This window comes from Homo sapiens, chromosome 8 (genome assembly GCF_000001405.40).
Source record: "Homo sapiens chromosome 8, GRCh38.p14 Primary Assembly".
Lineage (NCBI taxonomy): Eukaryota > Metazoa > Chordata > Mammalia > Primates > Hominidae > Homo > Homo sapiens.
The window spans coordinates 144921416-145063996 of NC_000008.11; the positions used below are offsets into that span (position 1 = coordinate 144921416).

Consider the following 142581-nt stretch of genomic DNA (forward strand, 5'->3'; position numbering starts at 1 on the left):
ACAGCTGTCACATCTCAGACTTTCTTGCAAAATTCATGACTGCTGGAGAAGTTAGGTAAGCATCTTTGAGGGGTTATCTATGCTACAGGCATTGTGTAAAGACCTTGGTGCAGGAGTCAACCATTGGCCATTATGGTGATTTTGCTTGAAGATGACACCACTCCTGCTGTGCAACAGGCTGTTTTCCTACAGTAGAATCACAATGTGTAATCCTTCCTCCATACAGTATAAAGGGTATATCTCTGGATACAATGTGTAATCCTTCCTCCATACAGTATAAAGGGTATATCTCTGGATACAATGTGTAATCCTTCCTCCATACAGTATAAAGGGTATATCTCTGGATACAATGTGTAATCCTTCCTCCATACAGTATAAAGGGTATATCTCTGGATACAATGTATAATCCTTCCTCCATACAGTATAAAGGGTATATCTCTGGATACAATGTGTAATCCTTCCTCCATACAGTATAAAGGGTATATCTCTGGATACAATGTGTAATCCTTCCTCCTTGCTCATGTGTATTTTTCTGTCCATCTAAACTTGCTAAGGATTCTTTCATGCTCCTGCCAAAAATGGTCCTAGAGAGAGCTTAACAGACATTAAATCTCAGTTTGGAAGTGTTGTCCCTAGGGAACGTATTAAGTGGTGGAAATACATGTGATACATATTTTCCCTTTTTCAAATCTGCATTTTCTAGAATTATGTTGATTTTAAAATTAAAAAAAATTAAATTGGGCAAGTCACATTTGAAATCTGGGCCACAACCCTTTCAAGGGCTTCTGTACAGCATGTGATGACACCACCTCAGTGCTGCAGTCCTGGGTAGGCCCCAGCCCCTGCATGAGGTGAGAAGGGATCACACATGACAGCTGAGGATTGGCAGCACCAGAGTGGGCAGGGGTGGGGGTGGGCACCAGTTGTCACTTGTTCACTGATTAAGCCTGTTATAGGACCAACAGGTTTGTATGCTGGCTGCACAGTAACAGCCCAATGACACTGAGACAGCAGGGATGCAGCAGAGAGTTTAATTATTGCAGGGCACCAAGTAAGGAGATGGGAGGAGACCCTCAAATCCATCTGGGGTTTTTAAGGGGATCATGGAGGGCGAGGGGCTGGAAAATGGGGGTAGTTGATTGGCCAGGGCAAAGGGGATGACATCATCAGGACGTGGAAACTGCATTCTTTGGTGTGGTCAGCTCCTTGTGGCATCTTTCCGACCAGCTCAGTCAGTGGTCTTAAAAGTATGCAGGATCTGAAGGCGTATCTCAAAGGGAAAACTTAACATTTCATGATGTTCAAGTTGTTATCTACAGAGCAGTTCAAGGGAACTATAATCTAGGGCCTGTGTGATTCTAGGCCGTCGGCACCAAATGACTATGTGGAGGCATGTCAGGGAGTAGCTGACCTAATGATGAATGCTGAATGTGCTGCAAGCTTTGTTTATTTTCATTTCCCCCCCTCTTCTTCCCAGATTAATTTGATAAAGTTTATAGGGGCAGTTTCAAGCCATTTTACGAATACCATTCTGAGACACATGCAGCAGCTAGGGCAATGAGTGCATGGCAGGGGCCACATGGCCGCTGCTGGGAGAAAGGGAAGGACCTTTTACGGTGGAAGGTTTGGGGGTCAATACTCAGACTGTCAGTCCCAGCAGATGGAATGAGTGTCTCTTCTCTCCACCCTCCCCTCCTTTTTTGTTTCTCTTCTCCTCTCTCCAATTTCTCTGTTTCATGATCATGAAAGCCCAGTATTTGGTAAGTAATTATGATATTAAGTACTTATCTAAATAATTAAGGGTCTTTTGAGAAAAATAATTAGTCTACTAAGATTTTTATTTTAAAAAAGAAAGGCCAGGTGCTCACCCCTGCAATCCCAGCACTTTGGGAGGCCGAGGTGGGCGGATCACAAGGTCAGGAGATCGAGACCATCCTGGCTAACACGGTGAAACCCCGTCTCTACTGAAAATACAAAAAATTAGCCAGGCATGGTGGCAGGTGCCTGTAGTCTCAGTTTCTTGGGAGGCTGAGGCAGGAGAATGGCATGAACCCGGGAGGCAGAGCTTGCAGTGAGTGGAGATCGCACCACTGCACTGCAGCCTGGGCAACAGAGTGAGACTCCATCTCAAAAAAAAAAAAAAAAAAAAAAAAAAAAGAGCTTTCCTATCATCTTCCTCATGCCCCAGCCCCCACTAAACAGAGACATCTCAGGCTCATGGAGTCAGTAAATGTATGACCTAGGCTTTCTCCATCATATGGACTTGGTATTTGTTCCCTGAGAAACACATTGCTGAGGACATCACCAAGGTCAAAAGGAAGAAACAAATTTGTGATTCACAGAAATTTCAAGACTATTTCTCTTTGGAAACGTGACGACGTACTGAAATTAAAATTCCCTAGGCTTTGGATGAAGCACCCCAACATGTGTCAAATCTGGCTGGATGCTGGGCAGCACCAGAGACCAGGAGGAGCTGGTCATTTACTTGTCCTAGGCAGCACCTTCCTGTGGCCCCTGCACAGTCCACTGCATCCATCAGTGTGGCCACTACCCTGTGCCTCAGCTGCAGTGGGTGTCCTGGTGGCTGTCTCCCAGTGGCATTGAGGTGAGGGGAAGGGCGGACTCACGGGAAGAAACGGAGTTAGAAGGGAGCAAACACAGTCAGGAATGCACAGTCTCTTCTCCACACAGCAGTGATCATATTCAGATGCAAGTCAGGTCATCCTCCTCTGCTCAGAACCCTCCAGGATCTCCCCATCTCACACACAGTAAAAGCCAGTCTTTGTCATGGCCACAGACCTTCATGACACACCCCAGCACCTCTCTCCTTTGCTCACTCTACTCCTAGCCATGCTGCCCTGAAACACTCCAGGTCTCAGGCCTGGTGTCCCATTAACTATTCTCTCTGCCTGATACGTGAATATCCTTTTATTTTCACTTGACACTCTCTCACGTGCTTTGCATCACTGCTCAAATGTCATCTCAGTGAGACCTTCCCTGATTGTCCCCATTTAAAACCAAACCCCTCCTGGACCCCACATGGACCCCAATCCCTCCCTGCTTTAGTGTTGCTTTCCAGCAATCATCACCATCAGGTCATTTTCTCTTCCCACTGGCACCTAAACTCCACAAGGCAGACACTTATGCCTCTCTTGTTCCTGTTGTATCCTTGCACCTTGGCGCCTCATGCCTGGCAGATAGAAAGCATTCAACAAGTGTTTACTGGAACAATGAGTAATCAAATCCAGGCTAGAAAGGGAGAAACATGAGGCCAGAGAGGAGCCTGACTGATGAGGCACATGTCAGCAGATTGGCCAGCATGATGTTGAAAGACTGGGCAGGCGAGTTAGGAGGGTAACAGGGCCATGCTGCTGTTGAAATTCTGGGTGTTGCCTTGGGAAAGGGCGCTGTAGTGGAGGTGACGGTGAGACCTGGGGTGGGGTGTGTGGGCAGCCAACACCTTGTGGGTGGAGTGCCGGCCTCTGAGGTGAGCACAGGCTCAAGCCTGTGGGACCGACCTTCCCATCTTCAAGTCGACACTTCCACACTTTCTTCTCTCTTCAAATTTCTCACAACCTCTCCCTCCCCATTTGCAACTGAGGACTTTGCCTCCTGCATCCTTGAAACCATCCCACCAAACCTACAAACTGACTACATTTGCCCCATTTTTCTCCTTTCTTCTTGGAAATGCAGGAGGTGTCTGTCTATCCAAGAGTAACCCCTCAACCTCTAGGGGATCTTTGTTCCTTCTCCCTCCCTCTCAGCTCCACCAGCCCCCACCACCTTTGCTCTCCTTGACTGTGCAGACCTTTCAGCCACCCTCACATGCCACCCAGCTTCTGTCCCTCTGTTACACTGAGATGGGCCCTGGCAGGACCACCAGCCATTTCCCTGAAGTCAAGTCTCAACTCCCTCCTCCTCAGCATTTGATGAGATGGTTCCTCTCCTGGTCACCTCTGTCTCTTCCCTTCTAGCGCCTTTGTTGCTTCTCTTCCTCCACCAGAATGTTCAAAGCTGGGAAATCTTAGGCCTCTGTCCCGAGTCCTCTAATGATCTTCCCAGGGTAACTCATGCTTTCCCAAAGATGCATATCTCATTTAAGAAAAATGCTAATGACTCCCAAATTTACATCTCCACCCCAAATCTGTCTTTAAGCTCCAGATTAATAGTTAACTGAGATCTCAACTTCTCTTGTTTCTCACAGACACCTCAAGTTCCACATGCCCAAAAGAGAAATCTTGATTTCCACCCACTGGCACTGGCCTGCGGGCTTAGACCTACACCCTGCTGTCCTAGAGAGGTGACTGAACTGGGTTACCTGACTGAGGCTGGCCCTGTCAGACTTTCTCCTAGAGGCCATGAACTGAGGACACAGCAACTTTCACAGATTGGTTCTGTCCCTAGACGTGTGAGGACAAGTGAACTGGGGAGCAGACTGTGGGGCAGCCATTTCCTTGCCACATCTAAAGAGAAAAGAATGAAATGGATGCAGAGGAACAAAGAGCTTGCAATTGTTCCTGATGGCACTCACTTCCTGTTCCCCATGACAAGAAATGCCCTTCTAACTTATGCTAGTTGAGTGGATGTCTTTATTTGCCACCAAACAAACATTAAGACACCTGCTACTTACATGTGTCTTTTTCTGCGTGAACTTTGAGATAATTTGGACTAGTTCCCCAATGCTTCCTATTTGGATTTTGACTGGGGATGCACTGAATTCACAGATAAATTTAAGAAAAATTTTCATCTTCATGATATTGAGTCTATGAACAAACAAGATAGACTTCAGTATTTATTCATGTCGCTCTTTTCCTAATGTCCCTCTGAAGAATTTTATGGTTTAAAAAGGGAGATCACTTACCTATATAAAAAGGAAATCAACAAGGATGAGGGAAACCACTAATAAGGAACACAACAAAAACAAATACAACTAATTGTTGCATGTGAATAACATAGCCACCATGAAAGAGAAAAAAACCAAGACAAAACCAAGACTCAAGTATCTTTTGTGTGCAGTATTTTGACTATATAGACTCAAATCAAAGTGCAAAAGCCAGTAGACAGATATTGGACCATGAATAGGTTGTTGTTACACAGTGGTTATGGATCAGCAATTCAAAAACTACTTTTCGTATATTCCAAGATTGAGAAAATCTTATTGTGTAAATATACTGAGGATAATCGGGACCATATTTTTGTTTTAAAAAAAAGGGGGTGTTGGGGGCTACAAGTATGGAGAAAGGGAAGGCTAGATTTAACCCTGTGGTACTGGACTGGAATTGGTGGCACTGGAATGAATTCATGGTTTTAAATACATTGATGGCTATGGAAATTGATACAAGATGGTGTGTTTACATAGATACACACACATTTATTTCCTAGTTCCCTGCTGAGAGGGCCCAGAAGAGTGACACCCTCATGACAGTGAGCACACCTAACACCCAGATCTTGTTTTCTAAAAACTATTCTCCACAGAAAGGCACCCGGCTTCTAGGAAAAGAACTTACTCCACAGCTGGGCCTTTACTGTGGGGAAGCCTGGCAGTCACAGTCTTAACCAAGTGATAAAGATCACATCACCTGAAGGGACCACAAAACCCATCATGGACCTCCTGATACGACATACCAAGGGCACATCTCTTCCATGGTTCCTGGCAAAATCATCAGGAAACACTGGACAAACACAAGGTGAAGTACACTCTACAGAATAACTGCCTCATGCTCTTCCAAGATGGCAATATTTATCTTTGAAAGACAAGAGACTGGCCGGGCATGGTGGCTCATGCCTGTAATCCCAGCAATTTGGGAGGCTGAGGTGGGAGGATCACTTGAGGTCAAGAGTTCGAGACCAGCCTGGACAACTTGGTGAAACCCTGTCTCTACTGAAAATCACACACACACAAAAATAAATAAATAAAATAAAAAAAATTAGCCAGTCATGGTGGCATGCACCTGTAGTCCCAGCTACTCGGGAGGCTGAGGCATGAGAATTGCTTGAACCCGAGAGGTGGAGGTTGCAGTGAGCCGAGATCACACCCCTGCACTCCAGGCTGGGCAACAGAGTGAGACTCTGTCTCAAAAAAAGAAAAAAAGAGACTAAAGAAGTACTCCAGATGGAAGGACATGACAACTACATATGGGTGATCTCAGACTGGATCCTCAGCCAGGAAATTTTTCTTTTTTTTAATTTCTATAGGCTGGGTGCAGTGGCTCATGCCTGTAATCCCAGCATTTTCAGAGGCCAAGGCAGGTGGATCACCTGAGGTTGGGTGTTTGAGACCAGCCTGACCAACATGGAGAAACCCTGTCTCTACTAAAAAAAATACAAATTAGCTGGACGTGGTGGTGCATGCCTGTAATCCCAGCTACTTGGGAGGCTGAGACAGAAGAATCACTTGAACTCGGGAGGCGGAGGTTGCAGTGAGCCGAGATCACGCCATTGCACTCCAGCCTGGGCAACAAGAGTAAAACTCCATCTCAAAAAAAAAGAAATCTATAAAGGGCATTACCAGGACAACTGGCAAAACATTAATACGGTTTATAGATTAGAGCATGTCACCAACACTCACTTTCTGGCCAGGCACAATAGCTCATGTCTATAATCCCAGCACTTTTACAAGGTTTATAGATTAGAGCATGTCACCAACACTCACTTTCTGGCCAGGCACAATAGCTCATGTCTATAATCCCAGCACTTTGGTTGGATCACTTGAGGCCAGGAGTTCAAGACCAGCCTGCGCAACATAGAAAGATCCCATCTTTACAAAAAACAAAAGTAACCTCCCCGGGGGTGGTGGCACACACCTGTGGTCCCAGCTACTCAGGAGGCTGAGGTGGCAGGGTTGCTTGAGCCCAGGAGGTTGAGGCTGCAGTGTGCTGTGATTGCACCACTGCATTCCAGCCAGGGTGAGCAAGACCCTGCCTCAAAAAAACCCAATTCATTTTCCAGCGAATACTGTGGTCATGAAAGAGAACACCCTTGTTCTTAGGAAGCACATGCTGATGTATTTAGGGGTAAGGTGCATCACATCTGCAACTTAGTCTCAGGGCCAAAGTTATCTACTGCGAGGGAGAAGAAGATGATATGGCAAACGTGGCAAAATGCTAACGGGAATTTGAGTAAAGATATTTGGGTGTTCTTTACGGTACTCATAATACTTTTGTGTGGGAAATTATTTCACAATTTAAAAACTACAAAAACGTAGCTTATAGTGGACATATATCATTTATGACTATTCAAAATCTCATAGAACCTCATGTTTTAGAAGCTCTCTGCAGCCTTTCCAACACAGAAGCCACCATCTACACTTCCTGGCCTCCCTTGCTGCTAGTGGAGAATAAGAATTGGTTCAAGTGCTCAGATCTGTCTGCACAAGACTTAAAGCAGAGTTAAATAGGAAAATTGGACTTCCGCATGCTCACCTAGGTCACAGCAGAGCCGTGGGATTCCTAAGTAGTCAGCAGTTCCCTTGGCAGGGGAGCTCCATGGGATGATTCTGGATTCTTTCCTGGAATCTCGGACTCCAGTCTATTTCATCAGCTCTCTTAGTGTTTCTGTGAGATACTAATTTTTGGTTAATGTTAGTAATGCCTAGCAGAGATTGCCAAGGACTAGGTACAGTTAAAAATACTTTACATGGCCCGGCATGGCAGCTCACACCTGTAATCCCAGCACTTTGCAAGGCTGAGGCGGGTGGATCACGAGGTCAAGAGATTGAGACCAGCCTGGCCAACATGGTGAAATCCTGTCTCTACTAAAAATACAAAAAGTAGTTGGGTGTGGTGGTGGGCGCCTGCAGTCCCAGCTACTTGGGAGGCTGAGGCAGGAGAATCACTCGAACCCGGAAGGTGGAGGTTGCAGTGAGCTGAGATCGCGCCATTGCACTCCAGCCTGGGTGACATAGCGAAACTCCGTCTCAAAAAAATAAAATAAAACACTTACACATACCATTTTATTCAATCTTCACAAAACTCTTAACTGCAGTAAGAACTCAGTCAACACTTAGGTCTTGCATCTCTCCAGAGGGCGTACTGTGTGTTGGGGAGTGGTAAAGAGGATGGATGCTCTGTGGCTGTGGGAACTCTGCAGCAATCACCCACCTGCACACAGCCAACCACTCCACAGTACAGAATAGTCCCTTGGTCACAAAACACACTTTAACTCCTGCAAGAACTCTTGAGTCCCAAGAGGCAACTTAGGTCACAGGGAGCATCCTAAGGCAGGGTCAGCAAACTTTCCTATCAAGGACCAGAAGTAAATACTTTGGCTTTGTGCACCATATGGGATCTATCACAACTGCTCAATTCTGTGGTACAAAAGCTGCCACAGCTATCTGTAAACAAATGGGCATAGCTGTGTTCCAACAAAACTTTTATCTAAAACAGGTCAGGGCTAGGTTTTCCATGAAACTGTGTCCTGACACCCCCAGACCTGCTGGCCAGCAGGGAGGGGCCTCTCAGCATCTGGGCTTTCTCCTTGCTCAGGGAACAGGAGCACAGCTCTGAGAACTAAGGATGGGGGTAAGTGAGCTAGGCCCTCAAGGCAGGGCACTTACTAGGTGGAAAAAACAGCCTGGAAGCTCATGGGCATGAAAATGAGGTCCATGGAGAGAGCTTCCTCTGTGGCCCAGAAACTAGAAGCTGGAACAGCCATGTGGAACTGTGCAGCAGCCCAGAACAGGATATGGGGGCCTAAGTCACAGCAGACCAGTGAGAGGAGAAAGCTGACCTCAGATTGCAGATCTGTATAAAGAAAAGTAGGGTGGCGGGGGAGCCTTGGGTTCAAATTCTGGAACAGGAGGGACAAAGAAGGGCAGGGAATTGGTGGTGATGAGTAGGTACCACTTCTGGGGAAGATGACAGAGCAACTGGACCTGAAAAACTCTCGACTTACCTAAAATATCAATTACAGCCAGTGACAAAGAATTCACGCCACACAACTCATTACCAATCAAACAAACTACTATGGTTATCTCAAACCAAACGTCACTTTACTTTTTTGGTAACTTTTCATTATAATAATAAACTCTATTCATGAATATGCAGCCTCCATAATCTTCTCCCTTGTAACAAACGTGCAGTCCGTTCACAAGCTGTAAAAACAAGCCCAAACCCAAGACATCACAAGAGGCAAGAGCAGTGGCAGTGAGAAGGGAGCCTGTAAAGGATGTTTCAAAGGAGGGTCCCAGGCTATGTGGCCACTGGATGTAGGCAGTGAGCTGAGTCCAGGCTTTCGGTCTGGGAAGTGGCAGAGGCTGAGACAATGGCCAAAGAGGAGTTGGAGAGGAAACTATGCTCGGTTTCACTCCTGCCAGCCCAACAGCCTATTCCCTGGTGTGAATCAACTGGTGTTTGATCAACTTTGATCGCTGGCTGAAGGCTTTCCCACAAGCAGCACAGTCATAGGGCTTCACCCCAGTGTGAATCCTCTGGTGCTGGATGAGGACCGAACGCTGACTGAAGGCTTTCCCACACTCACTGCATTTGTAGGGGCGCTCGCCCGTGTGGATTATCTGATGCTGAATGAGGTGTGAGCTCTGGCTGAAGCCCTTACCACATTCAACACAGGTGTAGGGTTTTTCCCCAGTATGAACTTTCTGGTGGTGAATGAGATTTGAGCTTCGGTTGAAGGCTTTACCACACTGGTTACATTCATGGGGCTTCAGCCCATTATGAATCCTCTGATGCTGAATGAGGGTTGAGCTCTGGCTGAAGGTTTTTCCACATTCAGTACATTCATAGGGCTTCTCTCCAGTGTGGACTCGCTGGTGAAGGATGAGGTTGGAGCTGCGACCAAAGGTCTTCCCACACTCGTGGCAGGCGTAGGGCTTGTCGCCTGTGTGCACGCCCTGGTGCTGAATGAGGGCTGAGCTGTGGCTGAAGGCCTTCCCACAGACACTGCATCTGTACGGCTTCTCTCCCGTGTGGATGATCTGGTGCTTTCGGAGCACTGAGCTATAACTAAAGGCTTTTCCACATACATTACACACGTGAGGCTTTTCTCCAGTGTGAATTCTCCGATGCTGAATAAGGCTGGAGCTCTGACTAAATGCTTTCCCACAGTCACTGCACTTATAGGGCTTCTCTCCAGTGTGAACCCTGTGGTGCTTAATGAGGTTGGAGACCCGACTGAAGGGCTTGCCACAATCATTACACTCATAAGGCTTCTCTCCAGTGTGGACCCTCTGGTGCTTCCTCAGGTGTGCACTCTGGCTGAAGGCTTTCCCACACTCGCCACACTCAAAAGGCTTCTCTCCTGTGTGAGTCCTGTGGTGTTTGATGAGGTTTGAGCTTCGCCTGAAGGCCTTCCCACACTCACTGCACACATACGGTTTCTCCCCAGAATGGATTCTTTGATGTTGGATGAGGTTTGAGCTCCGCCTAAAAGCCTTCCCACATTCATTGCATTCATAGGGCTTCTCACTCATGTGAGACTTTTGGTGCTTTTTAAGGCTCGAGTTCTGGCTGAAGGCTTTTCCACATTCATTACACATATAAGGCCTCTCACTGCTGTGGTGACTCTGATGCCTAGAAAAGTCTGAGTGCCCTCGGAAGGCTTTCCCACATTCGCTGCACTGGTAAGCTTTCTCACTCATATGAGATCGATGACGGTTTTTAAGAACTGAGTTCTGGCTGAAGGTTTTCCCACAATCATCACACATAAAGGAAGCCTCCCCAGTGTGGACTATTTGACGCTGAATAAGGTCAGGATTTCCTTGGAAGGTTTTCCCACACTCATTACATATGAGTGGACTTTCAGCTGTGGGAACCCCCTCATGACCAGTTAGGTCCACACTGTGCTGGAAACTCTGGCCACCCATGTCATATGGATGTGGCCTCTCTTCTGTAGGGATTTCCTGACATGCCATCAGGTTTGGGCTCAGACTGAAGCGACTGTCAAAACCATTACAGTCCAGATCTTTCTCCCCTAAGGGGCCCCTAAGGAGCCCCATGGCAGCTGGTGTGAAGTCCCCCTCCTGGGAGAGGGACTGTGGCAGCCTCCTGCCTTCGGGGACTCCCCAGTCTCTTTCTGATACATCATCACACAGATCTCCAAGCTCGGGTACCTGGGAAACATCACCAGCATAGTTTTCTGATATTTCTGCCTGTGATTCCAAATCTTCATGAATGTCTTCCTTGTGAAGAAACTCCTTGTCTTCAGTCCTGGTGTCACAATCTGAAACAATAAATAGAATATCACTTGGAAGGCAGTGCTGCAGCAGGAGCAGGAACATAGACAGTCACAGTTGCACCCACTAACTGTGGAGGAGGCAAGGGGAGCAGGGGATCCTCTGGGGTGGCAGTCCAGATCAGAGGGCATCAGGGAGGGGTGGGAGGAGCACTGGGTGATTAGGCTGCATGGGGCTGCAGATGAGTGAGAGCTCTTGATGACCACGGACCCACCCTCCCTGGGACTCCACATCTCAGCAAACGTTACTGCGGTCTACCTTCTGGCTCAGGCCAAAATCCTGGCTGTCCCTTGACTCCCCTCTTCCTCGACACCCACACCAAACCACTGGCAAGTCCTGTCAGCTCTACCTCAGAGTGCAGCCCAAATCCAGGTGCTTCTCACTTCTCCCACCTGTACCAGAAAAACGTCTCACACCACTCCTTACACTGTTACATATTTCACCCTTTTTTCTGTCCACACTGCCAGGTGTGAGCCTTACCAGCCTATCTCCAGTTCTGTCAGTGCATGCTAATGGCACTGAGCTTGGTCTTAGGAGTCACTAGTGTGGAGAGAGACCCCGTTGTACACAGAGAAGAAACCCAGCTGGCTCTCAGGGCCTGGCAAGTTGAGTTGCATGGAGGCATCATTCAACCACTCCTGTGCGGCAGGGACCTGTGTGGAACATCAGATTCCATCCTGTTCAACAGAGGACCCTTTAGAGACTGCTGTGTCCTGTCAAAGCCACCTGTACCTCTGAAAACCCACAATTCTGACTGGTGTTTGCGGATGACTTCTGGCCTCGTAACAATGTGCGTCATCTTTCCGCAGACAGAAATGCACACAAAGCTCCGTGTCTGCCAGAAAAGGCTTCAGCATCTCCCTCTCCCCTTTTCACACCTGCAGAACAAAGAAACCCTCATGTCCCTGTGTCCCTTACTCAAATGAAGATGTCACGAGTCTCTCATTCAAACTGACATCCCAGGCCACACTGCCACCTGGATGCTGAGCAGCTTCCCTGGCCCCCAACCTCCCCTCCTGCCCACAGCCTGGTGACATCAGACCCAGCACTGTCATGCACTCAAACATCCTCTCAGTGCCTCCTGGCCCTCCTAGACCCCACCTCTACCTCTGCTCCTGCTATACTCTGAGCAGGGCAGATGTGTCCACCTTTGGGTCTGCCTTGCCCAGAGCACTCTCCACATGGCCCTCGTGCTACCCACTTCCCTTGCACAGGCCTTGCTGGAGAGCCCTTCCCTGATCATAAATGCCAGCACCCCACCTACTTTCCTTGCCCCCACCCTGGCTGTCACCCACAGCCTGGATCACTCCCTGAAACAGGACTGCATCCCCCAAAGTGGAAGACCTCTGGTCTAGCTGTAGTCGGTAGTGCTGAGTGGGTGTGAAGGATGCCCCTCCAATGCCCCTCCCACCTTGCGGCGTCCACTCTGCTCCCTCCCTGCCTCTCCCTGTCTGGGACTTCCAGAATCTGCCATAACAGCATTCCATTTCCACCTCCAGTCTGGAATTGTCTGTTCCCAAGGAGCTGTGGTGTCAACAAAGATCCAAACCGGCCCAGCTCTCACCATGACCCTCCTGGGACTTGCCCCTCTACCCACTGCACCCACGTGTCTCTTGGTGACACTTCATGTTGGGTCACTGGACACCTGTGGTGCAGACACATCGTGCTGTGCCACTTTCAGCCAGAACACCCTCTTGCAGCTCCCTACTTCCTGGAGTCTGGGATCAGGCCTCTCCTCTCCCACAGAGCTGCCCTACGTGCCAGCACACAGATGTGGGTGCCTTTCTTTACCACCCTGCTGCCCTTTGGCAGGCCTGCTGTTATACACTCCACATGGGCTGCAGGGGATTCCCCAATGTCCCCCATGAGCTTCAGCTCTCCATGTCAGAAGCCCCAGCCCTGGCTCCAGAGGGTGTCTGGGAAATGTGGCATCTACATGCTGCTGGGCTCCCAGGAGCAATGAGGAATGGGGGCTGCTGGGACAGGTGAGGTCTGAACAGAAGTCTTCAGCCCTGACAGAGATGTCCTGGGACTCGCTGTCCCCCATCCTCCACCCCTGCCAAGACCCTGACTTGGGAGACCGTTGCCCTCTTCTGGCTGTGTGGAGAAGTGACCCAAGGAAGGATGAAGAAGGCTCTGGCAACAACACAGACAGGAGTCAGGAAGGTACTTCTGTGAAGGGTCAGAGAGGAGGATCATACATACATTACGGCTGTATGATCTCTGTCATATGGTCTTCTTTGTTGTTTTTAAAACCCTTAAAAAACACCTCAAAAGCATTCTTAGCTTGCAGGACATAAAAACCAGCCCACTAGCTGGATTTGGTGACCTCTGGCTGAGATGAGATGTCACTGGTGTGGATGAAGAGATGGCGACCATGAGGAACGGGTTGTCTAGCCCGAGCCACTGTTTAGATAGATCAAAGTCTTTTATTGAGACAGGAACTAAAGGTGAATTCTGTACGTGAGAAGGGTGAGAGATCACTTTTTGGACTGATTAAATTCAATGTAATTCTTCTCTGTAATATAAGAATTGTGGGGAAAAAATGAGTTCCTCTACAGAAAGGAAATATAAAATAAAAAATTTTATTTTCCTTTAAGAAAAATTTTTTTTTTGGAGACAGAGTTTGGCTCTTATAGCCCAGGCTCGAGTGCAACGGTGCCATCTCAGCTCACCACAACCTCTGCCTCCTGGGTTCAAGTGATTCTCCTACCTCAGCCTCCCGAGTAGCTGGGATTACAGGGATGTGCCACCATGCCCTGCTAAATTTTGTTGTATTTTTAGTAGAGACAGGGTTTCTCTGTGTTGGTCAGGCTGGTCTCGAACTCCTGACCTCAGGTGATCTACCCGCCTCGGCCTCCCAGACTGCTGGGATTACAGGTGTGAGCCACCATGCCCGGCCAAAGAACATCTTTTTAAAAAGTCAGTAAAATTTGGGCTTAAAGGTGAAGAAAAAGATTTGAAAGCAAATACAGTTGCTTGCACTGTACTCTGACACCCAATTGGAAAAAAGGACAAGGACTCTGAGCCCTTCCAGAACAAAACACACCTTCTGTGAAGAGGAAACACATCTTTATGATTAAAGACTTTTACGATGAGTGACCTCCAGGTTTGTGGAACAGCTTGGATAATTACCCAAGTCATAAACCATGCTTGTGTGAATGCCACGTGTGGCTGTGATGCATCAGTGGCTGCACCACGACCTCCCTCAGAGCCTCGGCTGGGCTGTGTGTTGGACAAACCCCAGAGGCATCTCACACTCAGATGGGGTGCTCCTTACTTCTTCATCTCCTACAGCAAGTTGTTTTCATTTGATTTAAACATTTACTGAGGTGAAATTAACATAACATAAAATCATTCTAAAACGAACAGCGGCATTTAGTACATCTATAATGTTATGCAACCACCACCTCTATTTTCAAAACATTCCCATCACTCCAAAGTAAAACCTCTTACCCATTAAGCAGTTTATCCCCATCTTCCTCTCCCTCCAGGCCCTGGCAACCACTAATCTGTATTCTGTGTCTACGAATTTACCTATTCTGGATATTTTGTACAAATGGAATTATATAGTATGTGACCTTTTGTGTCTGGCTTCTTTCACTCGGCACATCTCAGAGGTTTATCCGCGTGTAGCAGGTACAGTGCTTCCTTTTCATGGCTAAATTATATTCATTTGTATGTAGACACCACAATTAATCATTCATCCATTGACAGACATCTGGGCTGTTTGTACCTTTTGGCTATCATGAATACTACTGCTGTGAACATGATATGCATGTACTTGTTTGAGTATGTGTCTTCAATTATCTTGAGTATATATCTAGGAGTAGTACTATGTTCAAACTTTTGAGGAACCACCAAATTATTTTTCAGAGTAGTTATGCCATTTTACATTCCAGCCAGCGATGTATGAGGATACCAGTTTCTCCACATCCTCTTTTATCTTTTGTTTTTTTGATTATAGACATCCTAATGAATGTGAAATAGTAATCTCATTATGGTTTTGATTTGCATTTCTCTAATGACTAATGATGTTAAGCATCTTTTCTTTTGCTTGTTAGCCATTCATATGTTTTCTTTGGAGAAATGTTTATTCAAGTTCTTTGCCCCTTATTTATTTATTTATTTATTTATTTATGAGACAGAGTCTTGCTCTGTCACCCAGGCTGGAGTGCAGTGGCATGATCTCGGCTCAATGCAACCTCCGCCTCCTGAGTAGCTGGGATTACAGGTGCATGCCACCACTCCCAGCTAAGTTTTGTATTTTTAGTAGAGACAGGGTTTCATCACGTTGGCCAGCATGGTCTTAAACTCCTGACCTCAAGTGATCCACCTGCCTTGGCCTCCCAAAGTTCTGGGATTGCAGTTGTGAGCCACCGTGCCCAGCCTTTGCCCATTTTTAAATTGGGTTGCTTGTGTTTTGTTGTTGAGAAGTAAGACTTCTTTATATATTCTACATACTACACCCTTATAAAAAATATGATTTGCAGATTTCCCCCCATTCTGCAGGATGCTTTTTTCACTTTCTTTCTCTCTCTTTTTTTTTTTTTTTTTTTTTGAGACAGAGTCTTGCTCTGTCATCCAGGCTGGAGTACACTGGTGCGATCTTGGCTCACTGCAACCTCTGCCTCCTGGGTTCAAGCAAAAGCCTCCAGAGTAGCTGGAACTACGGGCACATGCCACCATGCCCAGCTAATTTTTGTAGTTTTAGTAGAGATGGGGTTTCGCCATATTGGCCAGGCTGGTCTCAAACTCCTGACATCAGGTGATCTGCCTGCCTTGGCCTCCCAAAATGCTGGGTAACAGGCTGAGCCACCACACCTGGCTTCTTTTCACGTTCTTGATAATATATTTTGATATTCAAGTTTTAAATTTTGATGAAGTCCAATTTATTTATTTTTTTCTTTTGTTGCTCATGCTTTGGTGCCATATCTAGGAATCCACTGCCAAATCCAAGATTGGGAAGATTTACCCCTACACTTTCTTCTAAGAATTTTAGAGTTGTTAGCTCTTATATTTAGCTTGTTGATCTATTTGGAGTTAATTTTTGTATATGGCATAAGGTAGGGGTTCACCTTCACTCATTTTTTGGGACAGGGTCTTGCTTTGCTATTCAAGCTGGAGTGCAGTGGTGATCACAGCTGACTGTAGCCTTGAGCTGTTGGGCTCAAGTGATCCTCCTGCCTCAGCACCCCTGGAGTAGGCACCAACACAACTGGCTATTTTTTTTTTGTATTTTTTTGTAGAGACAGAGTCTTGCTATGTTGCCCATGCTGGTCTCAAACTCCTGGCCTCAAGCGATCCTCTCACCTTGGACTCCCAAAGTGCTGGGATTACAGGCATGAGCCACCACATCCGGCCCCAACTTCATTCTTTTACATTTGGATATCTACTTGTCTCAGCACCATTTGCAGAAGGGCTATCTTTTCTCATTGATTGAAAGGACTTGGTACCCTTGTTGAAAATCCACCTGCCACATATGTATGCGTTTATTTCTGGACTCTCAATCTGATTCCACTAGTCTGTATGTCTTTGTGCCAGTACCACATTGTTTTGATTACTGCAGCTTTGTAGCAAGTTTTGAAAGTGGAAAGTCTAAGTCCTCTGACGTTATTTTTCATGATTGTTTTGGCTACCCAGGGCTCTTTGTAACTTCATATGAATTTGAGGATCGTCTTTTGTTTCTGCAAAAAATGGCCATTGTAATTTTGATAGGAATGGCATTGAATCTGTAGAACACTCTAGGTAGTTTGGATGATTAATATTGTCTTCCAATTCATGAACACATGATGCCTTCTATTTATTTGTGATTTCTTTAATTCCTTTCCACAATATTTTGCAGTTTTCAGTGGACAAGTCTTAAATCTCCTTGGTCAAATTTAGTCCTAGGTTTTAATTTTCCCTATTGATGCTATTGTATATGGAATTCCTTCCTTAATTTCCTTTTCACACTGTTCATGGCTGGTATACAGAAACAACTGATTTTGTGTGTTGATCAGTTGCTGCAACTTTGCTGGGTTTGTTTATTACCTCTAATAGCTTTTTTGTGGATTCTCTGGGATTTCATATATACGGATTCACATCTTATGGAAAAAGAATTTTACTTCATTTCCCAACTGGATGTCTTTTATTTCTTTTTCTTGACTAACTGCTCTGGTTAGAACTTGCAATACAAGGCTGCAGAGTGGCATGTTTGTCTTGTTACTGACCTTAGGGGAAGAGTTTTGTTCTTCACTACTGTGTATGATGTCAGCTTGAGGGTTTTCACAAATGCCCTTTATCATGTTCAGGAGGTCCTCTTCTATTACAAGTTTTATGAATGCTTTTTTTTTTTAACTGTGAAAGTGTTAGATTTTGCCAAATGTTTTATTTGCATAAATTGAGATGATCATAGTTTTTCTCCTTCGTTCTATTAATGTGATGAATTACAACACTAGGTTTTCTTATGTTGAACCACCCTTATATCCTGGGTTAAATCCCACTTGGTCATATGCTATTGGATTCAGTTTTCTATTTCTTTGTTGGGAGTTTTATATCTCTAGCCATAAAGGATATTGGTTTGTAATTTTCTTTTCTTGTCTTCAAGCCATATCTTTATCTGGCTTTGGAATCAGTGTAAAGTTGACCTTGTAGAATTAGAAAGTGTTCTCTCCTCCTTTGCAAGAGTTTGCGAAGGTTTGGTATTAATTCATTAAATTCACCTTTAAATCCATTGTGGGCCAGGCACGGTTGCTCAGTCTGTAATCCTAGCACTCTGGGAGGCCGAGGCGGGTGGATTGCCTGAGCTCAGGAGTTTGAGACCAGCCTGGGGAACACGGTCTCTACTAAAAATACAAAAAATTAGCTGGGCATAGTGGCACGTGCCTGTAGTCCCAGCTACTCAGGAGGCTGAGACAGGAGAATTGCTTGAACCCAGGAGGCAGAGGTCACAGTGAACTCAGATTGTGCCACTGCACTCCAGCCTGAGGAACAGAGCGAGACTCCGTCTCAAAAAAAAAAAAAAAAAAAAAAAAAAGCCATTGTGGTCCTGGACTTTATTTTATTGGGAGTTTTTATTACTAACTCAATCTCTGTTAGAGGTCTGTTCTGATTTTCTACCTATGCTTGAGTCAGTTTTAGGAATTTGTGTGTTTCTATTGATTTGTCCCTTTCATCTGGGTTATCTAATTTGTTGGTGTACAATTAGTCACAATATTCTCTTTTTATTTTTGTAAGGTCACTAGTAATGTTCCCACTTCCACTTCTGATTTTAGTTATTTGTGTCTTTTTTATTTAATCAATCTAAGTAAAGGTTTATCAACTTTATCTTTTCACAAAAGCAACGTTTGATTTTGTTGATTCTATTTTCTACTCTATTTCATTTAACACTGTTCTAATCCTTCTTTTTTCTTCCTGCTGCTAGCTTTGGATTTTATTTGCTCTTCTTTTATAGTCCTTTAAAAGATTTATACTTTTAAATCTGACTTATATCTTTCTTTCCTTTTTTTTTGAGACAGGGTCTCACTCTCATTGCTCAGGCTGGAATGCAGTGGCATGATCTCAGCTCACTGCAGCCTCAACTTCCTAAGCTTAGGTGATCTTCCTATCTCAGCCTCCCAAGTAACTAGGACTACAAGCACAAGCAACCACGCCCAGCTAATTTTCTGTATTCTTAGTAGAGATGGGGTCTCAACCATGTTGCCCAGGCTGGTCTCGAACTCCTGGGCTTAAGCGATCCACCCACCTCAGCCTCCCAATCACACCTGGCCTCTCTCTTCCTTTTCAACAAGGGTGTTTATTGCTATAAATTTCCCTTTTGACATTGCCTTCACTGCATCCCATAAGTTTTGGTATGTTGTGTTTTCATTCATCTGCAGGTATTGTCTAACTGTCTGATTTCATCTTTGATCCATTGGTTGTTTTATTTCTATACATTTGTAAACTTTCCAGTTTCCCCGCTGTTGCTGGTCAGAGAAGATACTTTGTGTAATTCCAATCTTTTTAAATTTATTGAGACTTGTTTTGTGGTCTAACATATGGTTTGTGTTACATGTACACTTGAGAAGAATGTATATCTTCTTTTCTGAATGGAGTATTTTATATACTTCTGTCTTAGCCCATTTGGGCTACTGTAACAAGATACATTAGACTGGGTAATTTATAAACAACAGAAATTTATTGCTCACAGTTCTGGAGGCTGGGAAGTTCAAGATCAAGGTGCCAGTGGATTCACTGCCTGATGAGAGCTGGTTCCTCCTAGGTATTCCCTTCTATGTGTATTCACATGGTAGAAGGGCAAGAAAAGAAGCTAACAAGCTCCCTCAGGCCTCTTATAAGGAGATAATCCCATTCACAGGGCTCTGCTCTCATGGCCCAGTCACCTCCCAAAGGCCCCACCTCTTAATAACGACACACTGCAGATTAGATTTCAAGATATGACTGGAGAGGGGAGGGGTTGGGGGGGACATTTAGACCACAGTGATGGTCGTCCATTAGGTCTAGTTGGGTTGTAACGCTGTTCAAATCCCCTAGTTCCTTAGTGATCTTCTGTCTAGATGTTCTATCCATTTTTCAAAGTGGAGTACTGAAGTCTCTATTACTATAGAGCTATTTCTCCCTTCCAATCTGTCTATGTCTGTTTCAGATAGTTTGGAGCTCTTTTTTTTGATGTGTATCTGCTTATAATTGCCATATCTTCTTGATGACTCTGCCCTTTTATAAATACATACTGTCCTTATTTGTCATCTATTTTGTCTAATATTGGTATAGTCACCCCAACTCTCTTTTGGTTATTCTCTGCATGGAATATTTTTCCACCTTTCACTTTAAACTTATTGTGTCTTTGAATCTAAAGCCTCTTGTGGCATATAGTTGGACCATGTTTTCTTACACATTCTGTCAATATTTGCCTTTTGACTGGAGACTTCACATGTAATTACTGAAAAGGAAGGACTTCTGCCATTTTATTTATTTTTGATAAATCTTTTACCTTTTTGTTCCTCAGTTCCTCTACTGCTGTATTCTTAGGTATTACCTTTTTTGTAGTGTACCATTTTAATTCTTGCCTTACTTCTTGTGTCCATTTTTTTTTTTTTGAGACAGTCTCGCTGTCACCCAGGCTGGAGTGCAGTGGCATGGTCTCAGCTTACTGCAACCTCTGCCTCCCAGGTTCAAGGGATTCTCCTGCCTCAGCCTCCCAAGTAGCTGGGACTACAGGCGGGTGCCATCGTGCCCGGCTAATTTTTTGTATTTTTAGTAGAGATGGGGTTTCACTGTGTTGGCCAGGATGGTCTCAATCTCCTGACCTCATGATCTGCCCACCTCAGCCCCCAAAGTGCTGGGATTACAGGCGTGAGCCACCGCGCCTGGCCTCTTGTGTCCATTTTTAAGATTTTTTTTTTTTTTTTTTTGAGAGGGAGTCTCGCTCTGTCTCCCAGGCTGGAGTGCAGTGGCGCGATCTTGGCTCATTGCAAGCTCCGTCTCCCGGGTTCACGCCATTCTCCTGCCTCAGCCTCCCAAGTAGCTGGGACTACAGGTGCCCACCACCTTGCCTGGCTAATTTTTTTGTATTTTTAGTAGAGACGGGGTTTCACTGTGTTAGCCGGGATGGTCTCAATCTCCTGACCTTGTGATCTGCCCGCCTCGGCCTCCCAAAGTGCTGGGATTACAGGCATGAGCCACCATGCCTGGCCCATTTTTAAGATTTTTTTTTGAAGTGGAGTTTTGCTCTGTCACCCAGGCTGGAATGCAGTGGCACAATCTCATGCCTCTGCCTGAGTTCAACCTCTGCCTCCTGGGTTCAAGCAATTCTCCTGCTTCAGCCTCCTGAGTAGCTGGGATTACAGGTGCCCACCACCATGCCCAGCTAATTTTTGTATTTTTAGTAGAGACAGGGTTTCACCATGTTGGCCAGGCTGGTCTCGAACTCCTGACCTCAGGTGATCTGCCTGCCTTGGCCTCCCAAAGTGCTGGGATTACAGGTGTGAGCCACTGCGTCAAGCCCATTTTTAAGATATTTTCTTACTGATTACCATGATGATTGCAATGAACGTTCTAACATCCTAAAACAACTGATACCAGTTTAGTCTCAGTAACACAAAATCTCTGCTTCTCTACAGATGTTACCCCCCTTATGTTGTTGTCATCACAGATTACACCTTTATACATAGTGGGGTAAAAAACATAGACTTATAATGCAGACCTTTTATGCATTTGTTCTTTAGATCACTTAGGAAATATGTAATGGCAAAAACCACAATTAATTTTGCACCAACTTAATACAAAGTGTACTTAGAAACCAAAATATAGGGATACTAACTTTTATACTTACCTATGTAGTTACTTTTACTGGAGGTCTTTATTTTTGTATGGCTTTGAGTCCCTGTCTAGTGTTCTTTCATTTCAACCTTCAGGACTCCCTTTAAAAGCATTCCTTGTGGGGCAGTCTATTTGTAACAAGCTTCCTCAGCTTTTATCTACCTGGATATGTTTTAATTTCTCCTTCATTTTGAAGAATAATTTTGCCAGATAACAGAATTCTTAGTTGACAGGTTTTTTTCCCCCTCTTAGCAGTTTAACTAAGCCGTCCCACTGCCTTCTGACCTCCATGGGTTCTGATGAAAAACTGGCTAGAAATCTTACCCAGAACCCCTTGTTCAGGGATAGGTCTCCTCTCTTGCTGCTTTCAAGATTCCTTGTATTTCAACAATTTGATTAGAAAGAGACCTGGTGTGGATCTCTTTAAATAGACTCTACTCAGTTTGTTGAACTGCTTGTGTGTGTAGACATGTCTTTCATCACATTGGGGATACTCTCAGCCATTATTTCTTCAAATATTTTTTCCATCCCCTTCTCTATTCTTTTCCTTCTTGAACATCCCTACTATGCACGTTGGTCTACTTGATGGTGTCTCATGGTCCATTAAGTTCACTTTTCTTTTTTCTTTTTTTTTTGAGACAGAGTCTCACTCCATTACCCAGGCTGGAGTACAGTGGCACGATTTCGGCTCAATGCAACCTCCGCCTCCTGGGTTCAAGCGATTCTCCTGCCTCAGCCTCCAGAGTAGCTGGGACTACAGGCATGCATCACCACGCCTAGCTGATTTTTGTAGTTTTAGTAGAGACAGGGTTTCACCACGTTGGCCAAGATTCTCTCGATCTCCTGACCTCAAGTGATCTGCTTGCCTCGGCCTCCCAAAGTGCTGGGATGACAGGCGTGAGCCACAACGCCCAGCCATTAAGTTCACTTTTCTTAGATCTTTTTTCTCCTCAGACTGAATGATTTCAATTATCCTATCTTCAAGTTGCCGATTTTTCTGCCTGCTCAAATCTACTGCTGAAACCCTCTAGCAAAATTTCCATTTCATTTTTTAGTTCCAGACTTTCTATGTTTCTTTTACAATTTGTATTTCTTATTGATATTTTCATTTTGTTCACACATCATTTTCCTGGTTCTTTTAGTTCTCTATGGTTTTTTTTTTTCTTTTTTTCTTTTTTTTTTTCTTGAGACGGAGTCTCACTCTGTCACCCACGCTGGAGTGCAGTGGTGTGATCTCAGCTCACTGCAAGCTCCGCCTCCTGGGTTCATGCCATTCTCTTGCCTCAGTCTTCAGAGTAGCTGGGACTACAGGTGCCTGCCACCATGCCCAGCTAATTTTTTGTATTTTTAGTTGAGATGGGGTTTCACCTTGTTAGCCAGGATGGTCTTGATCTCCTGACCTCGTGATCCACCTGCCTCAGCCTCCCAAAGTGCTGGGATGACAGGCATGAGCCACCGTGGTGCTGGGTTACAGGCGTGAGCCACCGTGGTGCTGGGTTACAGGCGTGAGCCACCGTGGTGCTGGGTTACAGGCGTGAGCCACCGTGGTGCTGGGTTACAGGTGTGAGCCACCGTGGTGCTGGGTTACAGGTGTGAGCCACCATGCCCAGCCTAGTTCTCTATGGTTTCTTTCACCTCTCTGAGCATATTTGAGGCAGTTGATTTGAAGTTTTTGTCTACTTAAGTCCAATGTCTGTGCTTTCTCCAGGACACTTTTTGTCAGTTTACTTTTTTCCTTTGAATGGGACATATTTTTTTGCTTCGTTATATGCTTCATGATTTTTGCTTTGTTAAAAACTGCACAACTGAATATTAAAATGTGGTATCCCCCCTCCAGGCTTTGCTGTTTTTGATTGTTGAAGACTAGAGTCACATGTTCATTTAGTGACTTTTCCAAACTATTTTTGCAAAGACTATTCTTTGTCGAGTACAGTCACTGAAGTCTTTTTCTTTAGCTTGTGTTCAACCAGTGTTTTGACAGAGATTTTATCAAGAGAAAAACCAACACAAAACACTTCTCCCAGTCTTTGTGGATTGACTCTGTGTTGGGGTACTTTTTAAACGCTGTTTACAACTCTTTCTGAGTTGACTGCCTTCACTGAGCCTAGAGATTAGACAGAGTTCTTGAGAAAGCTTATGGTCTTAACAGGTCTTTTCTGAGCACACACCCAGTCCTGCGCATGCATGTGACTTCCTGGATTCCCCAAAATATATAGGTGCTTTTTTTTTTTTCAAATTTATGTATTTTTTTCTGAGACAGAGCCTCACTCCAGTTGCCCAGGCTAGAGTGCAGTGGCATGATCTTAGCTCACTGCAACCCTTGCCTACCAGGTTCAAGCAATTCTTGTGCTTCAGCCTTCCAAGTAGGTGGAATTACAGGTATGTGCCACCACACCTGGCTAATTTTTGTACTTTTAGTAGAGACAGGGTTTTACCATGTTAGCCATGCTTGTCTCGAACTCCTGGCCTCAAGCAATCCACCCACCTCGGCCTCCCAAAGTGCTGGGATTACAGGCGAGAGTGATCACACCCAGCCTTTCTTAATTTTTTAGTAGAGATAGGGTCTTGCCATGTTATACTGGCTGGTCCTGAACTCCTGGCCTCATACAATCCTCCTGCCTTGGCCTCTCAAAGTGCTCAGATTATAGGTATGAGCCACCACACCCGGGCCAAGGGTGCTTTTGAATGCCTCTATTTCCCCACAAGAAACTCCTCAGCTTTTCTTCCTAGGCTTTAGATGGCCAACTGTATGGGTAACCACAGTACAAAGCCCTGGACCAGAGTAGAGTCCTGAGGGGAGAGGGCTGCCACCAGCCTGGTTGTTGAATTGGGAAGGGGTCAGGAGTATAGGGCAAATCAAAGGACGCTGGTGGCCATCATGTCATACCTCTTCGTGTCAAGTGGGGAAATCACAGTTCTGCTCAAGGTGCCAGGGGCCAGGCTAGGTTAACTTCCTTGCTGACATCCAGCCTTGGCTCCTTGAGTCAGAGTACCCCGTCACCCTCCCTACCTGTGATGACACAGATGCCTCCTAGGGGTAAGCACAGGGTTCCATGGACATCACTTCCCCAGAATAAGGGCACCAGCGGAGAACTGTTCTTAAAGTACCTGGCTGCTGATAGTGAGGGCAGATGGCTTCCAGCTCAGTATCACTACAGCAGGGGGTACCACAGGCTGCAGATCCAGGGTGGGTCACAGCAGGAGCATCTCTCACACGGGCCTGGGCTGCAGGGGTCCAGGGGGATGGTCCTGGAACTGAGAGCTCCATCTCTGCCTCCTCACGGCGAGTTCTGAGGCTGGGCATGACAAGGACCTGAAAACCGGCAAGAACACAGGTGAGTCTACAGACAGGCTAGCTCTAGGGATTCATCCTCCCATCAGGCCGGGGTCTCTTCCTCCACCCCTGCAGCCCAAGACCTGAAGAGGGCCTGGTGCTGCCAGGTCTCAGGGGCTGATGCTGTGTTTCCTGATCTTGGACCTAAAAAGAGGGAGTCAGCCATGGAGACACAGACTCAAAAGCCAGGGCCACAGTACAAAGGGGCAAGATGCTGACCCTAAGGTAAAGTGGGTCATGGTGCCCAGACCTGCCATGATAGGAGGGCAGCCCCCACAGGGTCTGTGTCCTGCTGTGGGGCCTGTGTACTGCTGTGGGGCCTGTACCCTGCTGTGGGCCTGTGTCCTGCTGTGGGTCTGTATCCTGCTGTTGGGCTTGTGTCCTGCTGTTGGGCCTGTGTCCTGCTGTTGGGCCTGTGTCCTACTGTGGGCCTGTACCCTACTGTGGGCCATACCCTGCTGTGGGCCCGTGTCCTGCTGTGGGGCCCGTACCCTGCTGTGGGCCATACCCTTCTGTGGGCCTGTACCCTGCTGTGGGCCTGTGTCCTGCTGTGGGCCTGTGTCCTGCTGTGGGGCTGTGTCCTGCTGTGGGCCTGTATCCTGCTGTTGGGCCTGTGTCCTGCTGTTGGGCTTGTGTCCTGCTGTGGGGCCTGTGTCCTGCTGTGGGGCCTGTACCCTGCTGTGGGCCATACCCTTCTGTGGGCCTGTACCCTGCTGTGGGCCTGTGTCCTGCTGTGGGCCTGTGTCCTGCTGTGGGGCTGTGTCCTGCTGTGGGCCTGTATCCTGCTGTTGGGCCTGTGTCCTGCTGTTGGGCCTGTGTCCTGCTGTGGGCCTGTACCCTACTGTGGGCCATACCCTGCTGTGGGCCTGTGTCCTGCTGTGGGGCCTGTACCCTGCTGTGGGCCATACCCTTCTGTGGGCCTGTACCCTGCTGTGGGCCTGTGTCCTGCTGTGGGCCTGTGTCCTGCTGTTGGGCTTGTGTCCTGCTGTTGGGCTTGTGTCCTGCTGTGGGGCCTGTGTCCTGCTGTGGGGCCTGTACCCTGCTGTGGGGCCTGTACCCTGCTGCGGGCCTGTACCCTGCTGCGGGCCTGTATCCTGCTGTGGGCCTGTGTCCTGTTGTGGGGCCTGTATCCTGCTGTGGGCCTGTATCCTGCTGTGGGCCTGTATCCTGCTGTGACCACTCTTCTCACTCCTTGTTGCTGACATTCACAATGCTCTGAAGCTGGGCAGGCCAGACCCACCTAGAGTGGGAGAACAGCAGCTCCAAAGGGTGAACAGCCAGGGGCAGCCTGTGCTGCAGCCCCACATGTCATCATTATGTGTCAACGCCTACCAAATCCTAGTGGTCAGTTCTATCTGAGTTGCACCATCCTGGCAGCACCCACAGCAGGTGTTCCCATCTTTACTTGCACCAGCTACTCCCTCCTAGCCTCTCATTCCCCATTTCATGTTGGCACCCCAGTGTGCACTTCTGCACTGCCACCAACTTCCTTGGTGATTATGTCCAGTCTTGAGGCATCAACACCCTTGTTAAGATTCACAAACTTGGGCTCATCTCCAGTCCTAACTACTCCCTGTGAGCAGGAGAGAGGACACTCCCACGTGGCGGCATGACGGGCTCCTCACATGTTACTGATTCCCCCACCCCTCACTGTGTAAATGCACCATACCCTGCCCGGGTGCCCACTGGGAGCACTGACATACCTCAGCCCTTCACTCACATTGTACTGACATTGACTCTTCTGTCCTTCATGAGCACCAGCTGAGAATGAGGGTGTGGTCAAGGGGATCTGCAAAGGGGATGTGAAGAAAGGTGGCAGAAGGATGGTGCAGGGAGTCAACGTGATGGTACGTGTCACCCATAGGCCATGTGGGGAAGAAAGAAGGGCTGGGTGGTGCTCCTGGACTCAGATCACCATCAAGGAGAAGGCAAGGAGATATGAACAGAGCTCACAGGGATGGTTACTATGGACCAATGATAAGGGGCCTTGGCTGCCAGATGAAGGTGAAACACTGGCCACATTTCTGTGTCAGGAGAGACAAAACTAATATCTCAAGATTAACTTGGCAGGGTGCTCAGAGGAATGGTGGGAGATGAGATTCAAAGCAGGTACAGCACTAAGGTGCCTACCACGTGGCAGCAGAAATGGAGGAGACATGGGCGATGGGGGTGACAAGGCCCTCTGTGACTGCATCTGCCTGCCCTTACAGTGCAGATGCCCAGTTTCCTCGAGGGAAACCTCTCCCCATCCAAGTGGTGATGTAATAATCTGCAATATTTATTTAGTTCATTTTATTTAAAAATACTTTAAATTCTCATTGTTTCTGAATAGGGGCATAGTCACCTCAAAATTTAAAAGGTAAAAAGGATTTATGGTGAAAAATTCCCCAAACATCCACACAGTTTCCCTTGTTTCTAGTGTACCGTTCCAGATTAATCTAGGTTTACACAGCAAATATATAAACATATGTTTGCCTTTTAATGATAAATTACACCCAACTATGCTATGGCTTCACACCTTATTTTTCTCACTTCATTATGTGTGGGATCTTGCTTACCAGGACACAGAATAAATGCCCCCTCTCACCCAGGTCCATATCCTAATCCCTGGAACTTGTGCTTATGTTACACTACATACCAAAAAGGACTTTGCAAAGGGAATTAAGGTTATGGACGTGAATTACCCTGGTGGACCCAATCTAATCAAATGAGCCCTTAAAAGCCTGAGAAAGATCTGAGGGCCACATGGAAGGACCTCGGAGAGCTAAGGATCACTCAGGCTGGCAGCCAGCACTTCTGAGGACCAACCTCAAGAAAAACAGATTCGGCCAACAGCCTGAACAAGCTTGGAAGTGGAGTCTCCTGGCTAGAGGCTAAGCCTGCTCTTTAGGAGTCACACAACTGGAAGAGCCAGCCACCACCCTCCCATAGCAAGCAGCCACAGGATGGGCCCTGGCCGATCCCTCAGCACCTTCCCCCTTGGGGAAGAACTGGCCCAAACTCTCCTCCCTTCCCAGAGTACCTCCTCCACACGCAGAGCGACTCCACTACTGACTGGGCCTCCCAGGCAGGACATCTGAGGCTGAGCGAAACCCCCTTTCTCCCCCAGCTCTGCTCAGTGCATCTCTGACTTCTCATGGAACACCAGGAACCACGAACCCACCCTTGTCTCCCATGCGCTGGGAACCACCCCATCGCACTGCTGCCCCATGTAGGGAAAAGAAAGAAAGATCAGACTGTTACTGTGTCTGTGTAGAAAAGGAAGACATAAGAAATTCCATTTTGACCTGTACCTTGAACAATTGCTTTGCTGAGATGCTGTTAATTTGTAACTTTGCCCCAGCCACTTTGCCACAACTTTGAGCTCACAAAAACATGTGTTGTATGGAATCAAGGTTTAAGGGATCTAGGGCTGTGCAGGATGTGCCTTGTTAACAAAATGTTTACAAGCAGATGCTTGGTAAAAGTCATCGCCATTCTCCAGTCTCAATAAACCAGGGGCACAATGCTCTGCGATAAGCCACAGGGACTTCTGCCTTGGAAAGCCGGGTATTGTCCAAGATTTGTCCCCATGTGATAGTCTGAAATATGGCCTCATGGGATGAGAAAGACCTGACCGTCCCCCAGCCCAACGCCCGTAAAGGGTCTGTGTTGAGGTGGATTGGTAAAAGAGAAAAGCCTCTTGCAGTTGAGATAGAGGAAGGCCACTCTCTCCTGCCTGCCCCTGGGAACTGAATGTCTCGGTATAAAACCCGATTGTACATTTGTTCAATTCTGAGACAGGAGAAAAACTGCCCTATGGTGAGAGGTGAGACATGTTGGCAGCAATGCTGCCTTGTTATTCTTTACTCCACTGAGATGTTTGGGTGGAGAGAAACAAATCTGGCCTACGTGCCCATCCAGGCATAGTACCTCCCCTTAAACTTAATTATGGCACAGATTCTTTTGCTCACATGCTTTTTTTTGCTGACCTTCTCCCTATTATCACCCTGCTCTCCTACTGCATTCCTCTTGCTGAGATAATGAAAATAATAATCAATAAAAACTAAGAGAACTCAGAGACCGGTGCCGGTGCAGGTCCTTAGTGTGCCGAGTGCCGGTCTCCTGGGCCCACTGTTGTTTCTCTACACTTTGTCTTATTTCTTTTCTCAGTCTCTCGTCCCACCTGATGAGATATCCCACAGGTGTGGAAGGGCAGGCCACCCCTTCACCCCGTCGCTCCGCCCGAGCTCGAATGGTGGCACCGACAGGCGGGAACGCCACCAGCCTGTGGGCGGAGTCCTGGCTCGGCCCCTCGCGGCGACCTTACCCCGGGGTCTCCCCGGAGACCCCCTACCGGAGGCAGCCCCCAGAGGCTCTGACCTCCAGCCCAGGCCGAGCTGCCCCCGCCCCGCCCCCCCCGCGCTCCCACAACCCCCCGCGCGGCTCCGCCCCCGCCCGGGGTCCCCAGCTCGCTGCCCGCCCCGTCTGAGCCCTGAGAGGCCCCTGGGCCCCCCAACCACGGGGGCATCAGGGACAACCAGACGCAGGGTCCCAGGCGTGGAGCTTCGCGGAACTAACCTCAACGGGTCGCGCTTGGAAAGGAGGCAGCACCGTGGCACGAAGACGTCTCAGCCAACGCCGGCTGACCCCCGGAAGTCCCGCCCCGAATTCCGGCCCGCCGCTCGTTCTATCTGGGGCAGCGTAGCCTCTCTAGATGGCGGGAGGCCGGGGCGACTCTGTGGTTCAGCCCCAGACCTGGTCCCACTAGCCCTGAGGCCAGAGACCCTTCTGTTCCCCTTTTTTTCAGAGTTGACCCGTGCACTGAACAAGGCGGCAACTGAAGAAAAGGGGACACTAATAGAAATGCAGAGATAATGAGATATACTCGTGTAGTGGGAGATTTTAATATACAGGCCCCCAGAATCGGAACAGACGGTAGTTTGATAAAAACCTAAGGATACGTTTTTTGGAAGAACTGAATCATTCAATCAGTAAGTGATTAGATAGATAAATGGAAGAATTCAGATTCCTTCAGTAGATAACATGTTTTCGTGAGATTGTGCATGGATCGTTTCTAATACGGAAATGAATTGTACACTTGGACATAAAGAATACAAATAAGGCTGGGTGCGGTGGCCCACGCCTGTAATTCCAGCACTTGGGAGGCCGAGGCGGGCGGATGGCTTGAGGCTAGGAGTTTGAGACCAGCCTGGGCAATATAGGGAGACTCCATCTCTACAAAAAATACAAAAGTTAGCCAGGTGTGATGGTGTGCGCCTGTAGTCCCAGCTACTCAGGAGGCTGAGGTGGGCGGATTGCTTGAGCCGGGGAATGTGCGGCTGCAGTGAGCCGGGATCACATGTTGCACTGATGAGAGAGTGAGACCCTGTCTCAAAAAAAAGAAACAAACAACAACAACCAAAAAAAACCTCACAAATATTTTGACGTTCATTTTGCAGGCAGATTAAACTATCAAAATCAGGAATACATAATAAAAAATGCATGACAAACTCTATTGGAATTTAAGAAACACTGTCTAGATAACCCCCCCCCCTTTTTTTTTTAGTTCAGGCTGAGGTGCTCTCAGTTGGAGATGAGGAACTTATTGGAAGCTGGAGTAAAGGTCACTCTTGCTATGCTTTAGCAAAGAGATTGGTGACATTTTGGCCCTACCCTAGAGATCTGTGGAACTTTGAGCTTGAGAGAGATGATTTAGGGCATCTGGCAGAAGAAATTTCTAAGCAGCAAAGCATTCAAGATGTGACATACCTTTTTCTGAAAGTGTACAGTCATATGCATTCACAAAGAGATGGCCTGAAATTGGAACTTATGTTTATTTTTTTATTTATTTTTAATTTTTTTATTTCCATAGGTTTTTAAATTTTTATTTCCATAGGTGGTGGTGTTTGGTTACATGAGTAAGTTCTTTAGTGGTGATTTGTGAGATTTTGGTGCACCCGTCACCTGGGCGGTATGCCTTGAACCCAATTTGTAGTCTTTTATCCTTCACGCCCTTCCTGCACTTTCCCCCTGAGTCCCAGTCCCCAAAGTCCATTGTATCCTTCTTATGCATTTGCATCCTCATAGCTTAGCTACCTCTCACGAGTGAGGACATACGATGTTTGGTTTTCCATTCCTGAGTTACTTCACTGAGAATAATAGTCTCCAATCCCATCCAGGTTGCTGTGAATGCCATTAATTCACTCCTTTTTATGGCTGAGTAGTATTCCATCATATATATATGTATGATGGAATACTACTCTCTATATATGTATAGATATATACATATATACACACATATATACACACACACATATATATATAAATATATATATGCTACAGTTTGTTTATCCACTCGTTGATTGATGGGCATTTGGGCTGCTTCCACATTTTTGCAGTTGTGAATTGTGCTGCCATAAACGTGCATATACAAGTATCTTTTTCGTATAATGACTTCTTTTCCTCTGGGTAGATACCCAGTAGTGGGATTGCTGGACGAAATGGTATTTCTTGGTAGTTCTACTTTTAGTTCTTTAAGGATTCTCCACACTGTTTTCCATAGTGGTTGTACTAGTTTACATTCCCACAAGCAGTGTGGAAGTATTCCCTTTTCACCACATCCACGCCAACATCTATTATTTTTTGATTTTTGATTATGGCCATTCTTGTGGGAGTAAGGTGGTATTGTTTTGTGGTTTTGATTTGCATTTCCCTGATCATTAGTGATGTTGAGCATTTTTTCATGTTTGTTGGCCATTTGTATATCTTGTTTTGAGAATTGTCTGTTCATGTCCTTAGTGCACCCCCCACTTTTTTTTTTTTTTTTTTTTGAGATGGAGTTTCACTCTTGTTGCCCAGGTTGGAGTGCAATGGTGTGATCTTGGCTCACTGCAACCTCTGCCTCCTGAGTTCAAGCAATTCTCCTGCCTCAGCCTCCTGAGTAGTTGGGATTACAGGCATGCGCCACCATGCCGGGCTAATTTTGTATTTTTAGTAGAGATGGGGTTTCTCCATGTTGATCAGGCTGGTCTCAAACTCCCAACTTCAGGTGATCCACCAGCCTCGGCCTCCCAAAGTGCTGGGATTACAGGAGTGAGCCACCACGCCCGGCTGTTAGCCCCCTTTTTGATGGGATTATTTTTTCGTGCTAATTTGTTTGAGTTCCTTGTAGATTCTGCATATTAGTCCTTTGTTGGATGTATAGATTGTGAAGATTTTCTCTCACTCTGTGGGTTGTCTGTTTACTTTGCTGACTCTTCCTTTTGCTGTGCAAAAGGTCTTTAGTTAAGTCCCACCTATTTATCTTTGTTTTTGTTGCATTTGCTTTTGGGTTCTTGGTCATGAAATCTTCGCCTAGGCCAATGTCTAGAAGGGTTTTTCTGATGTTATCTTGTAGAATTTTTATATTTTCAGGTCATAGATTTAAGTCCTTGATCCATCTTGAGTTGATTTTTATAACGTGAAAGATGAGGATCCAGGATTATTCTCCTACATGTGGCTTGCCAACTATCCCAGGGCTATTTGTTGAATAGGGTGTTCTTTCCCCACTTTATGTTTTTGTATGCTTTGTTGAAGGTTAGTCGGCTGTAAGTATTTGAGTTTATTTCTGGGTTCTCTATTCTGTTCCATTGGTCTATGTGCCTATTTTTATAGCAGTACCATGCTGTTCTGGTGACTATGGCCTTATAGTGTAGTTTGTTTCATGTGCATCCATGTGAAGAGACCACCAAACAGGTTTTGTGTGAGCATTATTTCACCTGGGTGCAGGTGGGCTGAGTCTGAAATGAGAGTCAGTGAAGGGAGATAGGGGTGGGGCCATTTTATAAGATTTGGGTAGGTAAAAGAAAATTACAGTCAAAGGGGGTTGTTCTCTGGTGGGCAGGAGTGGGGGTCACAAGGTACTCAGTGGGGGAGCTTTTGAGCCAGGATGAGCCAGGAGAAGGAATTTCACAAGACAATGTCATCAGTTAAGGCAGGAACAGGCCATTTTCACTTCTTTTGTGGTGGAATCTCATCAGTTAAGGCAGGAACCAGCCATCTGGATGTGTACGTGCAGGTCACAGGGGATATGATAGCTTAGCTTGGGCTCAGAGGCCTGACATTCTGGTCTTCTTATATTAATAAGAAAAATAAAGTGAAATAGTGGTAAAGTGTTGGGATGGTGAAAATTTTTGGGGGTGGTATAGAGAGATAATGGGTGATGTTTTTCAGGGCTGCTTTGAGCGGGATTAGGGGCAGCGTGGGAACCTAGAATGGGAGAGATTAAGCTGAAGGAAGATTTTGTGGTAAGGGATGATATTGTGGGGTTATTAGAAGAAACATTTATCATGTAGAATTATTGGTGATGGCCTGGATATGGTTTTATATGAATTGAAAAAGTAAATGGAATAAGAGAAGGAGAAAAACAGGTATAAAAGGTCTAAGAATTGGGAGGACCCAGGACATCTAATTAGAGAGTGCCTAAGGAGATTCAGCATAGTCCTGCTAGCAAAGATTATTTATTTACTTCAAGAGTTTAGAGTGGCAGTTTGGGGATAGCGCCAGGAGATATCAGCTGTGATGGCTTGCAGAAACAGTGTAAACCAGCTGTGTAAACAAGAGGAGGGCATGTATGAGTAGTTGAGAATGGTGAATAGGAGTATGACTAGATAGAAGATAGTAGGGATGACAAGTTTTTTTTGGGGCACAGTCTAAGTTGGTCTGCTGTCTGGAATGAGACCGGGGCCTAATAAAAAGGAGCATCTCTACAGGAGCTCAAATGGGCTGTACCTTGTAGCATTCTGAGGACAGGTCTGACTTCTGAGAAGGGAAAGTGGTAAAAGTGTTGTCCAGTCCTTTTTAAGTTGGTGGCTGAGCTTGGTGAGGTGTGTTTTTAAAAGACCTTTAGTCAGTTCTACTTTTCTTGAAGATGGAGGACCATAAGGGATATAAAGGTTTCACTGAATACTAAGAGCCTGAAAAACTGCTTGGCTGATTTGAGTAATAAAGGCTTGTCTGTTATCAGACTGTATAGAGGTGGGAAGGCTAAACTGAGGAATTATGTCTGACAGAAGGGAAGAAATGACTGCGGTGGCCTGCTCAGACTGTGTAGGAAAGGCCTCTACCTATCCAGTGAAACTGTCTACCTAGACTAAGAGGTATTTTAGTTATCTGACTCAGGGCATGTTGAGTAAAGCTAATTTGCCAGTCCTGGATGGGGGCAAATCCTCAAGCTTGATGTGTAGGGAAGGGAGGGGGCCTGAATAATCCCTGAGGAGTAGTAGAATAGCAGATGGAACACTGAGAAGTTATTTCCTTGAGGATAGATTTCCACGATGGAAAGGAAATGAGAGGTTCTAAGAGGTGGGCTAGTGGCTTGTACTATAGCATAGCCTGCCTTTGCTGGTGTGTGGTGATTAGGCCTGGTGGAACTGCCATCAATAAATCAAGTGTGATCAGGGTGAGGAACAGGAAAGAAGGAAATATGGGGAAATGGGGTGAATGTCAAGTGGATCAGAGAGATACAGTTGTGGGGGTCAGGTGTGGTATCAGGAATAATGTGGGAGGCCGGATTGAAGTCCGGGCCAGAAACAATGGTAATTGTGGGACTTAACAAAGAGTGAGTACAGCTGAAGGAGCCAGGGAGCAGAAAGTATATGCATCAGGTATGAGGAAGAAAATAGATTTTGGAAGTTATGAGAAATGTAGAGAGTGAGTTGAGCATAGTTTGTGATTTTAAGGGCCTCTAAAAGTATTCGGGTGGCAGCAGCCACTGCACAGAGACATAATGGCCAGCTTAAAACAGTAAGGTCAAGTTGTTTGGACAAAAAGGCTACAGGACGCGATCCTGGTCCTTGTGTAAGAATTCTGACTGCACAGCCCTGCACTTCGGCTGTGTGTAATGAAAAGGGTTGGGATGAGTCAGGGAGAGCTAGAGTGGGGGCAGTCTCTAAAGCTGTCTTCAAGGAATGGAAAGAGGAGTGGGGAAAGGATTTAGGATCTATGGGGTCAGCTAGGTTTCCTTTTGTGAGTTTATAGAATGGTCTTGTTAGGATGGCAAAACCAGGTATCCAAAGGTGAAAGTATCTAAACATGCCCAGGAAGGAAAAGAGTTGTTGTTTTGTAGAAGGGGTAGGGGTTTGAGAGATTAGTGGGACATGATCGGCAGGGAGAGCACGTGTGTTTTTATGAAGAATTATGCCAAGGTAGGTAACGGATGGAGAAGAAATTTGAGCTTTGGAGGGGGATACCTGATATCCATTGGAGAATAAATGCTGAAGGAGCAGAAGTGTGTCTTGTTGAGAAGATTCACAGGAGGGGCTACAAAGAAGAAGGTCATCAATATATTGAATAAGGTGAGAAGTGGAGGGGTGGAAAGAAAGTAAATCGTGAGAAAGAGCTTGGCTGAAGTAATGAGGGCTGTCCCTGAAACCTTGCAGCAGCACAGCCCAGGTAAGCTGCTGGGACCGATGATGGGTGTCAGGGTCAGTCCAGGTGAAAGCAAAGAGAGGCTTGGATGAGGGGTGCAGGGGAATAGTGAAAAAAACATCTTTAAGATCAAGAATGGAATAGTGAGTTGTGGAGGAAGGTATTGAGGACAAAAGAGTGTATGGGTTGGGCACTGCAGGTGGATAGACAAAACAATTTGGTTGATAAGGCATAGATCCTGAACTAACTTATAAGGCTTGTCTGGTTTTAGGACAGGCAAAATGGAATTGTAAGAGGAGTTTATAGGCTTTAAAAGGCCATGCTGTAGCAGGCGAGTGATAACAGGCTTTAATCCTTTCAAAGCATGGTGTGGGATAGGATATTGGCATTGAGTGGGGTAAGGGTGATTAGGTTTTAATGAGATGGTAAGAGGTGCATGATTGGTCACCAAGGAGGGAGTAGAGATATCTTATACTTGTGGGTTAAGGTGGGGGGATACAAGAGGAGGACACAAAGGAGGCTTTGGATTGGGAAGAAGGGCGGCAATGAGATGTAGCTGTAGTCCAGGAACAGTCAGGGAAGCAGATAATTTAGTTAAAGTGTCTCGGCCTAATAAGGGAACTGGGCAGGTGGAGATAACTAAAAAGGATTGCTTAAAAGAGTATTGTCTAAGTTGGCACCAGAGTTGGGGAGTTTTAAGAGATTTAGAAGCCTGGCCGTCAATACCCACAGCAGTTATGGAGGCAAGGGAAACAGGCCCTTGAAAAGAAGGTAATGTGGACTGGGTAGCCTCTGTATTGATTAAGAAGGGGACGGACTTACCCTCCACTGTGAGAGTTACCTAGAGTGTCTGTGATGGTCCTGTAGGCTTCCCAGGCAATCAGGCAGTGTCAGTCTTCAGGAGCTAAGCCAAGGAGATCTGGGAAGGAGTCAGTCAGAGAGCCTTGGGCCAGAGTTCCAGGGGCTCTGGGAGTGGCTGCCAGGTGAGTTGAACAGTCTGATTTCCAGTGGGGTCCCGCACAGATGGGACATGGCTTAGGAGGAATCCTGGGCTGTGGGCATTCATTGGCCCAGTGGCCAGATTTCTGGCACCTGTAGCAAGCTCCTGGGGGAGGAGGTCCTGGAGGAACTCCTGGCAGCTGTGGTTCAGGCGTTTGGAGTTCTTGTGTGCTGGAGATGTGGCTGGGATTTGTCTCACATTGGAGGCAAGTAATTGCAACTCAGAAATACATTGCTACTTGGCTGCCTCTACTCTATTATTGTACACCTTGAAGGTGAGGTTAATTAAGTCCTGTTGTGGGGTTTGAGGGCTGGAATTTAATTTTTGGAGTTTTATTTAATGTCAGGAGAGGATTGGGTAATAAAATGTGTATTGAGAATAAGACAGCCTTTTGACTTTTTAGGGTCTAGGGCTGTAAAGCGTCTCAGGTTTGCTGCCGAACGAGCCATGAACTGGGCTGGGTTTTTCATATTTGATGAAAGAGCCTAAACGCTCACTGATTTGGGAGAGGTCTGATAAAGAAAAAGGAGCATTAACCTTGACTATGCCTTTAGCTTCAGCCACCTTTTTAAGAGGAAATTGCTGGGCAGGTGGGGAGGGCTACTCACAGAATGAAACTGTAAACCGGACTGGGTGTGAGGAGGGTAGGTGATAAAAAGATTATAGGGTGGAGGAGTGGAGGCTGAGGAATAATTGGGACCTAGCTCGGCCTGGCGAGGAGCAGCCTGGGGAGGAGGGGAGAGGTCAGATGGGTCTGTAGAAAAGGCAGATTAGAAAGACTCAGTGACGCTTGGGGTTGGGACTGAGGGGACAGGTGGGAGGGAAAGAAGGAAGATTTGGGATGAGTTGCACTGGGCACAAAGACTAGGGAGGAACTGATGTGTAAAAGAATGCCTGGACATCAGGCACCTCAGACCGTTTGCCCATTTTACAACAAGAATTATTTAGATCTTGCAGGATGGAAACAATTGAAAGGTGCCATTTTCTGGCTATTTGGAACCACTGTCGAGTTTGTACTGGGGTCAAGCGGCATTGCAGAAGAAAATAAGACATTTAGGTTTAGGTCAGGCAAGAGTTGAAGAGGTTTTATGTTCTTAAGAACATAGGCTAAGGGAGAAGATGGAGGAATGGAGGGTGGAAGGTTGCCTATAGTGAAGGAGGCAAGTTTAAAGAAAAGGGAGAGTAGAGACACGGAGGGAAGTGGTTTGGGGGTTCTTACCCTCCAGAAAAGCAGGAAAGGGGTTGGGGTCCAGAGATACGAGGTTGGGGCATGGAAATAAGGGATCAGGGTGCAGAGATATAAGAGGTTGGGGCATGGAAATAAGGGATCAGGGCACAGAGATGTGAGGTTGGGGTACTTGCCCCTCCCCCAGAAAAGCAGGACTTGCCACTAAGGGTGAAGGAGAAGGAGTTGGGGGTTTATTGCCCCCCAGAAAGGCAGAGAAGGGGTAGAGACATGGAGAGAAGGGGTTGGGGTACTTGCCCCTCCCCTAGAAAAGCAGGACTTGCCACTAAGGGTGAAGGACCAAGGCAGGCGTCCCTGCGTGGCCTGACACCTCTGAAATGTGGGTGAATAATCAGAGAGGAATTCCTGCAATGATTAAACACCAAGGGAAGGCTGCCTTCCCAGTCCATGACTGGTGCCAGAGTTTTGGGTCCACAGATAAAACATGTCTCCTTTGTCTCTACCAGAAGATGAAAGGAATTGAAATTAAGAGAAGGGAGAGATTGAAGTGTGGCGCCAAGATTGAAAGGAGAAAGAGGTTGAGAGATAGTGAGGGAGGTGGGAGAAGAGAGTAAAAAGAGGCTACTTACCAGATTTGAAATTGGTGAGATGTTTCTGGGGCTGGTCGGTCTGAGGACCTGAGGTCGTAGGTGGATCTTTCTCATGGAGCAAAGAACAGGAGGACAGGGGATTGATCTCCCAAGGGAGGTCCCCCGATCTGAGTCACGGCATCAAATTTCATGCACGTCCAAGTGAAGAGACCACCAAACAGGCTTTGTGTGAGCAACATGGCTGTTTATTTCACCTGGGTGCAGGTGGGCTGAGTCCGAAAAGAGTCAGTGAAGGGAGATAGGGGTGGGGCCGTTTTATAATATTTGGGTAGTTAAAGGAAAATTACAGTCAAAGGGGGTTGTTCTCTGGTGGGCAGGAGTGGGGGGTCACAAGGTACTCAGTGGGGGAGCTTTTGAGCCAGGATGAGCCAGGAGAAGGAATTTCACAAGACAATGTCATCAGTTAAGGCAGGAACAGGCCATTTTCACTTCTTTTGTGGTGGAATGTCATCAGTTAAGGCAGGAACCGGCCATCTGGATGTGTACGTGCAGGTCACAGGGGATATGATGGCTTAGCTTGGGCTCAGAGGCCTGACAGTTTGAAATCAGGTACCGTGATCCCTCCAGGTTTGTTCTTTTTGCTTAGTCTTGTTTTGGCTATGCAGGCTCATTTTTGGTTCCATATGAATTTTAGGATTTTTTTTCTAGTTCTGTGAAGAATGATGGTGGTATTTTGATGGGAATTGCATTGAATTTATAGATCACTTTTGGCAGTATGGTCATTTTCTCAATATTGATTCTACCCATCCATGAGCATGGGATGTGTTTCCATTTGTTTGTGTCATCTATGATTTCTTTTAGCAGTGTTTTGTAGTTTTCCTTGTAGAGGTCTTTCACCTCCTTGGTTAGGAATATTCTGAAGTATTTCATTTTTTGCAGCTATTGTAAAAGGGGTTGAGCTCTTGATTTGATTCTCAGCTTGGTTGCTGTTGGTGTATAGCAGAGCTACTGATTTGTGTACATTAACTTTGTATCCTGAAATTTGCTAATTCACTTATCATTTATAGGAGCTTTTTGGAGGTGTCTTTAGGGTTTTCTAGGTATATGATCCTATCATCAACAAACAGTGACAGCTTGACTTCCTCTTTACTGGTTTGGATGCCCTTTGTTTTTTCTCTTTTCTAATTATTCTGGCTAGGACTTCCAGCACTATGTTGAATAGAAGTGGTGAGAGTGGGCATCTTTGTCTTGTTCCAGTTCTCAGAAGGAATGCTTTCAACTTTTACTCATTCAGTATTATGTTGGCTGTGGGTTTATCATAGATAGCTTTTATTACATTGAGGTATGTCCCTTGTATGCCAATTTTGCTGAAGGTTTTAATCATAAAGGGATGCTGGATTTTGTAGGGTGCAGCCCTATGGGGCTTAGTGGGTGTTCTCCCCATATGTGGAGATGGGAGATTGTAATAAATAAAGACACAAGACAAAGAGATAAAGAGAAAGCAGTTCAGCCCAGGACCACTACCCTCAAGATGTGGAGACTGGTAGTGGCCCCGAATGGCTGGGCACACTGATATTTATTGCATACAATACAAGGGGCGCAGGATAAGGAGGGTGAATATTCTAAGTGATTGACAAGGTGAAGCAAGTCACATGATCATAGGACACGGGGCTCTTCCCTTTTACGTAGCCAAAGCAGAGAGAGAAGGCAGCATACGTCAACATTTTCTTCTATGCACTTATAAGAAAGATCAAAAACTTTAAGACTTTCAGTATTTCTTCTACCGCTATCTACTACAAACTTCAAAGAGGAATCAGGAGTATGGGAGGAACACGAAAGTGGACAAGGAGCGTGAACATTGAAGCACAGCACCACGGGGGTGGGGGGAGGCGGTTTAGGCCTCCGGATGACTGTGGGCAGCCCTGGATAATATCCAGCCTTCCACAAGAAGCTGGCAGAGCAGACTGTTCCCTGACTCCTCCAAGGAAAGGAGATTCCCTTTCACGATCTGCTAAGTAATGGGTGTCTTCCCAGACACTGGTGTTACCGCTTGACCAAGGAGCCCTCAAGCAGCCCTTATGTGGGCGTGACAGAGGGCTCACCTCTTGCCTTCTAGGTCACTTCTCACAATGTCCCTTCAGCACGTGACCCTATACCCAGTGGTTATTCCTAGGTTATATTAGTAATGCAACAAAGAGTAATATTAAAAGTTAATGATTAATGTTTATAATAATGATTGATAATTGTCCATGATCATCTCTATATCTAATTTGTATTATGACTATTCTTATTCTAACTATTTTCTTTATTATACTGAAACAGTTTGTGCCTTCTGTCTCTTGCCTCGGCACCTAGGTAATCTTTCACCCACAGGATTTTGCCAAATGCTTTTTCTGTGTCTGTTGAGATGATCATGTGATTTTTGTTTTTAATTCTGTTTATGTGGTGTGTCACATTTATTGACTTGCATATGTTAAACCATCCCTGCATCCCTGGTATGAAACCCACTTGATCATGGTGGATTATCTTTTTGATATGTGTTGGATTCAGTTAGCTGCATTTTGTTAAGGATTTTTGCATCTATGTTCATCAGGGATATTGGTCTGTAGTTTTTTTTTTTTGTTTGTTATGTTCTTTCCTGGTTTTTGTATTAGGGTGATACTGGCTTCATACAGTGATTTAGGGAGGATTCCTAAATTTGTATCTTTCCAGGAATTTATCCATCTCCTCTAGGTTTTCTAGTTTATGCATATAAAGCTTTTCCTAGTAGCCTTGAATGATCTTTTGTATTTCTGTGGTGTTGGTTGTAATATCTCCTGTTTCTTTTCCAATTCAGCTTATTTGGAGCTTCTTTCTTTTCTTTTCTTTTGAAATGGAGTTTTGCTCTTTTTGCCCAGGCTGGAGTGCAATGGTGTGATCTTGGCTTACTGCAACCTCTGCCTCCTGGGTTCAAGCAATTCTCCTGCCTCAGCCTCCCAAGTAGCTGGGATTACAGGCACCTGCCACCACACCCGGCTAATTTTTTGTATTTTTAGTAGAGACCAGGTTTCACCATGTTGGCCAGGATGGTCTCAATCTCTTGACCTTGTGACTCACCCACCTCAGCCTCCCAAAGTGCTGGGATTACTGGAGCTTCTTTCTTGTTTTCTTGGTTAATCTTCCTAATGTTCTATCAATTTTATTTATCTTTTCAAAGAGCCAGCTTTTTGTTTCATTTATCTTTTGTATTTTGTTTTTGTTGTTTCAATTTCATTTAGTTCTGCTCTGATCTTGGTTATTTCCTTTCTTCTGCTGGATTTGGGTTTGGTTTGTTCTTGTTTCTCTAGTTCCTTGAGTGTGACCTTAGATGGTCTATTTGTGTTCTTTCAGACTTTTTGATGAAGATATTTAAGGCTATGAACTTTCCTCTTACCACCACCTTTGCTGTATCCCAGAGGTTTTGATAGGTTTTGTCACTATTGTTGTTCAGTTTGAATAATTTTTTAATTTCTATCTTGATTTCATTGTTGACCCAATGATAATTCAGGAGCAGGTTATTTAATTTCCATGTATTTGCATGGTTTTGAAGGTTTCCTTTGGAGTTGATTTCCAGCTTATTCCACTGTGGTCTAAGAGAGTACTTGATATAATTTCAATTTTCTTAAATTTATTGAGACTTCTTTTGTGGCCTATTATATATGTTCTATCTTGGAGAAAGTTCCATGCATTGATGAATAGAATGTATATTCTGCAGTTATTGGATAGAATGTTCTGTAAATATCTATTAAGTCTGTTTGTTCCAGAGTATAGTGTAAATCCATTGTTTCTTTATTAACTTTCTGTCTTGATGACCTATCTAGTGCTGTTGGTGGAGTACTGAAGTCCTCCACTGTTATTGTGTTACTGTCTATCTCATTACTTAGGTCTAGTGGTAATTGTTTTATAAATTTGGGAGCTCAAGTTTTAGGTGCATATATATTTAGGATTGTGATATTTTCCTGTTGGACAAGGCCCTTTATCATTATATGTTTCTCTTTGTCTTTTTTAACTGCTGTTGCTTTAAAATCTGTTTTGTCTGATATAAGAATAGCTACTCCTGTTTGCTTTTGGTGTCCATTTGCATGGAATGTCTTTTTCCTTAAAATATTCCATGCAAATGGACATTAAGTTTATGTGAGTCCTTAACGTGTTTACCTTAAGTTTATGTGAGTCCTTATGGGTTAGGTGAGGAGTCTCTTGAAGGCAGCAGATACTTGGTTGGTGAATTCTTACCCATTCTGCAATTCTGTATCTTTTAGGTGGAATATTTAGGCCATTTACATCCAATATTAGTATTGAGATGTGAGGTACTATTCCATTCATTATGGTATTTGTTGCAGGTATACTTTGGTTTGTTTTTTCTTTTTTGAGACGGAGTCTCACTTTGTCACCCAGGCTGGAGTGCAGTGGTATGATCTTGGCTCACTGCAAGCTCTGCCTCCTGGGTTCACACCATTCTCCTGCCTCAGCCTCCTGAGTAGCTGGGACTACAGGTGCCCACCACCACGCCTGGCTAAGTTTTTTGTATTTTTAGTAGAGACAGGGTTTCACTGTGTTAGCCAGGATGGTCTCGATCTCCTGACCTTGTGATCCATCCACCTCGGCCTCCCAAAGTGCTGGGATTACAGGCATGAGCCACTGCACCCGGCCACCTTGGTTTTTTTAAATTGTATTTTTGTTTTATAGGTCCTGTGAGATTTATGCTTTAAGGAGGTTCTGTTTTGATGTGTTTCCAGGATTTGTTTCAAGATTTAGAGCTCTTTTAGCAGTTTTGTAGTGCTGGCTTGGTAGTGGTGAATTATGTCAGCATTTGTCTGAAAAAGATTGTGTCTTTCCTTCATTTATGAAGCTTAGTTTCACTGGGTATAAAATTCTTGGCTGATAATTGTTTTGTTTAAGGAGGCTGAAGATAGGGCCCTAATCCCTTCTATTTTGTAGAGTTTCTGCCGAGAAATCTGTTGTTAACCTGATAGGTTTATCTTTATAGATTACCTGGTGCTTTTGCCTCACAGCTCTTAAGATTCTTTCCTTCATCTTGACTTTAGATAACCTGATGACAATGTGCCTAGGTGATGATCTTTTTGTGATGAATTTCCCAGGTGTTTTTTTCAGCTTCTTGTATTTGGATGTCTAGGTCTCTAGCAAGGCTGGGGAAGTTTTCCTTGATTATTCCCCCAGATACATTTCCCAAACTTTTAGATTTCTCTTCCTCCTCAGGAATGCCAATTATTCTTAGGTTTGGTTAACATAATTCCAAACTTCTTGGAGGCTATGTTCATTTTATTAATTTTTTTCTTTGTTGGTTTGGGTTAATTCAAAAACTTTGTCTTTGAGCTCTGAAGTTCTTTCTTCTGTTTGTTCAATTCTATCGCTGACATTTTCCAGAAAATTTTGCATTTCTCTAAGTGTGTCCTTTATTTCCTGAAGTTGTGATTGTTTTTTATTTATGCTATCTATTTCACTAAAGATTCCCCTCATTTCTTGTATCATTTTTTGGATTTCCTTAAATTGGACTTCACTTTTCTTTGGTGCCTCCTTAATTAGCTTAATAATTGACCTTCTGAATTCTTTATCAGGTAAGTCAGGGATTTCTTCTTGGTTTGGATCCATTGCTGGGGAGCTAGTGTGATTTTGGGGGGTGTTAAATAACCTCATTTTGTCATGTTACCAGAATTGTTTTTCTGGTTCCTTCTCATTTGGGTAGGCTATATCAGGGGAAGATCTGCTGCTCAAGGCTACTGTTCAGATTCTTTTGTCCCATGTGGTATTCTTTTGATGTAGTACTTCCTGGGAGCTGAGCTGTAGTGATTGTTATTTTTCTCCTGGACCTAACCACCCAGCAGGGCTACCAGGCTCTGGTCTGGTATCAGGGGTTGTCTGCACAGACTCGTGTGATGTGAATCATCTTCAGTTCTCACAGCCATGGATACCAGCACCTGCTCCAGTGGAGGTGGCAGGGGAGTGAAATGGACTTTGTGAAGGTCCATAGTTGTGGTTGTTTAATGCACTATTTTTGTGCTGGTTGGCCTCCTGCCAGGAGGTGGTGCTTCCAAGAAAGCATCAGCTGTGGTAGTATAGGAAGGATCAGGCAGTGGGCAGGGCCCTAGAACTCCCAAGAGAATATGACTTTTGTCCTCAGCTACCAGGGTGGGTAGGGAAGGACCATCATGTGTGGGGAGGGTTAGGCATGTCTGAGCTCAGACTCTCCTTGGGTAGGGCTTGCTGCTGCTGCTGTGGGGTTGGGAGTATGGTTCCCAGGTCAATGGAGTTGTTCCCAGGAGGATTATGGCTGCCTCTGCTGTGTCATGCAGATTGTCAGGGAAGTGGAGGAAAGCTGGCAGTTACAGGCCTCACCTAGCTCCCATGCAACCCTAAAGGCCAGTCTCATTTTCACTGTGCATCCCCCCAATGGCACTGAGTTTGTTTCTAAGCAGTGGGTGAGCAGGGCTGGAACTTTCTACAGGTTACCAGCCTCCCAGCTAAGAAAGCAAGGAGGGCATTCTTGCCTCCCCACCTGCCAAGTCTGCACACTGAATTCACACACTCATGTGAGTTCTGGCCAGGAGACTTCATGTTTGGTTGGAATTGCTACAAAGTTCAGCTGGAGGTTTCCTTCTCCCTTTGGTCTTTTCCCAGTTCCTCTGGCAGCCCTCCCCAAGGACCCCTGTGAGACAAGGTAGAAATGGCTTCCCAGGGCTTTTCCCACTGCTTCCTCTAACCCTGTATTTTGCTTGGCTCTCGAATTTGATGCAGCTCCAGGTAAGGTCAGATCCTTCTCCTGTGATCTAGACCCTCAGGTTCCTCAGTGAGGATGTGTGTTTGGGGTTGAATGATCCCTATTTCCCACTTTCACAGCTTGGGCACTCACAGTATTTTGGGTGTCTCCTGGGCCCTGCAGGAGCAATCCACTCCCTCTGCTTTTTGTATGAGAAAAAAGTCTGTATGGTGAATTTTGTCTTAAAGTAATAGTCCCAGCTACTCAGGAGGCTGAGGCAAGAGAATGGCATGAATCCGGGAGGTGGAGCTTGCAGTGAGCCAAGATCGTGCCACTGCACTCCAGCCTGGGCGACAGAGCAAGACTCCATCTCAAAAAAAAAAAAAAAAGTAACATAACCAGTTGGGCTGGGCATGGTGGCTCATGCCTGTAATCCCAGCACTTTGGGAGGCCGAGATGGCAGATCACAAGGTCAGGAGATCAAAACCATCCTGGCTAACACGGTGAAACCCTGTCTCTGGTAAAAATACAAAAAATTAGCTGGGCGTAGTGGCAGGTGCCTGTAGTCCCAGCTACTGTGGAGGCTGAGGAAGGAGAATGGCGTGAACCCAGGAGGTGGAGCTTGCAGTGAGCTGGGATTGTGCCACTGCACTCCAGCCTGGGTGACAGAGCTAAGGGAGGAGACCACACCTCATATTGTCTTATGTCCAATTTCTGCCTCCAAAGAAAGAAGTAAAAACTGAAAGGCAGAAATGAAATTCACAGGCAGACAGCCTGGCGCTGCGCCCTGGGTCTGGTTAAAGATCGACCCCTGACCTAACTGGTTATCTATAGATTTCAGACATTGTATGGAAAAGCGTTGTGAAATCCCTGTCCTGTTCTGTTCCGTTCTGATTACTGCTGCATGCAGCACCCAGTCACATACCCACTGCTTGCTCAATCAATCACAACCCTCTCACGTGGACCCCCTTAGAGTTGTAAGCCCTTAAAAGGGACAGGAATTGTTCATTCGGGGAGGTCAGTTTTTGGAGATGTGAGTCTTGCCGAAGCTCCCGGCCAAATAAAGCCCTTCCTTAACTCGGTGTCTGAGGGGTTTTGTCTGTGGCTTGTCCTGCTACAGAGCGAGACTCCGTCTCAAAAACAAACAAACAAACAAAAAAAAACAAATGGGGACTTGAGAGAAAAAAATTTCAGAAAAAAACTATAGTACACCTGTTATGGGATTCTATCCCCAACCACTGTTTTTGAGCTCTTATTATTTTCCTACAACTTGGACTAAATCCTAAATCATGTCCTTGCTACAAGTCTCTAAAAATAGACTGGGTTTTAATTTTCATGTTTTTAATTAACCTCCCAATGGAATAGGGTTTTAAAAAATTTCTGGCATATAAATTTTTTAAAATTCTTATGTACATTATATTTCTACTACATATCTCTCATTGTTATACTTGTTCTGAGAAAACTAATTCCGTGGTACTCCAAAGGCTAGAGATGATTCCACAAGTAATAACAGCTACAAATCAATGTCTTTGACAGGACTATTGGAAATGAACATTCCCAGTGACAAGGGACACCTTGACACTCATATTTTGATCATCAAAGCTTTCTAGAAGAAAGACTTTTTATCAAGAGGGGGAGATGAGAGAAAGCTTTTATCTGAGGAGTGTGAGTGTTTTTAATTATTAGGCCCAGAGCAGCATTAAAAGAAAACAGTAATGACATCCTACTCCCCGACTTTTTAGCTATGCATTCATCTCCTGAAACTGCTTGCTATTGCCACAAGTAGCTACAAATTAACCTAAACATGCCATGCTGAGCACTAAAACCCACACCCCATAGTTTAACAATGTAAAGCCAATCAATAGCTTATTTTAATGTAAATTCTTTGTAAATAACTCAGGAACAGCCTCTTTTTTCCCTTTAAAAATCAATTTATAGGCTGGAAGTGGTGGCTTATGCCTGTAATCCCAGTACTTTGGGAGGTTGAGGTGTGAGGATCACTTGAGGCAGGGAGTTTGAGACCAGCCTAAGCAACACAGCAAGACCCTGTCTCTACAAAAGACTTTCAAAAAATGAGCTGCGCATGGTAGTGTATGTCTGTAGTCCTAGCTACTGATGGGGCCAAGGTGGGAGGATTGCTTGAGCCCAGGAATTCAAGGTTATACAGAGCTATGATTGTACCACTGCACTCCAGCCTGGACAACAGAGCAAGACCCTGTCTCTGTTAAAAAATGAAAAAAAAAAAAAAATCTACTATAACTGCTGCTAACAGGAGTGTATTTTCAGGACAAATTAAGTCTTTGATCCTGGGTTACAATCCTCAAGTTTGGCCTAAATAAACTGTCTACTTACATTAATTTTGCCTCAGCTTCTTCCTTTTAGGTCATGTGGAATAAGGACAGTGAGAAATAGGTCTTGATATATCTCTTTCCTTGATTGTCTTTCTCTTTCAGCTGAATGCCAAGGCAGAAAGAAATGAAGAGTGGGAGCTTTTGAGGGTAAGGCTTTGTTATTCAAGCCTGGGCTGTCGCAGGTGTAAATGTCACCTCTCCTGCCCATAGGCCTTGGGTGCACAACCATTGAGGTCCTTGGTTCCTAGAGCCAGGTCTTCTCAGAAATGGGATTCTGAGAAAGAATTTGTGCGAGGGAATGAAAATGTGGACCCTTCTTCTCACTCTGCTCTGCTCTCCTGGGGATGACCCATGGATGGAGCTGGGTAGGGGTTATAAGTCAAAATTAAAATTCTAAGCCCACCACAAACAATGAACTCCTCCTCTCAGACAAGGTCATTCCAAAGTTAACCTGAAAAACTAGTTCAGTCCATAACAGGAAGAGGGGGCCAGGCATGCTTCATTATACTCTCCTCCCTTTGGGGCTCAGGTACAACTGACCAGCATTAACATTAAAACAGAGATCTTAAGATTTTTTATAACAATAATACACCAAATTCCAGCCTGGCTCAAATATAGCATCATATGTCAGAGTGCAGGCCTTGAATGGAATGAAAGCATTTTACCCTAAAATGTATTTCTTTGATATATTTTGAAATGCCCTGCAAAGCTGTTGTGGAGAAAATCTTCATTCTGTAGAGAATCCCTTTTCCTTTTCAGGTCTTTTCCTCGATCCAGGAGAGAATTAACCAAGAGTCTGGCACCTTTTAAAGTCAGATAAGAAACATTTAAAATCTGTTTTCTCTGAAGCCTGCTACCTGGAGGCTTCATCTACATAATAAGAACCTTTGTCTCAACAACCCTTTATTTTAACCCATACACTCCCTTCTACAGATTCTAGGTCTTTAGATAAACTCTGCACCAAATGCCCATCAGAAAATCTTTGAATCTGCCTATAAATTGGAAGCCCCTGCTTCCAGTTGTCCCGCCCTTCTGGATCAAACCAATGTACATCTTATATGTATTGATTGATGTCTTATGTCTCCCTAAAATGTATAAAACCAAGCTGTAGCCTGACCACCTTGGGCACATGTTCTCAAGATCTTCTGGGGCTGCATCATGGGCCATTGGTCACTTGTATTTGGCCCAGAATAAATCTCTTCAAATATTTTACAGTTTCACTCTTTGTTGACAGTGTCCTACTCACTTAGGATAGAGACATGGGAGAATCACTGGACCTTGGAGGCAAAATGTTGAGGTCCTGACTTTGGACACATTGTCATCATCTCTAAATATCAGGCCCCTTCTGTGAGAGAGTATGTGGCCTCCCAGCAGGACCTGGTGCTATGACAGTCACCTGGTGAGGTGCAACAGCTCTGTGTAAAGGACACAGCACTGCACATGTTCAGCTTTGCTGTTATGGTCACTGACCTCACAGCTTGAGTATGAATTCCTGGAGCTCTAAGGATCTAATTTTGAAGTAGTCAGTGCCTAAAGAAAGATTCAACTCAGCCTCCAACCAGGACCCTTTGCTCCTACTTTCAACTACTATATGCCACGCTCTTGTTTCCAGCTCACAGAATCACCTGAGAGGCCTCACAGTGATAATGGGCCAACTCTCACTTGAGAAAACTGGTTCATCTCTTCCCTTGTTCCAGATACCCCGTCCTCATTTCCCATGGAATTTCAGGGCCCCAGGGAGCATGGGATTGAGCTGGGAAGGAGAAACTTAGGGAATGAATTGACAGGACATGTTGGTAAGAGGGATGAAAGCAGCATCAGAACCAGGGATGTGGGGTCCCTGTCAGGATACCTGGCTGTCTGTCCTTTCCTGGATGCACAGTTTGCTTCTTGCTCTTACAGGCACCTGCACAAGCTCCAATTTGAGGACAGAAAGGGATATTATGTATTCTAGGTCTGACAAATAACCATGGGGTAGGTTCAGGGACTCTACAACTTCATTACTTGGCTCCATAAGCTCCTACCCTGGAGAACAACAGTAATATATTGGTTCCCAGGTTTTAACATCAATTCAGAGCCAAAGTCCAGTAATCCCTGTCCTAGCCCAATCAGCCTCAGACTACAAGGAATAAACCTGCACTCCAACAAAATCAGAGTTATTGACCCATTACAATGAGGGTGATAACACCCCAGAACCGTGGGGTGTCTCACCAACTAAAGAAAACATAAGTTATTGTAAGAGTTTGGGGAAGGGTGGAGTTTAAGTGAAATTTAAATAAAGCAGTGTTTTAATGGGCATGCAGCAAAGCAGGGTTGCGAGTAATGGGTCATCAGGTCTGGACTGTGAAGTACACCCAGGCTCATTTCCTTGGGAACCACAAAATTAAGATAGGTGTAGAATACGGTGTCCAAAAACTTCTTACATGAATTGGGTTGTAAATTGAGGCTGTTTCTCTATGTCAAAGTGACAGATCTGCCAGGAAAGAGTAGAGTGTTCCATTCTTACTGATATAACTTCTAACATGTTTCTGTTAGTCTATAAGAGAACAAAGTTTCTCAGTAAGAAAGCAGAGGTGAAATTTTATGACATTCTACAGCTCATATATCTCTGGCAGAAATAGTTTCTTATTAACTTTACAGCTGGTTTTATCTGTTATTCCAGTCTGATTAATAGCTTAACAGATTTTTCTTTCTCCATCCAAGATGTTACTTCCTTATCCTTAAAAAAGTGGGTATTCTTGTCCTCTGATATATAGTTACCCTGGTAAATGTCCACATTCCCTTTGGCAAAGGGGATAAGATTTATAGCATAAAATTTGGAAAGTGTAGCAAGACCTTTCAAGGGAAATCTAGCCTCCTCTTGTTTCATGAGGTTCTAGGTCTGAACTGGCTCAAGCCTAGGAAGTAAGTGAAGGTCGATGACTGTTGTGCTGATCCAAGTCAGGTGTCTGTAAAGGCTTAATGACTCACTGATACTGATAAAGACTTTAGTGGGCGGTCTACCTATTTCAGTCCATAGTCACCATCATCATTACTCAGGGTCAAAACCTCTATGGTCAAACCATTCTCATTACTGTTGTGGCCCTGGGCCTGTTACAGTGACAACTTCCCTGTCTATGACAGGGTTACATGCTGCCATCTGGTCCTGACCATTCCCACTGAGTTAAATCCTCTTTTCTTTCTCTTCTTTCTTTCCTTCTCTTTTCTTTCCTTTTTCTTTCCTTCCTCTCTTTCCTTTCCCCTTTCTTCCTTCCTTCCCTTTCCTTTTTCTTTCTTCCTTCTCTCTCTCTCCCCCTCCCTCCCTTCCTCTTTTTTTTTTTTTTTTGAGGGGAGTCTTGCTCTGTCACCCAGGCTGGTGTGCAGTGGCGTGATCTTGGTTGACTACAGCCTCCATCTCCCAGGTTCAAGTGATTCTCCTGCCTCAGCCTCCCGAGTAGCTGGGATTTACATGCACCTGCCACCCTGCCTGGCTAATTTTTGTATTTTTAGTACAGACGGCATTTCACCATGTTGTCCAGGCTGGTTTCAAACTCCTGACTTCAAGTGATCCACCTGCCTTGGCCTCTAAAGTGCTGGGATTACAGATGTGAGCCACTGCGCCCAGCCTAAATCCATTTTCATAACAGTCTCTCCTACTTCCTTTGATAGACTATATAAAACAGCCACTACAGAGTCTTTCCTGGACGTTACTATTCCCTCATCAATGCACTTCTCTAAGCCTGGGTGAAAGGAGTGCCCTCTTGCACCTCCTGAACCTTTGAATCCATTCTCTGTTGTAAAATCAGGCAATTCTGCATGTCAGCCTCACTCAATGGAGGCCATGACCAAATATAGACTTCCATTAACAAGCTGCTACTGCAACTAGCACAGTGAATCCACAGCCTGCCATGTGTGCACTCATATAACAAACCCAGTCCAATCCAACATTACATTATCTCTAGTTGAACAGCCTTAGAATCTGCTCCCTTTCATATCACCCACACTTCTGCCAACAGTAAGCTGGAAAAATCTTCCAATTATTTGGCACTCTCTCTCTCAGGTCACACTTTTCCCTCATTTCCCAGGTCTCCTGGAGTTTCACTACAGGAAGCAATCAAAGTTGGTCGATATTGGGAACAATCCACACTCCCCTGCAAAGTGACAGCTTTAAGAATAATGTGTGTAGCTGCAGGTAATTGATTTTGACGTAGTTTTCTGCTATATTATACTTACAATCAAACTTCTTTTCTCCCCCTCTCCATGAACACTGGACTTGTTTTTTTTTCTTTTTTTTTTTTTGTTGCTATTACAGGAACAGCTGCTATTAAACATTTTGGGACACATCTTCTAGTTCTCATGCAAGTACATCCCCAACATGTATGTGCAGGAGTGGAACTGGGTTGTGGGTTACATAATTTTTTTTTTGAGACGAAGTCTCGCTTTGTCGCCCAGGCTGGAGTGCAGGGGCGCGATCTCAGCTCACTATAACCCCCGCCTCCCAGGTTCAAGCGATTCTCCTGCCTCAGCCTCCTGAGTAGCTGGGATTACAGGCTCCCACCACACCACCTGGCTAATTATTTTAGTAGAGACAGGGTTTTGCCGTGTTGGCCAGGCTGGCCTCAAACTCCTGACCTCAGGTGATCCACCTGCCTTGGCCTCCCAAAGTGCTGGGATTACAGGTGTGAGCCAGTGCATCTGGCCAGGGCTAATTTTTAACTGTATTAATAATGCCAAAATATTTTCCAATGTGTCATACCAATTTCCACTCCTATCAGCCGCGTATGAGAGTAACTGTTGCTAAATATATTTGGTGTCATTCTCTGTCAGATCTTTAATTTTTGCCAACCTAGTGAGGGTAAAATGACATCTTGTAATATCATTTTGCATGTCTGTGATTAATAATGACCTTTGCCCCTCTTTTCATACAGGTTGGTCATGGGAGGGTTTTGGGTGATGAAGAAGCCTTGGCAGGTTTCGTGGCAGAGAAAAATCCAACTAAGTCATGCTGCCTGGAGAGTCAGGGCCTCATAAATTGGGATTAGAGGCAGGAGTTTTAGTCCTAAAGATCTTACAGATTCCCAACCATACAAAGTGCCTCCCACCTTACATGAAAATGGGCAATAATGGAATCCACTGATTACATTTTAATGTTTGTGAATACACATATAAAACACACATTAACCTTAACAATTGGTGGGGAAGATTGGCAGCACAGGACTATGCACAACAAATTAGCAGGCACTAAGGCAGAATATCTTTTACAGCAGAAAGACCAAATCTGTCCCTTTCTGATGCACATCTTCAGTTTTGGGTCATGAGCTAGTGGTGGAGGTCAAGGCCAAGGTCAACCTAAGAAGTCTACAATAGCATGCATCAATGGAAATGCTGCAGAACAAACATGGAGGAAAAAGTAAAAATGCTCTTGTAACCATCAACACCTGCAAATATGCCACTTACTCTTTTTCTCTTGTGAGTGCAGTGAGCATGACTAAACACAGTAGCTCTCTGGGAAGAGCAAGAATAAAGGAGTCTTCAGAATGAGTTGTAAGATATGTATGATGCTTACAAAGTGGAGTTCACAATTGTCCTGTTTAATGTCAGTCTCCTTATTTTAAGAATGCTTCAGGTGACAAAGGCCTGTGTCAGCAGTATGGATCATGATGAGATTCCTGGAAGGCTGAACCTCTGCTGGTACAGGCATAAAACTCCTCCAGAAATGGCTTCTTTTTATTAACTAAAGAAACTGAAAATGCCTTTCTCCTCTCAATTTTAATGTAAGTGGTTAAGAAGCCAGGAGAGGCCGGTGTGGTGGTACACAGCTGTAGTCCCTGCTACTCATGAAGTTGAGGCAGGGGAATCACTTGAGCCCAGGAGTTCAAGGTTACAGTGAGCTATGACTGCACCACTGCACTCCACCCTGTGCAACATGATACAGCATGATACTGTCTCAAAAAAAAATGCTAGGAAGTACCAAGTGTATGATTGCTCTATGCCAATCATCAAATAGAGCAGAGACCATCTAGCTCCCAACCAATATTAATGCCATCACCAAGCCAAGTAATTAGGAAACAGAAATTTGACTTGAATAGAGAACATTAAAAGCCATGATAAATAAAATTCAGTATGATTTGGATGAAATATTTAATGGAAAATAAAAACATATTCCAAACTGATAAGGTTAATCTGGAGAAATGTTTTAGCCATAAAACCCAAAACCGGATTTGAGTAAATACCGAGGTTCTTAGTTAAGTAAACACCTCCATCTTATGTAAACAGGTTTAAAACAAAAAAAATATTATTTTCTGATTTGGTTGTGTAATCGTGGGCCTCAGAGGAAAAGCTTCCTAACCCTTTTGTCATATATATATATATTTTTTGGAGTCTTGCTTTGTGGCCATGCTGGAATGCAGTGGTGCAATCTTGGCTCACTGCTACCTCCGCCTCCTGGGTTCAAGCAATTCTCCTGCCTCAGCCTCCCAAGTAGCTGGGACTACAGGCGTGCACCACCATGCCCAGCTAATTTTTGCATTTTGTAGAAATGTGGTTTCACCATGTTGGCCAGGATGGTCTTGATCTCTTGACCTCGTGATCTGCCCACTTCAGCCTCCCAAAGTGCTGGGATTACAGGTGTGAGACACCGCGCCCAGCCTCCTTTTGTCATCTCTTGATGGAACCTCAAAGAAGAGATCCTTGGGGGAAACTGAATTTCTTTTTGCTTCCTTCTTAAAAGTTCTTCTCTAGAAGAAGTTGTAACTGGGTAACAAGCTCTAAGTCCCTGGATCAGCCTGCAGGCAAGAGAGCTGGGTGAATTGACATTTAAGTTTTGACTTAACTTCAGGAGATTAAGGTTTCCAGCCACCTCAGGAAAAGCCATGAACTCTGTTCTTGCAGTGTAACATAGCTATCTGTGATGGGTAAGTGAAGCCATAAGCCACAGGCTCCCACCCTTGGACATTTTCCTGATTTTTCTTCATGACAACATATCTAGAAGACCCATCTACCAAATCCTGTTTAAGTAAAATGTACAATTTCCCATTTTGAATTAGTTGGATATATTGGGCCAGCTACAAGACTGCAAGCTCCTTGCTGGCAGCGTCTTAACTCTTGGAAACCTGGAGGTGGATTACAGTGTTATCTGACTTTTTAGCAAGGTCTCAACTATTTTAATCTACACAAAGACTCACCTTATTCCTTGACAAACTTTTGCTTATAATCATGTTTCTCTTCCCTGTGAATTGAAGCTTAAGGTATCATATTCCTTATAACAGAATAAAAACGTTTTGAAGAGGCCCAAACAAACAAAGAAAACCCTAGCCTGGTTCCATCACACTTGGAAGTGCAAGGATCTCAACTACTTTCTTTGAAGTTGAAATAAATCATACAAAAAAAAAAAAAAAAAAAAGCAAAGCAAAGCAAAGTAAGTGGTCTCCAGTGAAATACCTAACTGTACCTTAGGGTCTGGTGCCATGAAATGCATCTAAATAATTAAGTTTCACATATCTACAGGGCTCAAGAAGGGGGCTCATCCTCTGAATCTGAAGCAAGGTGTGCTATTGTGGGATTGCTGCTATATACTTCAGCAGCCTGCCTTTAGTTAGCAGCTCACTGGGAGAGTGAAATCCCTTAAGAGCTGAATCTCCAAAAGGAAAACCATAAAGTGACTCATTTCTCACGAGTATGACTCTCATATAATGTATAACTGTGAAGAATTTATAGACTAATCAGTTACTCTCCACTGTGAACTGTACAATGTTGAATGAAAGATGACTGTGCGCTAGAGTTCCCCACACTTACTACATTCATAGACTTGCTCTCTAATGTGAATTGTATGGATTTTCTCATGACTACTAAGAGTTATTCTCTAACTGAAGGTTTTTTCACATCGATTACACGTATGAGGTTGCTCCCCACTGTGAATTCTCTGATGTTGAATAAGGTGAGAGCTTTGTCAGAAGGATTTTCCACATTTGGCACATACATAGGGTTTCTCTCCAGTGTGAATTCTCTTGTGTTGGATAAGGGATAAGCATGCACTGAAGGATTTCTCACACTCATTGCACATGTAGGGTTTCTCTCCAGTGTGAATTCTCTGATGTTGGATAAATTGTGAATGCTGACTGAACGCCTTGCCACAGTCACTACATTCATAAGGTTTCTCACCAGTATGAATTCTGTGATGCTGAATGAGAGAGGAACAAACATTGAAGGCCTTCCCACATTCACTGCACTCATAGGGATTCTCTCCAGTGTGAATTCTTTGATGGTGGATAAGGTGTGCACTCTGGCTGAAGGCCTTCCCACAGTCACTGCACTCATAGGGCTTCTCTCCATTGTGTGTTCTCTCATGCTTAATTAGGGTGGATATCTGCCCAAAGGTTTTCCCACACTCATTACACTCATAGGGTTTCTCACCAATGTGACTCCTCTGATGCTGAATAAGGTGTGACCCCTGGCTAAAGGCCTTCCCACATTTGTGACACTCATAGGGTTTGTCTCCATTATGTATTCTCTGATGTTGAACAAGGGAAGAAAGCAAACTGAAGGCTTTATCACATTCATTACATTCATAGGACTTCTCACCATTGTGTGTTCTTTGATGGTGAATAAGATTAAAACTCTGGCTGAAAGCTTTTCCACACTCACTACATTCATAGGGTTTCTCTCCTGTGTGAATTCACTGATGCTGAATAAGATGTCCCTTTTGACTAAAGGTTTTCCCACACACACTACAACCATAAGGTTTCTCTCCAGTGTGAATTCTCTGATGCTGGATAAGGGATAGACGAGCACCAAATGATTTTCCACACTCATTGCAGATATAAGGTTTCTCTCCAGTGTGAATTCTCTTATGTTGAATAACTTGTGAGCATTGACTAAAGGATTTCCCACATTCATTACACCTATAAGGTTTCTCTCCAGTGTGAATTCTCTGATGGACAGTAAGAGTTCGGTTCAGGCTAAAGGATTTTGCACATTCATTACATTCATAGGGCTTTTCTCCTGTATGAATTCTCTGATGCTGAATGAGAAATAATTGTGTACTGAAGGCTTTGCCACACTCCTTACAGTCATAAGGTTTCTCTCCAGAATGAATTCTCTGATGCTGAATAAGGTTTGATTGTCTGTTGAAGGCTTTCCCACATTCTTTGCACTTGTAAGGTTTCTCTCCACTATGAATTCTCTGATGATGAATTAGATTAGAGCTATGACTAAAGGCTTTCCCACACTGATTACACTCATGATGTTTCTCTCCTGTATGAATTTTTAGATGTTGAACATAAGATGAATGTGTACTAAAAGCTTTCCCACATTTAATACACTCATAGGGTTTTTCTCTAGTGTGAATTTTACAATGCTGAATAAAGTATGAGTGAACACTGAAAGATTTGCCACAATCCTCACATGTGTAGAGTTTCTTACCAGTGTGGATTCTCTGATGTTTACTGAGGATAGAGGGCCAACTGAAAGCTTTTCCACATTCATTGTGCTCATAGGTCTTCTCTCCACTATGAAATCTCTGGTGCTGGTTAAAAGCTCTGTTCTGATTGTAAGTTTTTCCACACCCAGTACTCTCAAACCATCTCTCTGGATTATTCATCCTCTGATTCTCACTAAGAACTGAGCTCTGTCTGGGCACTTTCACTAACACATCTGTCTGATAGGCTCTTTCTCCTAATTGGAAACTCTGGAGGTTAATGAGGTCCTCATGTTGTTGCAAGTTTTCTACACTTGACACACTTGGATGGAGACTCTCCTCTCTAGACCCTCTAAGATGTTTGGCAGGATTTGAGTCTGTAATGCAGTTTTCTCCAACAGCATTGAACTTCTGGCCATTCTCTCTAGAGAGGGTTTTCACATACCTCATGGTAATTTCTCTGAAATTGCTCTTCTGGGAGAATGAGTTCTTAACTCCTTCTACTGCATATTTTCTCCAGCAATTCTCTAACTTTCCCTCAGTTTTACTCATCTCTTCAGTTTCCTTAAAAATATTCCTTACATGATCTTCTGATTTTGCTCTCTGGGATTCCAATTCTTCAGAAATGTCCTGCTTTGGAATCATTTCCTCTTTTTCAATCCTAGAATCACAGCCTGAAAGAATGAAAAAGAAAAAAAAAGTGAATCGCTTGCATTTTACTATGGAAGAAAGAATTAGAGAATAAACAGAAATATTTGTATCAAACAAATATCTTCTAGGATAATACTGATATTCAGAATGCAAATAAAAAAAAAAGCAACAAATATGACCCCATTGGGGAGAGGAAAAAGAGAAGCATGCTGGTAAAGCAATGAACACTGGTGTGGGAAGGAAGAAGGAAGGTAATATGCCCAAGGTCAAAGGCTTAAATCTGCAACCAGGCTGACCTTTCCTGGAGTAGGAAAGGCAAGATCTGAGAAAGGATTTGGGGAGAGTTACCAGGAGGGAGGAATTGGAGGCTGCCTCCACTATTCATGTCATTGCTGCATACTTTGTAAACAAGGTATCTTCTTATGGCTTACACATAGCATACTCAAATATTTGTTGAAAATAAATGATAAATGACTCATAATAAATGAGGTGTACATCAGTGCAATAGATGATGAAAAAAACTATTTGATCTAGACAACTTGGTTTCACAGAAGCAAATCAGGAAAAACAGAAAAAAGCAGCAACCTACTCAGGAAATAGCTTGGGCAGCACAAGGCAAAAAGGCCAAGTATAAACAACAGTCCCAAATCACACATTTCCAGTGAACAAAAGTGTCCAAAAATTTGTGAAAACTATAAAACTGAATTCTGAGACCCAATGAAAGGAAGCTTATTAAAAAGAAAAATCCAAAACCAACCAACAAAACAAATAAACAAACAAAAAACAAGCACTAAGTCACATAGATACAAAGACTGTGGGAAGGATAACTGAGGTCAGAACAGTAAGAGGGCAGCCCTGTGTTGAGATACCACAAAAGGACAATGGAATCTTCTTTTTGCAAATGGCGGTTATCATTAGTTATAATGGGATGCTCCTTGAGACTGCACTGCTTGAACAGGGAGACTGAGCTAAAAATACTAACTGGATGAGGCCTAAAATTGAGTTAAGTATGGCTGGGTGTGGTGGATCACGCTTGTAATCCCAGCACTTTGGGAGGCCAAACCGGGTGGATCACCTGAGGTCAGGAGTTTTAGACCAGCATGGCCAACATGGCAAAACCACATCTCTACTAAAAATACAAAATTTAGCTGGGCATGGTGGCGGGTGCTTCTAATCCCAGCTACTTGGGAGGCTGAGGCAGGAGAATAGCTTGAACTCAGGAGGTGGGGGTTGCAGTAAGTCAAGATTGTGCCACTGCAGTCCAGCCTGGGTGACAGAGCAAGACTCTGTCTCAAAAAATAAAATAAAATAAAATAAAATAATAAAATAAAATAAAATAAAACAAAAAGCTAAGTAATCGCAATAGATTTCTGTGAACTACTCATGGTACTACAGAGGGATTGATTTTGCCATTCAGAGTATGAAAGGAAAAAAGCAAACTTCATAATTTACTCTAGAAACCTACAAACAGTGTCCTAGAAGATAAACATCCTGAATGTAGGGAGAAAAATTTCTGAGGTATCTGAGGAGTTGAGTCCTCAAGGTAGTCTCAGGACTAAAGTCTGACAGATGATTCTATTAGGTGTTATTTTGCTGGGAGGAGACAAAATAAATGTGAACAAAATGAGAAACCATAAGAGAGAGTCATCCATAAGACAAGAACCAACATCTCACACTAAAGTTCATATTGCCATTTCCCTCAGATATCTGGTGATCCTTGGTTGGCGGTGTTTAATTTCTTTCTTTCTTTCTTTTTTTTTTTTTTTGAGACAGAGTTTTTTTGCTCCTGTTGCCCAGGCTGGAGTGCAATGGCACAATCTTGGCTCACCACAACCTCTGCCTCCTGGGTTCAAGTGATCCTCCTGCCTCAGCCTCCTGAGTAGCTGGGATTACAGGCACATGCCACCATGCCCAGCTAATTTTTGTATTTTTAGTAGAGACAGGATTTCACCATGTTGGCCAGGATGGTCTTGATCTCTTGACCTCATGATCTGCCCACCTTGGCCTCCCAAAGTGTTGGGATTACAGGTGTGAGCCACCGTACCCAGCCAATATCAGAATCTTGAAGATAGGTTTGCACTCCCATGTTCACTGCAGCATTATTCACAATAGCCAAGAGGTGGAAACAACCTAGATGTCCATCAACAGATGGATGTATAAAGAAAATCTGGTATATCCATATGATGAAATATTCAGCCATAAAATATTGTAGAAGAAAATCCTGTCCTATGCAACTACACAAATGAACTCTGAGGACATTATGCTAAGTGAAATAAGACATCATAGAAGGATGAATACTGCACAGTTCCACTTAAATGAAGTATCTAAAATAGTCAAACTGATAGAAACAAAAAGTGCAATCGTGGTTGCCAGGGGTTGGTTGCCAGGGGTTGGGGAGAGGGAGAAATGGGGAGTTGCTATTCAGTGGGTACAGGGTTTCAGTCATGCAAGGTTTTGAGAAAGTTCCAGAGACCTGCTCTACAGCATTTTGCTATTGTATTGTATACTTAAAAGTGTTTAAGAATGTAGACTGATCCTCATGTTATATAATTTTACCACAATTTAAGAAATACTTTAATAATGGTGGGAAACTTCTGATATTTCCTGGAAAACATTAAACTGCACATCCAAGAGGCCCAAAGAACTCCAAATGGGATAAACACAAAGATACCAACACTCAGAAACATCATGGTAAAAACGTTAAATGTTAATGACAAGGAGAAAATCTTGAAAGCAAGAGAAAAACAACTTATCATGTACAAGGGTGCCCCAATAAGATAAACAGCAGACTTCTTATCAGAACTAATGGAGGTCAGAAGACAGTGGATAACATATTCAAAGTTCTGAAAGAAAAAGACTCTCAACCAAGAATTTTCTATCCTGGCCAAGTATGTTGGCTCACACCTATAATCCCAGCAATTCAGGAGGCCAAAGTGGATGGATCACCTGAGATCAGGAGTTCGAGACCAGCCTGGCAAACATGGTGAAACCCCACCTCTATTAAAAAAAAAAGCTGGGTATGGTGGTGCATGCCTATAATCCCAGCTACTCAGGAGGCTGAGGCAGGAGAATCACTTGAACCCAGGAGGTGGAGGCTGCAGTGAGCTGAGATCATGCCACTGTACTCCAGCCTGGGCAACAGAGTGAGACTGTCTCTAAAAAAGAAGAAGAAGAAAAAAGAAGTTTCTATCCAGCAAATTATCTTTCAAAAGTGAAGATGAAATAAAAGCATTACCAGATAAATATAAACATAATTTATTGCTGCTAGATGCACCTTAAAAAAAAACCAAAGAAAATTCTTCAGGTTGGAAGCAAGTAAACACAGATAGAAATGAGAACCCACCCAAAACACAAAGAATAAAGATGAAGGTAATTCTTTAATTATATGAAAGTATAAATATATGTTTTTCATCTCTCTTAATTAATTTAAAAAGCAATTTTATAAATCGAATTTATATAGTTATATTGTTTAGGCTTTAAGATGTAAAAATGTATTATATATGACAACAGCACAAAGGAGGTGGATGAGAACAGAGTTGTACTGTACAAAGGAAATGACAGCAGATGGTAACCTGAATGTACAGGAACATATGAAAAAAACCATAAATGGTAAATAAGAAAGTAAACATTAAAAACTTTACCAATATATACTTGCTCTTATTTCTTTTCTGTTTCCACAATTGACATAAAATTATATAAAGTAAAAATTATAAAAATGTATTGGTGGGTTTATAACAAACATATAATTGTAAAACAATAGTATATAAAGGAAGAAGATTAAATAGAGCTATATATGAGTAACAATTCTATATCTCATTGAATTTTGTTAGTATAAGTTAGAAGCAAATTCTGATAAAATGTATGTGGTAAGCTCTAGAGTAGTAATTAAGAGAATAACTTTCAAAAAGTGAAAATATCAGTTAAGAAATTAAAATGTTATAATAGAAAAATTGTACTCAATGCAGCTGGGCATGGTGGTTCACATCTATAATCCCAGTCACTTGGGAGGCTGAGGCAGGAAGATCACTTGAGGCCAGGAGTTTGAGACCAGCCTAGGCCACATAAAAGCAAGACCCAGTTTCTAAAAATAAAATTGAAAAAAAAAAGCAAAACAAAACAAAAAAACACACACTTAGCCAGGCATGGTGGCACACACCTGTAGTCCCAGCTACTGGAGGCTGAGGAAGAAGGATCCCTTCAGCCCAGGAGTTCAAGGCTACAGTGAGCCATGATCAGGCCACTGCACTCCAGCCTGGGAAACAGGGCAAGACCTGATTCTAAAAATAAAAATAAAATAAAATCTACTCAATGCAAAAGAAAAAAATTAAGGAGGAATGGTAGAACAGAAAAGACACAAGATATACGAAATACAAAGAGCACAATGGCAGATGTAAACACAACTACACAAAAAATAATAAATATGACTAAACAATTCAAAGAAAAGGCAGAAAGAAAAAAAGGAAAAAAAGGCAGAGTCACAGTGGATTAAAAAACAATATCCAACTATATGCTGTCTATTGGAAATACACTTTAGATTCAAAGATATAAACAGATTGGAAGTAAAAGAATGGAAAAAGATACACAGATGCTTCTCAACTTACAATGGGGTTATGTCCTGAAAAACCCATTGTATGTTGAAAATATAGAAGTTGATATGGTTTGGATCTATGTCCCCACCCAAATCTCATGCTGAAATGCAATCCCCAATGCTGGAGGTAGGGCCTGATAGGAAGTGATTGGATCATGGGGGCGCGGTTTCTCATGAATGGCTTAGCACCATCCCCCTGGTGCTGTTCTTGTGATAGAGTTCTTGTGAGATCTGGTTGTTTAAAAGGGTGTGGCACCTCCTCCCTGTATCTCTTCCTCCTGCTCCAGCCATGTAAGATGTGCCTGCTTCCCCTTCACCTGCTGCTATGATTGTAAGTTTCCTGAAGCCTCCCTAGAAGCAGAAGCTGGTATGCTTCCCATACAGCCTGCAGAACTGTGAGCCAATTAAACCTCTTTTCCTTACAAATTACCCAGTATTAGGTATTTCTTTATAGTAGTGTGAGAATGGACTAATAAGTCAAAAATGCATTTAATACATCTAACCTATCAAACATAGCTTAGTCTAGCCTACCTTAAACATGCTCAGAACACTTACATTAGCCTACAATTGGGCAAAATAATCTAATACAAAGCCTATTTTATAGTAAAGTGTTGAATATCATGCAATTTATTGACCACTGTACTGAAAGTGAAAAACAGAATGATTTTCACCATTGTGAAGTTGAAAAATCATAAATCAAATAAGATACCCTGTGTTATGCAAATAGGAACCATAAGAAAGCTGGAGTGGTTATAATAATGACAAAATAGACTTTAAAATGTAACATGCTATCAGAGATAAAGATAGACATTTTATAATGATAAAAAGTCAACTCATAAGTTTTAACACTTGTAAACATATACACAGCTAACGACAGAGCTTCAAAGTATGTGCAATGAAAGGTTGAAAGAATTGGGGGGAAATACATAGTTCAACAGCAGTTGTCAGAGACTTCAAACCCCACTTTCAATTTGGATAGAACATCTAACCAGAAAATCAACAAGGAAATACAGTTGGCCCTCTGTATCTAGGTGATATAGTTTGGCTCTGTGTCCCCACCCAAATATCTTCCCAAATTGTAATCCCAACATGTTGAGGGAGGGACCTGGTGGGAGGTGATTGGATCATGGGCGTGGTTTCGCCCATGCTGTTCTCATAATAGTGAGTTCTCACAAGACCTGATGGTTTAAAAGTGCTTGGCAGTCGACCCTCCCCCTCCAAATGCTGCTGCTATGTAAGACGTGCCTTGCTTCCCCTTCACTTTCTTCCATGATTGTAAGTTTCCTGAGGCCTCCCCAGCTATGTGGAACTGTGAGTCAATTAAACCTCTTTCCTTTATAAATTGCCAGGTCTCAGGTAGTTCTTCATAGCAGTGTGAAAACAGACTAATACACTAGGGATGCTGCATCAATGGATTCAAGTGACCACAGATACAAAAAAAAATTGGAAATTAAAAAGCATGGTGGCATCTGTACTGAACATATACAGATTTGTCATTATTCCCTAGACAGTACAGTATAACAACTATTTACATAGCATTTACATTGTATTAAAGTATATAGGAGGGGGATGTACATAGGTTATATGAAAATATTACACCATTTTATATAAGGGACTTGTGGAGTTCGGTATTTGAAGGGGTTCCTGGAACCAATCCCCCATGGATACTGAGTGACAAGAGTAGAAGATTAAGAACACTGTATACAAACTAGACTTAACAAACATTAAGTTGTTAGAGAATACTCCACCCAACAACAGCAGAATACACATTTTTCTCAAGCACACGTGGAATATTTTCCAGGATAGATCATAGGCTAGGCCATAAAACAAGCCTGGATCAGTTTAAAAAGACTGAAATTGTACAAGTTTCCTTGTCACTATGTTTTCTAAACATAATGGAATGAAACTGAAACTAATAACAGAAAATAATTTGCTAAATTCACAAAAATGTAAAAATTAAGCAACACAGTACTAAAGAACCAATGGGTCAAACAAGAAATACCAAGTAAAATTAGAAAATACTTTGAGATGAATGAAAAGGAAGACACAACATATCAAAACCTGTGGGATGCAGCTAAATCTGTGCTTAGAAGGAAATTTGTAGCTGTCAATACCAACATTATTTAAAGTTAAAAAAAAATTTTTTTTAATTTTTTAGAAATTTTACTTTAAGTTCTGGGATACATGTGCAGAACCTGCAGGTTTGTTGCATAGGTATACATGTGCCATGGTAATCTACCTATCAACCTGTCATCTAGTTTTTTGGCCCATATGCATTAGGTATTTGTTCTAATGCTTTCCCTCCCCTTGTCCCTCTCCCCTTGACAGGCCCCGGTGTGTGATGTTCCCCTCCCTGTGTTGATGTGTTCTCACTGTTCAACTCCCACTTATGAGTGAGAACATAAGGTTTTTGGTTTTCTGTTCCTGTGTTAGTTTGCTGAGGATGATGGCTTCCAGCTTTATCCATGTCCCTGTAAAGGACATGAACTCATTCTTTTTTATGGCTGTGTAGTATTCCATGGTGTATATATGCCACATTTTTTTTTATCCAGTCTATCCGTGATGGGCATTTTGGTTGGTTCCAAGTCTTTGCTATTGTAAATAATGCTGCAAGAAACGTATGTGTGCATTTATCTTTATAGTAGAATGCTTTACAGTCCTTTGGTTATATACCCAGTAATGGGATTGCTGGGTCAACTGGTATTTCTGGTTCTAGATCCTTGAGGAATCACCACACTGTCTTCCACAATGATTGAACTTGTTCACACTCTCACCAACAGTGTAAAAGCATTCCTATTTCTCCATGGCCTCACCAGCATCTGTTGTTTCCTGACTTTTTTTTTTTTTTTTTGAGATGGAGTCTTGCTGTGTCACCCAGGCTGGAGTCCAGTGGCACAATCTTGGCTCATGCCTGGCTAATTTTTTTGTATTTTTAGTAGAGAAGGGGTTTCACTGTGTTAGCCAGGATGGTCTCAATCTCCTGACCTCGTGATCTGCCTGCCTAGGCCTCCCAAAGTGCTGGGATTACAAGTGTCAGCCACTGCACCTGGCTGACAATGGGGTTTTCTAAATACGCAATCATGTAATCTATAAATAGACACAATTTGACTGCCTCTCTTCCTATTTGAATACTCTTTATTTCTTTCTCTTGCCTGATTGCCCTGGCCAGAACTTCCAATACTATGTTGAATAGGAGTGGTGAGAGAGGGTATCCTTGCCTTGTGCCAGTTTTCAAAGGGATTGTTCCCAGCTTCTGCCTATTCAGTAAGATATTGGCTATGGGTTTGTCATAAATAGCTATTATATGTTCCATCAATACCTAGCTGATTGAGAGTTTTTAACATGAAGCGGTTGAGTTTTATCGAAGGCCTTTTCTGCATCTATTGAGATAATCATGTGGTTTTTGTCATAGGTTCTGTTTATGTGATGGATTACATTTATTGATTTGCATATGATGAACCAGCCTTGCATCCTAGGGATGATGACTTGATCGTGATGAATAAGCTTTTTGATATGCTGCTGGATTCAGTTTGCCGGTATTTTATTGAGCATTTTTGCATCGATGTTCATCAGGGATATTGACCTGAAATTTTCTTTTTTTTTTGATGTGTCTCTGTCAGGTTTTGTATCAGGATGATGCTGGCCTCATAAAATGAGTTAGGGAGGAGTCCCTCTTTTTCTATTGTTTGGAATAGTTTCAGAAGGAATGGTACCAACTCCTTTTTATACCTCTGGTAGAATTTGGCTGTAAATCCATCTGGCCCTGGGCTTTTTTTTGGTTGGTAGGCTATGAATTACTGCCTCAATTTCAGAACTTGTTATTGGTCTATTCAGGGGTTTGACATCTTCCTGGTTTAGTCTTCTAGAAGACTAAACTAAATTTATCCATTTCTTCTAGATTTTCTAATTTGAGTAGAGGTGTTTATAGTATTCTCCAATCATAGTTTGTATTTCTGGGGGATCAGTGGTAATATCCCCTTTATCATTATTTATTGTGTCTATTTGATGCTTCTCTCTTTTCTTGATTAGTCTAGCTAGCGGTCTATCTATTTTGTTAATTTTTTCAAAAAACCACCTCCTGGATTCATTGATTTTTGAAGGGTTTTTCCTTTCTGTATCTCCTTCGGTTTTTCTCTGATCTTAGTTATTTCTTGTCTTCTGCTAGCTTTTGAATTTGTTTGCCCTTGCTTCTCTAGTTAATTGTGATGTTAGGGTGCCGATTTCAGATCTTTCCAGCTTTCTGATGTGGGCATTTAGTGCTATAAATTTCCCTCTTAACACAGATTTAGCTGTGTCCCAGAAAGTCTGGTACATTGTCTCTTCATTCTCATTGGCTTCAACGAACTTATTTCATTCTTAATTTCATTATTTACCCAAGAGTCATTCAGGAGTAGGCTGTTCAATTTCCATGTAGTTGTGTGGTTTTGAGTGAGTTTCTTAATCCTGAGTTCTAATTTGATTGCACTGTGGTCTGAGAGACCGTTATGAATTCTGTTCTTTTGCATTTGCAGAGGAGTGTCTTACTTCCAATTATGTGGTTGATTTTAGAATAAGTGCCATGTGGCACTGACAAGAATGAGAAGAATTCAAGTCCTGAATATCTTTAATTTTAAAGGATGCTGGCTGGGTGTGGTGGATCACACCTGTAATCCTAGCACTTTGGGAGGCCAAGGTGGGCAGATCATGAGGTCAGGAGATCAACACCATCCTGGCTAACACGGTGAAACCCCTTCTCTACTAAAAATACAAATAAATTAGCTGGGCATGGTGGCATGCACCTGTAGTCCCAGCTTCTCAGGAGGCTGAGGCAGGAGAATGGCATGAACCCAGAAGGCAGAGCTTGCAGTGAGCCGAGATTGCACCACTGCACTCCAGCCAGGTTGACAGAGTGAGACTCTGTCTCAAAAAAATAATAATAAATTAAAAAAATAAATAAATAAAGGATGCTAATTTTCTGTCTTGTTAATCTAATATTGACTGTGGGGTGTTAAAGTCTCACACTATTATTGTGTGGAAGTCTAAATCTCTTTGTAGGTCTCTAAGAACTTGCTTTATGAATCTGGGTGCTCTTGTATTGGGTGCATATATATTTAGGATAGTTAGCTCCTCTTGTTGCATTGATCCTTTTACTATTATGTAATGCCCTTCTTTGTCTTTTTTGATCTTCATTGGCTTAAAGTCTGTTTTATCAGAATAGTACTGCAACCCCTGCTTTTTTTGTTTTTGTTTTTGTTTTTGCTTTCCATTTGCTTGGTAAATATTCCTCCATTCCTTTATTTTGAGCCTATGTGTGTCTTTGCATGTGAGATGGATCTCCTGAATACAGCACATGGATGGGTCTTGACTCTTTATCCAATTGGCCAGTCTGCATCTTTTAATTGGGGCATTTAGCCCATTTATGTTTAAGATTAATATTTTTATGTGTGAATTTGATCCCGGCATCATGATGCTAGCTGGTTATTTTGCACATTAGTTGATGCAGTTTCTTCACAGTGTCATTGGTCTCTATATTTTGGTGTGTTTTTGCAGCGGCTGGTACCAGTTTTTCCTTTCCATATTTAGTGCTTCCTTCAGGAGCTCTTGTAAGGCAGGCCTGCTGGTGACAAAATCCCTCATCATTTGCTTGTCTGGAAAGGGTTTTATTTCTCTTTTGCTTGTGAAACTTAGTTTGGCTGGATATGAAATTTTGGGTTGAAAATTCTTCTTTTTTTTTTTTTTTTTTTTTTGAGATGGAATTTTGCTCTTATTGCCCAGCCTGGAGTGCAATGGTGCAATCTCAGCTCACTGCAACCTGTGCCTCCCAGGCATGTGCCACCATGTGGCTAATTTTTGTATTTTTGTATTTTTAAGTAGAGACAGGGTTTCTCCATGCTGGTCAGGCTGGTCTCGAACTCCTGACCTCAGGTAATCCGCTCACCTCAGCCTCCCAAAGTGCTGGGATTACAGGTGTGAGCCACTGCGCCCAGCCCAGTTCTTTTAAGAATGTTGAATATTGGCCCCCATTCTCGTCTGGCTTATAGGGTTTCTGCAGAGAGATCACCTGTTAGTCTAATGGGTTTACCTTTGTAGGTGACCTGATCTTTCTCTCTGGCTGCCCTTAGCATTTTTTCCTTCATTTCAATATTGGAGAGTCTGATGATTATGTATCTTGGGTTTGATCTTCTTGTGGAGTATCTTAGTGGTGTTCTGTGTATTTCCTGAATTTGAATGTTGGCATATCTTGCTAGGTTGGGGAAGCTCTCCTGGATAATATCCTGAAGTGTGTTTTCCAACTTGGTTCCATTTTCCCCATTGCTTTCAGATACACCAATCAATCGTAGGTTTGGTCTTTTCACATAGACCCATATTTCTTGGAGGCTTTGTTTGTTCCTTTTAATTCTTTTCTCTGTAATCTTGTTTTCATGCCTTATTTCAGCAAGGTGATCTTCAATCTCTACTATCCTTCTTCCACTTGATCAGTTCGGCTATTGATACTTGTATATGCTTCAGGAAGTTCTTGTGCTGTGCTTTTCAGCTCCATCAGGTCATTTATGTTCCTCTCTAAACTGGTTATTCTAGTTAGCAGTTCCTGTAACCTTTTACCAAGTTTCTTAGCTTCCTTGCATTGGGTTACAACATGGTTTTTTTTTTAGCTCAGAGGAGTTTGTTATTACCCACCTTCTGAAGCCTACTTCTGTCAATTCATCAGTCTCATTCTCCATCCAGTTTGGTGCCCTTGCTGGAGAAGAGTTGTGATCATTTGGAAGAGAAGAGACATTCCGGTTTTTGGAATTTTCAGTGTTTTTGCACTGTTTTTTCCTCATCTTCGTGGATTTATTTACCTTTGATCTTTGAGGCTGATGACCTTTGGATGGAGTTTGTGTGTGTGTGTGGGGTCTTTTATGTTGATGTTGTTATTGTTGCTTTGTGTTTGTTAGTTTTTCTTCTAACAGTCAGACGCCTCTTCTGCCAGTCTGCTGCCGTTTGATGGAGGTCCACTCCAGACCCTGTTGACTTGGTTATCACCAGTGGAGGCTGCAGAACAGCAAAGATTGCCACCTGCTCCTTCCTCTAGAAGCTTTATCCCAGAGTGGCACTGACCTGATGCCATCTGGAGCTCTCCTGTGTGAGGTGTCTCTTGAGCCGTTAAGAGGTGTCTCCCAGTCAGGAGGCATGGGGTTCAGGGACCCACCTGGGGAGGCAGTCTGTCCCTCAGCAGAACTGGTGTGCTGTGCTAGGAGAATCCCCTTTGTCAGGATCAGCTCCTCTCTTCACAGCCAGGCAGGAAAGATTAAGTCTGCTGAAGCTGCGCCCACAGCTGCCCCTCCCTCCAGGGGCTCTGTCCCAGGGAGGTGAGAGTTTTATCTGTAAGCTCCTGACTGGGGCTGCTGCATTTCCTTTAGAGATGCCCTGCCCAGTGAGGAGAAATCGAGAGAAGCAGTTTGGCCATAGCTGCTTTGCCGCACTGTGGTGTTCCGCCCAGTCCAAACCTCCTGGTCTCCTTAGCACCGTCAGGGGAAAACCGCCTACTAAAGCCTCAGTAATGTCAGAAGATGCTCCTTCCCCCTCCAAGCTCGAACATCCCAGGTTGACTCCAGACTACTGTGCTGGCAGTGAGAATTTCAAGCCAGTGGTTCTTAGCTTGCTGGGATCCATGGGAGTGGGACTCGCTGATTGAGACCACTTGGCTCCCTGGCTTCAGCCCCCTTTCCAGGGGAGTGAATAGTTCTGTCTCACTGGGATTCCAGGTGCCACCAGGGTATGAAAAAAACTCCTGCACCTAGCTCGATGCCTGCCTAAACAGCCGCCCAGTTTTGTGCTTGAAACCCAGGACCCTGGTGGTGTAGGCTCATGAGGGAATCTCCTGATCTGCAGATTGTAAAAACCATGGGAAAAGTGTAGTACCTAGGCTGGGTAGCACAGTCCCTCATGGCTTCCCTTAGCTGGGGCAGGGAGGTCCCCCGGCTCCTTGCACTTCCTGGGTGAAGCGATGTTCCTCCCTGCTTCTGCTCCCTCTCCATGGGTTGCACCCACTACCTAACCAGTCCCAATGAGATGAACTGGGTACCTCAGTTGGAAATGCAGAAATCACCCATCTTCTGTGTTGGTCTCAATGGGAGCTGCAGACTGGAGCTGTTTGTATTTGGCCATCTTGGCTCCTTCCTCAATGCCTACTTTTTTTTTTTTTTAAAGGGAGCAAATCAACAACCTAATCTTCTACCTTAAAACACTGGAGAAAACAAACAAACAAACAAAAAAACTAAACCCAAATCAAGCAGAAGGTAGAAAATAAGGAATATAACAGAAACTAATGAACTAGAGAATAGAAAAAAGGCTTAATACCAATTCTTCACAAACTCTTCCAAAAAAACAAAAGAGAACACTTCCCAATTCATTCAATGAAAACATATATAAAAATTATACACCATTACTGAGTGGGATTTATCCCAGAAATGCAAGGTTTGTTTAGCATCCTAAAATCAATTAATACATCATATCCAAAGAATAAAGGAAAAAATCAAGAAAGGAAAATAAAGACATTTTCAGACAAACAAAAACTCACAGAATAATGCTAACTTAAGTACAAGAAATACTAAAGGGAATTTTTCAAACTGAAAATAATGATCTTAGACAAAAGTACAGAACTGCAGAAAGGAATGAAAAACACTAGAAAGGGTAACTCTAAATGTAATGTATATATACCGTCAAAAATAGCAACAGAATAAACTCTCTGGTGAGGTTTCAAAGTAGGTAGTACAAAATAAGTGACTATAATAATGAAAGGCAGGAGAGGGACAAAAGCAAACGTAAGGATCTTGCATTTTTCAAGAAGTGGTAAAAATATTAAGGTAGACCATAGTAAGTTGAAGAGACATATTTAATCATTAGAGTCATCACTTAAAAAAGAATGTACAACTAAAAAGCTAATGGAGAAGAAAAATAAAATTACATAAAGTTTGATTTATTCAAAAGAATATAAAAGGCCTGGTGCGGTGCTTCATGCCTGCAATCCCAGCACTTCAGGAGGTCGAGGCGGGCGGATCACGAGGTCAGGAGATAGAGACCATCCTGGCTAACACGGTGAAACCCCGTCTCTATTAAAAATACAAAAAAGCCAGGCGTGGTCGTGGGTGCCTGTAGTCCCAGCTACACAGGAGACTGAGGCAGGAGAATGGCCTTAACCCGGGAGGCGGAGCTTGCAGTGAGCCGAGATCGTGCCACCGCACTCCAGCCTGGGTGACAGGGCGAGACGCCGTCTCAAAAAAAAAAAAAAAATATATATATATATATATATATATATATATATATACATATATATATAATTTATAGTGACAGAAAGGAGATCAGTAATTGCTTCAGTATAGAAGTGGGAAGGAGTGAGAAAGGTGGGAAGGAGTGAAAGATGATGAAGGAGGAGAAAACTTTTGGGGGTGATGGATATGTCTGCCCTAGATTGTAGCAATGGTTTCACATGTGTATACATATGTCAAAAGATATAAAATCATATACTTTAAATACTTATTAACATATTATATGTTAATTACACCTCAATAAGGCTGGTTCTTTAAAGAAAATAAATAAGAGTATGGGGCTGAGACCAATCTGCCAGGGACCCAACGTTGCTCTCTCCCTGGCTGGCTGTGTGATCTGGGGCCAATAATTTAACCTCTCTGTGCCTCAGTTTCCTGGACACTGATTGTGCAGAGATATTGGTGAATTCCATAAATTCATTGTGACAGCACAGTGCCAGGCCTGCATCAAGCGCAAATGACCAATGTTAGCTGTGTGGTAGCACGGAGCCCTAGGACTCTGCTCTGCTTACTGTTTACATGCCCAGGTCCCCCACTACACAGGAAGAAACCCTTTCTAGCTCATCTGTTTCCTTAAGACCGAGAATCAGCCTGGGATGCTCTGAGTGAGTAACAGCAGGAATGAGAGACTTAGAAGAGAACGTCTCTCTAATTGGTATTTCCCAGCAGCCAAAACAGAGCTGGCCAGCAAACCCTGTGGGATAGTGTGAAATACATATTTGGTCTTCATCCCCATAACCTGGCATACAACTCCTAAAATCCTTGTAATCTCCAAAGTGCTGCCTTTTCATAGACTTATGTTGACTGACAGCTTTAGGATGAAGCTGGTCACTGGAAAGGCCAAGGCACGATTACAGGGTTGGGATTCTCAGCTCCAATGCCCCAAACTCAAGAGAGGGGAAAGGAGCTAAAGGTTAAGTTTATCACCAATGGCCAATGGTTTAATCAATCATACCTACATAATAAAGCCTCTATACAAACCTAAGAGGGCAGGGTTCAGAGAGCTGCTGGATAGCTAAGTGGACAGGATCCTAGAGGGTGATGCACCCAGGAAGGGCATGAAAACTCTGCACCCCTTCCCCCATACCTCAGCTTACACATTTCTTCATCTTTATCCTTTATAATAAATTGGTAAATCTTTCTTTTTCTTTTCTGAGACAGGGTCTCACTCTGCCACCCAGGCTGGAGTGCAGTGGCATGATCTCAGCTCACTGCAACCTCTGCCTCCTGGGTTCAAGTGATTCTCATGCCTCATCCTCCCAAGTAACTGAGACTACAGATGCACACCACCATGCCTGGCTAATTTTTGTATCTTTTGTAGAGACGGGGTTTCACTATATTGGCCACGTTGGTCTCGAACTCCTGACCTCAAGTGATCTGCCCACCTCGGCCTCCCAAATTGCTGGGATTACAGGCATGAGCCACTGCGCCCAGCCTAAACTTGTAAATCTAAGTGTTTCCCTGAGTTCTGTGAGATGCTCCAGCAAATTAATAGAACCCAAAGTGAGGGTCATGGGAACCCCAACTTGAATCCTTTTGGTCTCAAGTTTGGAAACCCCGAACTTACAACTAGTGCCTTGAGTGGACAGTCTCAGAGACTGAGCCCTCAGCCTGTGGGATCTGAGGCTATCTCCAAGAGAGCACCAGAATTGAATTGAATTAGAGCTGCTTGGAACATGGGAAAAACCCTCCATACATTTGGTCACGAAGTCTTTGTTGATTGTTGTTGTGGTGTCAGAGCAGAGGAAAAATGTAATTAGCATTTTTCCCAAACAGCCTAAGGAGTGGATGACATAGAAGTGAAGGGACTGGGAGCCAGCTGCCTGGGAAGGACACTTGAACTATTTTTTGTGGCTGAAATAGCATTTTTCTAGGGTAAATAAAACACAAACCTACTTATGGGCAGATAACAGGGGCAAATAACAGCAAGGAAAGAGGACAAGATAGAAAAAGGAGGAGGAAAGCAAAGGCCTGAGGGTAACAAGAGATTTGTCTGGGGCTTGTAGAGAAGGGATTCGTGAGTGAAGCTGCAGCACCTACCACAGAAGCAGAGAGTGGGGGCAGACTCACCTTCTCTCTTGTGCCTCCAGCTCCAGCTCCCCTGAGTTCTCAGGATGTGAGGGGTCTATGGTTCGTCCCCCCGCTCCAGCCTGGAGATGACATCAGGTTTGGAAGCTTGAAGTCCTGCTCCAGAGAAAGGAAGCAAGACCTGAAAAGTCATCCCAGGTAGAGGGCAGGATGGACCTGTGGTCTGAGTCTTTGTGCTGGTTGTGTCCTTCCCTGCCACCTGGTCTCTAACCGTGGAGAAAGACACAGGCCTCTGCCTAAGCTGAGGAAAGGTCAAAACTAGCTTTTCAGGAGGACGGGGAGCATAGATAGGACAGTGTTGGGGCCTGAACACATCATGGTAGAGGACTCATAGTAGTGGGTGTTGATCCCCAGCAGAAGGGCTAAAGGGGGAATGAGTCTCCAGCACCATGTCTGGTTTGTCTGGCCCACCAGCCCGGCATGGCCCTTGTCCATCGGCGTTGCTGCTTTTGTTCCTGCTGGGCCCCAGCTTGGTCCTCGCCATCTCCTTCCATCTGTCCATTAATTCTCACAACTGCTTCCATGAGGAGATCCACAAGGACCTACTAGTGACTGGCACATACGAGATCTCTGACCAGTCTGGGGGCACTGGTGGCCTGTGCAGCCACCTCAAGATCACAGATTCTGCTGGCCATATTTTCTACTCCAAAAAGAATACAACCAAGGGGAAATTTGCCTTTACCACTGAAGATTATGACATGTTTGAAGTGTGTTTTGAGAGCAAGGAAACAGGGCAGATACCTGACCAACTTGTGATCCTAGACATGAAGCATGGAGTGGAGGTGAAAAATTACAGAGAGATTGCAAAAGTTGAGAAGCTCAAACCATTAGAGGTGAAGCTGCGACACCTAGAAGACCTTTCAGAATCTATTGTTAATGATTTTGCCTACATGAAGAAGAGAGAAGAGGAGATGGTGATACCAGTGAGTCAACAAACACTTGGGTCCTACACTTCAGCATCTTTTCAATGTTCTGCCTCACTGGACTAGCCACCTGGCAGGTCTTCTACCTGTGATGCTTCTTCAAGGCTAAGAAGTTGATTGAGTAATGAATAAGGCATATTCTCCTCCCACCTTTTACCACAGCCAGCAGAACATCGCTGGGATGGGCCTGGCCTAAGGCATCCTACCAGCAGCACCATCAAGGCATGTAGGAGCTTTCTTGCCAGAAATGATCTCTTTTGGTGTGCGAGGACATGGGGTACCACCTACACCCAACAAGTCAATGAGGGACTTCTTTTTAATTTGGTAGGATTTTGACTGGTTTTGCAACAACAGGTCTATTATTAGAGTCACCTATGACAAAAAAAAGGGTTACCTAGATAATGCCAAAGTCAGCATTTGTCCTGGGTTCCCTTGTGTGATCTGTTTGAACCAAGTTTTCTTTTCTTCTCCCACTTGCTCAGCAGTTTGGGCTTCCATTCTAGTTCTTTTACCAAGATTTTTGTGTGACCAAGTTGACTTCATTCGGATTGCCTTCTTTCAATTTCCTTGTGAAAACACTCTTAACTTTCTCTTTACCCTTAGCTGAAATGTTTACGTAGCTTCTGGTGATATCTTTTCATGATTTTATGTCTCTTAAAATGGTGATGGATGTGACACTTCATAAAAGTGAGCTTTAAACTGTAGATAACTCTTGAAGAAAATGTCATTTTAGACAATTATATGCAGTATTATCATGTGTAGATTCATGTGACCACCATCACAAGAGACAGAACAGTTCTATCACATGGATCCCTTGTGCTGCGCTTTTACAGCCACAGCCACATCCCTTTCTTATCCCCTCACCCCAACCTGTGGCTACCACTGTTCTGTCTTCCATCTTTGTAATTTTGTCATTTCAAGAATGTCATATGAATGGAATCATATAGAATGTAATCTTATGAGGTTGACTTTTTTTCATTCAGCATAATTCCCTTGAAATCCATCCAAGTTGTTGCATGTATCTTCTTCCTTTTTTTCTTTTAAAAATGTTTTATATATTTAGGGGGTATAAGTGCAGATTTCTTACATGCATATATTGCATCGTGGTGAAGTCTGGGCAGTTCCTTTTGATTGTTGAGTCGTATCCCATGGTATGGATGTACCACAGTTTGCTTAACCATTCACCTACTAAAGGACAAAAGAGTTGTTTTCAGTTTTTTGCCCTTACTAATAAAGCTGCTGTGAACATTCATGTACAGGTTTTTATGTGAACACACATTTTCATTTTCTGGGATAAATGCCCAAAAGGGCAATTGCTGGGTTGTGTGGTAAACACGTATATCTTTGTAAGAAACTACCCTACTCTTTTTTCCAGAGTGGCTGTACCTTTTACATACAGCCACTCATACAATTCATACAGCAATGTATGACTGATCCAGTTTCTTCACATCCTCACCAGCGTTTGGTATTACTACTATTTTTTATCTTAACCATTCATATAGATGTGTGTAATGATACCACATGTGGTTTTAATTTGCATTTTCCAATGGCTAATGATGTTGAGTATCTTTTCGTGTGCTAATTTGCCATCTACACATCCTCTTCAGTGAAATGTCTGCTCATGTCTTTTGTCTATTTTCTATTTAGGTCATTTGTTCTTTTTACTATTGAGTTTTCAGAGTTTTTTTATACATCCTAGATAAAACTCTTCTGTTAGATACGTGGTTGCTTGAATTTTTAACATAACTTCTACCAAGGAAAAATAAGTAAAATTTACAACTCTTCTTGCATGGCCAGTCACTTACTTAATTCCTGTCCTTCAGTGTTCCATCTAGATAATTAAGAAATATGATGTATAAAATAGATATCTAGGAGGGCCATTAAGAGGGTAAATACTTAAAAATACAAAGCCAATGAAAGCAAAGCCAATAATCACTGTAGGAGTATGAGGTGCCTAAGGGCCAAAACTAATGTAAATAAGAGAAAATGTGGATATAAATGACCATGTTTATAAACAGCTATGAAAAATGCTGTCACTTGAAATCTTTCCCACATCTCTCAAGAAAGTAGGTAGAGTTTATCCTTTCTGTAATCTCTTTTTAACCCTGCTATCACAGGGCTTATTTAATCACAGTGGCAAGAATTACATGTATTTTACAGTAAAGAAGCAGAATACTGGAATTGTTAGAGAACCCTGATGTGTTGACCTGGATAAAGTACAAAGGTGGAAGAGGGAATGAGTTATGTTGTTAAAATCTCAGGCTATTCTGTTCATGTTCCTGCTACTATGAACCCAAACCTGTTTTTTTCCCCCTTTTGACTCCTTGTATCTTCCTCTCATGTGGCATAAAAGTAGTTCTGTCGTTAACTTGTACAACATTGCCACCTGCTGTTAAGAATTGGTAGGTACTGCTTCTGAGAACCTGGCTGCAGATCCTTACCATAGGCAGCAGATGTTGAGAAAGTCTACATGTAGTATTACATATACTAAGTTACAGAGGGTACATCCAAGTCTACTTGGATTCCATTCTTAAACTTTTTTTTTTTTTTTTTTTTTTTTTTGGGACAGAGTCTTGCTGCGATGCCCAGGCTGAAGTGCAATGGTGCTATCTCAGCTTGCTGCAACCTTCACCTCCTGGGTTCGGGTAGTTCTTCCGCCTCGGCCTCCAGAGTGGCTGGGAGTGCAGGTGCATGCCACCACACCTGGCTGGTTTTTGTATTTTTGGTAGAGATGGAGTTTCACCGTGTTGGCCGGGATGGTCTTGAACTCCTGACCTCAAGTGATCCACTGACCTCAGCCTCCCAAAGTGCTGGGATTACATGTGTAAGCCACTACGCCCATCCTCCATCATTAAACTTTTTAATGTGAAATTCTATCATGTACCATTAACCTAACAAGATTTTCTTTCCTATTTCTGACTGGTGCCTTTCCCCTTTTCAGGAGCAATGAAAGCTACTCTGTTAGTTATGTTCTTCTGATGTGACAAAATGTCAAGAAGATAGGAGAAGAGAATATTTTGTTTTGTTGATGCTTTTGTTCCCAAGTGTGACCCTAAACTTAAGCTTTGTAGGAGCTGATGTTCTCTCATGTCCCTTCCCTTTACTCATGCCAAAACTATCAACTAGGACATTTTGTGCTTTTGGTTTAAAAGTTAATTGATATTATACCTTGGTTTTATCCAAGAAGTAAAAGTATTTGCCTTTGACAAAAGACTGATACAAGAGCAAATAATCTTTAAAAACAGGGGTGTTATGTGCTTTCCTCCACTTTTGAGCATATTATCCAAAATGGTCTGTATAATATAAATGAGAATGATGCAGTTTAAGTAAGTATTTTTATACCATTGTCATGGACCCCTGTCATAAAGCCATTTTTCAGTTTGGGAAAGAGGCATATGGGATTTATACAGATTCACTTGTAAATGTTGCATTGGGGATTTTTGTGTAAATTTTCTCAAATAAAGGCTAGCAGAAACCAAAAAAAAAAAAAAAAAAGGGCTAAAGCGAAGAGCACATTCCAGTGAAAGGAAAGCAGGGCTCTGAAACCGAACAGATCCATATCCCAGATCTGCCACCAATAGGCTGTGTAAACTTAAGAAAAGTGACAGTATTTGTTAGCCTCAGGTTCGTTTATAAACTGTGTATCCTACCACCGATCATCAAGATGCAGAAAGATTAATTCAGGGGATAGGGAGGTACTAGGTGTGCAATGAATAATATTCTCCTTCTATAAATCAGGGAGGGTTGGAAAGGCATGGGAGGCCAAGGTGGGAGGATTCCTTGAGGCTAGGAGTTTGAGACCAACCTGGGCAACACAGAGGCTCTGTCTCTAAAAAAGTAAAATAAGACAGGCATGGTGGCCCATGCCTGTAGTCTCAGGTACTTGGGAGGCTGAGGTAGGAGGATCTCTTCAACCAAAGACGTCAAGGTTACAGTGAGCTATGGTCTCACCACTGCACTCCAGGATGGGCAACAGAGTGAGACATTGCCTATTAAAAAAAAAAATCAAGGAGGGTCCCAGTACCACCTGTCCCCCTCTCTGTGCAAACCAGACCTGCATGGTACCATGGTCAAAATGTCTGGTCTTTGGGCCCAGGGGGTGAGGAGCCTCTGAGCCCCAAGCTTGATCCTCAAGGTTAAGGAGCAGGAAGCCCAGGAGCTGAGCCCCAGGGAGGGAACTTACCTAATGAGAGTAGGTTCCCATAGGTCCCCATCATCACATCCTTGTAGAGGCCCCTCTGAGCAGGGATCAGACAGTCCCACTCCTCCTGGGAGAGGGGTACAGCCACATCCTCAAAGGAAACCACGATGTGGAATGACAAGATCTTGATGCAGCCCTCAGGTCAGGACCTGGAGGGAGAAGATATTAGGCTCAGGACTGGTAAAATCCCTCTGGGAACATGTACCTGTCTTCCCCACTAATGTGAACTCTTTGAGGCAGACACTATATTGGCTCATCTTGGTGTGCCCCAACTCTGACCTCTACTGTACCTGGTCCAGGGACAGTAAAACAGTGAGAAGTACATTTCAGGGACTTGAACTCAGGAACTGAGGACATCGGTGGAGACAGGGAGCTGTCCACCCTCTGGGACCAGCTCCTTATAGACAGACTCCTGCTGAGAAAAGGCTGAGGTCACATGGAAGAGACTCCATGAGGACCACTCACTTGGAGCCCACCAAGAAGGAGCTGCATGACAGCCATCACTAGGTCTCTGAGCTTGTCCTGAGGTGTGGGCAGAGCTGTAGGGAGAGGAGGGTGATGGAGCCTGACCAACCTTCTGCTCCCCATAGGTGCTCTGAGACTTCTAAGCCTAGACATTTTGTGGTAGCAGAGACCCAATTATGAGCTGCCTGAACACCCCAGGAAAGGTGGATGAACTAAGTAGCCAGTGGTCTCTGAGACCATATCCCCTCCCTAATTTTCTGCCATACCTCTCCATGTCTCAAGAGAGGCCTTCCTGAGGCCCCTGGGATGACAGCATCCTGAGGCCACCATGTGAAAGCCAGGACTGTGGCAGTGCACTTGGCCAGGAGAGACAATGGACTGCGTTTCCCAGGCCCACCTATGAGGTCCTGCGCAGACGGCAAACAGCTGAGAACAGCGGACCAGGCTCTGGTGCTAAGGCAGCGAATGAGCAAATGGAGAAGTTAACACATATGCATGACACACAGACACAACGCCCAGGTGGTGTCAGGTAATGACAAAGGATACAAAAAATTAATGACGCAGCACGAGGGCAGCGACTGGTGGTAAGAGATATTTTACACAGGATGGCCAGGGAAGACACCTCCGATAAAGTGACAACAAATCAGAGATCTGGATGGAGTGAGGGTAGGCACCATGTGGTTATCAGTGAGGTACATCCCAGGCAGGAGGAGGGCACAAGTGCAAAGGCTCTGAGATGCAAGCACACCTGTGTTCAAGAACGGGCAAAGAAGCCAGAGGGGCTCAAACAGACTAGGGGAGGGTAAAAGAGGTGGGTACCCTCTGGGGTGGGTACCTTGTAAGCCTTAGGGCAATGGGTTTTATTCTGAATGGATGGGAAGTGCCTGGAATGTCTGGGAAGAGTCATATGACCTCAGATGTGGTCTCTACAGCTGCTGCTTTGAGGGTGCTTTGAATAGACTATGGGGTGGGGGTAAGGAACAAAAACAGGAAACCAGTCAGAAGGTTCTAGCAACAATCCAGCTAGAGATGAATGTCCTGGACCAGACTGGTGGTGGCAGAAGTGACAAAAAGCAGCCAGATTATGGATACATTTCAAAGGTACCATCAATAGGATTTGCAGATGAATTTCATGTAGGACGAGACACCAAGATTTTTGGCCTGAGCAACTGAAATTATGAAATTTCCATATACTCAAAAGAGTAAGACTGCAAAAAGATTAAATGTAAAAGTTGTCTTGTATACAGTAATGTTTAAGATACCTATTAGATTTATAAATGGAAAATTAGGGCATTTGGATATACAAGTTGAAAATTCAGGAGTGAGGTTGGGCTGGCTGGGTATATACTGAAAACTGTCAGTACACAGATGACATCTAAAACCACAAATCTGGTTTTATTTTAGCAGTGATATGTGTCACTCCCACAAAAGCCTTCCCAATTGGCCTCAGCATACACAACAAGTCACCTCCCCACAGCCCTCTACACATAAACAAATTCCTTAGTTTAGTTCAGGAGGAAATGCGCCCTTTTCCTTCCGCTCTAGGTGACCGCAAGGCCCAGTTCTCGTCACCAAGATGTTAAGGGAAGTTTGCCAAGAGGCATCTGAAAGGAAATAAGGGGAATGGAGTGACCACAAAGGAAAGCCAAGAGAACGTTGGAGACACGTTCTAGAGCCCTGGCATTTCACAACAAACTCTGGAACAAACCCTGTCTCATCATCATTTAAGCCTTCGTTGGACAGACTTTCTGACTGGCAGCTGAACATAAGCTCATTGATGTCTTCACAGTCTCCAGCTGAGGCACACCTTGGCCAGAGGGAATCTTCCAGTCCTCAGACAGGGCTTGCCTTTGACTGGCCCCTGCTGCTTATGCCCTTTGTGAATCACAAGCGGTACCTCTTAGTGTACTCTGCCTTCACTCCTAAACGCATGTGGCAGGCATGTAATGCTGCTATTAGGCGCATGGGCTCTGGACTCGAATAGGACTGAGTTCTAACCTTGGATCCACCACTTACTCATGCAGAGGTCTCAGGTAAGTGACTTGAGTTTTTCCACAGACCATAAAATGAGATTGACACTACTCCTTAAGTGACTATATTGCGTTAAATGAGAATATGTATAAAATGCTCAGCACAGTATTAGCAAACCGCAAACAATACTAAGTCTCAATTGTCCTAATCAGTAAGTCAGCATTTACCGAGTGCCTACTAAATGAATGAGTGTTGAGCTTGTTCCAGCGCATCTGTGAGATATCACCTCCTGCCTATTCCTTTCCTTCCCCAAAACAGAAGCTCCTTCACACCACAGCTCTCACAGCTTTACCCTTTCAATCAATACATTCCTGCTAAATGAAATGCACTTTTCTCTCTTCTGAAAAAAAAAAAGCACAATTCAGCTCATCCCCTGACATTGCCCAAACTCCCTTCCTCTGCGAGATCTTTTTACCCATCTGGCTTCCCTGCCTCAGTGTTGCTCGGGAGCGTGGATGACAGCCCGTAGACCTGCACGCCCCGCTGCCTCCGCTCGTGCCTCACGCCACCCTCGCCCTGCCCGCGCCTCGGCCAACACAAAGCGGGCGCTCAGCACCCCGCAGCCGCCCTCGACGCGTCCTCTACGGGTCACTGAGGCCGCGGGGCCCGACCTGCGGCCTCTCAGAACCACGGCACCGCCCCTGCCCGCCCCAGCGCCACTCCGGCACCTCCGCACCAGGCGCCCTAGCTCGGGACTCACTCGGCTCGACCACGGGAAGGGAAGGAGCGCGAACGCTAAATCCCGTGCCGCGGGGAGCCAAGCCCCCTGGGCCGGAAATGCCTAATCTGAACTTCCGCCCTGCCCTTCAGCTCACCAACCAATTGAATTCCAGGTTTCGTGGGTCCGCTCTAGGCGGCTGATAGTACTCAATGCTCCGGCAGTCCTGCTCCTTCCCGGTTACGTCCCTTCCAGCCCTTGGCGGAGTCTGCGGGCGAGAGGGCGCAGGTGCAGAGGTGCCGCCGGCGGCGTGCGGCTGCGAAGGAAGGGACCCCGACACCGAGCGTTCCTGCGGACGCTCCTCAACCGGGGGTTGTTCTCCGTGCTCTGGACCCGGCCCTTCCTCACCTAGGACGTCTCGCGGTGCACTGTCCCCCTCTCTCGGGCGACTTTTCCCCCACCTCCAAGTAGTGATCAAGCTCAGAATCCAGCTCGCGCCCGCTGTGCACCTAGCACTTCCCACCTGTAGTCTTTTGACCTCATCGCCCCCTCTAGAAGGCTGCTGCCATCGCTTAAATGAGGAAGCCGAGGTGCAGAGAGGTTTCAGACCTATTGCGGTGGAGCTGGAGTTCGAGAACCAACCACTCGGTGCTGAGACGCGCTTGCGGAACGGGCGGCGGGCGGGGGTGAAGCGGAGTGAGGGGAGAGGCCAGGTGCGACCCGGGCAGGTGAGGAGCACGGGCCCGGAGGGAGGACTTACGAGAATGGAAAGGAAAGCAGCCCGTCTTCAGTGGGACAGTGGGAGCATTAAGATGTCAGAGAATGAGCAGTTGTGGGAAGAGCCATAGGGTATTTTATTTTTTAGAGATGGGGTTTTGCTCTGTCGCCCAGGCTGCAACCTCGACCTCCCGGGCTCAAGCGATCCTCCTGCCTCAGCCTCCCGAGTAACTGGGACTACAAGCAACGCGCCACCACACTAAATCTTTAATTTTTTGGGGGGTGGTTGAAGGTGGGGGCGGGACAGGGTCTCTCTCCGTCTCCCAGGCCAGAGTGCAGTGGCGCAATTACGGCCCGACTCCTGGGCTCAAGCGATCCTCCCACCTCAGCCTCCGGAGTAGCTGGGACCACAGGCGCCCACCACCACGCCCAGCTAGTTTTTGTATTTTTTTGTAGAGGTGGTGTTTTGCCATGTTTCCCAGGCTGGTCTTGAACTCCTGAGCGCAAGTGATCCACCCGTCTCAGCCTTCCAAAGTGCTGGGATTACAGGTGTCAGCCACCACGCCCGGCCCTAAATATTTTTTTAAAAGTTGGATTTTTCATGGTGCCCAAGGGAAGAGACACTCCTTTCCTTTTACTAAGACCATTTCTTTTAGAAAACTTTGTAATAGGAAAATCTTTCTTTGCCCTCTTGAAATGTATGTAAATTTTTTAAAAAGCTGCATAAGCCTCTTGCCAGTTTTATAAACCAGGAATTTCTTTCTTAAGGACCTTTCTTAAGGACCTTGGAGTGATTTCTTTGAAATAAAAAGGCCAAGGAAGATAGCTTCCCTCCTTGTCTCTGTGGGAGTTTAGCAGATGGCTGGCTCCAAGTTGCAATTACCTGCTTGTCATAGAGACATGAGGTTTATTTTAACTTTGGATAAAGGCAGTTAGCTAACACAGATGGCCGCCCCAAGTACCACGTACCTGCCTTCTCGTTTAGAAACACTGTGGGCATTAGGGGCAACTCATGCAGAAGACCCAGGAATCTTCCAGGTATACTCCATGGGATGCCTGTTCCACTCTGGCCCATTGGCACAAGCTAGCCTTTTCTTTTAAGGATAGTGGGGTCCGTTCTGAGAGCGGCCTTTGCAACATCTCACTTCCCCTGTTGACTGTTATTTCTTTTCTTCCTGCTTTCCTACTCCCTTGATCCCAAACTCACTAGGGGTATTTAGTGAGCACTTACTGTTGCAGTAAGACTCTAGCCAAGGAAGACGAAGAGACAGTTGGAGACCAAAGAGAACTTCAATTCGGGCACCCGAGCCTAGAGCAGGCTCATGCCCAAAATGGCTACCGACCCAGACAAAGAAAGCAGGCTTGCTTATATGTCGTTTCAGGCGTGAAAAACAAGGCAGGATACAAGTTTCAGACAAAGACAGTAAATTATTCAACCTGTGACAATTCTGAGAAAACTTACATTTAGTTATCTTGACCAGTCAACCTTGAAGCTGGACAGAGCTGGGGTAAGGGAAAACAGGAATTACGGAAGTATGAGGGAGTCGCGAGGCCGGAGATAAGCTTGGAAGGTTGAGATAAGCTCGCAGGTGCAACTTCTTAGCAATGCTGAGAGTGGCTGCTTAAATTTCTTAGCCTATGTATAACTTCTAAATAGCCTACACTAAATGGTAACTATTACCTATGTTGTGTTTGTTATTTTAAACTTTAATGTTATTTATTTTATTTCATTTTCCTTCCACATTACCTCTGCTGTTAGCAGCTTTGAGAAATGCTGCTATAGGATGTGGGAAGTCATTAAAGGATTTAAGCAGGGAGAGGCAAGATCAGATTAACATTTCAGAAAAATATTTACTGTTTTCCAGCTGAAACTAGTAGAGTACAATTTACTTTCTGGTCACAGCACACAGCAGTCACATCCTGGAGGAACTGTACTTCTCTAAGATCTAGTCTGTCCTGTGGTTTAAATGACCTTTAGCAAATTGTCTTTATTACTTTGTACACTGCTTTCACCAGTCTGCTCTTCCATGGCTAACGGGGCAGAACTGTTATTTTTAGGGTTTTCCACATCCAGTATGTTCATAAGATTTCTACCCTGTGTGAACTTCCAGATGTCGAATAAAGGCTGGATGCTGACCAAAGACCTTTCCACATTTTTTACATGTGTGTAGGGTTGCTCACCAGTAGTATTCCCCTGATGCTTCATAATGGTTGATCCCAGAGAGAATGCCCTTTCACACTCATTACATTCATAGGGTTTCTGTCCAGTGTGAGTTCTGTGATGGGAAATTAGGTTAGAACTTTAAACAAAGGCCTTTCCACGTTTGTTACACTGATAAGGCTTATTTCCAATGTGGATTCTTTGGTGTTACACAAGATTAGAGCTGTAGTTGAAGGTTTTCCCACACTCTGCCTTCATAGAACTTGTCTTTATAGTGAAATCTCTGGTGTTTTCTAAATTGTGTTAGTCCTTCTTAAGGCTTACCATGTTCACTACACTACACAATTCCTCTCCATGGTAACTATTTGGGTGCTCATTAAAGGCTGTACTCTGACGTTCTGCATGTTTTTGAGATTTCATTAGGATGTGGGCTTTCTGGTGATTGTTAAAATGTGAGTTATCTGAAGCTGTGTCCAGATGAATTACGTTGATAGGTTTTCTCTTTTGTGGGAACATTCAGATATGCTACAGGGTTTGAGGTCAAGTCTAGGATGCTGTCAACATTGTTATACTCCTGGCTTTTCTCCCATGGAATGTTTTTATGGATCACTGTGATTTATCTTCACATGTACTTGACTAGTACTTTCTTAAACATTTTCTTAGTTTTCCTCTACAAAGATTTCCCTGATATTTCTCTAGTAGACTCACAACTCTGTAGGCTTTAAAAAAGTTGGGTGCTTAGTCAATATCTCCTTTTTAACACATACCACCCACTGTGGTTTCATGCTTTGGGGGTTCCTTTTGGAGAGGCAACTCTTTGTTATCTGCCTCACAACCTGAAGCAATACAGCAAGCAGGAAACATGGCATAATAAAAAGACCACAGCCTTTTAATTCTAAAGACCAAGATTCTACATTTCCTCTTCTCCTTTCCAGACAACTTAGTCCCAAAGGTATAAAGTAAAGCTGAGCAAGGTAGCATCCATACCAGGGCTGGGGGAACCAAAGCAGGAAAGAGCAGCAAGGTGGAGGCCATCCATATAGCAAGACTGGCACAGTGTGTCCAGCCTAAGCAGGCTGAAGATGTCTTCATGGAAGGGCAGAGGCAGAAGGGCAAGAGGCAGGGGTTACAGTGAGCCAAGATTGCACCATTGCACTCCAGCCTGGGCAACAGAGCAAAACTCTGTCTCAAAAAAAAAAAAAAAAAAAAAAAAAAAAGATGAAACCCCTATTTGTAAGACTAAAACTATAAAACTCTTAGAAAAAAAAAAGGCATAAATTTTTGTGACCTAGAGTTCGGCAATAGTTTCTTATAAGTGACACCACAAACACAAGCAACCAAATAAAAGATAGGTTGGACTTCAAAATGAAAAACTTTTGTGCTTCAAGAAATGCCATCAAGAAAGTGAAAATACAACCTATAGAATGGGAGAAAATACTTGCAAATCATATATCTGATAAGGGCACAATATCCAGAATATATAAATAACTTTTACGACTTGTCTAAACAGACTACCATAGGCTAAATGGCTTTGACAACAATTTATTTCTCACAGTTCTGGAGGCTGAAGCCCAAGATCAGGGTGCCAGCTGGCCGTTCTTGGTGAAGGTGGCTCCCTGGTTTGCAGACTGTGGTTTTCACACAGCACCTTTGCCTAGCGGAAATGGGAAGCCTCGGGCCCTTCATCCTAATCCTGTCTTGGGCCTCCACCCTCATTACCGCATCTGAACCATCTCAGTGGGGACTGGGTTTCAACACAGGCATTTTGTGGTGGATACAAACATTCTGCTATAGCGCAACTCGACAATAAAAAACATCCCAACTGTAAAGGAGCTGGAAAGGCAGAAAGCTAAGGTCAGTGGGGGATGCTCTGAGCGTCTGAAGACAGCGCAGCTATCCGTAAGGATCACATGCGGCTTCCCTCGCCTCCAGCTGCGCAAGGGCAGGTGCGGGCAAGGAAGTCCCACTGGGGCTTTTGGGGACCCAGCACAGCTCGGGCGAGTGGGTGAGGGTAGAGAGGATGCCTCAGTGCGTCCGGACACCACCGAGACCATAGTTCTCCAAGGGCACCTAGAGTGGATCCAGCTGAGTTCAAGTCCAGACGCTGCCTCAGGACTTCTCAGGACCACACTTCCCGCCCAGGTTGTTTCCTCCCTCTGGGAGCAGGAAAGGAGATGAGTCTTGGGGTGTGCGTGGGACTACTGGCCTGGAGCTGCTGTCAGCTCTGAACCCTCCCCCTCTCTCCAGGAACGCAGTTAGGCTTTTCGCGCTAGTCCCCCGGTAGGGCTGGCCGTCTGGGGCGCTCGGGCTTCCTTCCCTGACGGGCTGCAGGGTCTTTTGTGGCGTTTCTGTCTCCTTCGCCGCAGTGTGATCTATTGTTAACAGGGGTAAATCCACATGGGTCTGCTGCAGCCTCAATTCTTGCCTCCTCAGAAGAAAGAATTTGACGGAGAGGCATGAAGCATAAGGCAGAGGGAAAGATGGAGGCAAGTTTTAGAGCAGGAGTGAACATTTACTAAAAAGCTTTAGAGCAGGAACAAAAGGAAGCGAAGTACACTTGGAAGAAGGCCAAGTGGGCCACTCAAGAGATTAAGTGCACGGTTTGACCCTTGACTTGGGGTTTTATACACTGGCAAGGTTGTGGCGGTCGGGGGTTGGGGAGCATCCCTTCTCCTCTGATTCCTCCCTTGGGGTGGGCTGTCCACATGTGCAGGGTGGAAGTGGGGACACATGCCCAGTGTGTTTACTGGAGTTGTGTGTATGCTCACTTAAGGTGTTTCTTTCCTTACCAGTTGAGTCTTCTAATAAGGTATCAACCGGTTAAACTCTGCCACTTCACCGCCCTGTGTGCATGCTCAAGCCCACTTGCCCAACTCCTAAGATCTCATTGGGAAGCTGCTGATCACCAGCTTCAGGTTTTTTCTATCTGTTGGGAGACTGCCTTTCCCTTGTGCTGGCAGCAACCAATTCTTATTTGAGAGAGACAACTAACAACTACCTGACTGTCCCCTGATGGTCACCTGGTGTTCCTGGTGGGTGGGAGGGCTCTCCTGACTGCCTGACTACCTACTGTAACACTATCACCCCCACTGAAGCTCCCGAGCTCTTGTGGAAGACGTTATCCACTGAGCCTGTTCCCAAGAAGCAAGATTTTGACTTTACTAAACCCTCCACAATCTGTCAGATACAGCGCTGCATGGATAAATAGCTGTGGATGACTGACCCAGGAAGGTGCTGGGGTAAGCGGGCTCCTGAGAGACAAACATGCTCGAGAGAGAACTTTCTATTCAGTCAGCCTTTGAGCAAACGCTTCTGTTACATACAGCAGGCATGGTGTATTAGTCTTGTCTTAGGCCGGGCGCAGTGGCTCATGCCTGTAATCCCAGCACTTTGGGAGGCTGAGGTGGGCAGATCACAAGGTCAGGAGATCGAGAACATCCTGGCTAACACGGTGAAACCCCATCTCTACTAAAAATACAAAAAGTTAGCCAGGCAAGGTGGTGGGTGCCTGTAGTCCCAGCTACGAGGCAGGAGAATGGTGGGAACCTGGGAGGCAGAGCTTGCAGTGAGCCGAGATCATGCCACTGCACTCCAGCCTGGGTGACAGAGCGAGACTCCATCTCAAAAAAAAAAAAAAAAACAGAAAAAAGAAAGTCTTTTCTTTCATTGCTATATTCTCTCATTGCTGAGATTGGGCAATTTATATTTTTTTAAAAAAGGTTTAAGAACCAGGGGAGCTGACAGCATAAACCTCTGTCCCAGGGCTGGAGAAAATGAAATTAGATGTCTCAGCTCAAGGTGAGACAGGAATAAAGGGGCAAATTCCTCCTTGCTCCACTTTTTCTATTTCACATCCCCAACAGATTGGATGATGTGCACCCATATTGGGAAGGGGAATCTACCTTGCTGATTCAAATGCTAATCTCATCCAGAAGTGCCCTTGCCCAGAAATAATGTTTAATCTGGGCACCCCATGCCTAGTCAAGTTGACAGGTAAAGTTAACCATCCCGGTAATTATTATCGTTTTTTCCTACTTCACAGATGAGGGACCTAAATCATATAGAAGCTGAGTAATTTGGCCAAGGTCACACTTCTAATAATTGACCAAACTAGAACCCAGGTAGATTGGTGCCCATGCACTATCATGTACTGACCAGCTGAAAAGTCTAAGACTTTGACCCAAGCTTAGAGATCTTGGGCAAGTCCCTTAAGCTCTCTGAGAATCCATTTCCTTCATTTATAAAATGGAGATAATAACAAAATGTATGTCATCTACCTCATTAGTTAGTTGTAAGATCAAGTGAACTGTTAATAACTGGACATGAACTAATTGTTGTTAGTGTTCTCAGAGCCATATTTGCCAGCAAATGTGCTTTTGATAGCTTAGGACTATCTTTAACTGTTTATGAAAGAAGCATACGCTAAAACCTTGCAAAATCCAGTCTAAGTAAATATGACTGTTATGGGAAGGCCATCTCTGGAGTTGGGCCCTTTATAAAGAAGATTCCAAGGCTCCGATACCTGTCTTCTCTTCAGGAAATGCACATTCCTGTCCTGCATTTTCACTGATTTTTGTGAGATGCTTATAGTCAGGAAAATTTATAGCAGTACCCTTTCCCAAGCATTCACTTTAACTATGGAAATATATGGTTATTTTTTTCCTTAATTGATATCATATTCTTTTTTTTTCATCTTCCTTCTTGGTATATATTTTCTTATAATTTTTCCTAACTTAAAAATTAGATGATAATTTTTTTGGCTTTAATTTCTTGTATGATGGTGTCTTTAATGACTTTGTGCCTTTCATTTATTTACTGACATCCATTCTCCTATATTTTATTTTATTTTTTGAGACAGGGTCTCTATCTTCTAGGCTGGAGTGCAGGGTGGTGCAGTCATGGCTTACTGCAACCTTGAACTTCTGGGCTCAAGTGATCCTCTTGTCTCTGCCTCCTGATTAGCTGGGACTACAGGTACACACCGCTACACCCAGCTAGTTTTTAAAAAATTACTTTTCGTAGAGACAGTATCTCACTGTGTTGCTGAGGCTGTTCTCAAACTCCTGGCCTCAAGGAACCCTCCCAACTCAGCCTCCCAAAGTGCTGGGATTACAGGCATGAGCCACTGCACCTAGCTTATTGTTCTATATTTAAAAAAATCTCTTATACGTTCATTATTCTTAAGATTTCAAATATTCTTTGAGGAAGCAATACTTTAATCAGTAATCTTCACCTTTAGCTCATTTTTTAAAGCAATTTTGTTTGTTTTTTTAGAGGCAGAGTCTCCCTGTGTTGCCCAGGCTGCAGCCTCAAACTCCTGGCTCAAGTGATCCTCTTGCATCAGCCTCCCGAGTAGCTGGGGTTACAAGCACACACCATTGTATCCAGCTTTCTCTTCTACTTAAAAGAGAAAACTCAGAGGATGCAATCACTTCCTCCTCTGAAAGCCATCCTCTCTAGCTGTTCTTGATTTAGCCCCTTCCTCTACATTCCCAGCACAATTGTAATCTTCCACCACCAAGTATCCTCTTTTAACTTTACAGTCTCCCTGTCAAGTTCCTCTGCCTACAAATACCTGTAAGGAACTTTCATCCTAGTAAAACTCTTCTTGGTCCTTTGTCTCCTTCTAGCAATTGCACTACCTTTCAAGTTTACTGAAGGTTTTCTGTGAGTACAATCTTTGCTTTCTCACCTGTTTCACATCTTAACCATTGCCTTCTCATTTATGCACCTTTCTCTTTGCCAGAAATGTGGTGACAGAGATCACTGGTGACTCCTTTATTGCCAGATCCAGTGCATGCCTCAGTCCTTAATTCCCTGGAACTCTGTTGAATTTGTCATTGTGGTTACTTAGTCCCTCTTAAAAGTTTGTGTTATCTCCCCCATAAGATGTTGGTCTCTTCGTTTTTTTTTTTTTTTTTTTTGGCTTTTGCTATTGTTACCACTTGTCACTGTCTCCATGTTAAAATGCCAAAAATGATCTAGTTGCTTTTGCTTTTTTCCCTATTTTCCACCCAGTCACTCCTTACCATGACTCCTTCCCTCAGAGGGCACGTAGCAGTATCTGTCCCGCCAGTCCCAAGGCCCTGTGGGAGGAGACTGGCCTGCATCTCTCTAAGACTTAGTCTGATGCCATGCGCATCTCTTGTTCTGTGTTCAATCAGTAGTCCAGGGGAGAAGCTTCTGCCACTTCAGAGCTTTGCTAAACTATCCTAACTTGTCTAAATCTCCCCAGAATCGCCATCTTTGACCCAAGCTTCCATGCGACAGCCTAATCCATTTCCCTGGACAGGTCTCTTTCCTGGAATGCATCCCAGGCACCTATGCTCCTGGCACCCTTGAGGTCTCTCCTTTGAGTCAGGGTCACCAAGAGGGTTGAGGAAGCAGTACCCAAGGTCCCAGCCTTGGCAGGAGCTGCCCTGGGTAGAGCTGGACTTAGATCTTCTGGTAGTCTCATATAAACCCAGCAGTCAGCCTCTTCTAGAACCCTAGCCAGGGACTGGAGCAGGAAAGGACCTTTGAAATGAAGCCTGCCTTGTCCTGCACCTCCTTTTGGCTTAGATTGAAACATGAATTTCCTAATGGGTTAACTCCTTTAAAACAAGGAGTTGGGGGGAAGGGCGTCATGCACTCCTAGAGAAAGGTACACAGTCGCCCGGCTGGGAACATGCTTGGCGTCGACTCCATGGGCATCTGACTGGGTTTTCCATCTCAGGAAAAATAATTTGAAAGAGGCTTAGCATGAAGGGGAATCAAAGAGGAGGTTGTGATTCGGTCGAAGGTGCCTGGTTTAGTGCTGTAATTGTCTTATTATATATATATATATTTCTTGGAGTAAACATTTTAAATAAACAACACCATTGTCAAAAAAAAATAAATAAAAGAAAGGAAGAAAGAAAGTAAGTTCGTGCTCTTCCTCTGTGAATATTTTTTCCTTGTGCCCCTACCTTCCTGGTAGTTCATTCTTGGTATTCTTCAGGGTCCTCTTTCCTGTCAAAGGTCTTAACAGTGTCAATGTCTCTCAGGGTTCTGTCCTTGCCTTCTGCTCTTCTCTGGCTATACAGTCTTATTAAGAAACCTCTTTTCTTTCATGGCTTCAGCTACTACCTGAACTCCACACCTCATATCTACTTGTGTGTAAGAGGAAATTTCCACCTAGAATTCTCAAAGATCTTACAACTAAAAGTGTACAAAGTCAATTCCTCATGTTCTCCCACCAAATCCCCCAGATCCAAGTCCCTCGTTCCTTTTTCTTGGCCTTAGTTATGGGAACTGTAATCTGGACATCATCTTGGGACCCTTCTTCACAGTTATCTCTCCCACACCCAATCAATACCAAGTCCTAGTTATGCCACCTATATATTTCTTGATTCCATTTCCTTCCTTCCATCATTAGCATTACTTCCTTAGCCCACATCTTCCTTCTTTCCTCGATGGGCTACTGCAGTAACCTAACTATTCTCTTGACATATATTCTTGCTTTTGATCTACTGATCAAAGCCAGGACTCAAAAATCCATCACTGCTCCTAAGTTAAACTTCAAATTCCTCAGTCTTGTATATAAGGTCTGCATTATCTGGCCTTAGTTATAGGAACTGTAATCTGGAATCAACATTCAACAGCCTGATTTCAAATCACCTTCCACCTGTCACTTCTGACCATGCTGGCCTTGCTTTGTGTACTGAAATACACACCACTCCTTCCTCAGAATCTTTGCCATAAGTTGTTTCCTCTGCTACAGCACTCCTCCCACTCTGTTTCCCTGATGAATTTCTACTCACTCTTCAAGTTTTATTTATTTTTAAAATATATATTTTTTGATACTGTCATGCTCTGTTGCCCACGCTGGAGTGCTGTGGTGCTATCATAGCTCACTGCAGCCTCAAACTCCTAGGCTCAAGTAATCATTCCACTTCAGCCTCCTGAGTAGCTGGTACCACAGGCGTGACCCACTGCACCCAGCCACTCTTCAAGTTTTAAACTTCATTTACCTACCCTTCCCTGAGCATCCAGGTGAGAGATTAGCAGTTCCTGAGGCATTTTTGTTTCACCCATGGCAACCACACTTATAATCCCTTGTGTGGTGTCTGTACCAATAAGCCGTTTACTTCTTGGACTGCTTTGAGGATTAAATGACTTGCTGTATGCAGAGCCTTTGGAGTTTCTTGCACTAATGTAAACAAGAAGAATTTTTTTATTTACTTTAAATTCTAGGGTACATGTGCAATATGTGCAGGTTTGTTACATATGTATACATGTGCCATGTTGGTGTGCTGCACCTATTAACTCATCATTTACATTAGGTATATCTCCTAATGCTTTCCCTCCCCCCTCCCCCCACCGCACAACAGGTCCTGGTGTGTGATGTTCCCCATCCTGCGTCCAAGTGTTCTCATTGTTTAATTCCCACCTATGAGTGAGAACATGCGGCGTTTGGCTTCCTGTCCTTGCGACAGTTTGCTCAGAATGATGGTTTCCAGCTTCATCCATGTCCCTACAAAGGACATGAACTCATCCTTTTTTATGGCTGCATAGTATTTCATGGTGTATATGTGCCACATTTTTTAAATCCAGTCTATCATTGATGGATATTTGGGTTGGTTTCAAGTCTTTGCTATCATGGATAGTGCTGCAATAAACATACGTGTGCATGTGTCTTTATAGCAGCATGATTTATAATCCTTTGGGTATATACCCAGTAATGGGGTGGCTGGGTCAAATGGTATTTCTAGTTCTAGATCTTTGAGGAATTGCCACACTGTCTTCCATAATGGTTGAACTAGTTTACAGTCCCACCAACAGTGTAAAAGTGTTCCTATTTCTCCACATCCTTTCCAGCACCTATTGCTTCCTGACTTTTTAATGATCAGCATTCTAACTGGTGTGAGATGGTATCTCATTGTGGTTTTGATTTGCATTTCTCTGATGGCCAATGATGATGAGCATTTTTTCATGTGTCTGTTGGCTGCATAAATGTCTTCTTTTGAGAGGAGTCTGTTCATATCCTTCACCTACTTTTTGATGGGGCTGTTTGATTTTTTCTTGTAAATTTGTTTAAGTTCTTTGTAGATTCTGGACATTAGCCCTTTGTCAGATGGATAGATTGCCAAAATTTTCTCCCAGTCTGTAGATTGCCTGTTCACTCTGATGGTAGTTTCTTTTGCAGTGCAGAAACACTTTAGTTTAATTAGATCCCATTTCTCAATTTTGGCTTTTGTTGCCATTGCTTTTGGTGTTTTAGACATGAAGTCCTTGCCCATGCCTATATCCTGAATGGTATTGCCTAGGTTTTCTTCTAGGGTTTTTATGGTTTTAGGTCTTACATTTAAGTCTTTAATCTATCTTGAATTAATTTTTGTGTAAGGTGTAAGGAAGGGAACCAGTTTCAGCATTTTACATATGACTAGCCAGTTTTCCCAGCACCATTTATTAAATAGGGAATCCTTTCCCCTTTGCTTGTTTTTGTCAGGTTTGTCAAAGATCAGATGGTTGTAGATGTGTGGTTTTATTTCTGAGGGCTCTGTTCTGTTCCATTGGTCTATATCTCTGTTTTGGTACCAGTACCATGCTGTTTTTGACTGTAGCCTTGTTGTATAGTTTGAAGTCAGGTAGCGTGATTCCTCCAGCTTTGTTCTTTTGGCTTAGGATTGTCTCAGCAATGAAGGCTCTTTTTTTATTCCATATGAACTTTAAAGTAGTTTTTTTCCAGTTCTGTGAAGAAAGTCATTGGTAGCTTGATGGGGATGACATTGAATCTATAAATTACCTTGTGAAGTATGGCCATTTTCATGATATTGATTCTTCCTATCCATGAGCATGGAATGTTCTTCCATTTGTTTGTGTCCTCTTTTATTTTGTTGAGCAGTGTTTTGTAGTTCTCCTTGAAGAGGTCCTTCACATCCCTTGTAAGTTGGATTCCTAGGTATTTTATTCTCTTTGAAGCAATTGTGAATGGGAGTTCACTCATGATTTGGCTCTCTGTCTGTTATTTGTGTATAGGAATGCTTGTGATTTTTGCACATTGATTTTGTATCCTGAGATTTTGCTGAAGTTGCTTATCAGCTTAAGGAGATTTTGGGCTGAGATGATGGGGTTTTCTAAATATACAATCATGTCATCTGCAAACAGGGACAATTTGACTTCCTCTTTTCCTAATTGAATACCCTTTATTTCTTTCTCGTGCCTGATTGCCCTGGCCAGAACTTCCAACACTATGTTGAATAGGAGTGGTGAGAGAGGTCATCCCTGTCTTGTGACAGTTTTCAAAGGGAATGCTTCCAGTTTTTGCCCATTCAGTATGATATTGGCTGTAGGTTTGTCATAAATAGCTCTTATTATTTTGAGATACATCCCATCAACACCTAATTTATTGAGAGTTTTTAGCATGAAGGGCTGTTGAATGTTGTCGAAGGCCTTTTCTGCATCTATTGAGATGATCATGTGGTTTTTGTCTTTGATTCTGTTTATATGATGGATTATGTTTATTGATTTGCATACGTTGAATCAGCCTTGCATCCCAGGGATGAAGCCCACTTGATCATGGTGGATAAGCTTTTTGATGTGCTGCTGGATTCTTTTTTGTCAGTATTTTATTGAGGATTTTTGCATCGATGTTCATCAGGGATATTGGTCTAAAATTCTCTTTTTTGTGTGTGTCTCTGCCAGGCTTTGGTATCAGGATGATGCTGGCCTCCTAAAAGGAGTTAGGGAGGATTCCCTTTTTTTCTATTGATTGGAATAGTTTCAGAAGGAATGGTACCAGCTCCTCCTTATACCTCTGGTAGATTTTGGCTGTGAATCCATTTGGTCCTGGACTTTTTTTGGTTAGTAGGCTATTTATTATTGCCTCAATTTCAGAGCCTGTTATTGGTCTATTCAGAGATTCAACTTCTTCCTGGTTTAGTCTTGGGAGTGTGTATGTGTCGAGGAATTTATCCATTTCCTCTAGCTTTTTTAGTTTATTTGCATAGAGGTGTTTATAGTATTCTCTGATGGTAGTTTTGTATTTCTGTGGGATTGGTGGTGATAACCCCTTTATCATTTTTTATTGCATCTATTCTTCTCTCTTTTCTTCTTTATTAGTCTTGCTAGTGGTCTATCAATTTTGTTGATCTTTTCAAAAACTAGCTCCTGGATTCATTGATTTTTTGAAGGGTTTTTTTGTGTTTCTATCTCCTTCAGTTCTGCTCTGATCTTAGTTATTTCCTGCCTTCTGCTAGCTTTTGAATGTGTTTGCTCTTGCTTCTCTAGTTCTTTTAATTGTGATGTTAGGGTGTCAATTTTAAATCTTTCCTGCTTTCTCTTATGGGCATTTAGTGCTATAAATTTCCCTCTACACACTGCTTTAATTGTGTCCCAGAGATTCTGGTATGTTGTGTCTTTTTTCTCATTGGTTTCAAAGAACATCTTTATTTCTGCCTTCATTTCGTTATGTACCCAGTAGTCATTCAGGAGCAGGTTGTTCAGTTTCCATGTAGTTGAGCGGTTTTAAGTGAGTTTCTTAATCCTGAGTTCTAGTTTGATTGCACTGTGGTCTGAGAGTTTGTTATAATGTCTGTTCTTTTACATTTTCTGAGGAGTGCTTTACTTCCAACTATGTGGTCAATTTTGGAATAAGTGCGATGTGGTGCTGAGAAGAATGTATATTCTGTTGATTTGGGGTGGAGAGTTCTGTAGATGTCTATTAGGTCTGTTTGTGCAGAGCTGAGTTCAATTCCTGGATATCCTTGTTAACTTTCTGTCCTGTGGATCTGTCTAATGTTGACAGTGGGGTGTTAAAATCTCTCATTATTATTGTGTGGGAGTCTAAGTCTCTTTGTGGGTCTCTAAGGACTTGCCTTATTAATCTGGTTGCTCCTGTATTGGGTGCATATATATTTAGGATAGTTAACTCTTCTTGATGAGTTGATCCCTTTACCATTATGTAATGGCTTTCTTTGTCTCTTTTGATCTTTGTTGTTTAAAGCCTGTTTTATCAGAGACTAGGATTGCAACCCCTGCTTTTTTTTGTTTTCCATTTGCTTGGTAGATCTTCCTCCATCCCTTTATTTTGAGCCTATGTGTGTCTCTGCACATGAGATGGGTCTCCTGAATACAGCACACTGATGGGTCTTGACTCTTTATCCAATTTGCCAGTCTGTGTCTTGTAATTGGAGCATTTAGCCCATTTACATTTAAGGTTAATATTGTTATGTGTGAATTTGATCCTGTCATTTTGAGTTAGCTGGTTATTTTGCTCATTAGTTGATGCAGTTTCTTCCTAGCATCGATGGTCTTTACAATTTGGCATGTTTTTGCAGTGGCTGGTACTGGTTTTTCCTTTCCATGTTTAGTGCTTCCTTCAGGAGCTCTTGTAAGGCAGGCCCAGTGGTGACAAAATCTCTCAGCATTTGCTTGTCTGTAAAGGATTTTATTTCTCCTTCACTTATGAAGCTTAGTTTGGCTGGATATGAAACTCTGGGTTGAAAATTCTTTGCTTTAAGAATGTTGAATATTGGCCTCCACTCTCTTCTGGCTTGTAGAGATTCTGCTGAGAGATCCACTGTTAGTCTGGTGGGCTTCCCTTTGTGGGTAACTCGACCTTTCTCTCTGGCTGCCCTTAACATTTTTTCCTTCATTTCAACTTGGGTGAATCTGACAATTATGTGTCTTGGAGTTGCTCTACTTGAGGAGTATCTTTGTGGCATTCTCTGTATTTCCTGAATTTGAATGTTGGCCTGCCTTGGTAGGTTGAGGAAATTCTCCTGGATAATATCCTGAAAACTGTTTTCCAACTTTGTTCCATTCTCCCCATCACTTTCAGGTACACCAATCAGATGTAGATTTGGTCTTTTCACATAGTCCCATATTTCTTGGAGGCTTTGTTCCATTTCTTTTTACTCTTTTTTCTCTAAACTTCTCTTCTCACATCATTTCATTCATTTGATCTTCAATCACTGATACCCTTTCTTCCAGTTGATTGAATCAGCTACTGAAGCTTGCACATGTAGTTCTCGTGCCATGGCTTTCAGCTCCATCAGGTCATTTAAGGTCTTCTCTACCCTGGTTATTCAGTTAGCCATTCGTCTAATCTTTTTTCAAGGTTTTTAGCTTCTTTGTGATGGGTTCAAACATCCTCCTTTAGCTCAGAGAAGTTTGATCATCTGAAGCTTTCTTCTCTCAACTCATCAAAGTCATTCTCCATCCAGGTTTGATCTATTGCTGGTGAGGAGCTGCATTCCTTTGGAGGAGAAGAGGTGCTCTGATTTTTAGAATTTTCAGCTTTTCTGCTCTGGCTTCTCCCCATCTTTGTGTTTTTATCTACCTTTTGTCTTTGATGATGGTCACGTACAGATGGGGTTTTGGTGTGGATGTACTTTTTGTTTGTTAGTTTTCCTTCTAATAGTCAGAACCCTCAGCTGCAGGTCTGTTGGAGTTTGCTGGAGGTCCACTCTAGATCCTGTTTGCCTGGATATGACCAGTAGAGGCTACAGAATAGCGAATATTGCAGAATAGCAAATGTTGCTGCCTGATCATTCCTCTGGAAGCTTCATCTCAGAGGGGTACCCGGCCGTGTGAGGTATCAGTCAGCCCCTACTGGGAGGTGCCTCCCAGTTAGGGTACTCAGGTGTCAGGGAGCCACTTGAGGAGGCAGTCTGTTTGTTCTCAGATCTCAAACTCCATGCTGGGAGAACCACTACTCTCTTCAAAGCTGTCAGACAGGGACATTTAAGTCTGCAGAAGATTCTGCTGCCTTTTGTTCAGCTATGCCCTGCACCCAGAGGTGGAGTCTGCAGAGGCTGGTAGGCCTCCTTGAGCTGCAGTGGGCTCCATCCAGTTCAAGCTTCCCAGCCGCTTTGTTTACCTACTGAAGTCTCAGCAATGGTGGGCGCCCCTCCCCCAGCCTTGCTGCCACCTTGCAGTTCGATCTCAGACTGCTGTGCTAGCAATGAGCAAGGCTCCATGGGTGTGGGACCCTCCAAGCCAGGTGTAGGAAATAATCTCCTGGTGTGCCATTTGCTAAGACCATTGGAACAGCACAGTATTAGGGTGGGAGTGACCCGATTTTCCAGGTGCCATCTGTCACAGCTTCCCTTGGCTAGGAAAGGGAATTCCCTGACCCCTTGCACTTCCCAGGTGAGGTGGTGCCTTGCCCTGCTTCAGGTCTCACTCGGTGGGCTGCACCCACTGTCCTGCACCCACTGTCTGACAAGCTCCAGTGAGATGAACCTGGTATTTCAGTTGGAAATGCAGAAATCACCTGTCTTCTGCATCGCTCATGCTGGGAGCTCTAGACTGGAACTGTTCCTATTTGGCCATCTTGGAACCTCCCATGTAGGTTACCATTTTTAGGGGTGGTCACTGTTGAGCCTCCAAGTCCTATTCCCTTAAAATGGAAGACCCAAAATCCTGTTTGGGTTGAGCTGTGGCCACTTACTCAGGAAAAATTGGGGGCCTTACAGGAATTAGTCAAAGAGCAATTAAACAAAGGAAGCATTGAGCCCACATTTTCTCCATAGAATTTGCCGGTGTTTGTAATAAAGAAAAAATCCAGCAGATGGCGCATGCTAACCGACTTACGTGTGGTGAACACATTCATTCAGCTGATTGGGGCCCTGCAGCTGGGGCTTCTATCCCCCACCATGATTCCTAGAGACTGGCCATTAGTAATTATAGATTTGAAGGATTGCTTTTTAAATATTCTTCTAGCAGAGTCTGATTTTGTGAAATTTGCTTTTACTATTCCTGCTATGAACAACAAGGAACCAGCAGCCAGATATCATTGGAAAGTCCTGCTGCAGGATATGTTGAATAGTCCTACTATTTGTCAAACTTTTGTGGGGAAGGCTATTCCACCTGTGAGAGATCAGTTTCCTGATTCATATATCATTCATTTTATGGATGACATATTGGGTACGGTCAAAAGTTAAGACTGACTTATCCAGTGTTATTCATATTTACAGGAGGTGGTAGCCAATGCTGGATTGCTCATAGCACCAGATAAAATTCAAACATCCACTCCTTTCCAATATTTGGGAATGCAGGATCAGGAAAGGGCAATTAGACCCCAAGAGGTTCAAATTCAAAAAGACTCTCTGAAAACTTTAAATGATTTTCAAAAATTATTAGGGGATATCAATTGGATTTGACCTCCTTTGGGAATCCCTACCTATGCTATGTCTAATCTGTTCTCTATTTTAAGAGGTGACCCTGCTCTCAATAGTAAATGAGAACTGACTCCTGAGACTGCCAAAGAATTACAAATGATTGAAGAAAAAATACAACAGGCCCAGGTTAATAGAATAGACTCAAATTTACCATTACAGTTCATTGTGTTCCCTACTCTCCATTCTTCTACAGGGGTTACAGTTCAGAGTGAGGACTTAGTTGAATGGTCTTTTCTGCCTCACAATACTGTTAGAACACTCACAGTATACTTGGATCAGATGGCAATCTTGATTGGGCAAGCTCACCTTAGAGTTGTTAAACTTTGTGGCTCAGATCCAGATAAGATTATAGTTCCAATGAATAAAAATCAGATTTGGAAAGCCTTTGTTAATTCAGTCAATTGGCAAATAGATTTAGCTGGCTTCATTGGAGTTCTTGATAATCTGAAGGGGTGGCCTGCCCCTCCACACCTGTGGGTATTTCTAGTCAGGTGGGATGGGAGACTGAGAAAAGAAATAAGACACAGTGACAAAGTATAGAGAAACAACAGTGGGCCCAGGAGAGCGGCACTCGGCACACCAAGGACCTGCACCGGCACCGGTCTCTGAGTTCCCTCAGTTTTTATTGATTATTATTTTCATGATTTCAGCAGAAAGGAATGTAGTAGGAGAGCAGGGTGATAATAAGGAGAAGGTCAGCAAAAAGCATGTGAGCAAAGGAATCTATGTCATAATTAAGTTCAAGGGAAAGTACTATGCCTGGATGTGCACATAGGCCAGATTTATGTTTCTCTCCACCCAAACATCTCAGTGGAGTAAAGAATAACAAGGCAGCATTGCTGCCAACATGTCTCACCTCCCACCATAGGGCGGTTTTTCTCCTATCTCAGAATTGAACAAATGTACAATCGGGTTTTATACCAAGACGTTCAGTTCCCAGGGGCAGGCAGGAGACAGTGGCCTTCCTCTATCTCAACTGCAAGAGGCTTTCCTCTTTTACCAATCCACCTCAGCACAGACCCTTTACGGGTGTCGGGCTGGGGGACAGTCAGGTCTTTCTCATCTCATGAGGCCATATTTCCGACTATCACATGGGGAGAAACCTTGGACGATACCCAGCTTTCAAGGGCAGAGTTCCCTGTGGGTTTCTGCAGTGCATTATGCCTGTGGTTTGTTGACACTAGAGAATGGCAATGACTTTTGCCAAGTATACTGCTTGTAAACATTTTGTTAACAAGGCACATCCTGCACAGCCCTAGATCCCTTAAACCTTGACTTCATACAACACATGTTTTTATGAGCTCCAGGTTGGGTCAAAGTGGCTGGGGCAAAACTACAAATTAACAACATCTGAGCAAAGCAATTGTTCAAAGTACAGGTCTTTTTCAAAATGGAGTCTCTTATGTCTTCCCTTTCTACATAGACACAGTAACAGTCTGATCTCTCTCTCTTTTCCCTACATATCCCCCTTTTCTTTTTGACAAAACCGCCATCATCATCATGGTCCGTTCTCGCTAGCCGCTGTCTCTCCGGAGCTGCTGGATACACCTGTAGACTAACAATAGAGAGGACAGACATACAAGGATTAATACAAAATTTGCAATAGTGGAATTTCCAATGGTTTTAACCCAAGTGACAGGTTTAAGATTCGTGAGGCTATCAACAGCTTTTTCCATTGCCTCAGTTTCTGGCACCAAATTTAACTGGGCTTTGGATGTTTTAAAAATTTGTTCTTTCAATTTTGAAATATCTAAAGTAAGATTATCTTCTCTTCCTTGTAGATGGCATCTAACCATGTCCCAGTGATGTTCAGATTCATTATAGGCTTGAGGTGTAATACAAAAATCTGATGTATTGTAGTCACACAGTAACTGAAAAAGATATTCCAAACTTATGAGCCTATCTCCCATCCAAATGACAGTTTGTCTAAGATCATTAATTTGATTTGCCAATTTTTGATCTATTTGAGTCTGAGAATTCCACAATTTTGAGGAATTCTTTTGCCAATTATTCACATATTCTGCAGTGTGAACAGAGGAGGGTAAAGCAATTACAGCAGCCCTAGCAGCAGCTGTGACTGCAATAAGACCCATAATCACTGCAATTAAAGTAAAAATGAATCTTTTAGATCTAGTTAGAACTCCTTTTAATACTTCTGTTAAGATATGTACGGATGGAGAAGCCTCCCACGGTCGGTCCATGGACACAGGGATCCTCGCACCCTCTCTTGCCCTCACTAACAGAATACGATGCTGCCAATCAAAAGTTGAATCAATGCAAGTAAACAATCTACAATTTTCACAGGTTATAGTTTGGGAATCTGGTTTAATAACTATGTTTCCTACAACTAGCATATGAGGGGGTTTTACATAACTTTGCAAAGGAATTGTCGGATTGGATTTTAGGTTAATAGTAAAATATGGTTTATGATTTCTTGTTCCCATAACTTGATTTCCAGACCAAATTCTAATGTGGTATGAGGCCACAGTGAGCTTCCATAATTCTGGGTGTTCAGGAGCAACAACAGGACTAACTAACTTTGGGCGGGGTGATGAAATCCCCTTTTCACCCCATTTCCATGGATAGGGTGATTCTAGCCTTCTATAAACCTGGTCTAGCCTTTTAGTTAAATCACTATCATAGGCCGGATTAGTGGGCCAGACTGATGGAGCCTGTGAACATGAGTGGGTCTGGCCTGTACTATCATAATATAATTGGCCTCAAGCGGCCCAGTTTATAATAGTTCCAAATTTATTGTTTTGTAATACCACCGCAGTATCAGCCACACATTCTTCCCAAACTAAGACTTCTGAGTCTTTTTATTCTTTTGGAATTTCCTTGGGGCAAGATTTTCCCTTAAGCCTAAATTTTAATGATCTTTTATAGGAAGAATCCTGTAAATTATTTATTTGTGACCCGAGTGACATTTCACTTACCTGTGATAAGTGAATTTACTGGTAGCACTGACAGTAGGTACTTCTACCAACCAATTTTGGTTTGTAGGCATTAAGCATCCCGGTGCTTTTCCCAGGCAAATAGGAGGATAATGATACCCAATGGAAATGTTTATCATCATTCCTTCTTCTTCAGGTTGGGCAGGGCCACGGTCATCTGTGGGGCCTGGTACCCATGCACTATTATTAACATATACTTCAATAGGATTATCTATCCAAGTGACTGCCCGAATTAAGGGTCGGAAAGGCACATAGGCCCAGTAAGTATAGTTAGCTGTAGCGGCTCCTGCAGACATAGGGAGACTTACCACCATTGATACAATCATTAAAGCTGCAAGCAGCATATTCTCTGGAGTTTGTGTTACCCTTGTGTTTTTCAGACTTTTTTCAGCTAACTGTGTCAGCTTCTTTAGCTGGGCCCAGGTTGGCGGCTCCGCTTTCTTGGTGGATGGCAACTTCATCTGTTCTTCTGATATCACCATTTTGTTCACCTGGTGGGTCGATGATGCTCAACTGCAGGTTTTTTGTCTCTGTGGAGGCACTTTTATTTGCATTTCTGATGGGATGGGTTTATTGTAGAACTTCAAATGTCTAGTGGGTATCCAAACAGGAAGCTGATTTTCTCCTGGTGAAACACAAGAAAAACCTCTCCCCCATGTTATCACCTTCCCTGTTTCCCAAGTTTTACTTTTGTTGTCTTTCCACCAAATCAGTTTTCCCTCATGTGGGCTGTTCTTTTTACCAGTAAAATGTTGTTCTGCAGAAGTAGTGGTCTGATTTCTATAAATGTTTAAAAAATTTAAAGTATAGGGTGCTAGATTAAGTTCATCTGGGAAGTGTTATACTCCTTACTGTCTTTTTCCCTTTTTTGTTTAACCAATTGAGCTTTGAGTGTTCTATTAGTTCTTTCAATTATGGCCTGTCCTTGGGAATTATAAGGGATTCCTGTTGTATGTGTAATTTTCCACTGATTTAAGAATTTTTGAAATGCTTTACTACAGTATCCTGGCCCATTATCTGTTTTAATTTTTTCTGGAACTCCCATGACAGCAAAATAAGATAATAAATGTATTTTAACATGGGAAGTACTTTCTCCTGTCTGGCAGGTTGCCCATATGAAATGTGAATAAGTATCAACTGTCACGCGGACAAATGACAATTTTCCAAATGAAGGTACATGTGTGACATCCATTTGCCATAATGCATTAGGACATAAATCTCTGAGATTAACTCCTGCCTCCTGAGTGGGCAGGTGTAAGACTTGACACTGAGCACAATGTTGTACAATATTTTTTGCCTGTTTCCATGTGATATCAAATTTATTTTTTAATCCTGTTGCATTTACATGAGTCAGGACATGAAGTTCTTGTGCTTCCATCAAGGCAGATGATACTAGCAAGTCAGCTTGTTCATTTTCCTTAGTTAATTGCCCTGGTAAATTAGTATGTGCTCGAATATGAGTAATATAAACTGGGAAATTTCTTTTTCTTACAGTTTGTTGTAACAATTTAAACAGATGATTTAACTGATAATCCATACTATATTTGATTAGAGCTTTGTAGCCTTTGTAGCCTGTACTATATATGCAGAATCTGAAACAATGTTAATAGGCTGATTAAAATCTTGTAACACTGAAGTGACAGCAACCAATTCTGCTCTTTGAGCTGAGTGATATTGAGTTTCAATGACTCATTCTTTTGGCCCAGTGTAAGCCACTTTTCCATTGCTGAAACCATCAGTAAACACTGTCAGAGCATTTTCTAAAGGTTTTTGTCTGGTAATTTTAGGTAAAATCCAAGTAGTCAATTTTAAAAACTGGAAGATTTTTGTTTCTGGGTAATGATTATCAATAATTCCCACAAAATCAGCTAGACCAATCTGCCATGCAGCAGAATTGATAAAGGCTTGTCTAACCTGTTCCTTGTTTAAAGGAACAATGATTTTATCTGGGTCACTTCCACACAATTTTACTATTCGTAGTCTTGTCTGACCAATTAATGTAGCCATTTGATCTAAGTACAATGTAAAAGTCTTAACTGTACTGTGAGGAAGGAATGACCACTCCACAAGATCTGTATTTTGAACAATAATGCCTGTTGGAGAATGTGCAGTAGCAAAAATCAAAAATTGGAGTGGGGCTAAGTGATCTATTCTATTTACTTGTGCTGAATTAATTTTTTCTTCAACTAATTCAATTTCTTTAGTTGCCTCTGGAGTTATTGTTCTTTTACCATTCAAGTCTGGATCCCCTCTCAAGATAGAAAACAAATTTGACATGGCATAAGTAGGAATGCCTAGAGTTGGCCCAATCCAATTAATATCTCCTAGCAATTTTTGAAAGTCATTTAATGTTCTTAATGTGTCTTTTCTTATTTCTATTTTTTGTGGTTTAATTTTTCTTTCCTCTACCTGCATTCCCAAATAATTAAAAGGAGTGGAGGTCTGAATCTTATCAGATGCTATTGTCAGGCCTGTGTTTGCAACCTCTGTCTGCAGAAACATGTAAAAGTCAATTAATTTGTCTCTTGTTTCTGCAGCACACAAAATATCATCAACATAATGAATGATATAACAGTCTGAAAACTGTCTCTAACTGGTTCCTGGGTCCTGAATCTTTTCCCAGGCCCTGAGGCAAATAGCCCCTAGTTGTTCAATAGCCTCATTTTGCATTACTGATTGTTGGTTAATAGTGCTCCAATTTGGACGTGTTCCTAGCAATTGGTCTGCATCTATATTAACAACAGGATAAGTAGCCTGATTTTTCCGTACCTGTTCTTGTACTCCATCAATCCACCAGGTTTTAAACTGTAGATACTGAGAGGGTGAAAGGGAAGATTTAGGTAAAATTTCCCAATCATAAGGAATAAGTCTATTTCCATGAGCAATGGAATCTAATAACGTTCTCATATAAGGAGAGTTGGGTCCATATTGTTTAGCTCCTTCCTTTATGTCTTTTAACATTTTCATGGTGAAATATTCTTACCTAGCCTCCGTTCGGACAGACGCTCCTGCTTGACTCCCTTTCCTGGCCCTTTCCCGGCCGGTATCGGTTGTAACATTACCGGATACTGCCATGCCTCAAGATCTCCCTGTTTTCTGGCTGTATCAACGGTCTCATGCAGTGCACTATCTTGTCCACTAGCTGGTACTGTAGGATCAAACACCATCGCCGTGGGTTGTTGATATAGTGCCCTACTATTTGGCACAGGATCCCATCTGGGATCTATACTGCACCTCTGGAGATGGCCGATACTGAAATTCGGCTGGCGGCCAGTGTTGATAAACTACCAGTGGTTGGGTTTTATTTTCAACCAGCTGATATTGTAGATACTGTGTCTGTATTGGCATTTGAGGTTGTAATGTCACAGGCATCTGAACCACAGGAGAAGGAGTTGGTGGCCATCGTGGTCTAAACTCTGATGGCCCGAATAATTCTGGACCTCCTTCCCCCAATTTTGATGATTCAGGATATATTACCTCCTGTAATTGATTATAGTCAACATTTTGCATTGACTGAGCCATTACAGACTCTACTACATTTTTATAATGTGAACTTTCCATTCCTTTCTTGAACTCTGTTCCTGTCTCTTCTTCACAATCTATTACACAGCTTTCAGGGGCATCAGAAACTGAAACGCTATCTTCTCCTGTTTGAAATGGTTCTAAAGTTGCTTTAATAATGGCCCAATCATTCCATACTGTAAGTGGGATGATTTTACCTTCCCTACTTGCTTGTTTTAATTATTTGCCAATTTTTTCCCAATCTTTTAAATCTAAAGTTCCCTGTTCTGGAAACCATGGGCAGAATTGTTCTGTTGTTTGAAACAGTGTAATTAGATTTTCCGTAGAAGCTTTAACTCCCCCTCTTCTTAAGAGAATTTTAATGAAGCTGAGATAAGAGGCATATTTACTTTCAGTTTGCCCCATTGTTACCCTGGATTCCTCTGAGTGCACAAGGTTACCGGAAGGCTGACCGTGGACGTACTCGGGAATCTCTCGTCGGCTGTCCTCGATGCTCACATTCTTAGCATAGCTTCACCCTAGAGAAAGGCACCCACGTTGGGTGGCAGATGAAGGGGTGGCCTGCCCCTCCACACCTGTGAGTATTTCTAGTTGGGTGGGATGAGAGACTGAGAAAAGAAATAAGACAGAGAGACAAAGTATAGAGAAACAACAGTGGGCCCAGGAGAGCGGCACTCAGCACACCAAGGACCTGCACCAGCACCGGTCTCTGAGTTCCCTCAGTTTTTATTGATTATTATTTTCATGATTTCAGCAGAAAGGAATGTAGTAGGAGAGCAGGGTGATAATAAGGAGAAGGTCAGCAAAAAACATGTGAATAAAAGAATCTATGTCATAATTAAGTTCAAGGGAAGGTACTATGCCTGGATGGGCACGTAGGCCAGATTTATGTTTCTCTCCACCCAAACATCTCAGTGGAGTAAAGAATAACAAGGCAGCATTGCTGCCAACATGTCTCGCCTCCCACCATAGGGCAGTTTTTCTCCTATCTCAGAATTGAACAAATGTACAATCGGGTTTTATACCAAGACCTTCAGTTCCCAGGGGCAGGTAGGAGATGGTGGCCTTCCTCTATCTCAACTGCAAGAGGCTTTCCTCTTTTACCAATCCACCTCAGCACAGACCCTTTATGGGTGTCAGGCTGGGGGATGGTCAGGTCTTTCTCATCCCATGAGGTCATATTTCAGACTATCATATGGGGAGAAACCTTGGACAATACCCAGCTTTCAAGAACAGAGGTCCCTGCGGCTTTCCGCAGTGGATTATGCCCCTGGTTTGTTGACTCTAGAGAATGGCGATGACTTTTACCAAGTATACTGCTTGTAAACATTTTGTTAACAAGGCACGTCCTGCACAGCCCTAGGTCCCTTAAACCTTGATTTCATACAACACATGTTTTTGTGAGCTCCAGGTTGGGTCAAAGTGGCTGGGGCAAAACTACAAATTAACAACATCTGAGCAAAGCAATTGTTCAAAGTACAGGTCTTTTTCAAAATGGAGTCTCTTATGTCTTCCCTTTCTACATAGACACAGTAACAGTCTGATCTCTCTTTTCTCTACCACAATCATTATCCAAAAAAGAAGATTTTTCAGTTTTTAAAGCTAACAACATGGGTCCTTCCAAAAATTACCAATAGTGCTCCATTGGAAGGAGGAGTCACTGTGTTTACAGATGGCTCTAGCAATGGAAAAGCAGCTTATATAGGACCTAAAAACAAAATTATTCAAACTGACTTTCAATGGGCACAAAGGGCTAAATTACAGACAGTTATAGCTGTGTTAGAAGACTTTAAGCAACCTGTAAATATTGTCTCTGATTCACCTTATGTTGTTCAAGCCATTCAATACATAGAAACTGCACTCATTAAATATCTTGTGGGTGAACAACTCTATCAGCTGTTTTCTTCTTTACAAAAGACAGTGCATGATCGCTGTTTTCCTTTCTATATTACACACATTCAAGCACACACTAATCTTCCTGGGCCCCTTGTAAGGGCTAATGGTCAAGCTGATTTACTAGTTTCAACTGTGCTTACTAATGCCCAAGATTTTCACTCCTTGTGAAACACATGTTAATACAGCAGGACTTAAACAAAAATATCAGATTACTTGGAGACAGGCAAAGGACATTGTACAACATTACCCTCAGTGCCAGGTACTATAACTGCCACATGAAGGGACTCATGTTAACCCACAGGGATTAACCCGTAATATGTTGGGGCAAGTGAATGTAACCCACGTACCTTCGTTTGGGAAATTTCATACGTCCATGTTACTATAGATGCCTTTTCTCATTTTGTGTGGGCAACTTGCCAAACAGGCGAGGCGGCTGCTCGTATTAAAAGATATTTACTTTCCTGTTTTGCTGCCATGGGCCTCCCACAAAAGATTAAAACAGACAATGGCCCAGGCTACTGTAGTAAATCTTTACAAGCGTTCCTTCAACAATGGTACATTGAGCACAGTACTGGAATACCCTATAATTCTCAAGGCCAAGCCATTGTTGAATGGGCTAATCAAACCTTAAAATCTCAATTACAAAAACAAAAGACAGAGGGGGGAACCAGAGAATACTCTACTCCCCATATGCAGCTACAATTTGCTCTTATCACTTTAAATTTTTTGAATTTGTCTAAAGATAAGGTTACAACAACAGCAGAACAGCATTTGTCAGGGCAAAAATAAATCGTCATGAAGGAAAACATGTGTGGTGGAAGGAAGTCAGAATCAAAACCTGGGAAAAGGGCAAAATCATTACTTGGGGTCAAGCGTTTTCTTGTATCTCACCGGGAGAGAATCAGCTTCCTGTCTGGGTACACATAAGACATCTTAAGCTGTGCCATAAGCCAGAATCCAAGGAAGAGGTAAAGACCTTGGAATATCCCTTCACCCCCAGTTCATCAGATGGCTCAGATGAACATCTCTGTTGAGCAGATGGAAACCAGTAAAACCCACCAAGTAACTCCACCGACCTGGGGGCAGATGAAGAGACTAGCTCATATTACAGAAGAGAACCTGAGGTCTCAGAATAAGCCGCTGACCACCAGTAATCTAATGGTAGCTATGATGACAGTAATCTCCCTGGTGGTGAGTCTCCCCATAGCTGAGGCAGATCAAAATTACAATTATTGGGCCTACATTCCATTCCCACCACTGATTAGGCCTGTTACATGGTTAGACTTCCTGGTGGAGGTTTATGTTAATGATAGTGTCTGGATGCCTGGACCAACAGGCAACCGAGGTCCTACTCATCCAGAGGAGGAAGGAATGTTAATGAATGTTTCCATTGCTTATCACTTTCCTCCCATCTGCCTGGGGCCGACAGGAGGATGTTTAAATTATGATAAATAAAGTTGGATGGTTTATGTCCCTGCACATAGTGGATCAAAAGCCTGTATTCATGTAATCAGTGGAAGAACATTTCAATCTTTGGACACTATTAAATACCTTGTGCACGGCTATGTTATGACACATCACCAGATTAATAAATTTAAACCTAATAAGAAGCCCTGCCCTAGGCAGGCCACTAAATGGTCTGGAAAGCTAGAGGTGCTAACCTGGGAAGATTGTATTGCAAACAGCGATGCTGTACTGCAAAATAATTCCTATGGAATCATCATTGATTTGGCCCCTAGGAGAGGCTTTGCAGTAAATTGTACTGGACAGCGTGAAGATTGTAGAGAGACTCCTTTTGCAAACGACCACCCAGATTATGCACCAAAATTATATAGAAGAATGGAAGCACATTTCCCTATTAAGTGGGAGGGGAATGGTATGGCTCCTTCAAGCCCCAAAATAATTGATCCAATTATAAGTCCAGAACATCCAGAATTGTGGAAATTAATGATGGCTCAAACCCAATTCGGATTTGGAAAGGAGAATATAAAACAGAGACCCATAGTAAAAACTTCAATTTGTTGTAGCCATGACTTCTAATCAGATGGTCCCATTGCAGAGTTGTGTTAAACCTCCTCTTATGTTGGCAGTGGGAAAAATTAATATCCTACCTGACTCTCAAACCATATCATTCCTCAACTGTCATCTTTTTACCTGCATTAATTCTACCTTTAATAAAGATAATAACATTTTACTGGTTAGGGCCTGAGAAGGAGTTTGGATACCTATTTCCCTCAATAGACCTTGGGAGTCCTCTCCCTCCATACATATTATCACTGAATTACTAAAAGGAATACTTAATAGATAAAAGAGATGCATATTTACTTTAATAGCTGTGATCATGGGCCTTATAGCTGTCACAGCTGCTGCTGCTGTTGCTGGTGTTGCTTTGCACACTTCTATTCAAACTGTGGGCTTTGTGGATAGTTGGCAGAAAAATTCTTCTAAGCTTTGGAATCCCCAAAGCCAAATAGATCAAAAATTGGCAAATCAAATTAATGATCTCCATCAAACAGTAATGTGGATGGGAGATTGGATTATGAGCTTGGAGCATAGAATTCAAATGCAACGTGATTGGAATACTTCTGATTTTTGTATTACTCCTAGCTCTTACAATGCCAGTGAACACCATTGGGAGATGATTAGATGTCACCTACAAGGAAAAGAAGATAATTTATCATTAGATATTGCTAAACTGGAAAAACATGTTTTTGAGACATCTAAGGTTCATCTCACCCTGTTGCCTGGAGATGATATTCTTGCTGGAGCTGCTGATGGCCTTTCTAATACCAATCCTTTAAAGTGGATTAAAACCATAGGTGGATCAACAATTGCAAATTTTATTTTGGTTTGTGTCTGTTTATGCTGTTTGTTTTTAGTCTACAGATGTGGATGATGCCTTGGGAGAGAAGCCAGACACCGTGAATGAGCCATGATAGCAATGGCAGTTATTAATCAAAAAAAATTAATAAAGACAAAAAAGGGGGACATGTGGGAAAGAGAGTTTCTAGGGTGCCAGTTGAGTTGGTCTCCCCTGTGTGAGACACCCATGGGAAGCCATGGGCAGCCTCTGGGGGGAAAAGTCTCCTTATTGCCTTCATGTCTTTATGCCCTGAGAGCATAACTGCTCAGCAGCATTCCACAGGTTGCTCAGGGAGATAACACTCCCTTGAAGCAGTGGAGTATAATCAAACATCTTGGCTCCTCCTGAAACCCGCAAGATCTTAAGTAGTTTAGACATACACCTCTGCTCAAGGAAATTCACAGAAACCGCCACTGCTATACATCTTATCGAATGACTCACGAGTTCTCCTTCACTGATTAATCCTTTTTCCCACCCCTTCCTCCCCCTCCCATCTGCCTTAAGAACAAAGAGCTTGTAGACCAATAAATTGGGCAGAGCCTGAGAGCTCTGGGCCATGAGCAAGCCTCCAACACTCTTGTCCCCTGGACCTGCCTTTTAAATGCTTATTCTGTCTCTTTCCAACTCCTTTGTCTCTGCTGGATTTGGGGTACCCACTGGGTGTTGTGGGGCTGGTTTCCCCAACAGTGGAAAAAAGGCTGGCCTCACTGTTTATGGGTAGTTGTGGCAGTGGCAATCTCAGTATCAGAGGCTATGAAAATAATACAAGGAAAGGATCTCACCATCTGGACTACTCATGATGTAAATGGCATAATAGGTGCCAAAGGTAGTTTATGGCTATCAGACAACTGCCTGCTTAGATACCAGCTGCTACACCTTGAGGGACTGGTGCTTCAAATATGCACATGTGCAGCCCTAAACCCTGTCACCTTTCTCCCAGAGGATGGAGGACCAGTTGAGCACTACTGCCAACAAATTATAGTCCAGACTTATGCCACTGAGAGGATCTCTTAGAAGTCCCCTTAGTTAATCCTGACCCTAACCTATATACCAATGGAAGTTCATTTGTGGAGAATTGGATATGAAGGGCAGGTTATGCCATAGTTAGTGATGTAACGGTACTTGAAAGTAAGCCTCTTCCCCCAGGGACCAGTGCCCAGTTAACAGAACTAGTGGCACTTACCCAAGCCTTAGGACTGGGAAAGGGAAAAAGAATAAATGTGTATACAGATAGCAATCATGCTTATGTAATCCTACATGCCCATGCTGCAATATGGAAAAAAAGGGAGTTCCTAACCTCTGGGGGAACCCCCATTAAATACCACAAGGAAATCTTGGAGTTATTGCACGCAGTGCAAAAACCCAAGGAGGTGGCAGTCTTACACTGCAAAGCCATCAAAAAGAGGAAGGAGAGCAGAGAACAGCAGCATAAGTGGCTGGCAGGGCACTTGACAAAGAGAAGGACAAAGAGAAGGAAAGAGAGAGAGAGGGAGAGAGAGGAAAGACAGAAAGTCAAAGAGAGAAGGAAAGAGAGAGGGATAGAGAGAGGGAAAGACAGAAAAAGAGAGAAGGAAAGAGAGAGAGGAAGAGACAAAGAGGAAGTCAGAGAGAAAGAAAGAGAGACAGAAAGTCAAAGAGAAGGAGAGGAAGAGACAGACAAAGAGGGAGTCAGAGAAAGAGAGAAAGAGACAAAGTCAAAGAGAGAAACAGAGAGACAGAAAGTCAAAGAAAGAGAGAGAGAAGTATTAAAGAAAAAACAGTGTACCCTATTCCTTTAAAAGCCAGGGCAAATTTAAAACCTATAATTGATAATTGATTTAAAACCACAATGAGATACCATCTCACACCAGTTAGAATGGCAATCATTACAAAGTCAGGAAACAACAGGTGCTGGAGAGGATGTGGAGAAATAGGAACACTTTAACACTGTTGGTGGGACTGTAAACTAGTTCAACCATTGTGGAAGTCAGTGTGGTGATTCCTCAGGGATCTAGAACTAGAAATACCATTTGACCCTGCCATCCCATTACTGGGTGTATACCCAAAGGACTATAAATCATGCTGCTATAAAGACACATGCACACGTATGTTTATTTCGGCATTATTCACAATAGCAAAGACTTGGAACCAACCCAAATGTCCAACAATGATAGACTGGATTAAGAAAATGTGGCACATATACACCATGGAATACTATGCAGCCATAAAAATGATGAGTTCACGTCCTTTGTAGGGACATGGATGAAATTGGAAATCATCATTCTCAGTAAACTGTCGCAAGGACAAAATACCAAACACCGCATGTTCTCACTCATAGATGGGAATTGAACAATGAGAACACATGGACACAGGAAGGGGAACACCACACTCTGGGGACTGTTGTGGGGTGGGGGGAGGGGGGAGGGATAGCATTAGGAGATATACCTAATGCTAAATGATGAGTTAATGGGTGCAGCACACCAGCATGGCACATGTATACATATGTAACTAACCTGCACATTGTGCAGATGTACCCTAAAACTTAAAGTATAATAAAAAATATATATATACAGAAAAAAAAAGTCTTCTCCAATACCACCTTGTTGTCAGTGTAAACAAGGGTATAGCCCGAAAGCACTGAGGCCACTGACAACCCATAGCATTCCTATCAAAAATCCTTAACCCAGCAGGTTTCCTAACAGGGGATCTAAATTAATTACCATACAAAGGTCTGAACATACCTAAGAGGAACTCCCTTCAGGACAGGATAATAGATGGTTCCTTCCAGGCGATTAAGGGAAAAAGACACAATGGGTATTCAGTAAGTGATAAGGAAACTCTTGTAGAAGCAGAGTTAGGAAAATTGCCTAATAATTGGTCTGCTCAAATGTGTGAGTTGTTTGCACTCAGCTAAACCTTAAAGTACTTACAGAATCAGGAAAGAGGATCTATACCAATTCTAAGTTAACATGGACTGAACGAGGTCTTATTAATAGCAAAGAATAATTGAAATCCCAAACTTCCAAGGTTTTCAACAAAAGTAGTTTGCTAAAAGTTAACAGTGTAATATTTATTATTCTAACTTCTTATCTTGTGGAAATCAGACCACATCAGTGCCCCTCAAAGCTCAAGTCCATCAGTGCAGGGCCATACAACTACTACCCCTACTTATAGGGTTAGAAATGGCCACTGCTACTGGAACCAGAATAGCAGGTTTATCAACTTCATTATCCTACTACCACACACTCTCAAAGGATTTCTCAGTTCGCAATAAATAACAAAATCTATCCTTACTCTATAATCCCAAATAAACTCTTTGGCAGCAGTGACTGTCCAAAACTGCTGAGGCCTAGGCCTCCTCACTGCTGAGAAAGGAGGACTTTGCACCTTCTTAGGGGAAGAGTGTTGCTTTTACACTAACCAGTCAGGGATAGTATGAGATGCCATCTGGTGTTTACAGGAAAAGGCTTCTGAAATCAGATAATGCCTCTCAAACTCTTATACCAACCTCTGGAGTTGGGTGACATGGCTTCTCCCCTTTCTAGGTCCTGTGAAAGCCATCTTGCTATTATTCACTTTTGGGCCCTGTATTTTTAACCTCCTTGCCAAATTTGTTTCCTTCAGGATTGAGGCCATCAAGCTACAGATGGACTTACAAATGGAACCCCAAATGAGTTCAACTCAAAACTTCTACCGAGGACCCCTGGATTGACCCACTGGCTCTTTGGCTGGCCTAGAGAGTTCCCTTCTGAGGACACTACCACTGGAGGGCCCCGTCTTCACCCCTATCCAGCAGGAAGTAGCTAGAGTGGTCATTGGCCAATTCCCAACAGCAGTGGGGTGTCCCGTTTAAAGGGGGGATTGAGAGGTGAAGCCAGCTTGACTTCCTGGTTTGAGTGGGGACTTGGAGAACTTTTCTGTTTTACAAGAGGTTTGTAAAATGCACCAATCAGTGCTTTGTAAAAATGCACCAATCAGCACTCTGTAGCTAGCTAGAGATTTGTAAAATAGACCAATTAGCACTCTGTAAAATGGACCAATCAGCACTCTGTAAAATGGACCAATCAGCAGGACATGGGCAGGCACAAACAAGGGAAAAAAAGCTGGCCACCCCAGCCAGCAGTGGCAACCTATGGGCTAATGGCAGCATACTCCAGGCAGCCTAGTCCTGTCCTCTTTGCTTCTTCTGCTTGGTTCCATATAATTCAGCATTTTTTTTTTGAGATGGAGTCTCACTCTGTTGCCCAGGCTGGAGTGCAGTGGTGTGATCTTGGCTCACTGCAACCTCCACCTCCCAGGCTGAAGCGATTCTCCTGCCTCAGACTCCCAAGTGGCTGGTACTGCAGGCACATGCCACCATGCCTGGCTAATTTTTGTAATTTTAGTAGAGATGGGGTTTCACCATATTGGTCAGGCTGGTCTTGAACTCCTGACCTCAGGTGATCCACCTGCCTCAGCCTCCCAAAGTGTAATTCAGCACTCTTCAATTATACATATTGAAATATGCATTCAGAAAAGTACTTAAATCATAAATATGTACAACTCAATTTTGAGTATGTGAACAAGAAAGTAACCACTATCCACATAAAAATGCAGAGCAGATTAGCACCCAAAGCCTCCTTTGCGCCCACTCCTGGCTATTACCTTCAAAATGCTACCTAATGAGAGGACTCAGAGTGCCATATAAAACTATAAAGGTGACAACTGGAACAGAAATTAAAATCTTGCTAAATATTGGAAACAACAATAAAAAGGATTGAAAGGGAAAGAAAGAGTTAATATTGCTATGGTTTGGATGTGTGTCCCCTCTGAATTTCATGTTGAAATGTGATCCCCAAAGTTGGAGGTGGGACCTAGTGGAAGGTGTTTGGGGATGGATCCCTCATGAATGGCTTGATGCCTTCCTGGAGGTAATGAATGAGTTCTCACTTTGTTACTTCATAGAGAGCTGGTTGTTTAAAAGAGGCTGGCTCCTCTCTCTTGCTCCCTTTCTTGCCATGTGACATGCCTGTTTCCTCTTAGCCTTCTTCCATGAGTAAAAGCTTCCTGAGGCCTCACCAGAAGCTGAGCAAATGCCAGCACTATACTTCCTGTGTAACCTGAAGAACCATGAGCCAAATAAACCTCTTTTCTTTGTAAATTACCCAGCTTCAGGTGTTCCTTCATAACAAAGTGTAACAGATTAACACAAATATATAATCAAAATATAATATGACAATTAAAACAAGAACAACTATCTTAACAAATGGGATTAACTCACCTCTTTTAGAAAGTATATAGATTTGAGCTGGGTGTGGTGGCTCACGTCTGTAATCCCAGCACTTGGGAGGCTGAGACGGGTGGATCACAAGGTCAGGAGTTCAAGACCAGCCTGACCAATATGGTGAAACCCTGTCTCTACTCAAAATATGAAAATTAGCCAGCCATGGTGGCATGTGCCTGTCATCCCAGATACTTGGGAGGCTGAGACAGGAGACTGGCTTGAACCCAGGAGGTGGAGGTTGTGTGAGCCGTGATCAAGCCACTGTACTCCAAGCTGGGTGATAGAGCAAGACTCTGTCTCAAAAATAAATAAATAAATAAATAAAAATAAAAAATATATCTTTTCAAATTGGAATGAATTAATGGCATTCACAGCAACCTGGATGGGACTGGAAACTATTATTCTAAGTGAAGTAACTTAGGAATGGAAAACCAAACAGTGTATGTTCTCACTCATAAGTGGAGCTAAGCTATGAGGATGCAAAGGCATAAGAATGATATGATGGACTTTGCTGACTCACAGTGAAAGGGTGGGAAGAGGGTGAGGGATAAAAGACTACAAATTGGGTTCAGTGTGTACTGCTTGGGTGATGGGTGCACGAAAATCTCACAAATCACCAGTAAAGAACTTATGTAACAAAATACCACCTGTTCCCTAAAAACCTATGGAAATAAAAAATTTAAAAAGTATATATATATATATATACATATAAAGTTTCAAATTGGATCACAAAACAAAGTCCAACTCTTAAAATACAGTGATTCTGAAAGGCTAAAAATAAAAGAATAAGCAAAGTATACCAGGGAAATCTAAACAAGAAGAAAGCATGACATTAAGATGGTAATCTTAATATCAGACAAGGTGGAATTCAGGTTAAAATGCATCAAGTAATACAAAGAAATTTACAATGATAAAGGCTATGATTCCCAATGCAAATTTAGCAGTTATGAATATTTATGCACCAAGGAGCACCGAGCTGCTCTTGTGGATTGTCACAGTAATGGCCACAATGGAGTGTGCCTCCTGGTATACATGCCCTTCTCACACCAACCGTGGACTTTAGTCAGTGTGAAATAAGCAAATGTCACAAGCAGAGAGTTGATAAGAACTGTCTAGCTGAGCCCAGTCTAAATTTTAGAATTGTGAGCAAATAAATGGTTGTTTGTAACGTGAATGCCTATAGAAGAGGAAAAAATTAATAGGATGGATGAAACTTATAAAAAATGTTAGTAAGGTAGTAGCTTTTGAAGTATTGATAAAACTCTAGATATGAGCAAGCAACTAGTGTGTGAGCTATAGGCAGGACTAGTAAGATATGTTACATGTAGATAGGAAGTTAGTATCCTGTAGGACATGCTAAAGATGGAACAAATGGAATGTATAATGCAATCAACAAGAGTATTCCTTTAGATAAAAAGAGATAGGAAGATCAAGTCATAAGGTGTGATCAGGCCACTTCTGGGCTCTGTGTTATGTCATCATTTCATCAGCTACTCATTTGTGACACCCATTATGGTCCCATTCAGGTTCCACATGTGCTCTGCCAAGAAATGCAGATAAAACTTAGGGTTTTGTTTTTGTTTTTGTTTTTTTTTAGCAAGCTAATTGGTAGACTATGCTGTAGCCAGGAGTACCTGGTCTTGCATCCCTCTGCTAGCACAAGCATGTATATTGGCTGCAGGTAACGTCTATCTGTGGGCAACCTAAAGGAATTGATCTTTCAAAAAGTCAATTTCTGGTTTCATGGATTTTCTCTGCTGGTTTCCCATTTTCAATGTCATTGATTTCTGCTCAAATTTTTATTATTGATGTTGGGAAAGGCAGTCTTGTGCATGTAGTTTTTCAGCCTCCACCCAATCATATAAGAATGGGCCTTGGGTCCAGAACACTTCCTTATGAGAGAGATAAAGAGCCCTCACAGCATGTGCTGGGCTTACTACTTTGTACAGGGACATTATTCCCTGTTATAGACTCATATGTAGTCCTCTGTTCTGCTTGAGTGCATGCATTGATGGATCTCAGGCACACCCATAGCTTTCTGTGTTTCAGACCCGATGGGAGAGGAGTTGGGGTTCTTCTACTGCAGCAGGAAGTGGGGTGTGGGGTGTGCAGCTACACTGCCCACATTGGCTGTCGATATAGTTCATATATTTGTCCCTGCCCAAATCTCATGTTGAATTGTAATCCACAGCATTGAAGATGGGGCCTGGTGGAAGGTGATTGGATCATGAGGGTTGATTTCTCATGAATGGTTTAGCATCATTCTCTCCATGCTATCCTCGCCATAGTAAGTGAGTTCTCTTGAGACCTGGCTGTTTAAAAGTCTGTGGCACTTTCCTCTCTTTTACTTGCTCCTGATTTTTCCATGTGATGTGCCTGCTCCCCACTTGCCTTCTGCCATGATTGCAAGCTTCCTGAGGCCTCCCCAGAAGCTGAGCAGATGTAGAACTATGAGCTAATTAAACCTCTGTTTTTATAAATGACCTGGTTGTAGGCATTTCTTTATAGCAATGCAAGAATGGCCTAACGCAGCTGTGATGTGAAACTGCTGTCAATGGGGGAACTGTGCATTGCAAAGGGCTGGATCCTGTGCATTCTTTCTCCTCTTGTTGTAAGAAAATGACATACCACTTGAGCCTGGTGTGTGTGCCACTTGTTTTAATGACCCAAAATCATGCATAGGCCTTCCCTCAGTGGCACTTATCTATCTTATAAACTTGGCTGCACAACCTGGTCACCCAGTGAGTGGTGAAACAATTTATTCTGCTTACTTTGATTTGATTTATTCTTTTTTCCCTAGTTTCATAAGGTGGAAGCTTACATTATTGATTGTATCTTTCTTCTAATATGAGAATTCCATGCTATAAATTTATCTCTAAGTACTGCTTTCACATCTCACAACTTTGTGAGATAAATAAGTTGTATTTTCATTTTCATTTAGTTTGAAATATTTCTAAATTTAACTTGAGAATTCTTCTTTGACCCAGCTGTTATTCAGAAGTGTGTTGTTTAATCTCCAAGTATTTTGGAGTTTTCCAGTGATCTTTCTGCCATTGATTTCCAGGTTAACTTCTTTGCCATCTGAGACCACAGATTGTATGATCATATACTTTATGTATTTTTTTCAGGCAGGGTCTCACTCTGTCCCCCAGGCTGGACTCTAGTGGTGTGACCACAGCTCACTAAAACCTCTGCCTCCTGCGTTCAAGTGATCCTCCCATCTCAGTCTCCTGAGTAACTGGAACTAAAGGCATATGCCACCACACCTGGCTAATTTTTGTATTTTTTGTAGAGATTGGGTTTCACCATGTTGCCCATGCTGGTCTTGAATTCCTGGGCTCAAGCAATCTGCCTGCCTTGGCCTCCTAAACTGCTGAGATTACAGGTGTGAGCCACCATGCCTGGCCCTATTCTTTTAAATTGATAAAGGTGTGTTTTATGGCTCAGAATGTGGTCTCTCTTGGTGATTGTTCTGTGTGTTTGAGAATAATGTATATTGTGCTATTATTGGATAAAGTATTCTATAGCTGCTGGTTAGAGCTAATTGATTGATGGTTCTGTTCAGTTTAACCATGTTCTTACTGTTTTTCTGCCTGCTGAATCTGTCATTTACTGATAGAGGGTGTTGAATTCTCCAGCTATAATAGTGGACTCATTTATTTCTCCTTGAAGTTCTATCAGTTTTTCCTTCACATTTTTTGACCCTCTGTTGTTAGGTGCAAACAGCTTAAGGATTTCTATGTCCTGTTGGAAAACTGATCCCTTTATGATCATGTAACTCCCTTCTTTATCCCTGATAATTTTTTTTCTTTCTATGAAGTCAGTTTCGTCTGAAATTATTATGAGGATTTTTTTTTTAGACAGAGCCTTGCTCTGTCACCCAGGCTGGAGTGCAGTGGCAATCATAGTAAAATTGACCCAACTGTCCATAGAACTGATGTTTACTTTTTTTTGGATAAACAAAGAAATTGACCCTCCCAGGTCGGGTGCAGTGGCTCACATCTGCATCCCAGCACTTTTGGAGGCTGAGGTGGGTGGATCACTCGAGGCCAGGAGTTGGAGACCAGCCTGGCCAAAATGACAAAACCCTGTCTCTACTAAAAATAAAAATTAGCCAGGCATGGTGGCGCATGCCTGTAATCTCAGCTACTCAGGAGACTGAGACACAACAATTGCTTGAACCCAGGAGGCACAAGTTGCAGTGAGCTGAGATCATGCCTCTGCACTCCAGCCTTGGCAAAACAGCAAGATTTTGTCTAAAAAAAAAAAAAAAAAAAAAAAGGAAGAAGAAGAAGAAGAAAAGAAATTGATCCTCCCAGTCTTAAAGTTTGAAACTTGTGTTTGTCTTATCTGAGTTCCTTCCTCAGGAAACTGACCCTTGGGCCTCCCAGATAGTATCAAGGAACTGAATCTTACCAGATCACTGCATCCAGACAATGAGATGCCAGACCCCAACATCCACCAGGATTGCCTAACCAACCATCTCCTTTCTGTTGACCAAATCCTCTTCCTTACTGCTCCCTAATTCCTGTTTTCTCACATGTAGTTACATTTCTTCCCTGCAATATAAACCCCTAAATTTAGCCAATTGAGGAGACAGATTTGAGACTAATCTCCCATTCTCCTCAGCTACAGTACCTGAATAAAGCCTTCTTTTCTGGCGATACTAGTTATCTGAGTGATTGGTTTTCTGTGAGACAAGCAGCAGGACCTAGACAGAACCCCTCGTGTTTTGGTAACAATGGACTATAAGAGTACATTATCCTGCCTGGATAATTATTTTAAAAATTTATAGAGATTATGTTGCCCAGGCTGGTCTTAAACTCCTGGCCTCAAGTGATCCCTCTGCCTCAGCCTCCTAACATTCTAGGATAACAGGCATAAGCCACCACACCTGGCCTGTCCAAAATATAGCTACTCTGCCTTTCTTCTGGTTCATGTTAGCATGGTTTATCTTTCTCTGTCCTTTGAATCTATTTGTACCTTTATATTTAAGATTGGCTTCTTATAGACAACATATGTCTGGGTCTGGTTTTTTCTCCACTCTAACAGTCTTTGTCTTTGAATTTGTGTATTTAGACAATTGATCCTTAAAGTGATTATTGATATAGTTGGATCAATATCTAACATAGTTATTACTGCTTTCTAATAATTTGCCATTGTTCTTTGTGTGTTTTTTGTCTTCAATTCTTTTTCTGCCTTCTTTTTTGTTTGTTTGTTTGTTTTGTTTTTTAAGAGACAGGGTCTTGCTCTTTGACCCAGGCTGGAGTGCAGTGGTAGGATCATAGCTCACTGCAGCCTTGAACTCCTGGGCTCAAGTGATCCTCCCCACTCAGCCTCCCAAGGAGGTGGGACTACAAGTGTTCATCATCATGGCCAGACAATTTATTTATTTTCTTTTTTTATCCTTCACTTTAGAGAATTTTAAAATGTTTTATAGGGATGGGGTCTTGCTATATTTCCCAGGCTGGTCTAGAACCCCTGGGCTCAAAAAACCCTCCCACCTCAGCCTCCCAAAGTGCTCAGATTATTGACATGAGCCACTGTGCCTGGGCCTTCTTTGGTTTTAATTGAGCATTTTGTATGATTCTAGTTTTTTCCTTTCATCACATTAAGTATACATTTTTTTACTTATTTTGTATTATTAGTAGCCCTTGAGTTTGCAGTGTACATTTACAACTAATCTGAGTCTTTTTTCAAATAGTGCTATACTACTTCCCAGATAGTACAATTACCTTATAACAGAGTATTCCCAATTCTTTTCTCTCATCCCTTATAACATTGCTATCAGCTAGGTGCAGTGGCTCACGTCTGTAATCCCAACACTTTGGGAGGTCCAGGCAGTTGCTTGAGCCCAGGAGTTCCAGAGCAGCCTGGGCAACAAAATTAGCCAAGTATATTGGCACATGCCTGTAGTCCCAGCTACTCAGGAGGCTGAGGCAGGAGGATCACTTGAGCCTGGGAGGTGGAGATTGCAGTGAGTCATGATCGTGCCACTGCTCTCCAGCCTGGGCAACAGAGTGGGACTCTGTCTCAAACAACAAACAAAAAACTCCACTTTGCTATCATTCATTTCACTACAATCACCAAATACATTGCTATTATTAATTCAAACAAACTGTTATCCATTAGATAATTGAGAATAAGAAAACTAAAATATTTTATTTACCTTTATTGATTTTGCCTCTAATGCTCTTCCTTTCTTTATGTAGATACTAGTTTCTGATTTATCATTTCCCCCTCTCTGAAGAAGTTATTTTAATAGTTCTTGCAAGGTTAGATCTACGGGCAATAAATTCCCTCAATTTTTGTCTGAGAGAGTTTTTATTTCTCCTTCATTTTTGAAAGATAATGCCACTTTATACAGAATCGGGGCTGGTGTTACTTTTAACATTTTTTGGAAGATAAAACTGATATAATGCTTACCCTTGCTTAGTTTTTTTCTTTCTTGCCTTTTTTTTTGAATGGAGTTTTTCTCTTGTTGGCCAGGCTGGAGTGCAATGGTGCAGTCTCGGGTCACTGCAACCTCTGCCTCCCAGGCTCAAGCAATTCTCCTGCCTCAGGCCTCCCAAGTAGCTGGGAATACAGGCATGCATCACGACACCCGGCTAATTTTTGTATTTTTAGTAGAGACGGGTTTTCACCATGTTGGTCAGGCTGGTCTGGAACTCCTGACCTCAGGTGATCCACCCGCCTTGGCATCCCAAAGCACTGGGATTGCGGGCATGAGCAACCGTGTCTGGCCCTCCGGCTTCTTTGAAGATTTTTTTTGTTCTTCATTTTCTGCAGTTTGAATATGGTATGTTTGTGTATAGAATTTTGGTATTTATCTTGCTGGTGTTGTCTGTACTTTCTGGAACTGTGGTTTGGTGCATGTTATTAATTTTGCAAAATTTTATTACAATTGGCTCAAATATTTCTTCTGTTCCTTTCCTTCATTCTTCTTCTGGTATTCCCAATATGCATATGTTACACCTTTTGCAGTTGTCCCACAGTTCTTGGATGTTCTGTTTCATCCTTTTTATTCTTTTTTTCTCTTAGCATTTCTATTTTGAAAGTTTCTACTGACATGTCTTCAGGATCATTGATTCTTTCTTCAGTTGTGTCCAGTCCTTTTGTTGTTGTTGTTTTGAGATGGAGTCTTGTTCTGTTGCCCAGGCTGGCTCACTGTAACCTCTGCCTCCTGGGTTCAAATGATTCTCCTACCTCAGACTCCCGAGTAGCTGGGACTACAGGTGTGTGCCACCATGCCCGGCTAATTTTTGAATTTTTAGTAGAGATGGTGTTTCACCATTTTGGCCAGACTGGTCTCAAACTCCTGACCTCAAGTGATCCACCCACCTTGGTTTCCCAAAGTGCTGGGATTACAGGTGGCAGTCTTTATTTCTGTCATGATGTTTTTGATTTCTAGCATTTTCTTTTGATTCTTTCTTAGTGTTTCCATTTCTCTGCTTATATTACCTATCTGTTCTTGCATATTGTTCTCACTTTCCATTAAAACCCTTTGCATATTAATCATAGTCTTAAAAATTCAAGGTCTGATATTTCCAACATCTCTGCCATAAGCTCAGTTTGGTTCTTATGCTTGCTTTTTCTTTTCAAATTCTATATTTTTTGTGTGTCTAGAACGTGTGGTAACATTTTATTGAAAGTGAGATACGATGCACTGGTTAAAAGGAACTGATAGTTAGGCCTTTAGTGTGAGGTTTTTATCTGGCCCGCGGTTAGGCTGCGTTTTCTGTTTGCTGCAGCTGTCAGTATCAGAGGCTAAAATGTCTCCAGCGTCCTTGTTTTGGTCTCCCTTGTTGCCTTTGGGTTATCCTAGAGACTTCTTGAAGTTTGAGACACACAGTTCTTTCAGTTATATTCTCCCCTAACTATTCAGGATCTCTAGTGCTGGGGTAAGATATGAAGGGAGGGGAAACATCACATAATCTTATGAGTATGTCTCAGTCTTTCAGTGAAATTGTGACCCTCACAAGTGCTTCTGAGTTTTGTATTGGTTTATCCCCCTTAGATGAGACAGAAAGGCTAGAGCAGGTTGGAGTTGGGTATTTCCCTTTCCCCAGGTCAGTTTGTCTCTGGTAAAACCTCAGCAGGTTAGGCTCTGGTAAAATAGTTTCTCCTGAGGTTGGGCTTTATGAAGAACCATACGCTCTGGGCATATTTCAGAATGGCTAATTTCCCCCTCCCACTGCTGGAAGCATGAAGGGATTTTTTTTCTTAGATCTTCACTGTGAGAACCTGTTATGGCTTCAGGAGGTAAAGCTCATGAAAGTGTGTGGGTTCCGTTAAAACTGGGCCATACTGGCATTTTTACTGTCAGTGTGCGTGAGCACTCAGCAGGCACTAGGCTCAGTGACGGGGTCAGTTCTGTGCCTTAGCTTCCTCCTGTGTGTTCTTTCCCTAAGCAGTCCCATGGGGCTGAGACACAGCATCCATAACCCTGATGAAGTGTCATCATTGACCATCTACAAACACTGGGCCCTGAATGGAGCTTAGTTAAACTGCCTTCATCTACTACCTAGCTGTACCAGGGACCACTATTTAAGAGACATGAAAAGAAATCCAGAATCCCCAAGTGTCTGTATTGCCTGGGGGTGATCATGGACTGTTATTGACCTCTTGGTGTTTGGAAGGCTGCTTTTAGATACTCCTGAATCTGTTTGCCACATAACTACATGTATTACATATTTCATTTGATTACTTTCTTAGTTATGGTTTTCTTTTCTTCTTTTTGGAGATGGAGTTTTGCTCTTGTTGCCCAGGCTGGAGTACAATGGTGCAATCTCAGCTTACTGCAACCTCCACCTCCCGGGCTCAAGTGATTCTCCTGCCTCAGCCTCCCAAGTGGTGGGGATTACAGGCATGTGCCACCACACCTGGCTAATTTTGTATTTTTTGTAGAGACAGAGTTTCACCATGTTGGCCAGGCTGGTCTCGATCTCCTGACCTCAGGTGATCCACCTGCCTCGGCCTCCCAAAGTGCTGAGATTACACGTGTGAGCCACCACGCCTGGCTAGTTATGGTTTTCTATGCTTTTTTCTTGATTGTTTCAGATTCTGAGACCCAGCTAACTACAAACATGGAAGTTTTTAAATAAATAGAGCCACTTGAGGCCCAACACTGTGGCTTACACTTGTAATCCCAGCACTTTGGGAGGCCGAGGCAGGCTGATCATGAGGTCAGGAGATCGAGACCATCCTGGCTAACACGGTGAAACCCTGTCTCTACTAAAAATACAAAAAAAGTAGCCAGGCGTGGCAGTGTGCGCCTGTAGTCCCAGCTGCTGGGGAGGCTGAGGCAGGAGAATGGCATGAACTCAGGAGGCGGAGCTTGCAGTGAGCCAAAATCGCACCACTGCACTCCAGTCTGGGTGACAGAGCAAGACTCCATCTCAAAAAAAAAAAAAAAAAAAAAAAAAAAAAAGAAAGAGAGCCACTTGAGGTGGGAGGTGGATATTGGAAAGATTTATATGTAACATTCTGCAGGAAGCCAAGCTTGAAGAAACTTATAAAAATTAGGGAGACTGGGGGCCAGGTGTGGTGGCTCACGCCTGTAATCCCAGCACTTTGGGAGGCTGAGGCAGGTGGATCATGAGGTCAGGAGTTCGAGACCAGCCTGGACAATATGGTGAAACCCTGTCTCTACTAAAAATGCAAAAAGTAGCTGGGCACAGTGGCAGGCGCCTGTAATTCCAGCTACTCAGGAGGCTGAGGCAGGAGAATTGCTTGGACCCAGGAGGTGGAGGGTGCAGTGAGCCAAGATTGCCCCACAGCACTCTAGCCTGGGCAACAGAGCAAGACTCTATCTCAAAAAAAAAAAAAAAAGAAATTAGAGAGACTGAGAAAATCATTACAAACATCTTGCAGATGACAGATCAAATATTTTCCTTTCTTTACAAGAGAGAGATTTCCAGGCAGTGATACTGATCCATCCAAACACTCATGCAATGGAGAGAGGTCTTAAATGTAACAAATACAGGAGCTGCATGAGTCTGTGCTCAAATGCTATTATATATACTAGTGTTCCTACAGAAGAGGTGTCAGAAATGACAGGTGTGTGACCAAAATTTCAAATTAAATTCAGACTTAACGAGACATCAGAAAAGCCTCATGAGAGAGAAACCCTGTGAATGTATGTGGAAAAGCTGTTATGCAGAAATTACTCCTTATTGAACATCAGAGTATTTATCTGATAAGAAACTCTGTCAATGTAATGAACGAGAGAAAGCCTTCAGCTAGAGCTCAGTTGTAATTCACCATTAAAAAGTTCTAGGGTCGGGCGTGGTGGCTCATGCCTGTAATTCCAGCACTTTGGGAGGCCAAGGTGGGTGGAACATCTGAGGGCAGGAGTTTGAGACCAGCCTGGCCAGCATGGTGAAACTCTGTCTCTACTAAAAATACAAAAATCGGCCAGGGTTGGTGGTGGGTGCCTGTAATCCCAGCTACTCAGGAGGCTGAGGCAGCAGAATCACTTGACCTCAGAGGGAGGAGGCTGCAGTGAGCTGAGATTGTGCCACTGCACTCCATCCTGTGCTACAGAGTAATACTGTGTCAAAAAATAAATAAATAAAAGTTCTTACTGGAGAGAAACCTTATGAATATTATGAATGTGGGAAAGCTTTTATCCAGAAATGTATTAAGTACCAAAGATTTAATATCTCATGAATACAGAAAGTATGAGAAAACCTTTGCACAGAGCTCACACCTAATTCAGCATCAAAAAATTCAGTGGAAAGAAGTCATAAGTATGTAATTACTGTGGAAGAGCTTTCCATTCAAAATCACACCTTATTCAGCAGCAGATAATTCACAGTAGAGAAAAGGCCCGTGAATGCAATCAATGTGGAAAGCCTTCAATTGGAGCTCAGCACTTGCTAAAAATCAGATAATTAACACTGGAGTGAAACCTAATGGATGTAATGAATGTGGGAAAACTTTCATCCAGAGTTTAAATCTTATTCTGTCAGAGTTCATGCTGAGAGAAACCATATGAATGTAAATGAATGTGGAAGAGCCTTTAGTTACAGGTCACACCTTATTTCACATCATAGGATCCACACAGGAAATAAGCCATATGAATGCAAGGAATTTGGCAAAAATTCCCATCCAAATTTGTACCTTATTTGACATCAGGATATTCATCACAGAGAGAAATTACAGGAGTGTAATGAATGTGGGAAGGTGTTTGGTCAGAATCCAACCCTTGTTATACATCAGCAGATTCACATTGGAATGAAATCTGATAACTACAGTAAATGTAGGAAAGTTTTTTTGTAGATTCATAGCCCCTGCAGAACCTAAGGCAGTTCCAGGTAAAGAGAAACCCTATGGGTACAGTGAATATGGGAAGACCATACAGAATTCATACCACTTTCTGGATCAAAAAGAATCAAAGAAGAGACAAAGCCTATGAATCTCATGCATGTGCAAAAACCTTATATTATGTGTCAAAACTTATTAAGTATCAGGGTATGTAGTCTTTAATAGTTTAGAGCCTGTTCAGTAGCAGAAAATCCACTCTATCAATAAACTTTATGAACATAAATACTGTGACAAAGTCTTCAGGCTAATTTTAAGTTTAAAAAATCAGGCTTTATCATAGAAAAAAATGAGAAAAAAATAAAAGTAAAATGTGATCCAAACTTGTAATTATGTTAATGGAGACACAGTATATATAAACATATTTAGATATATGTTTTCTTTCTTTCTTTTTTCTTTTTTTTTTTTGAGACTAGGTCTTTCTCTGTCACCCAGGCTGGAGGGTGGTCGTAGAATTTTGGCTCACTGCAACATCCGCCCCTGCACCATCCCCCTTCCCACCGCTGCCCAAAGCAATCCTCCTGCCTCAGCCTCCCAAGTAGCTGGGACCACAACCGGCTAATTTTTTAAATTTTTTGTAGAGACCATGTTGCCCAGGCTGGTCTCAAACTCCTGGGCTCAGGCAATCTGCCTGCCTTGGCCTCTCAAAGTGCTGGGATTATATGCGGAGCCACTGTGCCCAGCCTGGATATCTGTTTTCTTAAACTGTGTCCTTCAAGGTCAGGGTACTTCTCTTGTTCTTTCACCGTACCCATCCCATTGCCTTATTCATTCAGCCCCTTAATAAATATTTTGGTGTGATTTGCTAACTATGGAAAAATCTTTTCTGAAGACTCATGTTTCCTGCCACAAGAGGAACCATAGAAAATATAGCACTGGAAAGGCAACAGTTCAAATCCAAGGTTATTCATGATTACATCAACCTACAATTACTGTGCAGCCCCTATGTGCCTGGTAGTGTGCCTGACAATGGCAAATCAGAGATGCAGAAACACTTGGCCTCTTTTCCTCATATCTCTCAGTCTAGTTGGGATACAAAGGTATGTAGAGACAGATAACCACATCAGTACAGTAATAGAGGTAAGAATACAGGGTTGAGTGGGGTCCCAGAGGTGGGAGAGGTCTACAGAGATGGCTCATTTTCAAAATTCTGAGAGACAATAACTGTTAACCTCAAATTGTGTTTCTATCCAAACTATCCTCCAGGAATTAGAATAAAAATAGGCATTTTCAGATGAGCAAAACCCAAAACACCATAACAGATTTCATTAAAGGAGCTTTAAAAGGATGTACATTTAAAGAAATGATATCAGAACTGAGATATAAGGAATGATGCCAGGCATGGGAGGCTGAGGTGGGAAGATTGCTTGAGCCCAGGAGTTCAAGACCAGCCTGGGCATCCTGGTGAGACCCCATCTCTACAAAAAATTACAAAATTAGCTGGTATGATGGTGCATGCCTGTGGTCCCAGCTACTTGGGAGGCTGAGGCAGGAGGGAGGATCAGTTGAGCCCAGGACAACCTAGGTGACAGAGTGAGACATGGACTCTAAGAAAAACAAAAGTTGTATATTTGAAAACACTGACTGTAAATAGAATTAAGTCTAATATGGCAGATTTAAAAACAAAGATAGAAATGAAGTCAAGACAAAAATAGCATATGAGTCAGGAAGGTAATGGATAAAATCAGAGCATTGAAAGTGAGGCAGGATAGGTAGTCAAGGAAGTAACCATGTCCTCGGGATGCAGCAACTGTTGTGACTGTGCAATCAGCACAATAAGCCTCTGCCTTCACATTGTGGTTAAGCTCTTTCAAGCAAAACTATCTTCAGTAGAGAATTTCCCCTGCAAAGAGCATGTACATTTTGATTTTACCTGTCCTCAGACTGACCTTTCGCTCATTATAATAGTAAAAAACAGAGCCCTGGTTGGAGGTTTAAGATGCTAATAAGACATGTGACATGTACGAACAATCATATACCAGCATGTAGAACAAGCATTGTATGACAAGAAGCATTGTATGAACAAGCATGTAAGAACATACAGCTACCGCACATGTGCACTCAGAGGACCATCCAGAACATACTCACTAGTAGCACCTCTTCCCAATTCCTTATGAATAATCATGTAAGACCCCCATAAAGGGAGTCTCCCTCATGCGTCTTTGCTGCCCCAACCTTATGAGCAGCTGGCCCTCAATCCTCTCTCTCTCTCTCAGGGTGTACTGTCTATTGTTCACTTAACTTTCCAAATATTCTTTCTCCTTTGTAATAAATTACTGTATGCCGCATCTCCTTTACTGCGTGTCCCGTTTAAATTCTGCGTGTTTTTTTTTTTTTTTTTTTTTTAGATGGAGTCTCGCTCTGTCACCCAGGCTGTAGTGCAGCGGTGCGATCTTGGCTCACTGCAAGCTCCACCTCCCGGGTTCATGCCATTCTCCTGCCTCAGCCTCCCGAGTAGCTGGGACTACAAGTGCCCGCCACTATGCCCGGCTAATTTTTTGGTATTTTTTAGTAGAGACGGGGTTTCACTATGTTAGCCAGGATGGTCTCAAACTCCTAACCTCGTGATCCGCCCGCATCGGCCTCCCAAAGTGTTGGGATTACAGGCGTGAGTCACCGCGCCCGGCCAATCCGCCGAATTTTGGGAGTAATGTATCACACTGCAGTAAATAACTATCAGTGATGACCAAACTGTAACCCTTCGAGACCTTGCAGACCAGGCAGCTAACACTTCCCACCCCACCGTCTCAGGAAACACCGCTTTCCACTCCTGTGTCCCCGAAAGGAATCATCAGACATCTCGGACTCTTACCTTCTCAAGCAACACAACCCACCCTCCTGGCATAGCCCGTTGCCCCCCTGAAACCCTACTCAGCCTCACCTCAACCCCTACGCAATTCCTCTCGGTTGTCATGCCTCCATCGGCGGGGGTCGAGTGTTGTGTGTGACCCCAGGTCTCTAGCAAGGTATAGTGGGAGGGAAGCATCCAGGGGAAGAGAGGTGGTGGGATGGGGCTCTCCCTCTCCCCCATACCGCCACCCTCCCTCACGTCCATATCCTGTCCAAGGCTCTTCCCGCGTCTGCTTCTGAAACCCCTCCACGTCCCTCCACCCCATGTGCCCCACTCGTTACACAAGAGCAGAGAGATCTGCAGAACATACGTCTACGATTATGCCACTCTTCAGATTTACATCTTGCAGCGACTTCCCACTGCGTTAGAACGGAAGTAAGCCCATGACGGGGGCCCTCCCAACTCTCAGACCTCACCCGAGCCTCCACGTCCCGAGACGCCGGCCTCTCAAACGACCGCGCCCTGACCCTCGCTCTTCCCCATTTCCCAGGGTCTTTGCCGACCACCCTCTTGCGCCGTAGCTGCTCACGTGCTGTTTACTTGCTTTTCCCTCCCCACCAAAAGGTGAGCCTTGAGAAGACACACCCTCGTGGAGAGCTTTGAACTTTTATCCGGAAAGGTGCCGGGCACGTAGTCAGCGCCCGCGATCACTCGCTCACAAGGGTTCTTCCGAGACCCCTCTTCAGCCTCTTCCCCGAACCCCCAGGCCCCGCCCCAGCCCCATCTCAGCTTCGTCCCAGGCGCGTCCCAGCTTCGCCCCGTCCCAGCTTCATCCCACCCCAGCCGCGCCCCGCCCCGCCCGCTCCCCGCCCCGCCCGCGCCCCGCCCGCGCCCCGCCCCGCCCGCGCCCCGCCCGCGCCCCGCCCGCGCCCCGCCCGCGCCCCGCCCGCGCCCCGCCCGCGCCCCGCCCGCGCCCCGCCCGCGCCCCGCCCGCGCCCCGCCCGCGCCCCGCGGAACCTAGAGTCGCAGGCGCGTTCTTGAAGGACGGAATTCGGCGTCGGACTCTGCGCCCCGCGTAGTTCCGGTGGCGACTGCGGCGCATGGCGGTGAGCGGTGTGGAGAAGACGCGCGGGTGGCTGGGCCTTGCATTGTTGGCGGCTCTCGGTGACCCTCGTGCTACCCCCCTTTCTCCAGGCCCTGGGACATCTTGCTGGGGAGGCAGCGGCGGCCCCAGGCCCGGGTACTCCCTGCGCGTCCCGCGGAGCCCGGCTTCCCGGCCCAGTTTCCAGCGCCCGGAATCCTTCCACTGTCTGTCTCTGCCCAGAGCAACCTACGTGCAGTAACGCTGACTCCAGAGCGCACCCGTTGGGCGATGAAGGCGGCACAGCGTCGAAAAAACAAAAGAATAAGAAGAAAACGCGGAACAGGGCCTCTGTGGCAAATGGAGGCGAGAAGGCCTCAGAGAAACTCGCCCCAGAAGAAGTTCCCCTAAGCGCTGAGGCCCAGGCAAGGGCGGGCTTCGGTCGGGAAGGGTGGAATCCACGGGTGCGAATCCACGGGCACGTGTGATCTGGGGTCCGCGGAGTTAAGGCGGGGAGGGGCATGGGATGGGGCCGGCGGCTATGGTTTTCCAGTGCCCTCTCACAGCCACTTCCCCAAATCCATCACAGGCACAACAGTTGGCCCAGGAATTGGCTTGGTGTGTGGAGCAACTGGAGCTGGGCCTCAAGAGGCAGAAACCCACCCCGAAACAGAGTAAGGGACCCTTCTGTAGAGCTGGGGGATGTGAACAGTGGCACTGCCTGGCCTGCAGGTGCTGGCAGAGTATGGAGTTGTTGGCTTTGCGGCGGGGTGGTAGGAGGTCAGTAATAGAGGTGTTCACTAGTCCTTTATTTTTATTCGCAGAAGAGCAGGCTATTGGAGCAATCCGAACCCTGCGCAGCAAAAGAACGCCCTTGCCCCGGAAGAGGCAGCTGATGCACTCCTTGTTTGGAGACTATAGGGCTCAGATGGAAGCCGAATGGCGTGAGGCCCTGCGGGCTCTCAGAGCTGGTGAGGAGCTAGCCACTGGTTGATTCAGGAAGGCCTAACTTAAGGAGGAAGTGTCTAGGGGGTGAAAGGAAGAAGGCCCAGAGCAACAAGCCTGGTGGGGGAAGGAGATGGGCTCAGGGAAGCCTGAGGGAGCAGGGAAACAGAAAGCGTGGACCTCTCTTTCCTCTTCCTAGGACTGAACCTGGGAAGCAGCGGGGAGGCCCTGGGAGGAGTGGGAAAGAGCATGGTCCTATGTTGGTCCTGCTCCTGGGTTGGGGAAAGCTGCCTCATGTCTTTGTGTCTTGGCTTTCTCTACTAGCAATGAAGCCATATCCCATAACAGTTTGAGTGCAATTCCTGGGGCCAGATCAGCTAGGTTCAAATCCTGGATCTACCACATAGTAGTACTAACACCTTTTGCAAACTACTGAACCTCTCTAAGTGGGGGATGATAGTAATATCAACCTTACAAATTTGAGGAATTAATCAGTTAATTTATGCAAGGTGGTTAGAATTGTATGGGCAAACATAACTGTACAGGTAATGTTAATTGTTATTATTCAGTTCTGACATACGCTGCTTCTCTCCCCGACAGCTGCTTATTCAGCCCAGGTGCAACCTGTAGATGGAGCCACCAGAAAGAAGAGCCAAAGGGTCTGCAGGCCTCGCTCTATATGGAGAGCCAAAGCCACTCTGGACATGCCTGATGAAGAGTTTAGGTTCAATTTCTTTTAGCGTCTCCCCGAACCTGAAACAATCCCCCTCCCTTGGGGTGGTGTAGGGGTTTGTTTTGAGTGCAGAGCCTTTCCAGGACTTCTGTTGTCAGAGAACCCTGGAGTTGGTCTGTCCCTGGCTGGTCCAAGGATTTGTAGCTGTTGTGAAGGTGTGAGACCATCAGATAGGCAAAAGACCCCGTTCGTTTTCTGATGAAATGTTCTCTCTTTCAGAAGAGAGAGAGAGGTGCATTTAGAAAATATGCAATAAATTGAAGTGAGTGTTCAAAGTATTGTAGAAGGAATATTGTACTCAGTCTTTAGGATTAGATTAAGTGGCTGTTGGTAACAAAGATTAGTGGAGAAGCTGTATAATCGTACACTGGTTTTCACTTTTGAAAGGAATCCCTGTCAAATGGTTTAGTGCTTAATGCTGTTATGTCATATTGCCCTAATCTCTATTTTTGATAAAATTGGATAAGGAGTGAAAGAGTATGCTGACCACCTATGTTAGAGGAAGTACAGAAGATGCAGGGGTGTGGTATCCCTGGGTCCAGTCCCTCACCTGGTACCTTTGTGCATGTTGCCTTCATTCCTGAGCAGGTATCATCCTCAGGGAACCAGCATGGCACCTACCAGGCCAGGCTCTGTTCTTAGGAGCAAGGAGCTTCTTGCGCTAACAGTTCTGGCCTGAGACCTGGATTGAGCCTTGGCAGACTTCTTGTCTAAATGTTGGCCATTCAGTCTCAGGCCCTCTGTTCCATGGAATTGGGAATCTCCAGGTGACCTAATCCTCATTGGTGGCTTGATGTTTGCTGGTATCTTCCAAACTCAGTTCCCAGACTAGATTGATACCTGGAGCCCAGCTGCCTACTCAGCATTTCCACTTGGGTGCTTCATAGGCATTTCAAACCTGATGTGTTTAAAACACTTGATTAGGCTCCGGTTTTCCTTTGGCTTCTGCTTTTCAGTGAATGGCATGACTGCCTATGTGGGTGGCAAGCCACCCAGGTGCCGAGGAAAGAGACTGAGGGCACGAGCTGTTCCAGTATAATAAAATATATAAAATAAGAAGAGTTATACTAGATCTAGATCATAGACATGATTATATGTGAGTATCATTAATCATTAGTTTATAGCAATTACTCTTTATTCCAATATTATAATAATCCTCACTCTACAATCATAACCTAGGAAAAACCAGGCCATACAGAGATAGGAGCCGAGGGGACATAGTGCGAAGTGGCCAGAAGACAAGAGTGTGAGCCTTCTCTTATGCCCGGACAGGGCCACCAGAGGGCTTGGTCTAGCAGTAACACCAGTGTCTGGGAAGATGCCTGTTGCAAAGTGGACCATGGTCTAGCAGTAGCATCAGTGTCAAGGAAAAACACCCACTACTTAGCAGACTGGGAAAAGGAGCCTCCCTTTCCCCGGGGGAGTTTAGAGAAGACTACTCCTCCACCTCTTGTGGAGGGCCTGACATCAGTCAGGCCCGCCCGCAGTTATCCAGAGGCCTGTCTCCCTGTGATGCTGTGCTTCAGTGGTCACGCTCCTAGTCCGCTTTCATGTTCCATCCTGTATACCTGGCTCTGCCTTTTAGATAGCAGGAGCAAATTAGTGAAAGTACTAAATGTCTGATATGCAGAAATAATGGCATAAGCTGTCTCTCTCTCTTCTCTCTCTCTCTGCCTCTGCTGCCAGGCAGGGAAGGGCCCCCTGTCCAGTGGACACATGACCCATGTGACCTTACCTATTATTGGAGATGGTTCACATTCCTTACCCTGCCCCTTTGTCTTATATCCAATAAATATCAGTGCAGCCTGGCATTTGGGGCCACTACTGGTCTCCGCGTCTTGGTGGTAGTGGTCCCCCAGGCCCAGGTGTCTTTTCTTTTATCTCTTTGTCTTGTGTCTTTATTTCTACAATCTCTCATCTCTGCACATGGGGAGAAAACCCACTGACCCTGTGGGGCTGGACCCTACATCTGGCGCTCTGATGTGGGGCTCTCCCTCGCTGTGTGAGGTTGCACTCTGAGTGCGGGATTCAGCGGAGGATTTTGACAAGAGATTCCTGAGGATTGCTGTTAGTAAGCTTGGTGGTAAGCTTGAGCACTCAGAGTATTCTGGGGACACCATGGTACAAGCCAGTACTAAGTACTCAGCTTATTTAAATTTTATAAAAACTCTTCTTAAAGAAGGAGGGGTTTAAGTTTCTACTGAAAAGTTAATTGAACTATTTGCGGTTGTAAATCTTCTTTGCCCTTGGTTTCCGACTGAGGGAACTTGAGAACTTAAAGATTGGGATGAGATCGGCCAACAATTCAAAATTGCTCATAAAGGGGGACATTTTATTCCACCCACCATTTGGTCAATCTGGGCTTCGGTTCGCTCTGTCCTAGACTCCTTACAGACTCAGGACAGCATGGAGACTGATCCCTCTTTCCTCTCCCTGAGGAGGGCGAGGAATTTCTCACTTCTCTTTCCCCTGAGGATACTGCACAAATTGAGACCATAATTTCACAGGCGGAATTCCACTCTGACATGCCTGTGCCGCCACCACGTATGCAAGAGGCTACCGCACCCCCGTTGTCGCTTTATGATGATCTTTTAACTGACCCGAATGAACTTATTTCCCCCAACCAGCAAAACTCAGCTGAAACATGCCAACAACCATTGTGGACGCACCCCCCTGCTTCTCCTCACCCTGTCAACGCTGCCACCCTGCAGACAGAGGATGAGATCAGGCAGCCTGAAAACGAGGCTATAAATTGTTTCCATGCAGCCCGGTACAGAGGCTCTGATACCTGAACAGCCCGGAGAGGAGGCTTTCAATTCTCGGCCAGGTAATGAGGCCCGCAACGATATCCCTCCACAGCCTGGTTTTCTCATGCCTGGTCTTTTCCCCCCAATCAGACTCCGGTAGAACCACAGGCTCCCTTCAGGCCTGGTTCCTTTACTCCTAATCAGACTCGCTTAGAGTCATAGGCTCCCTTGAGACCTGGTTCTTTTCCTCCTACTCAGACTCGGCAAGAGTCACAGGCTGCCTTGAAGCCTGGTTCCTTTCCTCCTAATCAGACTTGGCTAGAATCACAGGCTCCCTTGAAGCCAGGTTCTCTTTCTCCTAATCAGACGTGGGTAGAGTCACAGGCTCCCTTGAAGCCTGGCTGCTTTCCTCCTATTCAGACTCAGTTAGAGTCACATGCTCCCTTGAGGCGTGGTTCCTTTCCTACTATTCAAATTCGGTTAGAGTCACAGGCTCCCTTGAGGCCTGGTTCCTTTCCTCCTACACAGACTCGGCTAGAGCCACAGGCTCCCTTGAGTCCTGGTTCCTTTCCTCCTAGTCAGACTCAGAGTCACAGGCTCCATTAAAGTCACAGGCTCCCTTGAGGCCTGATTCCTCCTAATCAGACTCAGTTAGAGTCACATGCTCCCTTGAGGTGCTGTTCCTTTCCTCCTACTCAGACTCAGAGACACAGGTTCCCTTGAGTCCTGGTTCCTTTCCTCCTAATCAGTCTCCATTAGAGTCACAGGATCCCTTGAGGCCTGGTTCCTTTTCTCCTAATCAGACTGGGTTAGAGTCACAGGCTCCCTTGAGGCCTGGTTCCTTTCCTTCTACTCAGACTCGGTTAGAATCACAGGCTCTGTTAAAGTCACAGGCTCTCTTGAGGCCTGGTTCCTTTCCTCCTAATGAGACTCGGTTAGAGTCACAGGCTCCCTTGAGGCACTGTTCCTTTCCTACTACTGAGACTCAGTTAGAGTCACAGGCTCCCTTGAAGCCAGGTTCTTTTCCTCATAATCAGACTCAGGTAGAGTCACAGGCTGCTTTGAATCCTGGTTGCTTTCCTCCTAATCAGACTTGTTTAGAGTCACAGGCTCCTTCAAGGCGTGGTTCGTTTCCTGCTACTCAGACTCAACAAGAGTCACAGGCTCCCTTGAGGCCTGGTTCCTTTCCTTCTAATCAGACTAGTCTAGAGTCACAGGCTCCCTTGAAGCCAGTTTCCTTTCCTCCTAATCAGACAGGGCTAGAGTTGCAGGCTCTCTTGAGTCCTGTTTTCTTTCCTCCTAATGAGACTCGGCTGGAGTCACAGGCTCCCTTGAAGCCTGGTTCCTTTCCTCCTACTTGGGCTCAGCTACAGTCACAGACTTCCTTGAAGCCTGGTCCATAGTTGCCATGGTAACCTGGCTTTCAGGCCCATGAAAGACCTGCTTAGCAGGTAATCTCTTCTCATCCTGGCTTTCAGGTTCTCAACTCTCCCTCTATTCAAAATTCCCACTTTTTTTCTGCTCCTTGTCCAGTCGCTATTGCTGTTGCCAACACTACCATTGCCTCGCAAAAACAACAAGTTACATGTATCTTTGAAAATGACACTCCACTTATGAGGGATATAGCTCAGGCAAGGGAATACAGGGATCCTGAAGCCTGGCAATTTCCTGTAGTTTTACAACGTACACTACCTGCCACCCCAGCAGCACAAAATCACCCACAGCCCATTGTTGATCCTGCTCAGCAGGCGGCTGACCCCGCTGCTTATCAAGATCAAGACGCTGATAATCATGCCCTTCAGCCCGACAGGCTGCTCAGAGTAATAATGAGGCTCCGCAATTGCCTGCCGCTGGGGCACAGCCTGTATCTGGCATTCCAGCTCTTCAGGTGGTAGTTCAACCTGACCCCATACATCCAGGTCAAGTTCAGCTATACCCTGCTACTTGCGAAAGTTTTTCTTTTAAATTTCTCAAAGAGTTCAAGGAATCAGTAGAACAATATGGCACCAACTCTCCTTTTGTCATTTCCACATTAAAAGCCCTGGCAGAAGGTGAATGTTTGGTTCCCTATGACTGGGAAATTTTAGCAAAGTCAGTCTTACCTAAGTCCCAGTATTTACAATTCAGGACTTGGTGGGTTGATGCTGTCCAGTAATGCATTTGTCTTAATCAGGGTTCTAATCCTCCTGCTAATGTTACGGCTGACCAGTTACTGGGAGTGGGTCTGTGGGCTGCAATTCGACACCAAACTATACTAAATGATGAGATTATTGAACAATTGCGGAAATGTTGCTTAAATGCTTAGGACAAGATTCAAGATGATGGTAAAGTATGCCCATCTTTCATGGCCATCAGACAGGGACAACATGAACCCTACTCAGACTTTATTGCTCATCTCCAGGACACAGCAGAAAAGGCTATCCCTGATAGCCATGGCCAATGACTTGTAGAACTCATGGCTTATGAACAAGCAAATCCAGATTGTCAGGCGGCTTTTCTTCCCGTCAAAGGCAAAATTCCACCAGGTGGTGAAATACTCACCTCCTACATTAAAGCCTGTGAAGGGGTGGGAGGAACTCTGCATACAGCAATGATCATGGCATGAGCTATGGCCTCTATTAGAATGCCTGGACAATTCTCTGGCCAATGCTTTATATGCGGCCAGAAAGGACATATAAAAAGAAATTCCCCCCGGCGTACAGGTCGCCGTTCTTTACAACACCACCAACAACAAAAAATTTTTCAGCAACCAAAAGTCCCAGCTTCTACTTTATGCCCATCATTCCGAAAGGGAATTCACTGGGCCACTCACTGTCATTCAAGATTTGATATTGATGGTTATCCTTTACAGCCTCTTAACATCCAGGAAAACAGGATGAGGGGCCGGACCCAGGCCCCTCTAAACAATGAGGCACTCCTCAGCTCCCAGCCCCCAGCGTCCAGCCAGACGGGAGCCTTCCCAGTCCAATCCATTCAACCTCCATCCTGATTCCCACTTCAGCAATTTGTGCCACAAGATCTAACGGCTTAGCCCCAGCACGAATCTCAGTACAATGCTTGTCCCCCACCACCACAGGATCAGCGGCAGTGGATCTCTGTTGTACCAGAGATATTTCTTTGTTGCCTGGAGAGCCACGTATTGCTGTTCCCACTGGTGTTTTTGGTCCCTTGCCGACTGGCAGTGTCGGTTTGCTACTGGGTCATTCAAGTCTAAACTTAAAAGGTGTTCAAGTACATACTGGTGTAATTGATTCTGAATATTCAGGTGAAATTCATATTGTCATTAGCTCTACAGTCCCTTGGAATGTGGCAGCTGGGGACTGCATTGCTCAACTTCTGATACTTCCTTACATTCCTTTAGGATCCAGTTCTTGTACGAGAAACGGAGGTTTTGGTAGCACAGATTATCAAGGTAAAGCAGCTTATTGGGCCAGCAAAATTTCTGACACTCATCCTGTGTGCCCCGTGCATATTCAGGAGAGAAAGTTTGAGGGAATCATTGATAGGGGCGCTGATGTTTCTATTATCGCTTTACATCAATGGCCCCGACATTGGCCAGAGAAGCATGCGTCCACAGGATTAGTTGGTGTTGGTCAGGCTTCAGAAGTATATGAAAGTTCCACAATTTTACATTGCACAAGCCCTGAAGGACCCTGCCACCACAGGATCAGCAGCAGTAGATCTCTGTTGTACCAGAGATATTTCTATTGGAAATATTGGAACTATTGGAACTATTTGCCCCCTCATTACACGCATTCCTGTTAACCTATGGGAAAGAGATCTTTTATATCAGTGGGGGGCACAGATTTCTTTTCCGGAAGGCAATGACAGCCAGCAGAGTAAAGATGTTATGACCAAAATGGGATTTGTTCAAGGTATGGGCTTAGGAAAATTAGCACAAGGCATCACCGAGCCTATTATACCTACTGATGAATCAGACTACAGGACTTGGTTATTCTTTTTAGAAGCGGTCACTATCAAGCCTGCAGATCCCATCCCTTTGACCTGGAAAACTCAGAAACCGGTCTGGGTAGATCAGTGGCCGTTCCCAAAAAATAAGCTGGAGGCACTTCATATTTTGGTTCTTGAACAGTTAAAATTGGGACACATCGAATCCTCTTTTTCTCCCTGGTATTCACCTGTCTTTGTTATCCCAAAGAAATCTGGTAAGTGGCGAATGCTTACTGATCTTAAGGTGGTAAATGCTGTCCGTCAGCCTATGGGAACATTACAACCCAGTTTGCCCTCCCCCACTATGATTCCTGAGTATTGGCCACTTATCATCATTGACCTTAAAGATTGCTTCTTTACCATTCCTGTGGCCCCTCAGGACTTTGAAAAATTTGCTTCGTTGTTCCAGCCCTTAACAACATCACTCCTGCAGCACGTTACCATTGGAAAGTCCTACCTCAAGGTATGCTTAATAGCCCTACTATTTGTCAATATTATGTGGGATGCATATTAAAGCCAGTAAGAGATTAATTTCCCCAATGTTATGTTATTCATTACACAGATGATATTCTTTGTGCAGCACCTTCATGCTCTGTATTAATATCTTGGTTTTCTGCATTACAACAAGCAGTTACAGCAGCTGGCTTGGTTATCGCTCCAAAAAAATTCAGACTTCTTACCCTTATCACTAGGAATGCAGCTAGAGGACAAGGTCATTAAGCCTCAAAAAGTTCAACTCAGATGAGACTCCCTAAAAACTCTAAATGATTTCCAAAAATTACTAGGAGACATTAATCGGATTCCTCCCTCCTTAGGCATTCCTACTTATGCTATGTCTAATCTTTTTGCAACGTTGTGGGGCAATCCTGATTTATGCAGCAAAAGGTCCTTGACTCCTGAGGCAGATTCTGAATTACAATTTATAGAAAAATGCATTCAACAGTCTCAGGTTACCAGAGTGAATCCACATTTACCTTTTGAAATGTTGATAGATAGTGTAAACTTCTACTGGGGAGTCCATCCAGGAGACAGACCGAATTAAAGGGGGAAAAGGAACATATGCCCAGTAAGTATAATTTTGAGTTGCCCCAACTGGTGGTATACTTACGGCTGCACTGACTACCATAAAGGCAGCCAGAATTATATTACCCGTCGTTTCTGGAATTTCTTTTTCTTTTAATAAATTTTCCTACTTAACCCAGTAGCAAACGACCCAGTAGCAAACCGACACTGCCAGTCGGCAAGGGACCAAAAACACCTGTGGGAACAGCAATAGGTGGCTCTCCAGGCAGCAGAGAAATATCTCTGGTGCAACAGAGATCTACTGACGCTGATCCTGTGGTGGCAGGGGGCAGTAATGTTCCTACTTAACATTCACCAACAGGACTCATTATTCAGGGACATAATTTAATTGAATGGTGTTTTCTTCCACACAGCTCTTTATGGACACTAACTATTTACCTAGATCAAATTTCTATCTTAATTGGTCAGGCTCATTCTCGTGTCCTTCGTCTTTTGGGTACAGAGCCCCAAAAAATCATTGTTCCCCTTACCCAGTTACAAGTTGAACAGGCTTTTGCTACTTGCATCACTTGGCAAGTACATTTGGCAGGTTTCTCGGGTATAATTGATAATCATTATCCTAATGCGAAATTATTTCAGTTCCTTAAACTCACTTCTTGGATTTTTCCTAACATTACTAGAAACACCCCATTAGCTGAAGCTGTCACTGTTTTTTCTGATGCTTCCTGTAATGGCCGAGCAGCATATACAGGGTCAAGAGAACGTGTTCTTAGCACAGGGGCTATTTCAGCACAACGAGCTGAGCTGCTTGCTTTATGGCTGTCCTTGAAGATATCCCTAAAACAGTTAACATTGTCTCTGACTCAGCTTATGTAGTACATGTTGCTGGCAACATTGAAACTGCCTTGATCAAATTTCTTCCTGATGATAACCTACTCATTCTTTTTCAAAGGTTTCAGTCTGTGATCAGAGCAAGGTCTTCTCCTTTCTACATTACTCACATTCGGGCCCACACATCCCTCCCTGGACCCCTCTCGGCAGCAAATGCCTGAGCTGATACTCCCGTTTTTACAGATGCAGAAAATTTTCATGCCTTAACTCACGTCAATGCTGTGGGACTCCAAAAAAAGTTCCCCCACATGGAAACAAGCTAAAACCATTGTGCGCCACTGTCCTACTTGCCAAGTGTTAATTTTACAGCCACTGTCTTCAGGAGTTAACCCTAGAGGACTTTCACAGAACCCTCTCTGGCAAATGGACGTGACTCATTATCCTGCTTTTGGCAAGCTCTCTTTTATACATGTAACTATCGACACTTTTTCTCATTTTATCTGGGCCACTTGTCACCCAGGGGAAAGTACAGCTCATGGTAAACGACATGTGCTTTCATGTTTCTCGGTTATGGGCTGTCCTGAGAAACTGAAAACTGATAACGGCCCCGGCTACACTGGTGCTGCTTTTAAAAAGTTCACTCAAACATGGGCAATTACTCACACAACTGGCATCCCCTGTAACTCTCAAGGACAGGCCTTGGTGGAATGAGCCAATAAAACACTCAAAAATCAACTTTGAAAACAGGACACTAAAACAAAGAGGGATGCTGCTACTCCTCATGCTCAATTAAATCTGGCTCTTTTTACCCTAAATTTCTTAAACATAGCAAGAAATCAACCTTTTTCCACAGCAGAACAATATTTCACTGGAAATAAATTTGATCCACAAAAAGGAATGCGGGTATGGTGAAAATATTCAAAAACTAACAATGGGACTTAGGCACAGTTGTAACATGGGGTAGGGGTTTTGCTTGTGTTTCCCCAGGAAAAGGACTACAGCCCATGTGGGTCCCCTCCCGACAATTAAAATTGTACCATAACTCCAAAGATGAAACGCTCCCGGAAACAAAAGGCAAAGACTCCTCAAACCAAAGAGCAACTTTTGCTGCCTGACACATAAACTTCATGACCTCGACATTGAGACAAGATCTCGCCATGTGACATATAACACCTCTCATTAAACTCCACCAACATGGGGTCAAATAAAAGTTTTGTCTCATCAAACAGAAAATTTATTAAAAGAAAAAGGAATCCCAGAAACAACAGGTAATATAATTCTGGCTGCCTTTATG

At 43.8% G+C, this 142581-nt stretch overlaps 2 protein-coding genes, 1 long non-coding RNA gene and 4 pseudogenes across 10 annotated transcripts, besides 8 other annotated features; 4 read left to right on the plus strand and 3 right to left on the minus strand.

Annotated features, from left to right (window-relative positions):
* Positions 1–8942: 8942 nt before the first annotated feature.
* Positions 8943–29465, minus strand: ZNF16 (zinc finger protein 16). Of its 6 annotated transcripts, none has more exons than NM_001413564.1 (4): positions 29382–29465; positions 26542–26610; positions 24596–24800; positions 8943–11175 (listed from the first exon to the last, which is right to left on the minus strand). In NM_001413564.1, exons 3-4 carry the CDS (start codon positions 24789–24791, stop codon positions 9323–9325), a joined length of 2049 nt encoding a protein of 682 aa, NP_001400493.1. In that variant the 5' UTR covers positions 24792–24800; positions 26542–26610; positions 29382–29465; the 3' UTR covers positions 8943–9322. The 6 variants fall into 6 exon arrangements, with proteins under 6 accessions (NP_001400493.1, NP_001025147.2, NP_001400495.1 ...); NM_001029976.3 differs by having other exon boundaries at positions 26525–26610; NM_001413566.1 differs by lacking the exon at positions 29382–29465 and adding an exon at positions 28987–29208.
* Positions 28975–29284: a silencer, noted in NCBI's record as "silent region_19717". NCBI's record gives its function as "represses an Ori minimal core promoter by ATAC-STARR-seq in GM12878 lymphoblastoid cells {active_cell/tissue: GM12878}" and the evidence as "EXISTENCE:reporter gene assay evidence [ECO:0000049][PMID:35858748]".
* Positions 29525–29594: an enhancer, noted in NCBI's record as "active region_28110". NCBI's record gives its function as "activates an Ori minimal core promoter by ATAC-STARR-seq in GM12878 lymphoblastoid cells {active_cell/tissue: GM12878}" and the evidence as "EXISTENCE:reporter gene assay evidence [ECO:0000049][PMID:35858748]".
* On the minus strand, positions 52174–81484 carry ZNF252P (zinc finger protein 252, pseudogene; annotated as a pseudogene). The gene is made up of 5 exons (NR_023392.1): positions 81402–81484; positions 78188–78354; positions 75092–75192; positions 73064–73177; positions 52174–57138 (listed from the first exon to the last, which is right to left on the minus strand). The product of NR_023392.1 is annotated as a zinc finger protein 252, pseudogene (transcript).
* Positions 73450–77482, plus strand: TMED10P1 (transmembrane p24 trafficking protein 10 pseudogene 1; annotated as a pseudogene). Its single transcript, NR_002807.4, has one exon. The product of NR_002807.4 is annotated as a transmembrane p24 trafficking protein 10 pseudogene 1 (transcript).
* Positions 81396–84631, plus strand: ZNF252P-AS1 (ZNF252P antisense RNA 1). Its single transcript, NR_026974.1, has one exon. It is a non-coding gene; the product is annotated as a ZNF252P antisense RNA 1 (long non-coding RNA).
* Positions 81789–82365: an enhancer, noted in NCBI's record as "H3K4me1 hESC enhancer chr8:146228590-146229166 (GRCh37/hg19 assembly coordinates)". NCBI's record gives its function as "activates a minimal SCP1, AML or CMV promoter by ChIP-STARR-seq in naive H9 embryonic stem cells {active_cell/tissue: H9 hESC(naive)}" and the evidence as "EXISTENCE:reporter gene assay evidence [ECO:0000049][PMID:30033119]".
* Positions 82109–82238: an enhancer, noted in NCBI's record as "active region_28111". NCBI's record gives its function as "activates an Ori minimal core promoter by ATAC-STARR-seq in GM12878 lymphoblastoid cells {active_cell/tissue: GM12878}" and the evidence as "EXISTENCE:reporter gene assay evidence [ECO:0000049][PMID:35858748]".
* Positions 84632–100798: 16167 nt separating the features above from the next.
* LOC124902043 (endogenous retrovirus group K member 6 Env polyprotein-like) lies at positions 100799–112092 on the minus strand (annotated as a pseudogene).
* On the plus strand, positions 126309–127119 carry LOC100419763 (zinc finger with KRAB and SCAN domains 8 pseudogene; annotated as a pseudogene).
* Positions 130478–130607: an enhancer, noted in NCBI's record as "active region_28112". NCBI's record gives its function as "activates an Ori minimal core promoter by ATAC-STARR-seq in GM12878 lymphoblastoid cells {active_cell/tissue: GM12878}" and the evidence as "EXISTENCE:reporter gene assay evidence [ECO:0000049][PMID:35858748]".
* Positions 130648–130697: an enhancer, noted in NCBI's record as "active region_28113". NCBI's record gives its function as "activates an Ori minimal core promoter by ATAC-STARR-seq in GM12878 lymphoblastoid cells {active_cell/tissue: GM12878}" and the evidence as "EXISTENCE:reporter gene assay evidence [ECO:0000049][PMID:35858748]".
* Positions 130908–130977: a silencer, noted in NCBI's record as "silent region_19718". NCBI's record gives its function as "represses an Ori minimal core promoter by ATAC-STARR-seq in GM12878 lymphoblastoid cells {active_cell/tissue: GM12878}" and the evidence as "EXISTENCE:reporter gene assay evidence [ECO:0000049][PMID:35858748]".
* C8orf33 (chromosome 8 open reading frame 33) lies at positions 131052–134615 on the plus strand. Its single transcript, NM_023080.3, has 5 exons — positions 131052–131082; positions 131171–131482; positions 131647–131731; positions 131882–132028; positions 132603–134615. The coding sequence occupies exons 1-5, from the start codon at positions 131077–131079 to the stop codon at positions 132740–132742; spliced, it is 690 nt and encodes a 229-aa protein (NP_075568.1). The 5' UTR covers positions 131052–131076; the 3' UTR covers positions 132743–134615.
* Positions 131626–132426: an enhancer, noted in NCBI's record as "H3K27ac-H3K4me1 hESC enhancer chr8:146278427-146279227 (GRCh37/hg19 assembly coordinates)". NCBI's record gives its function as "activates a minimal SCP1, AML or CMV promoter by ChIP-STARR-seq in primed H9 embryonic stem cells {active_cell/tissue: H9 hESC(primed)}" and the evidence as "EXISTENCE:reporter gene assay evidence [ECO:0000049][PMID:30033119]".
* Positions 134616–142581: the final 7966 nt, after the last annotated feature.

Bases quoted from the DNA above. Each gene is read 5' to 3' on its own strand.
- ZNF16 (NM_006958.3), bottom strand. From the start codon at position 24,791: ATGCCCAGCCTCAGAACTCGCCGTGAGGAGGCAGAGATGGAGCTCTCA. The intron at 11,176-24,595 runs GTACTTTAAGAA...TTATTGTTTCAG, and splicing joins CCCTCACTATCAGCAGCCAG to ATTGTGACACCAGGACTGAA.
- C8orf33 (NM_023080.3), top strand. The intron at 131,732-131,881 runs GTAAGGGACCCT...TTTTATTCGCAG, and splicing joins GAAACCCACCCCGAAACAGA to AAGAGCAGGCTATTGGAGCA. The intron at 132,029-132,602 runs GTGAGGAGCTAG...TCTCCCCGACAG, and splicing joins CCTGCGGGCTCTCAGAGCTG to CTGCTTATTCAGCCCAGGTG.